The 137572-nt window shown below is 44.5% G+C and overlaps 1 protein-coding gene, 1 long non-coding RNA gene and 1 other non-coding gene across 7 annotated transcripts; 1 reads left to right on the top strand and 2 right to left on the bottom strand.

Moving 5' to 3' along the window:
* Positions 1 to 38098: 38098 nt before the first annotated feature.
* TRNAT-CGU lies at positions 38099 to 38170 on the bottom strand. The gene has a single exon. It is a non-coding gene; the product is annotated as a tRNA-Thr (tRNA).
* Positions 38171 to 58678: 20508 nt separating this feature from the next.
* RAB11FIP4 (RAB11 family interacting protein 4) lies at positions 58679 to 128206 on the bottom strand. 3 transcript variants are annotated; one of them, XM_044983571.1, is made up of 13 exons: positions 93487 to 93602; positions 77707 to 77930; positions 75363 to 75554; positions 73930 to 74064; positions 72114 to 72149; positions 70433 to 70532; positions 68736 to 68839; positions 67983 to 68123; positions 66453 to 66534; positions 65508 to 65645; positions 64796 to 64954; positions 63317 to 63460; positions 58679 to 60592 (listed from the first exon to the last, which is right to left on the bottom strand). In XM_044983571.1, the coding sequence occupies exons 1-13, from the start codon at positions 93589 to 93591 to the stop codon at positions 60476 to 60478; spliced, it is 1677 nt and encodes a 558-aa protein (XP_044839506.1). In that variant the 5' UTR covers positions 93592 to 93602; the 3' UTR covers positions 58679 to 60475. The 3 variants fall into 3 exon arrangements, with proteins under 3 accessions (XP_044839506.1, XP_044839508.1, XP_044839507.1); XM_044983573.1 differs by lacking the exon at positions 93487 to 93602 and adding an exon at positions 128057 to 128206 and having other exon boundaries at positions 58680 to 60592; XM_044983572.1 differs by lacking the exon at positions 93487 to 93602 and adding an exon at positions 94148 to 94284 and having other exon boundaries at positions 58680 to 60592.
* On the top strand, positions 94409 to 104341 carry LOC123346264. Of its 3 annotated transcripts, none has more exons than XR_006572963.1 (4): positions 94409 to 94609; positions 95565 to 95663; positions 101550 to 101679; positions 104206 to 104341. It is a non-coding gene; the product is annotated as an uncharacterized LOC123346264 (long non-coding RNA). The 3 variants fall into 3 exon arrangements; XR_006572962.1 differs by lacking the exon at positions 104206 to 104341 and adding an exon at positions 102944 to 103093 and having other exon boundaries at positions 95565 to 95659; XR_006572961.1 differs by lacking the exon at positions 104206 to 104341 and adding an exon at positions 102944 to 103093.
* Positions 128207 to 137572: the final 9366 nt, after the last annotated feature.

Below are 137572 nucleotides of genomic sequence, written 5' to 3'. Positions count from 1 at the left end.
TAGTTGCCTGGCACTGTGTTGGATTCAGTTTCCAACAGGTGTGTTAACATTCATCTCCAAAATAAAGTAAGCTAAGCTGGCACATTCAGCTGCTTTCTCTGTACAGAACTGCATCTTGTTTGGCGCTGCTGAAGCTCCAAACATATCATCACCACGGATCCAGCTGGTAGGGTAGCGATTCCGCTTTGCATGCAGTATAAATGACTAGATTTTACACACTCATGCAGACGCCAATGAGGTGTAATATTAGATTTATATCTCCCATGTCCTCTGGTGGGAGACCACATTCTGCAGCTGCAGGCAATGAGAGTTCAAAACGGTCCATAAGACCCTCATTATTATTTATACAGACCCTTTTTATTTTATTGAGGTTTTTTTTTCCCAGGGCCTGATATACAAATAAAAGGGAGTTCTTGGTCTGCATTTGCTAATAAAACACCAGCCAGGCTGCTGATCCAAAAAAACGTATTTGCATCTTTTAAAAATTATGACAGCAGTTCAAAGAAAAAAAGTTATAGCTACGGGACGACACTGGTGTCCTAAAGCAAGCACAATGGCAAGATCCGGTGCAAAGCAAAGCAGAGTCAGAGCAGCAGAAGGGCCACTTTGGAAGGAGCCTGGCCAGCTGGCTCATTCGTTTAAGGAATCTGAGCTTTTGTAATGAACATCAAGTAGTTTTTGGACCCAGGTTAGAAAATTGCTCTTATTATTTGCAAAGATTTGAATGGGGTTTTCTTTATTGATTAAAATAAGCAACCTTCTTATTATTCTGGGAGTGCCTAAGAGCCCCAGTCCACGATCATGTCCTTCTTGTGCCAGGTGCTGTACAGACAAGAAACATAGGAGACAGCTCTCTGTGGCACAGAGAGCTGTCAGTCTAGACATTAGACAGGACACAACAGGCAGATGAAGCGGCCAAATAGGGTAACAATAAAATGAAGAGAGTTTAACAGAAAAGCAGAAATCACAGAGCGAGTCTGAGAAATCCCAAGAGTCTGAGAAATCCCGGAGTCACCAACATCAGTGGGGCCAGAACTTCACTCACAGGTTATTATTCACTTAGGGCATTATCTGCTAGTCTGGGGTCGGCAACCTATGGCACGTGTGCCAAAGACAGCACGCAAGCCGATTATTAATGGCACGCTGCTCCTGGCAGGCAGCAGCGTGCCATTAAAAATCCTGCCCAGCCCGGCCCGGCCCACTCTTCTCTGCTCTCCATCCCCCCACCCCCCGGGGGCAGGGGGCAAGGGGCAGGAGCTTGGTCTTGCCGGCTCCCCTGCATCTTCCCACAGAGTGCTGGGTTCCTGCCCCTCCTCTGCCTCTCCCTCCCGGCCGATCAGCTGCTGGCCCTTGCGAGGGAGGGGGTCGGGAAGGAGCAGAGTCAGCGTGTTCTGTGCTCGCTGCTCCCAGGGGAGGCAGAGAAGAAGTGGGGGCAGGGCCTTGGGGAAGGGGCCTGACCTGACCCCTCTCACACACACCCCAGCCATCTGCCCTGACCCCCACACACATACCCAGCCCCCTGCCCTGAGCCCAGCCGCCCCCCCCCCCAGGCCCGCGCCCTGAGCCCTGTGCCCTCCTCATACACACCCAGCCCTCTGCTTGACTCCTTCACACACACCCCATGACCCCAGCCCTGACTGGCACCCCCACACATACCCAGCCCCCCCTCGCCCCGACACCTGCACCCCCCTCACATGCCCCCAGCCCTCTGCCCGACTCTTGCAACCCCCTACATACCCAGCCCCCCCACACCCATACATCCTGACTCTTGCACCCCCTATATCCCCACCCCCACCCTGAGCACCAAACAGGAGCTCCTGCACCCCCGCCCTCACATCCCCACCCCCACCCCTCGCACCAAATGGGAGCTGCCCAGGTAAGTGCCCCCACACCCAAACCTCCTGCCCCAACCTTGAGCCCCCTCCCTCATTCTAGCTCCTGGCCAGACCCATCACCCCCAGCCCTGTGCTCAGTGCACTCCCACCCTCAGCTCAGTGCAGAGAGAGGAAGAGAATGGGCCAGAACCAGGGAGAAGGTAGGTACCCACTGTATGTGGGCAGGACCGGGACCCCAGACCGGCAGCGGGCTGAGCGGGTCCGGCAGCCGGGATCCCAGCTGGCAGGAGCCGGTGGCTGGAACCCCTGAGCGGCAGTGGGTTGAGCCGCTCAGTCCACTGCTGGTCTGGGGTCCCGGCCACCGACCCCGCACAGCCCACTGCCGGTCTGGGGTTCTGGCTGCCGGCCCCACACAGCCCATTGCCAGTCTGGGGTTCTGCTGCTGGACCCTTGCCAGCCAGGGTCCCGGACACAGGCTCCACTCAGCCCACTGCCGGCCTAGGTGAACAGAACCCCAGATCAGCAGCGGGCTGAGCGGGTCGGCAGCGTAAGATCAACAATTTAATTTTAAATGAAGCTTCTTAAACATTCTGAAAACCTTGTTTATTTTACAATACAATAGTTTAGTTATATAATATATAGACTTATAGAGAGAGACCTTCTAAAAAACATTAAACTGTATTTAACCGGCACGCAAAACCTTAAATTAAAGTGAATAAATGAGACTCGGCACAGCACTTCTGAAAGGTTGCCGACCCCTGTGCTAGGTGATTGGTTCTTCCAAATACTGAAGAAGGACAGTCCCTGCTCCGAGGAGCTCTCAAGCTAAGAGTTTTGGGATTGAAAATTCCTCTTTGGCATTGCAAGTCCAGATAGAGCCGCACTATGCCAACTGCCCCAGAAATGGAAAGCAAGATCCAGCAGTTTAGTTTCACTATCCAAGGCTCCAAGTCAACAAAGCATTTAAGCGTGTGCTTAGCTTTAAGCAGGTGAGCAATCCCACTGTCATTCAGCAGAGCACTTAAGCACATGCTTAAATCCCACTGACATCAGAGGGACAAGTCGTGTGTTTCAAGGTAAGTTTACGTGCTTTGTTGGCTCTGAGGCTAAGCTCAGCAAAATGCAAAAATAAGACAAGGCAAAGAAAAAAAATCATCATCAAGCATGAGAAGTAAATTAGATTTTTAAAATTCTTTGAGCTTTAATCATCTGAAGGGGTCGTTAATAACAGACGAAAGGTTGTTTGTTTAAAGCGTGACTTTTACTTTGACAGGTTCCTTTCCAATGCAAAAAGTGAAAACAAAATGTTCTGTACCCCAAATAAAGGCCCAGCTCCTCAGCTGGTGCAAATCGGCAGAGCCAATGGCCCAACACCAATTCACACCAGCTGAGGAGCTGGCGCTTTAAACTGCAGCCCCTCATCCTGCTCCCGCTGGAGTCAATGAGAGCTTTACCGCTGATCTGAAGGGCAGCAGACTCGGAACTTTATTTTAAACTAGACCCAGTGCCGCTGAAAATACGTTCATAGTCTGAGAAATCGAAAAACACGTTACATTTCTTAAAGCTGAATCTGATTGTATTTAAAAGAGCCAATGGACAGAACATCAAGAAAATGGCTGACGCTCAAAGATGTGGCCTTGGAATTTATTAACGTCTTTTGAGAGATGCTGGCAATGCATGCATCCAAAAATCAGTTATTTATGGTATTTAGCCTCTAGAAGAACATACTATCTTTATGAATAGAGCCTTGTCTCCGATTTGTTCTTGAAATTATGATTGGGGCTGAGCATCGTCTTAAAATGATATTACAGATCTCCAAGGAAATATTAAATCAGTGACCTCAGAGTACAAATAAACGCATATAACTTCATGGCCCATGCCATGTCAGCCATGCCTCATGCAGTGACTCAAGCAATGTGCAGTTGTACCAGATGTGCAAGATAATGCAGACAGCCATCAAGAGGTTACTAGCTCAGAGAGTCATGCAAGTTACTAGCCACACCAAAAGGCAACTGTTTAAAAAGAGACTGCCAGGCAGCGTTGATGATAGGTCTGAAATTAGACCCAACCATTTTGGTTTGGGGGTAGAACGGGGGGGGCACAGCGTGTGTGCTGGCTGCACCCTCCTGTCGCTCTGCCCAAACCATTCTTGTGAGCAAAGCCAGTGGGAGGAATGGAAGGTCAGACTCCACCCTTTCACTGCTACAGCTGGTATCTGGCAAGATCATCTGAGCAACATCAATATGAACCCAAACCCTTTCTTTATTTTTCAGATTCTTCCAGGGTCTGAGCCTGCAGCTCACGTGAATATGGGTTACAGGACTGAGCCCCGAGGTGCCACATCTTATCATGTTGACTGTCCAGATAAAACAACACATGAAAGTTACAAAAGGATCAGAAGCCACACACTTCATGCGGCACAGAGGCCATCTCTCCTGCTGCAGGAAGATTCAACTGCCCCTTGCTACGCCTATCTACCTCCACTGCAGAGAGCCCAGTTTTCTGTGCTAACCGATGCATAGTTTCCTTTGAAAGATACAACTCTTGAAAGGGCAAGTATGTTATATGGGAGTACTAAAACATCCAAGAGCAGAGAGTACGTGCAGAGGGAAGGAGGGGCAGTACCAGTGCTGACTGGAAAAACACCCAGTCCCCAGGGCTGATTAGGAGCATTTAGAACCATCTGCATTTTACTTGCTTTGATGTCCTCAGTTTGGAAGAGCCTTTCCCCCTCCTGTATCAGAAGAGCTGGAAAGCCCAAGTTATTTTTAGGGGAGGGTACATCTGAGGCCTGTTAAGCTTGCCAGGGTCTCTTTGAAACCTGTCAGGTTTGGAGAATCATACACACCACACAGATTTTCCATGGAGTCTACTTAGAAAAAACAGCAACTCAACAATGCAAAGTTCAACTAGTAACTTTTAATGCTCATCTAACACTTTCACCCCATTGCAATGACCTCACCGTTATTTATGTGCAGGGGATTCACATACCAAAAGGACAGAACAAGGCACCTACAGTACCTGACTCAAATTACATTAAATAAAACAGTTAGTCACCATAATAAACAAAGAAGTCTTTCCGACAGCTACTGTATTACACCCTCCATGAGTGGGACGAAACTGGCCAATGGTATATGGCTGCCAATGATCACAATGTCAGCTTTGCTGTTCAATAGGACTCCAGACACATGCCAGCAGCAGCATCACAAAACTAAGCTAAGCCCTTAACCCTTGACAAAGATAAACCACTAAACCAAGCATAGACTCGGGGAGGGGGAGCGTTGTGGGCATGAGAGCTGGGGTACTACATTGCTTGGGGAAAAGAGAACAGGAGGGAAAGTGCTGGGAATCCATCACTAACACGAAGGCACCAGAACTCTGCGGTGAGGATTCTGGGGTTATGCAGTTCCCTTGGGATCTGCAGAGGTTGGCACCAGCCCCTGCAATGCCTGACTAATTAATTGGGGAGAAACTCCACAAGGGGTTCTCCTCTTTGGGTTATTCTAATTGAAGGGTGATCCGGCCCAATGGGTTGATCGAGGAAGCTTTGATACTGAAGATTGTACCAAAGGAGCTATAAAAGGGGAGGTTAGAGTCTGTTAAACAACCTCAGGGCAGGACAGATTCTGATCTCAGCTACACTTGCATTAGGCCAGAGCAGCTCCACCAAAATCAGTGATTTTAGCCTGGCCATGCATAGGTATAACTGAAATCAGAATATGGCACACAGAGTCCCTGTTGCATTTAAGAGACATCAGACATTTATATAATATTTATTTGATTTAAAGACACCCACCTTAGTATCATAAACACCTGCCTAGGCTATGTATTGTGCTTACCACAGTGTGATCCTATCATCAGAGACGTGTCAACTTAAAATTGTAATGGAAACAGTTGCTTTTAAACCAATAAAGAGTCACCTAAAGCATGTAAGGCCCTGATTCAACAAGACACAAACATATGCTCCACTTTAAACATGGGCTGAAAGATTCAACCACTGCAGCACTAAGAACCTGACAATGCAGCTGACCGCCACCAGCAGAGGAACAGACTTCAGTGATGTGCCTTGGCCAAAGTGTCGAGCAAGGCAAAAATAGTAAGCAAAGATCAGGAAAAAAAGTGCCAAGCAAACTAGATTTTTTAAATGGTTTTCCTTTTAATTAAATAAGGAATTATGAATAATGCCAAGGAACACATTGTTCCATTTACAACATATGGGCTTTTAAGCTAAGGACTGGCACGGTCGTACCATTGACATTTAATGAGATTTGGGTGTCTAACTCCCTCAGGTTTCTTTGAAAACCCCAGCCCAAAAGCACCTTCAGATCCACCCGTTTATCACACACACCAGAACTTTTTAGAATTCCCCGGTGCTGATATGGCAAAGCACTTAAGCCCAGGAGTAATTATGTGCTCTAAGTTAAGCACATGCTTAATTAATTTGCTGAAGAGAGATGTGATTACTCATATGCTTCAAAGTTAAGCATGTTAAGTGCTTTGCTGAACCAGGGCCATTAATCTGATCCAATGGGTCATGTAAATTCCCCAATTCCTTGAGGCCCAAAAAGTGAAGTGAATTTACTAGACATCCGTTTATTGACACGCTCTGATAAAATACACAAGGTTCAGCATGAGTCTGATTTTAGATTTTAAGTGCACACTTTCCTTACAAAATTAGGTCTAACATGCTTAGTTTACCTGGAATGGCTATTACCAAAGATTAGTAACATTAATATACCATATACCTTTACCTGCTGTCTACTAGCACTCTTTCTTATGCCGAATATTCTGCCTTGTGCAACGTGAGTGTTCAAATAAAAGGTTAATTTGATTTCCATTTTTAAAAATTGCCTCTAGAGCCTGTATTGATATCACACAAATAGTTATACGACCTCAGGGGACTGGAACATGATAGGAAAGGACCATGTGCTGAAGACAGAGGATCGGTACTAAGGAGTCTGCACTGATTAGCTCTCTAGGCTGTGCAAATTACAAGCCCTGCAGAAAGGGAATAATGGTTATTTCATAAGGGTGTTAGGGGGATTAGTTAGCTTGTATTTGGGAAACAATCCTCCAAAGAAAATGTGAAGTATTGTTATTACTAGCTGAGGGCCCATCACATGACAGGGTGCAATCAATAAATCACGGGTCAGGCCTGGTTATTTGTGTAAAGTCACATTTTATTAGCCAGAACATTACAGGATGTTTGAGTGTTTTTCTTGTTGTATCGTTCTGCCTCCTCAGCACAGAGTTATTCCCAGCTCATAATTGCAGGAAAATCAAATCTCCTTCATTTCCAGAAGGTGAAAAAACTGAAGGGAGTCAACACAAAACTCCACTTCTTGAAACATAACTGCTACCATTTATGGTTTTGCAACAGAAACTCATGCTCAGGCAAGTTGGCTGAAATAAACAAACTGGCTTCTCAATAAGGAATCCACATGACCTATCAGTAGTGCCAGCTGGACCAATTTGAAAGGGGGGGTACTCCCCACCCGGATCAAAACCTCTTTTAACAGTGACAGACCAAGAGATTTCAATTAGCGTGTAGCATGTACAAATCAATTTTCAATGGCCAACCAAGACAGCAATGATTTTGATTATAAGGATTAGAGAAGAAGGTTTTGTCAATTCTGTAGGAAGCATCTGCCTTCGTGAAAAAAATAGCTACGATAATTAATAAATTGTGACTACTACTTTCAACCAATCCAGTCACATGTTGTTTAGTGTCAGTAAATTCATGAAAGAGCACATTTTAGTCACCAGGGAAAGTGAGAAAGAAAAAAATATTAGATTGCCAGAAAGATTTCACATGGAACCCTAATAGTCTCTCTCCTTTCACACTGTTAACAGGATAAACTCTCTCTTTAAAACTGTGCAGCCTTTGGCTTAAAGTCTCAGTGTTTTTTGGGCATTTACATTGATCTACTATTAAATACAAGAAAAGCTTCCTTCAAAAAAAAAAGTCTTTTATTAGACAGTGTCTCTGCTTAGCTCAAACGCTACACGGCTTTTAGGTACTGGGGAATTTGTAAAGGGACTTTTTTCCGCTTTGATCTCACCCTTGTAAATTGTTTAGAATGTCTAACGATAGGAAACAATTGCTAGACATACTGTAAGTGATAGTTGGACACATGCTATATATTTTGGGGTGTGTGTGTGTAAATTTTGTACTCAAAAGCCTGCTTGTGTGAGTCAAGGTCACAGGAACAGGTCCCTGATTTATTAAATTCCATTAAATAAGCTAGAATGGCCAGCAACATAAAGTTCATATTTTAAACATTGTCTTTTTCTCTGTTGCTAACACATACTATCCATATGAGTAAAGGTTATCATCATTTATGGGCAGCAGTAAAATCCCAACGTTCAGTCTGACCAACACGTACACAATCTATATGCAATGTTGCCTATAGGGACTGTATTTGAATATGATCTCTGTCTAATGATTTGTTAGCCAATACATATATGTTAGGTGTAGTATAAACCACATTAATGGGTATTATGTGCACAGTGTTAATATAAGTGATGGGAAGTTACGTTATTATTATGCCCTTCCCACAATTAGGTTCACTCATGCTAAGTATCCCATAACACTTGGCAAAGCTGACGTCAGCTTTGGCACTAGCTAATAGAGAACTTGTTAAATGCAAAACATATAAGTTCTATGTCCTAGCATAGGTATTTTCACAGGCAACTGGTTTAGAATATAGTATCCAAAAGAGAAGGAAGAAAAATACAGAACAAAACAAGTTAAGGAACTGTTTCAAATTGATAGGTTGTATTTTAGTGATGTATAGTACGCTGTAACTTGTAAAACCCATACTATAAACTTAGCTAGGTTAAATGCATATTTCCAAAGCACACTTCTATGTCAGGTGACCATGCTATAAGCTAAGAATTGCTTCCCGGAAGCATTGTATGTATGGCTCCTTTTCGTATTGTACTGTTTGTCTTTAGACGATACATTTGGCTAAGTTCAGTTATTTAGTCTCTTGAATATTTTTAAGAACGAATTGTGACTGTAGTCAAACAACTGACTACACCTTTTACTCAATAAATTAAACACTAAAGCAATCTGTTACAGTGGCTGCTTCGTATGTCCATACCTTTAAAAATATATGAAAAGAAAAACAGCGTCTGTAAGGAGGATATAAAAGTTAAGCAAATCTGTGTAATATTCTCCAGACAAAATGTGCAAAGGATAACATTGTCAAAAGTGCCTAACTGACTTCGGTGTCTAAGCTCCACTTTCAAACTCAGGGCTGTGTGAATAACTGAATATTTGTTTTGTTGGACAAGCAAAAAAAAATTGGGGGGGGGGAAAATTGTTTCAGGTTGAAATGATTTTTTAGGAGAACTGAAAAAGTTGGGGGGAAATTCCATTTTTTAAACCTTTTAAAAAATTAAACTGGAAGTAAAATTCCAAACTTAAAGTCATTTCAATTAGAAAAATCAAAACTTTTGGTTTAGGAAATGTCAGAACACGTTTCAATTTTTTCAGATTTCATTTTTTACTGAAACAATTTAGTGAATTGGACATAAATTCACAAAGTGTTTTGGTCAATCCAAGTCTGCACTTTCCAGAGGAAAAAAAGTAAAAGTAGTGTAAATGAGTCTTAGATTTCTAAGTGACTTAGGAGCTTTTGAAATTTTAGTCAGTATCAGCATATATATATTTTTAATGGCTTACTCTTCCCTACTCTTACCAAGAACTGCACAGTAAATGACTGAAAAAAGTAAATTTATATTTTATACGTTATAAAACTGTATTTACAAAAATGTGGCTTGATCCTGTTTCCACTCAAGTTAATAGGAGTTTTAGTATTGACTTCAGGGCTGCAGGATTGGGTCCATAGTACCCTGTCTGTGCTTGATTCTGCTCCCACTGAGGTCAATGTGGTGGTCTTCTCCTGGACTTTAATAGGGTTTGGCATCAGGTTTATTGGTTAATGCCTGCTGTCCTGAATCCTGCATTGTATAATTATAAAATAAACAGCATACATAATTATTGCACAGCTAGGACTCTGCTGAGTTTGGAAAACTTCTGCCCTCCCTGCTTGAGCTGTCCAATCCCTTTTTGTGTTTTCCTCAAGCTCAGACAATGAAAACAGCCTGCTCGGTTTCACTTTTGTTTAAAGCCATTTTCCTTCCCGAGTCTCACACAATAGTTCAGTGATGCTGTTCAGGTCTGCAGCACGGCTGGGGAGTATTGGAAGTTTAAGAAACTTCATGAAAACAACTCTGTTCAGGGCAGATCCTCAGATGGTGTCAATCGGCATCACTCCAGTCAAGTCAGTCTGGTGGGAGTTTACTTTTGAAAGCTATTTTTGGATGTTTACACCACATTGTATCTAATCCAAAATGGACTTGTGACTCCCCAAGGGAAAAAGTAACTTTGTTTGTAGATAGCTGGGTCAGATCCTCAACTGGTGTAAATCGGGATAGCTCCACTGAAGTCAACATCTATGTCCATTTACAACAGCTGAGGATCTGGACCATTATGTTTTTCAAAAGCGTATTTATAATTTTATTTTTAAACACTGACATCTGTTTACAGCCTGAAAACGGCTGATTGTCATTCAGTGTTCATGCATCCCTAGTAGATAGTTATAAAATATTTGTCTTTCGAAAATGTGCTTCAAAATGATATCGCCGAGCTCTGATTTTAGCACTGTTTCATATTGATAATACAGCGCAACATCATTTACAAACATTTCTTTAGCATGGAATATTCATAACAACGATCCAGGTGAAAAGACTCTCCAGATGTTTGTCAGAAAATATTACTGTTCATAAAAATTACACCTCAGCTGGGGTAAATCAATGTAGCTCCATTGACTTCGGTGGAGCGAAGCCAGTTTACACCAGCTGAGGATTTGTCGTAACTGCTTACAGCCGCAGCACTATTTCCTTGGAGAGTTGCAGCTCCATTCTTGGTTACATACAATGTGGCATAAATATAAAATCCCAATTTATCGTTCACGATTAAACGCCCACCAGATGTTTTGAAATAAAGCTACAGATTAAAAAAAAACCCCGAACAATATCCCAGTGTTAAAAAATATGTCAAAACTTTAGACAAACTATATTATATAACACCCTATATTGGCTAGTAAGCATTTTCCTTACTCTTTGCAATGTTTACACTTTAAAATAAGATTGTATGAAACAACTGCTCCGATCACTGCAATCACCACAAGATAAAGTCACTCCATAGAGAATTCTGCAGAGAGAAGATTATTGCTCTGTTTGCAAAGATCTCAGTGGAGAACCACTGTCAAAAAAAGGCTCCATTTCATTGTGACTAGTAGCTTTTAGTGGCTCTTGATAAAGAAATTAAGTAAAGTCCTTGGAGGAGGGAAGAGATAGTGTTAGTTTTACAGCCTCAACATATGCAGAACTTCCAACTGCATATAGCACTAATGTCATAAATGTGTGTGAATGTCCTCATTCAGACTATAATTTATCCCCTAAGGAGATGCTAAACTAGCTCAACTATGCTAAATGCGAACCAAACTCTCCCAATGAAGTGAGTGCAGTATATGTATCCCAGCGCTAAATTTAGTCTGAGGCTTTCTGTAATTCTAATCTCAATTTACCACTTATAACTGCAACAGACAAACATTATAAAATGATTCCGTGAAGTCTGTTAGAGTCGGTAGCTATATTGGGTTAAGTTCTAAAAACTCTTTATTAAATAAGATTGGGGACATTTATTTGAAATTTACGCCAGATAAGTTACTCAGTGTACTTGAGAGTTTGATTTTTTTTTAAATGTAAATTATTTTCTAACACTTAATATTTTCAGGTTGTTTTTCAGGTCTTTAGGGCAGACTAATTTCAAATGGGTACTGTTAATATACAAAAAATCATTAACTGTGTTACTGAAAACACTACAATGACATTAAAAAGACACGAGCTGTAAATATCTGAATGTGCTTTTCATTATTGTGACATTTGTTTACTTTTATGTATTTTGTTCACGTTGGACAATAAAAGTAAATTGGTCAATTCACTTTTGTTTAGATTAGCTTTCTAGTTCTCGTTTAGTGCATGGCTGTTGCATTTGTATTTGAATCCCTTTTTTCCCTTCCCCAAAATGTTTTTATTGAAATCGGTAAGCAATAACATTTATAGATTACACATTTATATTCTTATTAGGTTTGGTACAAAATAATAATTTTAAAATACAACCTAGATTTAAAATTTCATTAACGATATCCCTTTAATTATAAAAGATATATTTAAAAGCGGACTAGAGGACATTATTTCTTCTAGGAACTATCAAAATAATTTTAAAAGTGTTTTTAAAATCAAGCTCATTTAAACTGATCTATGTTCAAATTGTTGTTTCATAACGAAAAATCCTTTGATTTGTTTCCCCAAACAAGATATTTCACTACCACCCAGCCTGGAACGCTCCAAATATGTTTGCCATGACTTGTTTAATAGGAATAAACTCCATGATATGTTAAGAAGTCTATTTCCAATAAACTGAGCACTGCCACCAGACCTTAAGGCTGCCCATTGATCATAGCTGGGAAAGTCTGAGTTTTTAAAAAGCGATTTTGCTGCTGTGTTTAAAAGAGATCGTGGTCAAAATGACGATTCCTGACAAGGTCTTACTCTTTCACGCTATAAATTCTTAATTGGTTTTCCAGCATTTGTAGGTTGCTATTAGCTCCATTCTCTCAAATATCAGCCCATCCTTGCTCTTCCTAAAAAAATTCCTTTTTGTGGAAATATGATATTATTCCAGATGTTTCAACATACAGCAATTCTGCTTAACTCAACCTGATCGCAGCTCTGTATTGAAGCCGAGAGTTAAATAGCTTCTGGAACTTATTCCCTAAACTACTGCGCTTACATATTTGAATTTAACCCTGTGGATAGCATAGGATTCAAAAGCCACGTCCTTTGTAATACTGCACAGATCTGACTAAAGGTTTTTCCATATCCACAAAACCTTTGGTTCAAGAACTGCTTTAGCTTGCTGTCTAGTTATTTGCTGAATAGTTTTGACAGACAGCGTATCAAATTAAATTTAAACATGTTTTAAGCTGTGTTCTTCATCGAATTATAAAGGAAAGTGTCGTTTCTGAAAGAATGCTATTCTGGAATTTTAGTTCTAAGAAATTCCTAAAACTGAGAAAATTGACAATGCAGTTTAAAGAGATTCAAAATATCTAGCGTTTAGCTCCACTGTAGTTAGTGGGAGCTTTTCAACTAAAGTGAATGAAAGCAGGATCAGGCCTATAGTGTTTTTCCTCACTAGATCTCACAGCTCTTTACAAAGGAGGTCGGTATTATATTCCCATTTTATGAAGGACTGACCCTGTCCCAGTCCCCAGAAGTTATTAGAATAAGATCAGTGTTTTATTAGCTCTTTTAATAGTGTGCATTTCATTGTTATTTATTATTATTGTTGCATTTTTATTGTCTGTTGTAGGGCCCAGAAGCCTTGGTCGGGTGGGAATCTTTACAAGTAAATAAATATCTGTGACCAAGACCAAAGGTCCCTATAGGAGGTGCTCATAATGGGTGCCACAATAGCTAATCTTACTGGGGAATATATTCAAACCATGAGCAATGCAATGGAAAATGGGAACAGACTGTCCCATGGTGGAGGACCCTGGGACACTTTTAAGGAGTTTCCCCAAATTATCAAGGGGGGGGGGTCTGGAGAGAAACAGGATGTCCCCCACACTACCAGCATGGGTAAAACATAGGGTTCCACGACCAGAACCTTTGGGTCCTCCAGGATCCACACAGATCCTGTGGAATCCACAGCAGCTCTGAGTCATCTCTCTTGGGCCCTGGGAGGGTAACCAGGTGAACTGATCAGACGGGTCGTGAATCCTTAACCTGTTCATTGGACAATACCCTTTTGGGGGTTCCCATAGCAATAAGTCAATTAACAAAGTAAGAAAAATAGCAAAAACTCTCCAGCAAGCAGAGCTGTTATCCCAAAACAGGAGAAACACCAGAGACTGAAGTCCATGGGGACTGGCTATTGCTACTGATTGTACATGAAGCCGCTCAGATACTACAGTGATGGGGGTTGAATAAAACCCCAAGGCAGATAGAGAGAGCAACGTCCAGCAAATTGCGATGGGTCCTAGCCATTCATCCACCCCATCTCTTCCATTTGGAATCGGTGACCTTTTGCTATTCAGATACAGGTGGGGAGGGAAGCTCTGATCAGCATTAACAATTTGGAAGCATTGTCTTTCCTTTATCATTCAGAAATGTTTTAAAAGAAAGTGCAAACATTCCTATCGTAGTTTGTGACTATGTTTCTTTAAGAGCTGCACTTTAGAAAGAGCTTATGTTATACACAGCAGGCACGCCACATGCGCTGCATTCACCATGGGGGTGCACAGGGGCACCAGATTCCGAAAAGAGCAGAGCGTGTTGGGTACAAGTGGGGTGCTAGGCTCTTGTGAAAATCTGGGCCCTCTCATGTGCTGAACGGCAGAGCAAAGAGCCAGACACTCGATACAGAATGTAATCCAGATTGAAGACTCCTTCAGTCACATACATGTGTAAAACAGATTCTCCAGGCTCAGTAGGGTCCAGACCCCCCTGTAACTCTTCAGACTATCAGCTTTTGGGGTTCCCTATCATGAAGGTCTCTATTTGCAAACATCGAGCCATAGTGGTTCCTAAACCCTGCAAACAAACATTCTGCTTCTCTCTCCACAGTTCAAGTAGTGAGACTCCCAGCACGAACCCCACCCCTCTCCTTACTCCTCAGATAGTTTTCTTTCAGGGCTTATCACAGACAAAACACAGCCCTTTTTTGTGCCAAAGGAGTAGGACCTGCCAAATATATACCAACTCTTTCAGAAGGCTGGAAATGTCAGCCTTACAGTGTAATAAACTTCACAGTAAATGCTCTGACATAGAGAGAGACAAGCAGCTCTGCCCAGAACTAGGTTATGGTGGGGTACATGCTGTCAATTCTGACTGCTGAGGAAAGTCTATTTGTACATCGAGAAAGATTAGCAAAAAAGAGGCGCAAAGTTAAGAAGTGAAAATAAAACTAAGCCCCATTATTAACAGGGGAAAACCTCACTGAGCCTGCAACCCAGACAGCATAGGACATTATGAAATACAGATAGACAGTAAAATCACCAGTTAAGAAAACTGCCCATCAGAGCAACAACTTGCAGTAGAAGTTTGAAACATTTACCGATATAAGGTGTTGGCTGGGCCAAACCTGACGCCTAGTCTAAATATGCTTCATGTCCAATTAGGAAAAAAAGAAGGTTATTATTTTTACTTTGTAAATTGTCAAAATCACTTCGGAGTTGAGGGAATTTTAGATTCAAGTCTGATTTTTTAATCCAATCAGAATGGTTAAATCGAACAATTTAATGATGCCAAAAAATGTTTTCCATTAGCCTGTATTGCTCTTTGGGGAAGGGATTGTGTTTAGAATGTGCCTCGCACATTCTGCGTGCTACTGAAATCTAAACAATATTAATAATGAAGATGAATGGGGAAAAAATACAATTCTTAATATCAGCATGTCTGTCACTAGAGTTCTCTCAGTGATAAACAGCTGCATCCACTCTAGTTCAAAACAGATGGATTGTGCTTGAAAAAGTTTGTCCTTTCACCTTGATGAATGACATGGTTAAAGAAAAAGCATTTTAGAAGTGACGAGTGTTTTGGGATGCTCAAATCGAGACACTTAAAGGAGCCTGATTTTCCGAAACAGCTGAGCACACAACCTCTGAAAATGAGTCCCTTTTAATAGGCTTCAAACTGGGTACCCAACATTTGGAAACCCAAAGTCACTGGTCATTTTTGACAATTCTGGCCTAAAATGCACCAAAGAAGGAGAGGGAAAAAAACCATTGCTGGAAGTAAGGTATTTCAGATAGTTATAAACCTGGCAAAAGCTAAACCTGGCAGCTTATGGAACTTTACAAAGCAAACCACAAGAAAGAAACTCTCCTTGTGAAAGAAAAACTTTAGCTGTCTCATATAGTCCCAAGTGACTGAATAGTGAGAAATAACATGTATAATCTTGACTCAAAATTGCACTTCCCTTGAAACAGAAAAAGTGATGTCCAAAAAGTGGGATGGAGAGGTAGAAAGACGACAAATATGGATTCAGAAGTGATTTACGCAGTAGTAGACATCTCTCCCACATCTCCACTCTACAGGCTACAACGTACCATCAGTTTTTAAGCCTAAATCCCCACTGAAATCGGCATAAAACTTGATGTCAGGATACAGCCCTGTACGCCCTATGTACTTTTACAATGTGCTACCTTCGCTCGTCTTGCTGTAGCTCCCATATGTTTCAGGGAAACTGATTAGAATCAGATTGCTGTGATTTCATTACAGATTAATGTAGTTTAAGGCTAATGATCCCTAAGGAGGAGGAGTGGCATGTAGTCCAGAGACAGAATTTACTTTCTATAATCACATCCAGCGTGACAAGGTCAACATTTATAATCTTGGGGCAAACCCACCATTTTAGATTTTTGCCTTTACTTCTTATTTTCACATACTTTTCCTTCAGAGCGAGGTGGAAAACTGGTGGGATGGGGAGAAATTTGAAAATAAAAAAAGTCCCTTGAAATTTTGTTTCAAAGAAAGTTTCCCATCCAGCTCTTAGTACAATGTTTTATAAAGATATCAGGCCCAATCCAGCACTCACTGACTTCAGGGGCAGCAGGCTCAAGTCATGAACTAAAAACATCAGAAATGTGTACACATGGGCAACAATTCTTTGTGGGTTAAAACTAATATGCCTCAGATACATTCTGGAAGATTATTATTTGATTGTGTAATGTACAATGTCAGAATGCAAATGTTTTAATCTTATATACTCTGTGTGTGTGTGTGTGTGTGTAATAACAATGTTTGCAAAGCACTTTGGGATTCTTCAACAAAAAGCATTATGTACATATTAATAATTATTACTGTTATGAATGAGTCCTTTAGAATTTGATAGGGATGAAACTGATAGGGTTCTTCAGAATCCTACAGAAAACTCAAAATGGAAGCTACGATTTCTATATTTATATATAATCATCCGTATATAATTCTGGAGCAGAGATATTAAAATGAGATATTACCCATTAAAAACAAAAATCTGTTAAGTTCTATAGGATGTTTCAAAAATCCCAAAGAAAGGTGATCGTTCTCAATTCAATTCTATACAATTTGTACACAATTACTACTTGGCCTTGCACCTTGTTCTATTTCAATATTCTTGCCTTTAAAAAGGAGAAGTCAAAACTCTTTAGCCCTCAAAATATTTCCTGCATAAGAACTTGAGGAGGAAAAAAGTTAATGGTAATGCAGAAGGGCATGATCATTATATATATATATAAGCGATTGTGCCCTTTTGCATTGTTTGTATATATATCTATAGATATAGATATACAGAGAGAGAGAGATACAGTGCGTGTGTGTGTGTATAATATATATATATACACACACACACACACAATGCAAAAGGGCACTATATATATAGTCATACAAGCACACCCATATATATATATATATTCATAGACACACTAAAATCTGGGTATGAATAGGCAAGATTTGAGCTGTAAGGAATAGATCATAAATTAAGGACAAACTTTAGGGCAAGTTTTGGGCGTTGGTGATAGAAGCATATTAACACAAAGAGATATAATGGGCCAAGCTATTTAATATATGAATAAGTTACTGGATTTACAAAAATCTGATCAGCTGTGTTTTCTGAAAGTGAAAGTTGGAAGAAACAAGCCCTGTGAGCACACAGACCGTTCAGGCACTTCTATACTACTGCAGAGAATTCAGATTTTGTAAAGAACCCCAATGCTGACAGTGCATTTAGCTTTAATGTGTTTCCCCTAAAATAGGCTTTCTAGAATTATGTGCAAATTGTGCTAGTGTAATGCAGTCACGAATCATGGGGCCTCAAAGTGATACAATAAAGTCAAAATTAATTACAACAGAAACTGTTCGCCACATGCAAATGTCTGGCTTTTTCTTGAGGTTCAAGCAAAATGCATTTCAAAATTCCCAGGGTGAAATTTTTATGGTATGACTCTTCTCCTTTGGCTTTACAACATCCCAGCTAGTATAAAAAGTTAGTGGCCTCTCCCTCCAAGACAGACACCACTGCCAGCCCATTGATGATAACCCCCCCTTTAAAAAAAACAAAAACAAAACCTTCTTCTGAGCTTTCATATCTGAATAAAGAAATAAATGATAATGAATTTGTTTACAGGGATCTTGGATTAGATACACTCAGAATATAAAAGGAGTTGGTTTGGTTTTTTTTCCTGAGGGTGAAGAAAAATATGTAACCATCGTCTAAAATGAATTTTTAAAATTCTATCCCTTGGACGAGGAGTGAACTCAAAACTCACATATCTAGTACCTGGAAATCTGTAAAACACAACTAGGGTGACCAAATGTCCTGATTTTATAGGGGCAGCCCTACAGGGGCTTTTTCTTATCTAGGTACCTATTACCCCCCACCCCCTGTCCTGATTGTTCACACTTGCTGTCTGGTCACCCTAAACACAACAGCCCTTTTGCTGATCTGTGCAGCTCAGACCCTTTCCCACCAGCACAAGGCCAGGGTGGGGGCGCAAGAGTTAAGAGCCCTCAGAATGATGATTATTTTTTAAAACGAAGATCTCCCCCCCCCTCCGCCCCCCTCAACTTTCAGCTGTTGTCATTCTTCACTTGTTTCGCTGCCCTATGGCATTGCAGGTCCTGGGAGCCGAGAACTGGGACTTTGTAGGCCAGTTGAATCCACAAACCTCTCATCTCGCCCGCAAAGACCCAGCCCTAGACTCGCCCAATCCACCCGATCGGACACCGAGAGCAAAACACGGGGTTTAAAGGGTTTGGTTTTTTTTTTTTTAAATAGGGATTTAGCACCTGATCTGGCCGTTGGAGGTGGTTTTAAAAAATCAGCTCGCAGCCCATTGGCATTGCCAGACCGGCTCACTGTCCAGGCACGGGAGCCCCTAACTTTCGGAAACTCGCCTTCAAACCACTGCCCGCCTCCGTGGGAGGAAATCAAGCCGGGCTTCTGCTGCCGGGACTGAAATCCGCCCCAGAACCGGTGCGACTCGCAAGTGTCACAAGCGAAGCGGAGCGGCTGCCCTGCCCGCTGAAATCCGGATCCGCGGGTTAGTCTCCTCGCCAGCCCGGGCGGGGGGGGCCGCTTTCCGGCTGAACCCAAGGGGTTAACGTGCAAACCCGCTTGCAGGGCCGAGCCCCGGCACCAGGGAAGAGCATCTCTGCCTAGGCATTGTCTGCACATGGGAGCCGGCACGGAGCCGCTTTTCCTACAGAAAGCAGAAGTTTACACGGGGGGGAGGAAGGGAAAATCGTTTTGAAAATCCGGTTACCTTCTCTCGGGGTGGTGGGCACAGGACACGGGGGGGCTCTTCGTGCCCTGCCCTATCCTCAGACAAGCAGGTCTCCCAATTACGGACGGCAAAGGCTTGGCAATTAAGTGGAGAGAAGCAATGGGTAACCCCCTCCCGCCCCCCCCCGCCCATTCGCTGGAAGGCGGATATTTAAGCTGGTATTTGACCACGTTGAGGATTTTTTTCCACCCTTCCTCTTTGCCCTTGTAAAAAAAAAAACAACAAAAAAAAAGTGCAACCGGGACGTGACAACATTTCCCATTAAAAACAAAAATCTGTTACATTTGCCCAGGATATGGAGGGGGGGGGGGGAGAGAAAAATCCCAACCCGACAAGTAGAAGGGGGAGGGGGGGGGGGGAAACCACCCCACCAAACCAGAAAGAGGCGACTGGCTCCTTGCACCATTCAGACACATTTCCGATCCCGCGGAGTTTCCGTTCAGGCTGGAGACAAATATCCTTCGAAAGTTCGCACGGCGCAGCCCCACGTGCTCCTGACACATCCAGGCGGCGAGCGGCGGCCTCTCGGGTGCCCCAACGCCGCGGCCCCGGGATGGCAGGGGGGACGCACCCGCCTGTGCCCAGCCTCTCGCGCGCTCCTGGCTGTTTAAGGAAGCACCCTAGTCCCCACCCCCTAAATTAGGCAGCTCTTGCGGCAAGTTCGCTTGGCAAACGTGGAGGCTGGAGGCTTCCCGTTGCTGCCACCCCCCCACCCTGTCTCCTAAAAAAAAAAAGATCGTTTGGTCAGTTAGGGTTTGCACAAGACAGGAAACGGACAGGCACCGCTTGGAGGGTTTTCCCCTAAGTCATGGTGCCTTCTTGTTTCCAGTAATTTTCCTCTTTTTTTCTGTCTCTCGCTGTCTCCATTCGCTTCCATTTGAGCAATCCAAATCGGATTTTTTTCCCCTCTAAACTAAGGGACAGAGAGGCCCCCTAGTGGATCTCTCAGCTGCTACTGTCTAGTGCTGGAGGTTTTCACCCTAGGGTACTGCAGAGATCTTCCTGGGGGAACATCAACTCATCTAGATATTTAACTAGTTTAACTACATAAAAAGGACTAGCCAAGTCAGCACAAACTCAAATTTCATATAAAGACTTGATACTGCTCTATAATCTATATCTTGAAATGTAAGTGCAATATTTATATTCCAATCGACTTTATAATGTTATGGTAAAAAATGAGACAGGTAGCAATTTGTCAGTACTAGTGTGTGACCCGTTTGTATTTTTATGTCTGATTTTGTAAGCAAGTCGTTTTTAAGTGAGGTGAAACTTGGGGTACACAACTCAAATCAGGCTCATACAAGAGGTACAGCAGTCAGTTGCGAGCCACTGAACTAGAGTTCATGAAGCACTGGCAGTGAAGGGGCAGGGGGATTACCTAAGTGTCAGCCACATTTTCAAAAGAGGCCACGGATTTTAGTGATACCTCAATATTTCAGGGGCTTGGATTGCGAGAGCGTGGGCCTGATTTTCAGACGGGGTGCGGTGGAATGGAATGAATAGAATTTGTGGTTGCTCAGCTGTTCTGAAAATCAAAGCCAAGGTCTCAAAGTTAGGCAGTCAAAAATCAGTACTTGTGACTCAAAATCATGGGCCACATCTGCTGCAATGAGTAGGTGCTATAGAGTGAGGGCAATATAAATCCATTCAGATTGGAGCTGTGCACCTGTTGTTTGTCCAGTCCAATCCAATCTGACTTCGGTGAGGCCAGAATCTGAGAACTGATGTTCTTCCTGAAGGTTAATATTTTACTGGATACCAGTGTATGGTACCTGAACCTTGTGCCTGGATGTGTTCTACTTCTACGTGTCTTTATACTTGCATATAAGAGTTCTCTTATCTAGTTTTCTGTCTTTATTTTAATCTGCGTATCTGTTAGTCCTGTGCACTTTCTTAGGTGGCTGTATTAATATTTGTGTAGGGGTTTTCATGCTAATATTAGCTATTTATGGGGCTAAAACCATGTGAAATTTCATATACTATGGTACTTCGACTTTCCAGGGACTATAACATTGATTCGATCTCACATCAGCTGGGGCCTCCGATATGTCGCCCTAAAGCATTTATGTGTGTGTGTGATTCAGGAAGACATGGTATATTCCCGTTTCCTATTTACTGGGTTAGTCACTCAGGTTAGGGCAATACAGGAAAGGGGAGTATCCCAGATGACCTAACAGGTCTTCTTCAGCTCTGGACGCTGCAATTCTGCAATAAAGTCAGATTGATTGTATTGTGAGACCCACCATCTAATTCTAACCTCATCATGATCATGAAGCAGAGTCATCAGCTGAAAACCAGGGACTGCTGATTCATTCCTCTCCTACTCTAGTCACATCTATTGCTACCTCACTGTACATTTCTTGTTCAATGACTGCAGGCTTGCATTGGTGTCGGGAATGACCATGATGTCTGTGCAGAGGGCCTAGAGACAGGGCAAAAAGTTCTGTACAGCCCCAGTAAGAAATTTGAGAGAGAGAGAAACAGGCCAGTGCTTTCAACACACTCATACAGGGGGCTTTAAAGCCAATGTAAAATACATCCGTGTTTTGGTTTAACAAGAAACAATTTTAAGTAAAACAGAAAATTATTTAATTGCCCCAAGATCCCACTTTAAAAATATTTCACATGCCCAGTTATTCTAGACCTGTTTTACAGAAATCCTGAGCACCGTAAACTCCCCTTGAATTCAAAGGGAGCTGTAGGCACTCAACACCTGTGAAAATCTGGCCGCGTGTTTGTACTGCAAAAAGAAACATAAAAGGAAAATCTTCCAAACGTAGAGTACTTTTTCTGTGCGCATGCGTACACACACACTAACTTGCCTTACATTTATGGATGGCAAGATGACATACACAAGATGGGCACACAACTGTCCAGTGCCATTTTAGTTGTAGAATCAATGACTCCTACACTATCTCCTTAGGAGAAATATATCAAGGGACGTTTGTATCTTAGTTTTCATGGGAAACAGTAGCTTGAAGACTTAAGGCCTGATTGCTCTGGCCTATGATTGTCATCATCTTTAATGGTCTTTGTATTACATGGGTCCAATCCTTCTCCCATCGGATATGAATAAATCCTGTTGACTACAATGGGAGTTACTCATACTCAACAGGGTGAGATGAGGGCCCCAGACAAGCCTGTAAATAAATCAGGAAGTGAAAGGAAAGGAGGGCATTGCATCTATATACATCAGAAATGACTTAGACAATCAGAATATAAGTGACTTGTTACTTTGGATGCTGTAGTCTTAGTTGGTTAGAAAGTCCATGTGTCTTGTAGTAATGGAACATGGAGGAGATGAGATTAGATAGATAGATAGATTTATTTCACAGAATTCCTGGAGAAGTAGCTATTGTGAAATGTCATTTTGTGCCAATTTGGGATGTGCCATGTTTTAAATTATACAGAGGCCACTACCCAGGGCAATGCAAAGAGTGATCATTTATTTGTTAAATTTTAGTGCTGAGTGGAAGCTGCCCAAACATCTCCAAACCACAAAGTGAGGTAAACAGTTTGACATAATAGATGTAGTAAAAACAGCCCTTAGCATTTCTCTAGGATCTTTCCTCCAAAGACCTCCAAGTGCTTTGTAGAGGCAAATACTTTATTCATGGGGAAACTGAGGCACAGAGAAGTTAATTGATTTGCCAAGGTCACTCAACAATGGCAAAGTGAGGAAAAGAACCCAGGTCTCCCAGGTACTAATCCCATGCGCTTGCTGTTCTGCTGCCACTCCCAAATAATATGCAAACCAAATAATAATTTATGGACAATAAAGTTAGATGTTCCCTGGTTAGGAGGTCGCTGAATGTTTAGAATCAGGGAGTATGCAAAATAAATAAGGGATCACAGGCTAAAAGGCTCAAGACTAAACTGTATGGAAAGTATTGAGATAACATATATTAAAGGTAGATGTTAAACTGATGCAGTTGCTGGTCATGTGTGATGATAACAGAGATAATCACATCATCACTACAGAATAATGCAATTCTCGTATAAAGAAGATTTGCACACACTGTTCAAGGAACTAAAGCTCTCTCCATGAGTGATGTGGTGATGACATAGAAATTATTTTTCATGAAAGAATAACACTGATAACATTTGATTTAAAGTGATAAGACGTTAGACTAACAATGGCATGGGGGAGGGATAGCTCAGTGGTTTGAGCATTGGCCTGCTAAACCCAAGGTTATGAGTTCAATCCTCAAAAAGGCAACCCAGGGATCTGGGGCAAAAATTGGTCCTGCTAGTAAAGGCAGGGGGCTGGACTCAATGACCTTTCAAGGTCATTTCCAGTTCTAGGAGATTGGTATATCTCCAATTATTACCTTATAAGATCATTACCGTGTTTACTGAGATCACAGGGTAGCACGTGCTGTTTATTCATTATTTTACCATACTTGGTTTTTCTATAGTATATTCTTCTTGCTCCTTTTGGCCAGTTCCATTAACAGCAGCTCAGACAGAAAGATTGCTGCATTTCTTACTTGTGGTAAGCCTTAAAAGCTCAAAGCTAAGAATATGTAAAAACAGGAAGGGAGAACAAGACAGGAATAGAACATTTGCTACCTCTCATATGCATAAGAGGGAAGGGAGATACTTCTCCCAAATTAACATGATCACATATTGCTTAGCTGGAGCATCCCTGAAACAGCTGTTTAATTTCCTATTTTCAGCACCATGCATGTTGATTCAGGTCCTGATCTTGCTCCCAATGGAGTTGAGGTCAAGCGCCTCTGAATTTCAATAGGAGCAGGACTGGGCATTTATTCAGGATTTTTGCACAGCATAAGTTCCTACACTGTGGCCTGATCCTTTATGCGGTACTCGCAACTCCCAAACAGTCTGCTCCTGCTCTCGCGGAAGGCAGTGGCAAAACTTCAGTGGGAGCAGGATGAGCTGCACTGAAGCCAAAGTCTTCACCTTGCAGGGGGCACCCCGCCCTTTACAAGATCAGAGCTTTGGATTTCACCACATCTTCACAGAGTGGGCCTTCTCCACACAAATACCCGCTGGCTGTGCTCCAAGGAATAGGGAATCCAGTGCCCAGGGACTGCGGGACTGCAGCTCCATTCTGGATGGGGGTTATGAAAAGGATTAACTCTGCATTCAGTTCTGATGTAATCACAACGGTATCAAGTTGTAACACATCACACAATTTTCACAACTCTAAAAATAAATTTAAGCAGTTTGTTAGAACCAGTTTAGCAGCCAAAGGGCTAATATATGAATAACGTTAGACTAACAATGGCACAGAACAATAACCAGGGAACAATGGATTAACTCACTACTGAAAATAGCCAAGTTTAAAAAAAACACACCTAATTTTTACAAGATCCAAGAACCAGCTGCGGCAGCCCTTTTTTGGTATCTCCAGAGACGTTAGTACTCCCCTCTACATTTCAGAGAGGATATGTCAGCCATTCCGAATGACTCCAGATTCACCCCAGAGGTCAGAATGTGACTCATGGGCTTGAATGGGAGAATTCTCTGAGTAATAAGGGTTTGGATCCCGACAACAGTATTTTTAATTTTCCTCGGCACCGTATCTCTTTTTTATCTTTCTTCTTCTTTGCTCTGTTGTTACGTTTCACCTTCCCATGTAGTGTGCGGCGCCTCATTCTGCTCTTACTTAGACCCTGGGTGAATCAGGAATAATACCGAAGTCAGTAGAGTGGGTTACACTAATGTATAACAGGACTGACATCAGGACCAGTATCTTTGACTGTAGGCACACTATGTACCAACCCTTCAGTTAATTTTTAATAAAGCACCTTTCATCTATAGCTCTCAAAGCACTTTACAATGGAGGGCAGTACCATGATCCTCATTCCACAGATGGGGAAACTGAGGTGCAGACAGGTGAAGTGATTTGGTCACAGCTAGCCAGCAGAGACAAGAATATAACCCGAGTTTCCTGAGTCCCACTACAGAACTCTATCCACTGGGCAACACAGTCTCTCAGGTCGCTCATCTGGGGTTGTATCTTTGGACTTGGTTCTGCTACCCTTACTCACTTTGAGAGCAGGCCCATTGATTTCTGCTGAACTTCACAGAGTGTGGTCCTAGGGTGTCAGAAATAAGCCCAAAGAAACAAAGCCGGGTTTTCTCATCTGGCTGATAGCTGGGATTTAGGGTGTTTTACTCCCCAGGGCCACTTTGCCAAATCCCAGCCTATATATGTAAGTGGGGGAAACTGAATTCATTCGTTACTGAAAGAGACAAAATTCAGCCGCCAGTGGACCAACCTGCAAAGATATTGTGCTCACGTGCGTGTGACTGACCTTGGTGGTCATTAGATGAAAGTATGAGACCATAACAGATAGACAGAATCACATTTTTTTGTCAGACTAGTACATAATGGCAAATTTAAGACAACAATGCTGAGCCAGCAGACCCAGTGACTAGCCCTGGGTGCATTTCACGAAGGACCTCCATTCTGTTTCTGTGGTATGAACAGATGTTTCTCCAAAGGGCCAGATCCCCACCTCAATTACACCATGTAAGGCCTCAATTCTATTCCCATTGATCTCAATGGTGCAGAAATGGGCCCTAAATGTGGAGTAAGTCCACTAAAAGTCACTGTAGAATAGACCAAAATCTGCCTCAGACACTATGATTTGGGCCTGATTTTCGGAATCGCTGAGTACTCCCACCATTCCAGAAGGGAAGGGGAACCACAGCATTAACTAGCAACGATTAACCTTAGAAATAATGGTTTCCTTTTCAAACACAGAGCTGTGCCTCTTCTTAGTATAATGACCTCTGCCCCAATTGCATCTATTAAATACAATTCCTGGGGGAGACAGCTATATGTAACCAGATGTTTCAGCTGTGGAAACAGCAATCACGGGTACAGTGGTGTCATGGGCAGTTTAAATTCTTACTGTCTGAACAAGAAGTTACGTATATAAATAATGGGTGCGTTTGTGGGAGCAGCTGTCAATGGGGAAATCCCCTTATCCTACCATAATCCTACATTCCATAACCCCTGGCAATTAAACAAACGTTATTTACACTGCTGCTTCCTCCATGGGGGACCTTCAGTCCATGCAATCCTTCCTCAGTCTTTTAAAGTGTCAATCTCAAAATATGTTGCAAGTGTTCTCTATTTGGGAACTTGGAAGTGTGATGATGTTAAACCCTGGTTGATGAAGGGCACGAATTAGGGGATTTAACTAGGGTCTAACAAGAAATGGGCTCAGAGGTAGCAGGTGAGAATTTGTTTGCACAGCAGAAATCTTGCATTGGCTCCAAGAGATTCAAGTGTCTGCTGAGAGGGGGGAGGTGTGCACAGGACGATCTATGTACAATGCTTATTTGGCCTTTGTTACTATAGTACCTGAGCACCTCATAAACTTTCATGTATTTATTCTCATCACATACACTGGGAGTCAGAAACTGCTATGTTCTAAACCTGGCAGGACAATAATTCCCTGTGTCCCCTGCCTCAATTTTCTCATCAGTAAAATGGGGATTTGGGCCCCGATCCAATTTCCATTGAAATCAGTGGTGAGAATCCCATTGATTTCAATGGAGTTGGATCGGACCAATAGCCCTTACGTACCAAATAAGGCCGCAATCCCACAGGCCATTCCATGCAGTCAGGCAGCCCCCTGCATCTGTTGAAGTCTATGGTGCTGTGCACTGACAGAAGGGTTCACCCGGGCAAAACAATTTGCAGGATCGGGGCCAAAGGATCATCAAACTTTATTCCTGGTGAGAAAAAAAAATTAAAAATCTGGGTGCAGCCATGAGCAAATGTTAAATGATAAAGGAAATATTACCCAGATCACTCCATCATATTTCACATGCAGATTTATGCTGCACATTTCAGAGGCAGTAAGGAGACAGACTGTGTGGTCAGACCCTCCCAGCCTTTTCTCTCTATTTGTAAAAAGGGAATATCCTACATGCTCAGTGCTGCAGTTTAATATCATCGCCCCAAATCAACCAAGATATTAGTACTATTGGGCCAAAGTCGCTCCTGGTGTCACTGTACTGAAATCACTGTTTGTACAGGGATGGATTTGGTCCAGTATCCTTTGGATGGTGGAAAACAATACAAACTCTAAAAGTAAGAAAGTTTGTAGTTTATGTGCTTTTTATACTGCTGATGTGGTGCATCACGGGGAATTCTGAATCCTGGCTTTGTCCTCATAATCTTCATGTTGTTTCAGGGGAGCTGTATTGTTCTGTACTGAATGCAAAGGAAATAGCGCTCCATTCAGACATGAGGACTAATAATTTGGAAGCTGTTAGTCATCCCAGGCCTGATTCTGATCTCATTTACATTGTCTTTGCAGCCATACAATTTCACTGGCTTCTGTGGAGTTATACCTAATGTACACCTCATGAAAGTAAAAACTATGGTCCTGATCTTGCAAATCCTTACTCACGGGGGTAATCCGTGCTCCCTTACTGGTGTCAGCTACTCCTGTGTGCAAAGTTTACAGGACTTGGTCCTGAACCTCTGTGTTTTTCCCTTAATTCTATAGTCACAAAGAGGGGTCGGAAGCTTTAACATCCTCTGTGGTAATTCTAATGCTGGCTGCGACCTACCCTCGGTAACATAGTGGAGTGGAGCCCCTAAAATGTGCAGGCCTGTTGCTGCAGAGGTCAGACGTACTGGTGAGGAGATGAGATTATAAGTAGCCCCTTAGGGGGAACTAAAACATTCGGCATAATTGAAGCTTTGTTACACTCATACCAATTGGAACTTAAACTGGCATCTCGTTGGAGTTCAGCGCAGCAACTGCTGCCATTCAGCATGAAAAAAATATGTCCAAGCCTATGCAAAGCTGAGGAGGTCAAATTCCAGGGGCTCCCATGGCCTTGTGCGGTGCAAAAGCCAGAGAGATTACTTGCTGAATCAGAGGCTTATTTTGCCTCTCCAGCAGTTGCCATTGTGGTAACAGGAAAACAATACTGCTTCTTAGGAGACAGAGTGTTATTCATTTCATCGTTCTTTCCAGCTGCGTCACTGAACCAGAGCAGTTCCCTCCTGCAGAAAAACCCGCAGGAAGGGAAACTCAGCAAGGTGAGCCTCAGAGAGGTTTCCTAGACCCATGCCCACTGGTGGGAGGGGTCTGGAGGGCTGAGGATTTGGTGGACCGACGCCCACAGATCTTGGGGGTACAGAGAGCAGGGAGCCTACCCCACTTTGTACTGAAATAAAATCTACCCTGCAGGGACAGCTCCCTTACTCCGGGCAACGCAACTCCAGCAGAAACTGTCTGTGCCGCCATTGGCCGAGAGGGAGAAGACATTCTTCAGTTTTCATGGTTTGTCATCAGGGCTGGCTCCACAATCTATGCGGCAGCAGCACACTGCGCCTTCCTCTTCCTTCTGTCTGTCACCTACACACTCCTCTGATCTGCCAGCCGCAGCTCTGTCCCTGAGCCCCTGTCCCGCCCGACTGCAGGGCCAGAAAATGAATCCCCCAACTGCTCTCCCCAGTCCTCATTTGGAAGGTTCCAAGCCTGAATTTCCGGCACATGGTCCAGAGCCTAGGAGTAAGGAAGAGAGGAGCATTCACCACTTCAGGTGAGAACTGCAGAGAAGAGGTAGCAGAAGGGATGGGAATTGTCCAGCCCCAGCCTACTCCTGAGCTGGATGGCTCTCCCCAGGCATTACTGTGCATGGGTCCCCCAAATTCTTCTTTATAGTTTGAGACCAGCCTGCGCACCACTGCATTAGTACAATAGGAAACCTTTATACTGCATTAGAACAGTCATGTCAAACCTCTATTTGTGCTTCATGAACACAACAGCTAACCATCACATAGTGCCTTACCTCCAGAAGTACCGGTATCCCAATACACATTACAAATGACTGGCTATGGAGAGATCGTCTCATTTAGTGAAATGCAGCCACCTCTGGGCCGGAACTCAGCATACAGCAACACTACACAGCAGGTTACCAATAGAATTCCTTTGGTATTTCAGGGAGAATTTGGTTGAGCAAAACATAATTATCCAAATCACAATCCTGCACTGGTATGGAAATGGCTGAGTCGTGCTTTTCTGTCTCTATAGTCTATGTCTCTATGACACTGGAATTTGTTTAGGAGACACCCACACGCTGGCAAAACCAGTAAGGGATCCTTAATAAACACAATCATAATAATACCTAGCTAGCATTTTTCATCAGCCGCTCTCAAAGTGCTTTACAAAGGAGATCACTATCAACATCCTCATTTTACAGGGGAAACTAAGGCACAGGAAGATGAAGTGACTTGCCCAAGGTCACCTATCAAGGCAGTGGCAGAACCAGGAGCAGAACACAGGTCTCCTAAGTCCCATGAAGTGCTCTGTCCATTAGGCCACGTTGCCTCCCTCACAGATGTGATCAGGACCTCAATTTTGCATTGTATCTAAGACGGCCTCCAGCACCACACTGCCCCTAACAGAATGCTGGGCCACTGGCTACGTGCTGACGGAGAGGTACGAGTGCCACATATTAATGTCTCTTAAATTGCTAATCCAGTAAGAATTAGGGCCTCATTCTGCTAAGTACTTCACATACCCTGCACAAAAACATTGTCCCCCAAGAGCTGAATTGTCATCATTACTTCCTGCAGCACCTTGGGTTTCTCCTAGGGCTGTCTCTGAGACTCAGTCAATGAAAAAGCAGCTATTCCCCACCCCCGAAATATTTTTCTTTTCAGCAAAAAGTCTTTAACCTGAATTCTGACTTCTTCAATCACCTTTTTAAAAAAATAAATAAATAAACCCCAAGCTTCTAAGGAATATTATTCCCAAACACATACTTGCGCCTCCAGCAGAACAAATCAAGTCATTTGAGTTTCTGCTCAGGCCTTCAGCATGCAGACAAAAACATTTTTTATTCATCAGTGGTAAAAGGCTATAGCCATTTGACTTTAAAACACAGACATGCTTAGTTCTGGGCTCTCTTCCAGGAAGTCTGTGTCACCCAGGCTGTAGATCGATATGTTTGTCTGCAAAGTCACCCTTTTGATCTGTAATTTTTCATTTTGACACAAGAAATGCCTCTTGGTCAAACTTCAGTTGGTCTATTAAATTCTAAATCATAATGGAAATGAGAATCACATTGCTGTAACCATGTGATGACTTCACAGTTTGGCGTTTACTTATTCTTGTGTTAGCTTGCTCGACTGTATATTTATGATTCCAACAACACTGAAAATACTGTTCCCTGGCTTCATTTAGGATAGTTGCTTTTTTTGTGTGGGGGGGGGGAGTGGGGTGCGCAGCAGTGGTCTGGCTTTCTCATAAACCAGCCGCTCCACTTTACAGAATAAATCATTCATTGAATTGCTTAAGCGACATGAAATGTTATCACAATTTTTTTATACTGTGCTACCTGAGTGTCACATCAGCCAAGACCTTCCATTCATTGTTTATAAAGGTAGGTTCGGACCCAGAAGCCCCATGCTCCTTAGTCCATCCCCTTCTCCCCCATTAGCTCTTACTCATATGAGCAGTCCCATTGGCTCCAGCAGCACTGCTCAAGCCAGGAGTACTGGCACCCATAAGCGTTTGCAGGATCAGACCCATGCATTTATATTTTTCTTCAGTTAATGAGTTCAAGATTTTCTCTAACAAAGACAGCTCGTATTACGTGTAGGGCAGTGCATAATTTGTGCCAGGGCTGAGCTCCGGCACCTCTGGGCTTGGCAGTTCATAGCCCCGGCACCTCTGGGCTTGCCGCGTCAGTTATGAAAGTAAAAACATTGTTTGAGCCCTGACACCACTTTCATTACAAATTAAGTACTGGTGTAGGCAGGAGGCAAAATGGCTGCCTTTATTAACTGCACCAGCAGCGCTGATCAGGCTTTTGGAAACATCATGTTCACACTAGCCATCCACAAAAGCTTAACATAGGTTCTGGTAGTCACGCCACATGAATATTACAGAATCAGATTTGCATAGCCACTCCCATGCTAACATGGTGCTTCTCAACTGGTGGGCTGCTACCCCTGGGGGGGCTCATGAAAGGGAATGGCGGCGGTGGTTCCCAAGGCACTGAGAATTTTTTTTTTTACAATCTAAGCAAAGGAAACCTCACTTCCCAAATCTCTCCACACCTTTGCCCTTCAAGGTCAATATTTTCTGCCACCCTCTTGAAACACACTTACGCAAACCAGTTACACCGACATCTTTTTTTATTTAAATCAACAATACATTTTTTACACTTTTATAACAAATGTAAAGGGGTCGTGAAAATTGTTGACTGAATAAAAGCCGCCAATCTGAGTGGGATGAGAAACACACCGTCAAGATTTCAAGAGACCAGTGATTTTGAGTGTCTCCGTTTTTGGGTGCTCAACCAAGACACCTTAAAGGGGCCATATTTTTGGCGAGTGCTCAGCATTTTCTGAACATCAGGCCCCTTTAAAGCAACTCCCTGGGGGGAGGGTTAGTTCAGTGGTTTGTACATTGGCCTCCTAAACTCAGAGTTGTGAGTTCAATCCTTGAGGGGCAATTTAAGGATCTGGGGCAAACTCAGTGCTTAGTCCTGCTAGTGAAGGCAGGGGGCTGGACTCAATGACCTTTCAGGGTCCCTTCTAGCTCTATGAGATAGGTATAGCTCCATTTATTATTAAGGTCAGGCACTCAGAAAAAGAAATACCCCAAATCATCAGACACTTTTGAAAATCTTGCACCCCTAGCCTTCCTGCTGACAGGATCAAAGCATGAGTCTCTTGATTACTTAAAGGGGAATTAAAAATTAGTTAATTCCTCAGATTTAGTTTGCTAAACAAAATCCAGACTTTAAAATCTAATAGATGAAAATTTCATTTTTTTTTAATTCCATTAATTTTTGGGGTAGGGGAAAAGATGATGGGAGGGGCAAGGTTGGGGGAGGACAGAGGGGCATGTGAGCATATCCCAGCAGTGCTGTGAATTCAAAACACAAAAACAAAGTGCTAGTGCACCAGAACCAGAAAACAAAACTGACCAGAAACAAAAGTGAAAGTGACCTATGCAGCATCATTCTCTAAGGGGAGCGTAATGCAGTAAAATGTAAAGCAGCAGCACCCGTGATGAAAAGGAAGTGAGCTTGCCCAATCCTTCCAGCTACGTTTATCTGAAGTATTATTAGTAAAAGAAATTGCTTTTTTCTTTAAATGTGGAGCCCGGCCTCAGCTGGTGTAAGTCAAGTGAGCTACACTGATTTAAATGGGACTATATTAATTTACAGCAGTTGAGGACCTGGCCACGATTTTTTACGGTAGCTGTTACTCTAGACCTCTGTAACTTTGGAAATACGTGTTATATAATTCTGCTAATAGATCCACTATGTGTAATGGTGACACAGTGTCCCAGATACCTGCTACTCCTGATGGAAAGATACGTTCAAATACCTTAAACTCACCTTTGCCCCCACCTCCCCCGGCTGGGGCTGTCAGTGCTACATCTCCTTGCAGGCCCAGCACAGAATCTCACTCCATGAGTCCTGATTCCAAAACCCCTGTGTTAACCATTAGACAAAACTTCATTCCCCAATAACAAGCTTGAGCACAGCATCAGTCAAATCCTTTCAGGGTGCAACAGATTTTCACTGAGTGCTCAGCTGCAGAAACATGCCTACACAATGTTTAAAGCAGAGCCCCCCCGGGATTAATCCATTGATAGGATTAAAATGATTTTGTTCAGAATTTGCTTGAGGTTTCATTTTGCCCAGCGCGTGACACTGGGAGTTCTGGTTTTCAGTCTTCCTCGCTGTCCCTAGTCACCACACAGACCATGTCTGTGTCCATTCTACCACACTGTAAACACACAGGACACCTCTACCCCCATATAACACTGTCCTCGGGAGCCAAGAAATCTTACCGCGTTATATCAAACTTGCTTTGATCTGCCGGAGCATGCAGCCCCGCCCCCCTGGAGCACTGCTTTACCGCATTCTACTCGAATTCGTGTTATAGTAGGGTAGAGGTGTACTACCAGGCATGCTGTTCACCTATCGTTAGCTTTGCAACAGCAGCTGATAAGGAAGCGTCCCACATTCAACCCCCAGGAAGGACTCCACAGAACACTGTTCTGCCCTATGTAGTGGGTCTGGAAATCACATGCTGGAGCTAGCAGGGAGGTGGGCACTTTCATTCAGTCTGATAGTATCATGCAACACAGCAGAGCTCTTTCATTGCATCTGACCTCCCAACACGAGAGGTGCGGTACCAGGGCTCAGGCCTGGCGCAGCTCCAATGCTAGGAAGAGTACAAGCATTTCCTTTTGCAGAGTCTGTCTGCTCAAAGGTCAGCGGGATGCATAATGAACACATCTACCCTTTTTATACCCTGACAGTCCCATCAGTAGCAAAATGCCAGGGACAAAGGCTCTCCACAGTCTGTCTTACCTGCCCAGTGGGGGAGAAAAATCAGATTCACCATCAATCATTTTTGAGTGGTTTTCTTGGAGAGTAAAAGAGTGTAACACGTAGGGCCTGATCCTGTCCCCCCCCACTCATGCTGAGTGGCACTTTTCCAGGCAGATTCCCACTGTGTTCAATGTGGGTCAGTATGTTGAGTACTAATGATGGCAGAATTAGGCCCTTAACAAGCATTTTTAAAAGTCTCTTGCATCATAATTCAGTGCAGCTGCTCATTCGTTTGTCTTTCACCAAACCTGCTTCGGTTTTCTGACTTATTAAGAAATTGCATTGTTTATTATTTGTATTGTAATAGTGTCAAAGGGCCCCCTCACGGATCAGCGCTCCACTGTGCTAGGTGAGGTACAAACACATAACTAAAAGATGGTCCCTGCACTAAAAGGCTTACAATTGCTGTGGTTCAGGTTTCAGGAAGAAACGTACGTTTCGCGAATCTCTTACTTAAATTTGTAGGTTTTAAATTTTATCTAGTCCCATGTCCGGGGCTGCATTTCTCTCTACCCTTCCCATATTAGAAATGCATTGAATACAGCCCAAGGGTCCAATTGTATGGGTCCGTTTGCAGGATCAGAGCCCAAGATTTTCACCCTCCAGGCGAGCTACAAAGAAAACAGCAAATGCCAGGGAGGATCTGGCCAGCTGAGTCTGAACAAACGCTGATGAAACTGGACCAGATTAATGCAATAATCATAAACCCTGCATATGTGCTGAGTGTTTTCATCTTCCAAATGCTGGGCAAACATTCCGTGCCATTTTCCTGCCTATGCAGCTGTGAGTTAGAATGTATTATCCCCATTTTACAGCTGGTGAAACTAAGCAGCAAGTAATTGGCTTGTTAAGGCCACGGAGAAAGTCAGCCTCAGAGATGGAATTAGTACTGAAAATGCCTGGCTCTCAGTCTTATGGCCACGTCACACTTTTGTGCAAAAGCTGACTAATCCAATGTACAGGGACTGCATCCCCTGCCTTTTACACTGAGCTTTAAATGACACTTTCTCTGGTTTGATAATCTGGTGTCCTTCCGTAACACCTTTTATCTTAAGAGTCTAAAGTGCTTCGAACACATGAATTCTTCCAACATGTATGCGGGGAAGATAAACGGCATAATACCCATTTAACCTGTGAGTAACTGTGAAGCACAAAACAATTAGGGACAGATTTTCCAAGAGCTCAGCTCTCACCAAGGCACCAGAATAAGTGGCCTTCTCTTTACAAGAGGTGGCTCAGGTCTTCGGAAGTATCTAACCATTTGTGACTTTGTCACAGGCAGAATCAGCCCAGAGACTCCCAGGCCCAGATCCGCAAAGTTATTTTGGCTGCCTGATTTCCATGGACAGAAATGGAAGTTAGGAGCCTAAATACCTTTGAGGACTGAACCTCACTGCTCTACTCTAACCACTGGACAACAATGCCTTAAAGCAGTGACTCTCAACTTCATCCATCTCAGACCCCCTACCGTAAAATTCTGAGACGCAAATATGTATGTTACACAAATCTGGTATAACTGCCCTGGCATAAATGTAGATGCAAAGAGTCCAGGGGCCAAATTCAGCACTGCTGTAAGCAGGGGCAACAAACTCTATGCTGCTCCAAATTTACCCCACAATTTGGCCTCCTAATATCATTTACAGGTGTTATGTGTCGCAACAAACCAAAGCCCTTACACCAGGATAAAAGCAAGAGGAATTCAGTGCTTCGTGCTTACCAAGCAATCCTCCACCTTTCACGCAGCACCAAATGTTCCTTTTATTGAAATATTTACACTCACAATTATTAAGCAAAACACACTGCCTCTGGCCTCTTCTCAGATACAGTAGTAAGACAAAAATCATTGCAATAAGTGGCGTAAGGGTTTCCTTTCCATACTCTGCCCATCACGACATACTGCTGTGCGTCAGGGAGGAGCCTGAGCTGTAGTTTGGATGAGGAGCTGAACTTCCAGCATTTGGGGTGTCTTAGATCCAGGGTTTTAATTCAGACCAATCTCTAGCGCACACTAGGTGCTTCTGGGTTACAGTTGTTCATTAGCCATAAGGCGTGTGCTATCAGCGTCTCTCATCTCTTTATTCATCCTGGATTTGTGTCCACGGCTAAGGGCGTGATGCGGGGCTCTGCAGTTGCCGCTCACTCAGGCCTGGATGGCACAAAGGGATTGCTCCCTTCAATAGAAAGGAGTCACTGTCTCCCTGCAGCATCTTCAGTGGCCATTTGGGCTGAGAGCAAAGGAACCGGAGAATTGGACACCTCATCTCCCAAAGCTACAGTGAAAATCTCAGACGGTCTACACATGCTCAGTGTTAAATAACCACGCTAGGGTTGCCAACTTTCTCATCGCACAAAACTAAACACCCTGGCCCTGCCTCCTGCCCTGCCACTTCCCTGAGGCCAGACCACTACCCCACCCCTTCTTTGAGGCCCTGCCCCCGCTCACTCCTTCCCCCCTCCCTCTGTCACTCACTTTCCCCCACCCTCCCTCACTTTCACTGGGCTGGAGCAGGGGGTTGGGGTGTGAGGGAGTGAGAGCTCCGGCTGGGGGTGGGGCCAGAAATTAAGGTTCAGGGTGCGGGAGGTGGCTCCAGGCTGGGGTGAGGGGGGGAGGTGAGGGCTCTGGCTGGGGCTGCAGGCTCTGAGGTGGGGCCAGGGATGAGGAGTTTGGGGTGCAGCAGGGGGCTCTGGGCTGAGGGGTTCGGAGTGCGGGAGGGGGGGGTGCAGGCTCCAGTAGGGAATTTGGGTGCGGGAGGGGCCTCAGGCCTTGGGTGGTGGGTCGAGGTCAGCAGCGGGTTGGGGTGTGGGCTCTGGGAGGGAGTTTGGGTGTGGGAGGGGGCTCAAGGCTGAGGGAGGGGGTTGGGGTGCGGGACGGGGTGAGGGCTCCGGCTGGGGGTGCAGGCTCTGGGGTGGGACTGGGGATGTGGGGTTTGGTGTGCAGGAGGGGGCTCTGGGCTGGGGGCGAAGGTGCGGGAGTGGGCTCCAAACTGAGGCAGGGGATTGGGGTGCAGGAGGCGGTGTTGGCGGCGCTTACCTCAGGCGGCTTCCAGAAGCAGCCAGCTTGTCCCTCAGCTTCTAGGCAGAGGCGTGACCAGGCGGCTCTGCGTGCTACCTCCACCCGCAGTGCCACGGCCAATGGGAGCTGCAGAGCCGGCACTTGGGGTGGGGGCAGTGCATGCCACCTCCCTGGCCATCCCTCCGCCTAGGGGCCACGGGGACATGTTGCCGCTTCTGGGGAGCCGTGTGGAGCCAGGTAGGGAGCCTGCCAGCCTCACGCCAACCAGACTGTTAACAACCTGGTCAGCAGTGCTGACCGGAGCTGCCAGGATCCCTTTTCGACTGGGTGTTCCAGTTGAACACTGGACACCTGGAAACCCTACCACATGCATGTAACCACATTTTTGGTCAATTAGAAAGATTAGTAACTAAGAAAATTGGAGTGGGCACAGCAATTTGTTTTAAATACATAGTTATTATTTGTTTAGTACTCAAGTGGTCTAAGGGCTTAATCAATATCTTGACGAGACCAGGACAATGGGTTCTCCAATTACAGTACCAACCCGCTTCCCCCAAAGTACGGTTGACAACCCTCCAGGATTGTCCTGGAGTCTCCAGGAATGAATGAATAATTTTTAATTAAAGATTATATCATGCGATGAAAGCTCCAGGAATACATCCAATCCAAACTGACAACCCTACCCCCAAAACAAAGCAGAAAACTGGCCAGCTGCAATTTCCACATGCAATGAAACTGGGGCTGGCCAGCTGTAACCCGGAACAATGCATGACAAATCAACGAGCCCGGCTGCATTCCCAGTGCAAAGACAACTGTCATTCCACCCCCGTCACACACAAACCTGTGCAATGCAGGAAAACCGGCTCCCCAGCTGCAATCCCTCCCCCCGTTGCAATGCAGGAAAACGGGCGGCCAGTCCCCTTTTCTTTCTCGCGGTCTCTCTCAAGCGCACCACACGCGAGCAATGCAGGAAAACGGTCTCCCTCCCCCCCCCGCTGCATCCCTCCCCCTTTGCAACGCTGCAAAGCGGGCTCTTCTGCTGCAAACCCCTGCAATGCAATGCAGGAAAAGAGGCTGCCCGACTGCAGTCCTCCCGGTACAGTCTCGGCTCCGCTTCGGTAGCCTAGGCTAGGGCCAGAGATCGCTGCTCGGAGGGGCCTACAGAGCGCATGCAAGCCCACCCCCTGGCAGCGCTCCTCCGGCGGTGGGTGCGCGCCCGGCCCCGCAGTTTGGAGGGCCCGTGCGGACGGGTGCACGCTCCTTTGTGCGGCGGCGCCAGAAGAGCCGGCTGCGTGCAGTAGCACCTCCCCGGGGAGGAGCAGGGGGAGGTTACATGGTCCCCTCGGCTCTGCAGCCCGGGCCCCCCTTTGTGTCTCTCAATAAACGGAGCAGAGGCTGAAAAATAAAAAGAGGCTGTTGCAAGGCGGAGCCAGGGCTCCCCTTCCCAAGCAGCCCGGGCGCTATGTTTCCCTTTCAGGCACGGACGGGGTTCGAACCCGCGATCTTCGGTTTACGAGACCGACGCCTTACCACTTGGCCACCGCGCCTGACGGGCTAGCAGCAGGCGAAAGCAGCCAGTGGAAGGCAGCAGCCAACGATCCCGGGCCTGCGTTCCAGCCGCGTGGCCCAACGTTCTATTGGCCCCGGTCGCGTTCCAGCCGCGTGGCCCAACGTTCTATTTGCCCTGGTCGCGTTCCAGCCGCGTGGCCCAACGGTCTAGCCGCCGCTGCCCGCGCGGAGCACAGCGCACAGCTGCCAAACCCCCCGCAGCTCCAAAGCAGCCACGGATAAACTTTCCGGCCTTATGCATGTAAAACAGCCTGCCGGAGGGGAGGGCTGGATTGTAATGCAATGCTGCACCCCATCCGCTCCTTCCATGCAGTTCCCCCAAGCACCAGCAGGACTCATGGGTGCAGTGTGTCAGGGAGGGTTGCAATACACCGCCTCCCCTTCTCTTCTACAACTTCTTCCCCCTAGTGCAACTAAAGCAAAAGCCAGCAGCTGCAAAGCAGCCACAGATGAACTTTCAGGTCTCCTGTGTGCAAACTGCACACGTCCTCCCGCGATTGCCATCCCAGGCACCTCAAAATCCTTCCAATGGACCCCCAAATCCCTCGTAGCTATAAAGCTGCGAGGAGCAGTCCAGGCCTCAATGCACCTTGGAATTCATCAAACCAATTCTTCCCTGTTGTGCTTCCAATTTCCTCTCCCAGACACCGAAAAACCCGCCAGAAGTTGCAAAGCGACCATGGACAAACTTTCAGGTGATATGAAGTCCTCCCCCTGCGAATGCACCCGTCCCTATCTCCCGTCTGCAGCCCTCGCCAATGAGCAAAGAGCACCGGCTGCAGCAAAGTAGCCCCGTTTCCACGTTCATGCAAGTAGCACTCTGCTCCCTCCAAGATAAGCGGTTGCAACCATGTAAATTAGGCTGCACGCTTCCGAGGCATCCATCGCCCCCGACCCCGAGAGGCACGTTATATGGATGCACCTTCCCCACCAGGATGTAAGACGTTCACTTCTCCCTCTTCCCAAGTAAGCAGTTGCCAAGCCAGGGACAAACTTCCACGACTCATGCAATGCAGCATGCAATTTAGGCCTCTTTCTAGAACGAGCTTTCACCCCTCAGATAAGCAACCGAGACAGGCCGCCTCTCCCATCTAAACAAAACGAGGGAAGGGACAGACAAGCCCCATCACAGCTTGGCTCCAAGGACATCAGCTGTCTTCAGCGCGGAGCTCTCTTTTATCCTTACCCAACCACCGCTACCCTTTGCAGGGACTGCGTTGAAATCTGGGCACGGGAGTAACAAACGCCTTGATGAGGTCGGCTAGATTTGAACCTGCGACCTACAAGGAACAATGCTTCTTAACCCACAACCAATCCCCTAAGCCACGGAGCGCTTCGTGCAGAGCTTTCACTCTGTTTCTATAGCGATGCACACGTTGGCGTAACAGCAGTAGCCACACCACAAATCTGGCTAAAACGCCGGGCTGTTTCCCCAGCTACCAATCTGGGACCTTTCACGATTGTTAAACCCACGTACAGCAAAGTGTTCCAAGCCGCACACTTCTTACTAGCACCGTGTCCAGTCTAAACGTGAAATGCCTCAAGAAAGTGGGTTTCCCTCACGTCCTTTGGGAGAACATCCTGCAGTCTACCATGTCAGCTCAGGACGTATTTCCTGACAGCCTGAACGATCATGTTTGTAGTAGCAGCAAAGAATCCTGTGGCACCTTATAGACTAACAGACGTTTTGCAGCATGAGCTTTCGTGGGTGAATACCCGCTTCTTCGGATGCAAGCATGTTTGTAGTTTGATCCTATTATTATTCATTATATAATAAAATACAATAAACTCATAACGTTAATATTAACTACCACTTTAGGAATGTTTTCTCCTTTAGGTTTACATCCACTAAATCTCCAGTCTTCTAGCTAAGGTTGGGTCAGACCCCAGGAAGCGATTTCACCCCATATCTTGTTTTTAGGGGAGAATTTGGACTGTGTAGTTTTGACACATAATGTAGCTTTGCACTGACAAAACTCGTTTTTGGCTTCCAGTTTTTAAATTGACATACCTTACTTGGCTTTTAGTGGCTGATGTCTTCCTCCTGAAAACAGTATAATTTAAGTGGAATCTTTATATAATTGAATCTAGCTAGCTTTCTATAATGTATCTGTCAGTTTGCATCCAGGCATCTGTTCGGTCTTATTTGATTCATGGCATCCTAAAAAAAGTACATGTATTCTGCTATCCTGACACTCCCGCCACCCCCCTTTGGGTAATTAAGTAAAGACCAAGACTTTGTTTTAGGACTTCAGCCCAACAAATAGCTGGCTTGGAAAGTGAACAGTTGCTTTGCTAAGTACAAAAATTTGCTTTTCAAATTAAAGAAACATCAGAAATCACCTCCCAAGCAACCAACTGTACTTGCATTAGGTGTTCTTGTTTATCTAGCTACTGATGGGTATGGGTATGTAAGGAGTAACTAATATACCATCCACCAATTATCACCAAACCTGTAAGGGATAACACACCTCGGAACAGGACAGAAATACAGAGTTTAGCACTATTACAAGAGTATGAAACTTTTCCAGAAAGCGAATATAGATTCCACAAGATTTACACATTGCAGTCAGGACGACTTTTATTTAGTAGCATTTTCTTTGTATGATTAATCTCCCTTCACATAATACTGTGTGTCACATACCCAAGGAGGTCTGCATCTGTTCAACGAGCAGTGTCACCCACCCAAACAACGAGCATGCAGAGGCAAAAGTGCATCCTGGGGTGAATATATTAGAGGACTCCCAGCAAGTTGCAATGGGAAGATCAGCCTGGAGATATTTGCAAACAGATGAGTGACCAGGATTCATCCTGGTCACTCAGCAGCGATGGGCCTAGCTGCAGACTTGGGGAAGTGATCGCCTGGCGGAGAACAAGCTAAATGCTCCTATTTCCCAGGGAATAGTGCCATGATACCGGTGACTGAGGGCTGATCGCCCACCTCCCCCCAATATCTCTCACCCCCTGAATCTTCAATTAGTACAGCAACACGAATACAAATCAACCCCTTCAGGATACTGCACCATGCCACCATGTGCTTGTAATAAGTAGCTCTCATGCCTAGAAAGGTCAAAACCTGCTCAGTCCTAGGGTGTGGCAAATGAGCATTGTCTGCAGTAAAGAGACACAGTCCCTGCTCCCCTGCACGACTGTAGCTGGATTATAGGCACTACAGTTACAGTGTAGACATACAGAGAGTGATACATGGTCCAGGCTGCGGTTATTTGGCTGCGTTGTTTTTCTCCTTTCTCTGACGCATCTGGCACAAGCTTTTGCTGGAGGCAGCAGTGTTTTAACAAGGTGATTGCTACATCCCAATACCAGATTTCAAATTCTCTGCCCCTCTTTCCCCTCCTTTGTTCTTCCTCCGCCACTTCTTTTCCCGGTAAGGGGTTTTTAAAATGTACTACAAAGACCTATACCGCCATCTGCTGGAATAATATTGAACTGCACGTTAAAGTTTGATCTATTTTGTCTAACTTTTCCACCAGTGCTTCTGGAGCTCAGTTGCCTGCCTTCGTGACAGCCTTCCTATTTCAGGAGGTGTGGGAGTAAGGCCATGAATTTTAAGGGTAAATATTTAATGCCTGCATTTAAAAAACTTTTTGTGCATAAGGAAAGAAAACTGACCCGTTGGCTCTGAGACTGAATAGCATGTTTCTCTATTACAACGAACTATATTGAGCCCTTTAAAATGGCTCATGCTTTCTTTGTAATGTGCTGATAGATCTTCTCTGCAAAAGTGTAATTTGGATAGAATTCTGTCCTAGGGTGTTTCACTGACACACTAGACAATTTGCTGAGGTGCAATGGGGGATGTTTTGCTACTGACAGCATTCCAGGGGGTAGTGACCTTTAATGTCTAATGTTAAAAAAAACATTAAAGGTCAATCACACCACATTTAGGACAGCCAAACAGTTCTAAAGGGATCAAAATATTTCATGACGCACATTGGGCAATTTATTGGCATAACCTACAAATGCAAAATGCAACAGAATAAGCATTGCACATCAATACAGACATTCTGCTGCTATTGAATAATGTGTGCAGAAGCCTAATTGACCACTCTAGCATTCTTAGCAGGGCTTTGGAGCGGAGTACGGACTAGTAGGTTTTATGCCCAGAGCTAGAGCGGAGCCGGAGCGGAGCAATTCAAAAATTTGATTTCTTCAAATCTCTGATTCTTAGGATGTTTATTTTGTCGTCTGGCCATTGTGCCATTTTTCCCTGCACCAAAAATCTAACCCCAGCTTCATAAAAATGCTGTATCCCTGGGTCATGATGGTTACAAGCTAAGTGTCACAGTCACATCATTATGGCAAAATTGTAATGCATGATGTCCACATGCCTGCTCATGATATAACAGACTTTATCATCCCTACGCTTTTTTACAAATGAGTGTTAGCAAGACAGGTTATAGAATAATACATAATGGGCTTAATCCTGAAATATTCAGAACTCATGTTCTAAACCTTCTTTCTGCCTCTGCTGATTCTAGGTCCAGCTGGTTCCAAACACAGGGTTACTCTGATTTTTGCTGGCTGGAATGGTACCTTCTGCATTTACTAGGGCAAATAACATTCAGGGCTGTGGAGAGTGGGTTCGGGCTCCAGTGGAATTTTTTTTTGGGGGCCCTCCCAGCAAGGGCGGACCGGCTAAACAGGGCCAGGGAAGCCGAGCCCCGGGCCCCCTTCCGGACTGCTGGGCCCCGGTAATTTGTACCGGCTTCCCCCGTCTCGTCGGCCCTGATAACATTTAAGGGAGGGATGTTATTAGATGGGCCAGCAAGCACAGAAGACAGCAGATCAAAGCAGCAGAAAGCAATGGCTCCTATGACACAGGCACCACAGGGATGAGTGTAATAGGAATGCCAAGATAAGAGCCCTTCCTGCCAAACTGCAAGAACTGACCAGTGCGCTCACCTACTGGTACCATGTGCGGTGTATCTCCTTTTGTAAAAGATCTAGTTGCTGCCATCCAGGCTTACAGTCAGGACTCACAAGTTCTTTTCACAGCTCTGCTTCTGAAAGGCCCTTAACCTCTATCTTGCCTCAGTTTCTCCCTCTATGAAATGGAGCTATCAGGGGTTCTCACAACAAATTTTTTGGTGGCCTGAAAATGCGACCACCACCTCTTGCTGGTGGCCACTCTGACAATTTTTCCTAAAATATTTAATTAACTTTAGAAAAAAACCAAATCAATATGGACACACACATGTTCAAATCATTGTAATTTATTTATACAGGGTTTTTTTCAGACTCAATAATAAAAATAATGCACAATTGTTTCTATTCTTTACTGGACCTAAACAGAATAGAAACACAAAAAAGATGCTTTGCACATTCTTGTCTTTTTTGTTGTGGTTTCTTTTTTTTCTTTCTTTCTTTTTTTTTCTTTAAACGTGGGAGCTAGTAAGCCTGCTGCTGTGAAAAGTTTTACTTGTATGTTAATATCACTTTTCCCAGCTTCCCAGCTAGTTACCAAGTCTGCTGTGAAAAGTGATATTAACAAACATACAAATATCACTTTTCACAGCAGATTTACTCAGCCCCAGGGACAAATTAAGCTCTGACTGGGCAGTGGGTAGGGAGGTAGCGGGGGCCAGGGGCAACAGGAGGGGCATGAACAGGGTGGGTGCAAGGATGTTTCGCGCCCTAGGTGAAACTTCCACCTTGCGCCCTCCCCGCAGCTCTGTGGCAGCTCTCCGCCCCCCCTCCACCCTGAGGGCCCCCCCAGCAACTCCCCCCCTCCGCCCTGAGGCGTCCCCCCCCATGGCAGCTCCCCCCAGCCCAGGGAGCCGTGCGGCAGCTCCCCGCCCCAGCTCACCTCTGCTCCGCCTCCTCCCCGAGCACACCGTCGCGGCTCCACTTCTCCCACCTCCCAGGCTTGCGGTGCCAATCAGCTGTATGGCGCCGCAAGCCTGGGAGGGAGAGAAGCAGAGCGGAGCGGCATGCTCAGGGGAGGAGGCGGAGCAGGGGTGAGCTGGGGCAGGGAGCGGTTCCCCTACATGCCGCGCCCCCCCTTACTTGCTGCAGGTGGCCCTCCCCGCACCCCCTTGCCCCAGGTCCCTCCGCCTAAATGCTGACGATGACCGGGGTGGCCAAAGATCCGGCCGCCGCGGTCGCCGCCGAAGGACCCGAAATGCCACCCTCCAAAAGCTAGTGCCCTAAGCGACCGCCTATGTCACCTAATGGGTTGCACCGGCCCTGGGCCTGAGCCCAGGGGCCAGAGCCTGGGGGCCCGTGCCTAGGGGGCGGGAGCCTGCCACCATGCAGCCAGAGCTCAAAGCCCTGCAGCCTGAGCCTGCCACCCCAGAGCTGAAGTCTGACCCCACCACCTCCAGGAACTCGGCGGCTGCCTGCTCCTCCATTGCTTCCTCCCCGCACCCCCTATCACCGCCCAGTTTCTAAAGCGAGCGGAGGGGGTTGGATTAAAGATCCTGTGCACAGCATAGTGAAGAATTGTAGTATTGTTATTCAAATATTGCAGATGTAGTGACACACTGAACTCACGCACGGTTTCCACCAGATGTAACAGCTGTTTGATTTTCCCAGCAAGTGATGTTTTTATACAGGCGAGTAATTAAGCTGGGAAGTGGGTCACTAAAGCTTGTTAGCCTGACCTGCTGTTGTGTTTTGGGCACCAAATCACCTCCCATCTCTTTTGTGAATTGAGTTTAGCACACACAGCTGGGGGAGCGGGGCCTTTTCATTGAGCCTACTATTATGAAGCTGTATATCCAAAATTTCATAGTACAGGGGGACTTGGAAACATGGGAAGCCTCAGAAGATGATAGGTAGCTAGAGAGCTCTATGGATTATTCATAAGCCAGTTTTGCTCTAGTTCTGAGCATGAATGTACTTGTAAGGAGAAACGCCATCACATATTGGAAGGAGCAGTATTATAAAAGAGTGCACATTGTATTAAAGAATCTGCCTGCGGTCTAGGTAGCAACACAGAAAATAACCGTTTGAGCAACTTAAAAAAAAACAACTCTTAATTTTATGTGATCATCTGATAATTATAAAAGAGTTTTTTCCCCCCCCTACTTGCACCCCTTTGGAGGCCAAGACTCTAGCCAGACAATCTGATACTTGAGAGGTGAATTAAAAGCTTAACCGATAGATAAGAGGCCTGATTCTCCACTCCCCTGCCTGCCAGGTGGGCGTTTACCCTAGAGTAAAGCAGGTGTAAAATGCTACCAAATCAGATCGGTAACATTCAACACCCACGTTGCACAGGTGCCAGTGCCAGAAGGTGCAGGGCAGTACCAAATGAGGCCCAATGGCAGATTTTGAAGATGTGATACCCAGATCTCAAGTAAAACTTTGAGCTGCAAAAGATTACTGGAGACGGGCGTGTGGCGCAGCAGCCTGGCCATCCTCCAGCTACATTAGATAGTAAAATGGTCACAGGAGTTAGTCTTACATTTGCAATGGGATAAATATAAGAAGCTAAGACTGTTGGTTTGCCCTGATCATGTTATACTGCCGGCAATGTAAGATGCATGGCAAATGTGCTAACGGCAGGCATTGGTATAACATTGCTGGAGTGCTTTTCCAGACAGCGGCAGAGATTTATATAAAGAGTGAACTGAAAGTCTTGCTACTGCTTTTCATCACTTTTGGCTTCTCCACAGGTGCCATGTTTCCCTGGGTGCTGGTAACGTATGCTGTTATTACCCCTTAAATGCTCATATTCACGCAGCCTCATCTCATAGGACGTGAATTACAAGTATCTCTGTTGTGGAATCTGTCACAATATGGGACTGGCTCATGGAAGGGCTAAATGGGCACTATCTACTGTCTGAATTAGAATTCTTTAATTAGTCCCAGAGAGAGACTGCCAGAACCCATCTGCAAGGGGGGGTGTCTCTTTTCCTATTCTGAATCACCCTGCGCCTGACAGATGAGAGTCTTAAGTATTTTTACCTTTAGGATAATGTGTTGATGGAGTTTCCTTGGCACTGGAAGAGACTCCAGTGTTTGCAGCTAGCTGTGAGATGCTATTTTGGATCAGCTGGAGGGGGCTGATGTGTCCAATCTATTAAGGGTGGGGCTAAGGGACTATTAAACCTCCTACAGGCCTTATTCCAGTGTAGGGGCCCAGGTTAAGGGGAAGTTGGTTCCAGTCTTGAAATGCTCATTTCAGTTTTGGAGTGGAGTGGTTCATTCAGGCTTAGAGACATAATGTGATGCCAACTCCAGAATTTACTGTAGCTTTAGGAGCTTCCTCTAGTGCTCAGAGCTGGGAGATTTCACTTATTGGTAGGAAAGCTTTTCTTAATTAGGGGATTTATAATGGCATGTTTATTTCTTATTAAGCTACTACTAGAATGCTGTAAGTTGAATTTCATGCTTCCTCTAGGATCTTAAATTAAAACTCCCTCTTCTGCTCATCTAGGGTGACCAGATGTCCTGTTTTTATAGGGACAGTCCTGATTTTTGGGTCTTTTTTTCTTATATAGGCTCCTAGTACCCCGCTCCCTTGTCCTGATTTTTTTGCTATCTGGTCACCCTATGCTCATCTCCCCTTTCCTCTATGTGTGAGTGTGACCCTAGTGTGACAACTACTATTTGTTGGCTCCTTCTGGGCATTGTAATACAGTCTTTGCAAACCTGAGAAGCTGTACAGAAGTTCTACCATAGTGTTTTTTCCTGCCAAGAGTTTTGCAAGAAGTGAGAATTCCTCTTGCAATGTCTTGGCAGGCTCCATCTCTGTAAAGTACTAAGTGACCTTTACACAGCAGCAAATATCTTCATTTGTATCGGACAGTCTCATTCTTCTACTGACTACAAAGGAGTGTCTACTGCTCTCTGGAAGCATAGATGAACTGCAGAGATAAGCAGAGGAACAGTGCATGGTGAATAAGCAGGCTAACAAATTTCAGTGCAGTAGAAATGACTGGATTCAAATCAGCAGCAGTAACAGAGGGAGATTGAAGGGGTGTTCCTGAGATACTCTGGAAGAGGTTTCTTGTTGCATCTGGTGCATCAGGCTCTGCTTGTGCTAATAACTGGATAAGGAAAATTACTCTCCAGATTGGTTAGGGAAGCGGGTGATAGTATTGGGCCCTGTCCATACTCTGACCATCTGAGACTGTAACTAATTACTGGCACAGTTGGCTCTGTACATGATTTGTGTCTAGACACCACATGGTTCTACTCAGTATTGGTAACCGGCTCGAAACCTAGGCAGGCACAGAGCTAGGTCAGCGGGCTGGTCTCTGCGTAATGGGGAATCTGACTCCCCAGTGGGTCTTGCTTTATATGCTGCTGAGGCTGCCCTGGCTGCATGTCTCTCAGGAACTCCATCCCCTTGGGTCTCTGCCGGACAGAGATGCTCACGTTTCCCCAGAATGCAGTCATACAAACGGTGCTCTGAGGGGAAAACAGCTGCTGTGTGGATGCAAGCTAAACATGTAAGAGTAGAAATGTGGCCAGTAGGGCTGACAGCAATAAAGACTTCCATTTGTTGCAAGGTAATGTGGATGGAGGTAAATATGCCTTAGCTGATATAGCCCATACATGTGGTAAACTACTGGCACAGCTAAATGACCTCCAGCTGGTCAATCCTGGAGCTGAATAACATTGTCACCGAGTCAGAGAGCTGCATGTGCAACTATCTAATATATGCACATGGCCCCATTTGAGGCCTTAGTTCTATTGTAATACCCAGAATTCTTAGTTACTGTAACTTGCTACTTATGAATTGTGCAGCTCCCTCCCCCCAATTAAGGAATCAAAATACGCACCAATTAACCACAAATGATCTATACTGGATCCAAATGCAGGAGCCGTGTCCTGATCCTGCAAACTGTCCACAGCTGGAGTTCCCCTGGACTGAAAAGAGGAGTGCTTGGAGGGATTAAAAGATCACTCCCATGAAGTAGTAACATTATGTATCCTACAAACTTCTGGAATCTCAACATAAGTGTGTCAGGTAAAGAACATACTGAACCAAATCTATCCCCCTGCACCGGCCATCCAACAATACTGAGGTTAATGCGGTTGGCATGGCCATAACTGAGGGCTCTTCCCCTCTCTCTGAACTCAAAGCACAGAGTTAAAGGCTTAGAGTGATCTGAAATACGCAGTGTATAAGTGGGACTTGTGGCAAAGAATAAGGTTTGGTTAGTCACCCCCAGTAAAGACATTGCCTTTTAGTCATGCAGGAAAAGCCAATAATTTATTTACACATCTTTTTTTACAACATTACAGCTACCTGTAATGATCAGCATTATCGAGAATAGCTTTTTTCCATAAAATATATCACAAGAAAATACAGAGAAAGTGATCTGGTGACACACTGCAACAACATTTATTCCACTTGTGTTGTAATTAACAGGATGAAATTAAAAAGAATCATTCCATTTTAGTAGGCTATCCATTTCAGGTCTGTTTCAGTAACCAGGTGGTGGGTTTTGTTATGGTTCATACCAAGCAATCTTTGAAATTAAGAAATCATCCCCTCAAAGCAGTTTTACAATCCCATGGTCTGTGAAGTGGGCAACAGATTCATTTCAATTTACTTCTGCTCTATGGGAACTGGAACGAGGTACTCACAAACCATAGCTTCTTGGGTGTTTTGCAACATGCCCTGATGTGTTTTCACATTGTCTCTAAGAGCCGATGCTGTATACCGGGCATGGACAAACCACTAGAAAGTATGATATAAGGCACAATTCAGGGGCCTGATTGTTTAAGATGAGCACCCTCAAATTCCAAATGGTCTTCAGCTCCCATCAATTTCATCTGGCGCAGCTCTGGGGACACTAAGCAATTTTCAAGCCAGGTCCCTGGCCGGCCAGAGATAGAGAGGATCCAGCCTCCTACTCTGGTTTCTGATTCTGTGACCCAATGAGCAGGAACTATACTGAGAAGCCGGAGGCCTTGCTTCTGCTCCTGGGTCTGCTTTAACAGCCCAAGGAGGCACATGAGGCCTGCACCTTAGTTTCCCCATCTGTAAAGTGCTTTGAAATCCTTAATGTATTGGTATTACTGTCGGGCTTTAATGCAGCGGTTCTCAAACTGTGGGCTGGGACCCCAAAGTGGGTCACAAGCCCATTTTTATGGGATCATCAGGGCTGGCAGACTGGCTGAAGCCCAAGCCCCACCTGGGGCCAAAGCCCGAGGGCTTCTGCCCTGGGAGTCAGAAGGGGGTCGCGGTGCAATGACGTTTGAGAACTCCTGCTCTAGTGTATTTAGGACCTGATCCAAAGCCAACAGGAGTCTGTTCCTTGACTTCTTCATGTTTTGGATTAAGCCCTCCGCTGAAGTCACATTGACCAAACCCACAGCCAGCACACAGCAGTTTTGTGGGCAATGTGAAAGCTCGGGGGGGAGACATTCTTCTGAAGAGGCCATAGAGGGGATCACCATGCACTGCTCATTAGGACGTTTCTGCACAACTTTTGTACCATTTTATCTGTATCAATGTAGAAATCACTATAATTAAATCATGCAACCCCTCAGTGCAGCTGCAGTGATCCTGGTCTAGCAGTAGAGGATATTTCCAAAAACTAACCCAACATAAGCACCGGTTGTTTTTTTATACCAGCATAACTGTCCAGAGCAGGGAACTGCTCTGATCTAACTATATAAACTGCCAGTTAAATCAGTACAAAAAGTTTGTGTAGATCTTCCCTTCAGACAACAAGTTACTTATTCCAGCCCCCTGCTGTATCATCACATTTATTTTCAAACACCTTGCACCCCGAAGCCCATTCTTTGGAGGAATTCCCACTCAGCATGAGAGAGTAGAGCCAAGAATCCCAGGAGGAATTGCAAAGCATTTTAACTCTGGTACAGTGTGGGAATTGGTAGGTCCTCTGATTTCGCTTTTAGTTCAGCTGGCAAAATGAATCGCCAAAAATCTACTCCTTAAACTGAAATTGACCTGAAATGAGCAGCTTCTCTGAAAGATTTTTGTCTCCTGGTCATTTGAAGTAAAAGGAAACCGCTCGCCTCTACAGTGAATAAAAACCATAATTGTCAAATCAAGACCTAACTAAATGTAGGGGTTTAATTATTTTGAATTCACTGATACGGACAAGATACAACTGGCCTTATAATAAATGACACTAGCACAATAGATTAGCATTGTGTGTGTGTGTGTGTGTGTGTGTGTGTGTGTGTGTGAGTGTGAGTGTGAGTGTGTGAGTGAGACCTCACTTTACAAAAGATACCATGCATCCGAAGTGATGCTTCTAAAATAAAACAGAGAACTGCTAATTATTTTTAAATTTAATTTGCTAAGTAGGTTAGGACATGACATAGTGCTTCTAAGAAAAACCTGTACAAAATGAGTATTTTTTTTACATCCCATTGAGGCACATGAAATACAAATCTGGTCTATTTTATATATACACCTTTACAGTACATGAAACGCAAAGATGAAGATAAATGGGGAAAAAAATTATGTGTGCGCCCAAAATAGATAAAATGTGGAAAAAAAAATCTGTAGCCTCATGGCAGGTGAGTAAAGGCACAAGGACTAAAAATAACCATGCAATAAACATAAGTACAGTCTGTGCAACGAAGCAAACGGAATGGCTCCCACGATAGAATTTACAGTAATTCTCAAAATATACCAGTATTTAAACATACTGTAAGTGCAACATTTACTGCTCTGTAGCATACTAAAGTATTCATGTGGAGTGAAATTCTCCCTGCACCAAGCCCAGGGAAATGGGCTTTGGGCAGGGTAGAAGACAAGATGGGGGTATATGTTGGGAAGACCGGGGTTACAGAACAGTCATGCATGGTCTGTTCCCGTCCGTAGGGTGGAATAGCTGCAATCCCTCTACAGGGTGGTTGCTGGACACTGGATCCATTTAAGTGCCAGCCTCCCCCAAAGAGATCCCCTCTGTGGTGCATAGAGGGGACCCCTGCCCACACCTTTCTTCATAGGCCTGACACGCAGCTTAAGTTGTCCAGAGGGCTTTAGTCCACCTCCACAGGCCACGGTGAATTCACTCCACTAAGAATGGCGCCAGGAAAGTCGACAGCTCTACTGTTACAGCTGTGACACTAACATCCAGTTAACAAATACAATTGTGTGCAAGTTCAAAGTGGGTGCAGGAAATGCATCAAGGACGTCCAGTTTTATTAATACATATTTTCCACTATGCTTCAAGTTTTAGCCCAAAAAGAGAGAGAGAAGTAACCAACCTAAGGATTACTTTTACAGTTAAACAGCTGCAAGACTTTTAGTTTATTGTCCCTCCAAAACCCCAACGCCCCCAATTTAAGGAATGCAATGTAACATTTACAGTGGAATTTATTGCATCACAGACCTGGCTGAAAAGTGCCCTTAACTACAGCAACCCATACATACGTATGATGATCGGCATCTGTCTGTGAGGTACAGGGTGCTAGGCTAAGCTACATGGTGAGGCTCTGTCTTGCAAATATAGGTTTGAATCATGGCATTTAACTAGGTTGCTATGCAGAGCAGGAGAGAAAAGCTAGAGGAATGTCTTAGTGCGGCCTCACTCTGGACTGGTTTAGGGCTGATCTACACTGTAGATTGAACTACCAAGGCAACTGGCTGAAAGATGGTCCATGTAGCACAGCGTGGATCTTAATTGTCTTCAGTAACCATGTTATTGCTGTGGATGGCAATAGCCTGGTTACTGAACGTGATTAAAGTCCCAAGAGTTTTAATATCTAAAAATTCCCGGATGTGAAGCATTTCAGATGTATTCTCCTCCAGTTGTTTAAAACGGGCACCCTAAAGCACTCCGATATCATGGTGGTGGGCACGGTCTGAGCACCGAGACGGGCACATGCTCTTCTGTGCAGCAGTGAAAAGGTTAAGTGATGCCCAAGGACACGGGCGTGGTAGAGGATGTGCTCTGGTGAGATCCAGTTAAAAAAAGTTCCTCCCCTGCTTACTGGAGCAACTGCCAGTAAATTATATAGCACGATGGATTTTATCGACTCAAACTACAGATTAATGGCACGAGTTGTGAAGGGTTTAATCGGTTCTAGGATTTAAAGATGCATTGTCTGATGGTGGTGATCAAGCCGTTCTAAACGACTAGTGTAGAGAAGGCAGTGAATTCCCTTAACAGCAGCAACGTTGAACAGCTCAGCATGATTTAAGATTATACACGGCCATGTCTGGACTTTTAGAACAGGTCAGTTAGCTGGCCTCTGCTACCATCATACCTTTAAATCCTAGTCAAGGTAAACCTTTACAGGGCAACCTGGCTAGTGATTTGTAAGCCAAGTGATGGTAGCCAGCAAGTGTGAATGGGCATTTGGAAGCCTGACTCTTCCTGCATGGAGTTTATTTACTCTGAGCTCTGGACATGATCCAGAGTCCATTGAATAGATAAGTGCTGCACCTTATCTTTCCGGTGGCTGCCAAAAGTCACTTTAATATTATCCTCACCAATGCTTTACACTATATAGCTCTCTCAGCATGTATTTATCTCTCAAAATCATGCAATAAAAGCAACTACCCTCCCAGTCTATTGGTATGAGCTTCTACCCTCCCAGTCTATTCAGGATGACTGCTTCATGTTTGCTTCCCCGCAGCTCTCTTAAAAGCTTGCCCATGCAAAATTCACATCATGGATCATGCCCAAGACAGGACTGCAGAATTGCACCCTAAATAGATTTGGGCTCTGCTTACATGTACAGGCTTTTAGGTTCAGATACCTTGCAAAGAAGGATTTATACCTAAGAAATGTGTGGCTAGAGTTCTTGCTATTGAATGATGGGCATCAGCTCTAAGCAAAAGGGAGCTAAACGCACACTCCCTAGTCTCTCTTGCATGAGAGCATGTGCTACCCAAGTCTATTTGGGAGCGAGTATCAAGCGTCTCTTGCTATTGTGGCAGTTCTTCCCATCTGCAACAGCAAGTGCTAAACATCCACATCAGACCAATCATCAAAACTATTCAGCTAAATGAAGTTTGCCCACATACTTTGTTACAGAGGCCCTCTTCACCCCGGCCAAAGAAATTAGACTAACACCTCTGTATTAGCCCAAAGCACAGTTCACTACAGAGCCACTAACTAGAGCTGGTCACATTTCTTGAAATTGGTAACATTTTGACCTTTGGAAAAATTCACTAGAAATGTTGGCAAAATTTTGGATCTCCCCCAACACTTTTTTTTTTAAACCAGCTCTCGTGCAAACACTCTTTCCTTGGTCAATGTAAATAGGCCCATTAAGCCCTTACCTACAATAGGCTTTTTTCTCCTCTAAAACCTCCTCTCATTGTTGCTACTGCTGGCTCATCTCCATCAGTGATAGCAGCAGTGGGGCTCTAACACAGACAAGCTACTGGGGTCAGCTGGTGTTTCAAGCACTGTATCATTTAAACCTGCTCGGAGCAGGGCAGGGCAGCATGATGGTTCCAACTCCAGCATCCAGTCTACATTAGTGTTCCTGTTGGTGCTATCACATGTTGCGCTAAGCCAGTGGTAGGAACAGTGGGGGAAATCCTACCAGATACCTCCAGAGACGTAAGACCCATCACGCAAAAACCCACCACCTTATGGACTTGAATATTCAGTCTCCGCACTCTACCTTCTCAGCCCTGGAAACAGGTGCTCCATAGCCTGGCTGAGACAACTGGATAATGCAGGCAGCTTGAAGCACTGCTCCCCTTGTAGCTTAAGGACCCAATCGTGCATTCCTTGGACAGCCAAACCTCAAGTCAGTGGGAGTTTTGACTGCCCAAGGAATGCAGGATCAATCCCCAAAGAGGAGATTCAAGTCATTCTCATACCTTTCCTAAAATCTGTCATTCAGCACCGAAAAACCTCCTCAAACAGGTTGCTATTAACATACACAAGCTATCAATAATTTGCCTTGTTCTGTAGGTAAACAAATCTGTGCTAAGGGCCCTTAACCTTCCACAGACTTGAATTTGCCCCTGGTAAGTTTCTGATCAGATCCATCTATCTGATTTAGAAAATGGAATGACACCAATTACAGCTCCACTAGGCAAAACAACATGATGGAATTCATCAGAGCAGGTAAAAGGGCCAGTTTTTTTATGGGAAATTTGAACAAAAATGTAAATTTTTTACCCTTTTTTATCCTCCTTTCCTGGTATCAGAATAGAAACAGGAATAGGGTGGAGGAGGGAGTGGAAGAAATATTTTTAAACATTTTAAAGAAAAAGAAAATACCATTTTCCTTCAAAGTGTCTGACAATTTTTTTTTACCAGCTCTAATAATCTAAGATAAGAACCCACAAACCCAGTTCAGCCAATGTGCGCACCAACATAACATACTCTTTGCTTAAGTTAAGTTACCAACGTGTTTCATTTGTAGGCGTTCAGCTGACCTCACAAAAGTACAAGAGGAAAAATAAAAGTCCCGCCAAAGAGCCTGTAGAGACAGAACAAAACATTGTACGTCAAGGTTACAGAACGCAACCCCCTAATGCATCCTGTAACCCATATCAACCTCTACACACATACAAAGTTTCATTAACACCCCTCTGCCCTCCCGCAACTTGCTGTGCATCAAGTAACAAACAGCTGTTGAGATCAATAATCCTCTATTTAAAAGTATTAAAACCATATGCACTACACAACAGGAATGAAATGGAAGCATTAACGTTACAGTTTAGTTGTGTTACACAGTGACTGCCATGCCCTTTCGATGACTTTCTGGGAGCAGCTACCGTAACAACACTTGATACATAGATGACCAGTATGACTTACACTGAGCAATCTGCTCCCAGAAAGTGTGATCCAACTCCTGTGGAATCCAACAGGCCATTTTGCCATTGATTCAATGGGAGTTCGATCAGGCCCTTGAAAACACTACACAAATGAGGGTTTCTTTTCCCCTTTGCTTAAAGGATGACAGACAACCTTGTATTTGCTGATACTTAAATCGGAGAAGTTAATGTATTAATTTTTTAAAATTCCAATATGCTTGACACTTATCCCAGGTTACTGGACCTAAGCCAGAGAGGACATTTAATACTGACTTTTCTTATTAACCCACTTCCCCAGCTGGGTCAGCGTGTTATTACAGGGCACACTCCTCATTTCTACATTAGCGTTAGTGTCCTAAACTGCCAATGTAAGTATAACTGGCCAAATTCTTCGCTGGTGTTGACTAGACAGGTCCATTAACTTAAACAGTACTACACCATTTTATACCAGCAGAAATTCGGACCTTCCTCTCTCATTAGTGTCCTAAGTGGATTAATTAAACTATAGTAATTCTTCTGTAGAGCTGGTTGAAAAAAACCTGAATTCACTCCCGCCAGAAAAAAACCTGCCTTGGAAAAGTAAGCTTTTTAATTGGACTTTTTTCCCCCCCATTCCACCTCCTACAGATCTGCTCAGAAAAAAAAAAAAGTCAGGGGGGTGGGCATGTGAAAGTTTGTCAATCAATGTCAATTTTTTAAAGTGAAAATTTCCAACCAACTCTAGGGTTCCGTTTCAGAACTAATAAAACTGAAAGGATTCAAAATATATGAAACATTCCCTCTCCTTCCCTTGTCAGTACAAGTTAAAGTTTCTTGGCCAGAACCTCAGCTGGTATAAATCTGTGGCACTCCACTGAAATTAAAACTAAATATGTATCAATTGGAGAACCGGCCCTCAACATGTAACTACTGACAAAGGATTTGAGGCTTGATTTCAATGATACTGAAACAAATAAACAAACCGTGCTTTTCCCACAACAGTCTGTGTTTAGTATTTGAGTGCGACTTCTGGCAAGAAGTAAACTGTCTTTTTCCATTGCGCGCACACACACAAAAAAAAAACCCCTTTGCATTTAGGTTGACCTCAGTGTTGCTTTAGCTTGAGGATCTGAAGCAGAGAGAACTTGCTCCATGTAAGGAGCAGATAAATACAGATATGGTATCTTGGACAGAATTTAGGCTGTCAGTCAAAAAGCTCAATTTCAGTATAGAAATGTTCATTGTATTGGGGTATTATTAGAATGGAGAGGTACTGCAACATTAAAAACTGGACTGATTAATACTTTAATCTGAGTTTGAAATCATCTACCCAGCAAGATAAATCATTGCTCAGTAAATATGGCACAGATGACTGTACTGGCCCAGTCCTATGGATGCCAACATCAGTGACTTTCCTCTGGTGAAGTCCAATGGGACTAGTCATACCACTGGTTACACACATGCTTGAGTGTTTGCAGGCTCAGGCAGTGTGTGTAAAATACAGACTAGATCCTAGGTCCTGCCCCAGGCAGGCAGCAGAAACTGCTTGCATCTCCCCTGCTATGTGGTTGGGAGGGGAGTCAGAAAGCCAGCACAGCTGGGAGCTACAACTGGGGGTCTCCTCCCCACTCTGCCAAAGTTGTTCTACAGGGCCAGAGTCTCTGCTGTGTCCAAGCTCAGATGTTAATAGCAGGTTGTGCTCCCCTAAGGCTCTGTCAAGGTAATGACTCCTCATTACTGATGTGACATTGCATCGTATATAGGAAAAAACTCTTTTGTCCCAAGGCTTGTGTGCAAAAGACAACTTGGTCTTACCCATGTCACTAGTTACTGCAGATCTAATATTAGACCTAAGTTGCCTGAACTACAGCTTTGTTTTTTAGAATAGTGACTCCTGAGAGAAAATAAATTTCTTCATTCAGAAAAAGGTAACATTAAAAATAAATACACAAACTATCACATCAAGTAATTCTCCTCAGGCGTGGAAATGTAATTGCCTTTTATGCAATCAAAACCTATTTAAGGCAACGGTTTTAGAGCACTATGGATTGAGGAACAGATTTTCAAGTTCTTAGCACCCAGCAGCTGCCCACTCACCTGCTAAACACTTTTAAAAATCTAGCCATAAGCATGAAATTGACCTATGTGTACAGGTAGCTCAAATGCTATTGTGAGGATTTAAGTGAAACAGACTATTTACCGCTCATATAAATTCTCTGCACAGGGGTGAGTTTGACCCTAATTATGTACGGCCCAATCCTGCATCCATTGAACTCCAGGGGAGTTTTGCTATTGAGTTCAATGTGAGCAGGATCAGGCTTTCAGCTGCTAAAATATCCAATTTAATAATTTTCTATTAACCAAAACCTGAAGCCCTTATTCACTCTTTACTCAAACCACCAACTGACTGGCCCTACCCTAATAAAGGCTTTTAAAGTGTTATATTACAAAATTCTGAATGTTGGACTTTGTTTATTTAAAAGAAAAATGTTTGAAAACCTGAGTATTTCCCTTAATATTTAAATAAGGGAACATTTTCCAATTTGAAACAGCAGTAGCTTCATCTACACTGGCAAATTTCATTGCTTTAGAATGGTAAAAATGCACCTTAGCACAGTTACAGACGAGGACCACTGGGTCTAGTATTGCGTCTGCTAGTTGTAGCTTACCCCAAGGGCCACCTAAACCTAGATGACATCTTAAGGTTAATTATGACCCGCTCACATGACTTTAAAACACAGGCTAGTCCACGTCTAGGCAGAGGGACAGATCCACGGCACAGACTCAGAGGCAGCACAAAGCAGGTGGAAACTTCAGTGCCGAAGCACAGCGAAGCGGCGCCATAACAAGGGCGAGGTGAGTGAGGCACTTGTCTCGGGCGCGCAAAGCGGAGGGGCGCAGCTCTATTGCGATCAGCGGCGCTTCGGCAGCAGCTCTACCGCCACCGCTTCTTTGGCGGCAATTCGGCAACGGGGCCCCGAGTCCCTGTCGGAGGGAAGAACCAGTCGCCGAATGGCCACCGCCGCTTTGTTCATTCTTCGGCGGCAAGTCCCTGAATCCCTCTCGGCAAGAAGGACCCGCCGCCAAATTGCCGCCGAAGAACGAATGAAGCAGCAGTGGCCATTCGGCGGCAGGTCCTTCCTTCCGACAGGGACTCAGGGCCCTGCTACCAAATTGCCGCCGTAGAGCCTGGAGCCAGCCCTTGCCTTGGGTGCAAAAATTCCTTGTGATGGCTCTGCAGCGAAGGATCCTTCCACTAGAGGGAAATCCTTGGGTAGAATTAAGCTGGCACAGCCGTTTCAACCTCATCCGTTGCCCTATCAGTCCCCTTATAGGGGAAGCAAGGAGTGGGGAAGAGGATGATGCGCTGCCTGATCTCCTACGGTGGAACCAGTGCAAGACCGCCAGATCCTGTGTAATTTAGCATAGTTACTGTGGATTCAATTTTGCCCTCTGGCTGCTCCAAAATCAGGGGAGTAAAGGGGTTGCTTAGAGAGATCCCTTCTCCCTAATCTCCTCTGCTAAGAATCTATCCTTAAGTGTTTAATGTTAAACACCAAAATGACATTTTTCCAGTAGAGATGAGCCCTTATACAGTTCACCCAGGCCTGAAAGGACAATTACATTTTCATCATTAGCCTCCTCCAGTCCCATGGCCTACCTAGAGCTTAACCACTGATGGATTCAAACAAACAACTAAATTGGTTTTATGGTCTTGCCTTCAGGAAAGCCCATTTTCAGTGCTTCCCCACACCTGCCTGTTACTCCAATCAGATATCACTGAAGGCAAGAGTACAGCAGCTGCAGAAAATATATATCTATATTTACATCAGTAACACATGCTCTAGGTATTCAGATTACGGAAAAAATGCATTACATACACAAACAAAAATACATAAAGACAATGGTAGGGTGAGACAAACTGCCAACAGCAAGTATATACAGAAAATCAGTCATATCTACTGCAACAGTCCATTTCCAAGGAGTGTGTTAAAACAAACAAGAAAATATCTCTATGCACGTAGGCAAAAGCCAGGTATTTGATTACAGAGAAATGGACCAGAGAGTTTCCCTGCTTCTGCCAATTGGTATGAAACAAAGGGTGGATTTTTTCCTCCCCAACCCGTTTAAGTTTAAAGCATGTAAATTTTTTTAGTTTTTTTTTTTTTAAACAAATGTTTAGTGCTTGGAATAAAATTCCACAGCATTTAACTTCTAGCTGATTTTACTTTTAGTTAAAAGGTCTTAATTCTACAAGAAATGGACCCAATTCAGGAAGCACGTAAATGGTGTTTAAACCCATCCCTAGTCAGGACCGCACTTATGCAAGTGCTTAACTTTAAGCATATCCTTAACTCCAATGGGATCGAAGTACAGTATCTGCTCAAAGCTAAGCAAGTGCTTATGTACTTTCCTGATTCAGAGCATATGAATGTGCGCGTAGTCAGACAGGAGATATAGTATTTGGGATGGGTAATCTGGGTGGTGAATGCAAGCTCTTGTGCAGTGTGTTCCACCCCCAACCCCACTGTTTCACATTACCTGTTACTGGTGTCTTAAGTGTGCTTTCTACTTTTAACCGTTCAAAGGTTAAATTAGTTTACATCAGGGATTAACCAACAACAAAACTGTAGGAGGATCCCACCATTCTCTCTCTCTCCCCCCCCGCCTCCCCCCATGAGTGCAACAGTGTGCTTTGGTGGTGGGGAAGGGAATTAAGCTAATTGTTTAAGTTAAAGTTTTTCTTTAAAATAATGAAGTGGATTTGCATGCAGTCCGTAACATTTAAAAGAAATAGAATGTGTTCCCTGGTTGAAGCCTTAAAATGCAGAGGAGTAGGATCCCAGAATTAATTTTAAAATGGCCCAGTGATAAACCCCTGAAAATAAGGGCATACATTGCAATGCCTCAATGCTATAGGGACCCAGGCACAATACATACACATGCACACACTAGACAACAGACTGGCAATCATCCTGACGTTGGATATGTGGCCTTCATATTAAAAGCACTTTTTGCTGACAGTGGCAAACAAGTGGATGGTGTTTTGACATGGATATTAACAATTCTGCAGTTTGATCCCCTCCCCCAGATATATTTTTTTTTAAAAGGTCCAGGTTTGACCAAAGGTTTATTTTTACCTCTTTGTGGTTTCAGTAGTAAAGCTCTGGCAAAGCTAAATTCAACAGAGAGTGATGTAGTCAGCACCAGTCAGGAATCACACCTGGATATGTCCAATTTTTGGGAGTACCCTCATTCATTTGAAAGAATGAAAGAGTAATTCTTGTTCTTAAAGGGAGGGGGAGACATCCATATGTTTCCATTGTATTTCACCCTTACAACCAGAGGTAGAGTCATTATGTCCAGTAGCTAAAACACCGTGATCCAGTTATACTGTTATTACATTAATATACAGTAGCGATCTTGTCAGATATCGAAAGTGCATGAACGAATCAAGCCAATTTGATGACTCACAGATAAGTGTACCAGACATCATATAAAACATACCACACTCACACATAAGATATATATAGAATCATTTACAGTATCAGAGTGATGTTTAGATCCAGTGGCATGTGCAGAAATATCAGGCAATTGCTTTTTTTGTCCTTCAATTTTTTATTTCCAGGATAGATGGGTTGTGGTCTAGGATGGCCAAAATAATCTTGTCCATATACTGTCGCAATCTGTAGTTTATTTCCTCCTGTTCTTTAAGAGCTTCCATGAGCTGAAACAAAAATTCCCAAGTTAAGTAACTAATGCAAAACGTCACTCCTACCTACAGCACTGTGCAAATTAAAATTAGATAAGGCTTGGCCTCGGGTCACCTTTGTATGAAAAAAATTACTCATTGCCTCTAATGATTCTCTGCTCTCCCTCACCCCAACAGATTGCAAAGTGAAGACACAAAAAGGTAGATAAGTATCCCCATTATGCAGATAGTATCCCCATTATGCAGATAACATGGGGACTTATGTCTGGGTAACTTATATCACTCAGCGGGGTGGTATATTCATCCCCCTAAGTGACATAAATTCTGCCGACATGAGCGTTGGTGTAGACACTGCTAAGCCGGCGGGAGATTTTCTCCTGCTGACAGCTTCTGCCGCTCGCGGGAGGTGGTTTTATTATACCAACAGGAGAGCTCTGTTGGCAGACAGCGTCTTCACCAGATGCGCTGCAGCGGAGTAGTTGCAGTGCTGTGTGTGTAGACATGCCCCTAAGTCCCGCTGAGCAAGTTACTTGTGTCAGGGGCACAGCTGTAAATAGAATCCAGGGCTCCCGACCCATAGCCCGGTGTTCTATCCACTAGCCCATACTGCCTGCTCCTGAATAAGTACATGTCTGTTTCCTCATCTTAGCGTGTACATTAATGAAAACCTTTTTAAAGCATTCCTACATCTGTAGAAAAAAAGATGCTGTAAATACAGAGTGTGAGAATTATAACATATATAATGTTTTGAGGCCACAGTTTCCTGTCCAAATAAAAAAGGATCGATTTGAAATCATCAATAATGCACCTTTGGTGTTATATTAATGTGCAGGGAAAATGTATATTTTGTCCTTTCACCTAAGCTCTTAGCATCTGAGAGCATCTTTAGTTCATTTCAAGACAAGTTGCTTTATACACACAGTATGTTTAGGCTGAGGTTTTCAAGGCTGTCTAAGAGATTTGGATGCCCAGTGCTCATTAAAATTAATGGGTTTGGGGCATCCAGTTCTATTAGGTGGCCTTTAAAATCTCAGGCCAAAATTATTACGATAAAAAAAAATTCCATCAGTGTTTAACAGGTCTGAAATTTAATAAACATGGTCCACTAAGTTATGGTGACAGCAGGACGTTTGTCAAGCAAAGACACAAGATGCGTCTTTTTTGGGGAGAGGAAAACCAGAAATAAAGAGTTAGTTGTGGCAGCCTACGTGGATTCTTTTGGTCAGACTAGAAGCAAAATCACAGGCTGATATTGTGAGTGAGAAGAAGGTCTGAAGGCTCAGCTGCCTCTTTGAGAGATTAGCAGGGCAGGTTGTGATGCTGAGATGCCAAAAGCTGTCCAGTGACAGTGATTCAGTGCCCAGTTTAAGGCATGAGTTTTTGAAAAAGTCCTAAGGACCCACTCTCTGAAAAAAATCAGTCTCTTGGATATCAGTTTCTGGTGTCTCTATTTACATCTAAAAATTGGGATGCCCCAGAAAAATCACTAGTCACTTTGGAAAATCTTGGCCAACATCTCCAGGTCTCCAACTGGATGGGAATATAGGTTTATCATATATAATTCAACACAACTGTAGTTTGCATTCCTGTTGAGATACGCCCTCTTTATTCTCTCGAGCCAGGGGTTTGTTTTGGTTTTTTTAAATGTGCCTCTTAGAGCTCATCTCTGTAGAGAATGTGTCTGATTCTTCCCCTCCTTCCCTGATCAAAATTGCATTGTTTGAATAAACCATAGCAATTAACAAGGAGACAGGGGAGTCGAGCAGGACCACTCTGGAGCATGCTACTCAGTATTAGACAGTGATCCAGAAGTTCTGCATTAATACTAATAAGATTGAAGACTGGATACAGGACTTATTTTGGTGGCAGCAAAAACAGTTTGTCTTACTCTGAGGCGAGGTCTACACCATCACCTACTTCAGTACAACTAATGTTGCTGAGGGGTGTGACTATACCACCCATTGACACAACTATCACCTCTCAGAGAGGTGGATTTATTCTGCCGATGGGAGAGCTCTCTCCTGTTGGCATAGAGCATCTTCACCGGACCCACTGCAGCAGCACCGCTGTAGTGCTGCTAGTGTAGACTAGCCCTGAGAAAAATTCCATCAACTGACATCGCACAATCATTCTCCACAAGTCCCTGGTTCAGCAAGGTACGTAAGCACTGGTTAGTTAAAATATGCAGTATGGTTTAGAGCTTCTTAGCAACTTGGAGGTGTGCTGGGTTTTCACAAGCTGTGCCAGCTGAAAACGAGGAGCCAATGTGTAAACTCAGTTTGAAGCATGAGCAAAATTCTCTCTCGGTTATACAGGAGTAAATCCGAAGTCACTCCTCTGAAGTTAATGGAGTTACTCCAGCTTGACAGTGGAATAAATCAGATCAGAAAAACTGGACCCGCACTTGAAGTAGTGAGATACCATAAGGCACCTGCTAAACAGTGTCTGTAACAGCGGTCAGTGCCTTAAATGGATAGGCTTTGGATTCAGTGCTGCCATCCTTTGAAACAAACCTGTGTTAAGATGGGATTTCTCTATTATTTTGATTATAATGAAACTAGTTGGATGATGCTAAAATAAGCATCTGAAAATATCACTAGATTTAGCTACACTCCTAATTCCTGGCAAAACAGGAGTTATGTTGCTGATTTGTCTGTGTAAGAATTTTCGCCTTGACAGTTAATCTGGTCTCACTTTTACATTTTGGGATTAGCATGGTTTTGCTCTCAGTTGCATTACCTCATCTCTTGATGCAGAGTCGATTTCAGCAGCCAGTGATTGGGCTTTTGTCTGTGTTGCAAAGAGATTCTTAGCTTCGTAAAGACTAAGACTTAGGATCTGTCCATTAAGGTCATCATTCTGGTCACGAAGTTTCTGATTCTCCTATTAAAATAGGAAAGAAAATGGAATGGAGTTTTCATGAAAAGAAAGAAAATCCGCTCAGGTAACATGAAAGTGAACATCACTTTTGTTTTGCATGTCACTATCCGCTGTTCTAAGATATGCCCTTTACAACGGTACCTCTAAGAATGGGCAAACACTGAAGGGTTTCAGAGAAAGACCTAAATTCCACATTGTGGAATGTGACAGAGCCTTCACAGAAGACGTTTCCTACTGATCCCAGCTGTGGATCAGCTTCCATGCCAAGCGTGATAAGCTTTAAAAAAAACCCACCCATGTGTATCTTCACTTTGTTCAGCCACTTAGTACAGAAAATGGAAAAACTATCATCCCTATCTTCATCTGTGTCTTCAAACATGATTATATTACTATACACCTTCCAATTTTGGAGACAGTCTTCAAGCAACTAGACTCCAGTCAGGCTTCTTCTGATGACCCCGAGAACTCAGTCATATTGGGGAGAAAAATACAGACACAGACAAAAGTGCCCCAACTTTAATCTCCAATTTGCCTTTATTATTTTGTGCCCCCAAGTTGGCAAAACTTCCTGTGTGCACAGATACCATGTTTACTTGTGCATGGATTGCTGTTAATGTCTAGTCCATATAGCACCAGGGTCCCCAAACTGTGGGGCACAAATCCCACCCCCGGGGGGGCGCACAGCAGGGAAAGAGGGAGAACCACCCAGCCCCACTCTGCCCCCAGCTCTGCTCCAGCCCTGTCCCCACCTCTCAGCCATGGCTCCGTTCCTGCGGCTTCTGCTCCTGGCCCCAGCCTTTGCTCCTGGCTGCAGCTCTGCTCCCAGCCCCTGGCCGTGGTTCTGTTCTCGCTCCAGCCCCAGACCTGCCCACAGCCTTGGCCCCCCTCCCCAGCAGCCGCAGGCCCACTCCTGGTCCCGGGGAAGGACCATGAAAAGTTTGGGGTCCACTGATATAAACGACAGCAGCCTACTACTGATGCCAGCTAACAGTTACTTCCTTAGCAAAGTGACATGGCCTAGGGATCTGAAAGTCTCCAGTTTGGATTTCATGGTCAACCCATGTGAGTCATTGCATAGGAGACACACACAAATGCATGAACATGCCTCTTGCACTATGCAGGCTGCATTTACAATCCTTTAAAAAAGCAAACAGAGCTTGGGAAGTCTTAACAAATGCAAACACTATAAAAATCCTCCATTTCAGGTCAATGAAAGTCTCTATTGGGAGTTTGTTGATAAAAGTTACAATTCGAGATATTTCTCCAGCATCTCTGCACGATTATCCAAACATCACCCCCACGGACATGAGAGGCCTGGAGACCCCCCACCCCGCTCACCTGCTTTAGCCGTTTAATTTCATGCTCCATTTCCACTTCCCTCGTTCTTGCGTTGAATTCACTCACACTAGACGAGGAGCTTCTCCCCCGGCCGGGGCGCTCACAGTCTAGCTTGTACAGCTGCAAATGCTCCAGTTCCTTTCGCAAGTCCTCAATGAGCTGCAAGGAGACGAAGACAGGATGGTCCATGTCAATAAAGAGCGACTGACCACCTGCACAAGAACTGATCAGCTCTTCAGCGCAGGGACTGCCTAGGTGATTGCAGGAGAACTGGTGCAGCGTGGCTCTGATCCAGATCGGAACAGATGGGCACTTCTGCAACACAGCCAGCCCCTCAGCACCGCTCTCGGGAAGTGCTGATCACACAGCCAGTTTATGAAGTGCACGGGTATCTAAGGAAGCTTGAAAGATACCTTCCTAGCTGCACATACTCAGAGGCACAGAGATCATGACAGACCAGCTCCAAAGTTTACAATTGCGGCAGGGACTATCATATGTGATTGCACAATGGGGCTGCCCACCTGCTCAAGGCCTCTAGGCACTCCTGCAATGCAAGGGTTAAACAATCAGTGCCCCTAGGGGAATTGCCACATCGACATTATCATCCCCAGGTCCTGCTGTGGCCGTCCTTGCACATGACAGTGCACCTGTTTTACTCACTCTTGCAAGGGAGGGCTGCCGGAGCGGGCTCTGCACCTCTGCTCATACCCACCTCCTGAGTAGCTTCCCTCTCCTTGTTAAACTCTAGTCTGTTCTGTCGCAGTTTGTCCATCATCCTTTTGTACAAGTCCATCTCGTCCTTCAGCCGCAAACTGGTGTCTTCTAACCTATCCGACATGCGTTGCCTCTCCTGAAACAAACCAGGAACTTGACAGCCAAGTTGGACCTCCCCAGCCCATCATGTTTCCATGTCATTGTTCTACACCATGCTCGTCGGCCAATGCCATTCATCAGCATGGGTGCAGCTACTCTACGCTTCTAGTTCCAGCATGGCACTAATCTCCCGGAGCTCGAGCTTTTCAGCTATCTGCATGCAGAGCTGTATTCAATCAATCCAAGTTCTGAGCGTACTAGCACTTAGCAGGATTGGGGCCACTATATAAACAAGCAGCCTCCAAGGATAACAAAAACAGGTATTTTATCGGTCAGTAACTATTCCAGAACTCTCCCGTCTGGCCATTTCTCTGCAGAGAGCTAGAAAACGGATATTTCTGCATAGTTTAGGGAGGTAATTTCTCAAAGCATAAAAGCTTAAACACAAACTTGCCATTTGAAGACAGATAACTCTCCGCCTCATCCCCTGCCATCTTGCAAAACCTTTTGGTTTTCAAACTAGTTTAGGAGAACGCAATTCATTTACCATGCTGAAAGGAAAACTCACTATGCCCCGGAGCTAATGCCTAATGAAGTCAACAGAAAGACACCCATTCATTTCAATGGGCCTTGGACAGGACTATAAAAGTCAGTCACTTTTGAAGTTCACCTCAGAAATATTCCTTTAGGTGTGTTAAGTGTCTCCCAAATCCATTTACGTTATTTTTCTCTTATTTTGGGGATTGCCAATTAAAAAACCCTATCGTTTAGTGACTGATTTTTTTGCCCTCACATCAACCATACAGCTGACTAGCAGTCACTCACTACACAGAAGTTTGATTACCTCATCTAGTTTCTCGGTTTGCGATTTCAGTCGTGTGACGGTGGTTTTGAGTTCACCATTTTCTTCTTCAAGCTGTTGAACCCTGTATAAAGACAGCGAGACCTACAGTAAACGCAATCGGCAGGGAAAGTGTGGGGGATTGAGAGAAACATGCTCCCCAGAAAACCCCTTTCATCTTGTCTCTTTATTGAATGTAGGTGTTTAAATAAGTAGGTATTTGGCTTTCTAAAATTAGTGATTCAAGGAATGAACTGGGACCAACTGTATCGGGGACTTCTCTGTGGCCTGGTTCCTTTCTATTAGGTTCTATTCGGGGTCTTATGCCTTGCCCATCCCCCTCACATCTAAATGTGCATGTGGATCTTTGGCCACTTAAACCAAGTCAGTGATTGTGCTGAAAACCACTAGGAGAAGTTTTTTTGTCTTTAAGCTGCTCATATGGACTTCCTACATTAAACTGTTGCTGAGAAAGCACTGACATGTCAATTTATGAAGCCAGTAATAAAAGGCAACTGAACTTTTATTGTCTTCTAAGCTTCTACTGGGCATCTCTTGCACAAAGACAGAATATGCAGGGCTTGACTTGCCACCCTGAACCTTCGGCAGTAATTTAACAGCATTCTAGTAGCTTTTTACACCCATTCTGCACAGGTGTAAGTAGCTTCCCAAGGACCAAGACAGCAGAGAATCAATCAGTCTCACATCCTTCCTGTCCTGGTTGAAGATGGGGATAAAATAGACACCTGTATCTATGCAGCGGCAACAAGAATAGAGCCCTTGGCCTGAGTTCTAGTTTTATGGTTGTGCTTTATAGGTTTCTTGGGCATGCCTATAGGAGGCTCTCTCTTACAGATTTTGCTTCCTCACCATATGCCAGGGCCACAGCTTGGCATCCTTCAGAGCCCAGTGCAAGGCCCTTGGCTGAATGTACATCTGGGAGAACATCTGGCAGCTGACTGCAGTTGGGTTGTTGTGTCAGCGGTGTGAGGGTAATTATTTTCCTGTTTGACTTGAGTGATGGTAGGTGCCCAGAAAGCCATTCGTGACATACATTTACATGTCACGTTCGTTCTTATGCCATAAAAGAGACACTGCCACAATGCAACTTGAGCAGGGAGTCAACAAATCTCAACTCAGGGGAAAAGCCAAGTGTATCCCATTCTCCCGTCCTTTTGGGGTATGTATAGTGTCTATCAAGTTGTTTTGCATGGGCAGACCTCTGCCAAGGGGGCTCTGAACAGGGATCAGCTGGGAGAACTGGGGTCTTGGTAATTGGTAAGTTCTTCGGGGCAGGGATCCTTCTTACACATAAAGAACCTAACATGCTTTTGGGTATTACACAACTAAGTGACTCTTCAATTATTTTACGTATCTAACCCGTAACCATCTGCACACAAGGCAACACACAATCTAGGTTCACACACTAAATGAAAAAGTGGATTACAAAAAACACATAAGGAAAACAGTCATCTGCTTCTATGTGGATCTAGACAACACATCACCCCAACTTGCCAGCTGGTATGTTTTTACCTTGTATTTAGCAGTTCAATTTCAGTGCCCTTTTCTTTTTCATACTTGCTGTATGCTTCTCTATGCCTTTTTATTTCTTCTTCCAGCGTTTGTTCAGCTGATGTCTCCTGGTCTTTCAACAGTTCTTCTAGTTCATTAACTCTAGGAAAGTCAGTCATTTTGGTAACAGTTTCAAACACTTGCCCACACACCACATTCAAGAGCATCAAACACACACACCCCTTTTATTCTATACTGATTTACCACTTAGATCTTTGTACGCATACTTCCCAGCAGCCAAAGTTAAGGAACATTTATTTCTCTATTATGGCCATTCTCTGTATTTTCTCTCTAGATGTAGGCCAGTTTCTGCCTCGAGTATGTATACCATAAAAGACATGGGGGCATTCTCTTCATAACATGATGCGAGATGACTCTCCCTGGACAGCCAGCTGCAAGCAAGTCAGATACTCTGCTTGGCAGGAGCATAACCGCTACATTGCTAAGCTTGCTTAAAGGACACAATTCACTGCACATGCAGCAAGGCTGTGCAGTTCCATTTTTTGGGCTTCCCAGATGAACAGCTCTGAGGACACTTGCTCTGTGTACGACAGTGACACGCACAAAATTCAGCTGAAAGTTCACGCTTCGTTCTATCTAAGCAGCTGGGACCCAATATTGGATTTCCACTTCCCTTTTAGTCTCACTATAGCTCTGCTCCTGAAGGTATTGCAGGGACATGACACAGAGGAAGCAGGCTGCATGTTTGATTACCTGTGAACTAGCTGCGTGTTCTCCTGTTTCAGTTTGCTCTTCAGGTCTCCATTTGTCATGTTATCGTTCTCCAGTTCGGTCACCTTTTTTTCTAAATAAGTGACCTAGAAAGAGAAGAGGGTTTGAGTCTCTTTCACACCCACCCAACCTCTGACATCTAAGCCACAACCGGGGGCAAAGCTGCACTGGGCTGCCAAAGGCAAAACAAAGGTCTGTGTTTCCAAGAGAGCAGGGGTGCATCTCGTTCTGATCCTCCCTTAAGTTCACGTCCCCAAAAACTGATCAAGGCAAATGCACAATGAACTGACACACAGAAGTGCATAGTTACCGGAATTAAATACATAGAGAAATTAAGCTACTTAGCATCACTGTGACAGACAGGCTGTCATTACTTCCTTTGCATGAATAACACTCAGCTTCTTGCAACAACGTAGCGCAATGAGATTTAGTGCTTATGAGGGTGAATCCTCCAAGCTAGGCAGCCTTGGCTTCTGCCAAAGTGACTCTCACAGGACTCCCTTGAAGGGCGCTTGTAGGCTCAGCCTGTTGGAGGGAAAGTGATGCACTGGGGCAGGGCCCCAGGCTGGAAGGCAAAGCCTGGGCTCTATACACAGCTCTGCCATGGACTTGCTGCTGCAGCTTGGGCAGGTCACAGAGGCCAAGAGAGTGTCCTAATTTCAGGTGCCCAACTTGAGATGCCTTGAGCCCGAGTTTGGATTTGGGAGTGCTCAGCTCCCGGAAAATCAAGCCCCTGTGAGGTGCCTCAGAAGTTGGGCTCAAAAATGAGGCACCTAAAGCTTGGGTTTGCTTATGTAAATTCTGGACGTAAACCCACTGGGCCTCAGCTTGGGAAACTGAGCTAAGTAGCAGCTACCTTGATAATGGAATTGACAGACCGACACATTGGGCCCAATCTCATTCCCATTAAGGCTTCTTTATGCCGCTCTGGCAGCCCAGAGGGGCCATAAGTGGATGTACTTGTCATTCATACGGACGGGATTGGTTTATCAATTTTGAAGGCCCCTTTACCCTGCCAGAGCCAGAGCACCGTTAAGGGCTTTGTTTAGATACAGAAGTTGTCCCACTATCACTATACCGGTGTAGTTAAAGCAGTACAACCGCTTGGGGTAGATGCAGTTATACTGGCATAGCTATTCTCGTGGGGGGAGGGGGAGTGGGAGGGGGAGAACAAACTATGCTGGCATAAAACACCTTTCTGTTCTCCATAACTGTACCCATGCAGGAGTTTTACTGGGATAACTACTTTAGTTTAAAAAAAACAAACAAACCCCAAACCAACCTCATGTGCAACTGAAATACCAATACAAAAGCTACGTTTTGACCAGGCATTTAGTGGAAGTGAGAATCAGACCCATTGTTGCTTTTTCGTTTTCTTGCTCAGTGAAAGGCTTACATATTAATCAAGCTTAGACTTCATCATATTTCAATAAAGAATTCTTAGCTTGTACTTTCGTTCTCTTTTTGGTTAGGTTCTTCTACTTCTTTTGGGAGAGGAAGAGAACATTAACTTTGGGATATTCCATTATTACTCACTTTTCGTCAGAGATCCTGACTGAGGTCACTTGCCCATATCTACAAGCCACCTCTGGTGGCTCTTTCTGGTAGACAGACATGTCTCCGGCTGCACCAGCAATAGCTCTGCTGAATCTAGCAATCATGACGTGAAGGCTCCTCACCTTTTCAGTGATATCGTTATCACACGAGTCTATGCTGTCTCTGAACAAGTCCTCTGTGCTGCCATTGCTGCTGCTGAAGTTACTGTTGTGGAAGAGTTGTCTGGAAGATTAGAAGGATTATTTTATAGCATAGGTGGAAAAAAAAAGTCTTCCTATTTTGTGGACTGGCTTTGCACCTTGAATGTCCCCAGCTAACATCTGTGCAATAGCTTCAATGTAACTTAACTATGTATGAGTCTGATTACACTTAACTTTGTAGTCCAATTTTAACCAATAACATTTGCATCATGGAATAAATGTAAGTCAAAGTTGCATGTAGCATCATGTTCACTAATATGCTAGATGCCAAATCTGGGAGAAGGTGAGACCTAAGTGATGTTGATAGGCATAGTTACACAGAAGCCTATCAGTTTTGCAGAGCAAGTGGCACAAAAGTTACCGGGGGGGGGGGGGGGGGGGGGGAGGAAGAGGAGAGGGGAACCAAAAAACCAAGAAGATTCCACTGTGTGACATTGCAATATGCAAGAATTAAGAATACTTAAGACAGGTTTGAAACTACCTGTTCGGAAGCTATGTACAAGCTGCATGTTTGCAGATTTTTCTCACCACATTATGATACTTTAACTTTGAGAGGGATGATATGCCTATGATATGCCATGTACAAAGTCACTGCTTCCCAAAGAGGGCCAGCATTAAGATATCCTGGACCAGATCCAGGAAGAGTATTGCATTCCTCCCCCCACACCTCCGTGTACTTGGTCTTAACTTGGACCAGAATCTGGTGTGACGCCCATTTTTAAACAGGTGGGCAATTCCCTTTGCCCTCTGGCAACAAAACTAGGTCAGGAAGGCAACAACAGTAATGCCTGCTGGGGCCTAAGATGCAAACAGGTTAAAATAAATAAGAAAAAAGCAGCGCAGGATGGCATCTTTTCAAACACCTAACAAGGGAACAACTTGCTGATTCACCTACTGGGCGAGCTTGTCCACTCCAAGAGCCTGGTACTGACTAGAATGGCTCTGATGAGTTCGTTCACCTGTGCAATATTGAAGGCTGCAGCTCTATAATCAGAGAAGTGATATTCTTCCTAAATCCAGCCTCCCAAGTGGCTATGTTGATCTCCGGACAGAACAGATTTTATTACAACACTTTCAGCAACATGACACTAACTTGGAATTCAGTTAGCTTGGCTTCCCACTCATGTGCAATGCCACGCCTATACAGCCTCTCCTCCACATCGGTGGGTAGTTAATTCATGCCAGGAGGTGCTGGGAGAGTCTCTCAATTGAGACCTTACAGAATTAGACCTTAGTTGCTGACAAAGAACTACATTCAGTTGTAGAAAGCGTGGAATAAGGCTGCATAGAAATAAGTCAGCCATGCCGGTAAACAGGAGTTTGCCTTCTGTTTTATAAGCTAACTCAGAATTAAATGTGCTACGTGACTGGGGAGGGAAGAGAGAAGGAGGAATCCTAACCTTAAGTGAGAAAAATCAAGGAGAAGAAGTTCCATTTCTTCTGATGCAGCTGCTTCCAACCTCCTCCCCTCCCCCACACTTCCTCCCCACCTAAAGCTTCTCTTCTGCACACCCTATTTGGTTTCCTTTGAGTACCTCATTCTTAGCATGAATTCGGGTCACAAATGATTTCAAAGTACACAGAACGAGCTCAAGTGCCTTACCTTCCAAAAGCTGTGCTTGAGATTTTTCGGTTGGGGCTACATGGAGACAGAAGGAATAATGTAGTAAGTAAAACAGTTTATTTGGTTATTGTGCAATTCAGTAACAATCTCGATTTAGTTGCCAATTGAGTTCTGCACAGTATATACAGCTGTCTTATTTTAGCTTTTAATTTGCTTTACCAAAAAAAAAAAAAATGCTCACACAGTTTAATCATAAGCTACTCTAATAACTAATGGAACTCCTTGCCAGAGGATGTTGTGAAGGCCAAGACTATAACAGGGTTCAAAAAAAGAACTAGATACATTCATGGAGGATGGGTCCATCAATGGCTATTAGCCAGGATGGGCAGGGATGGTGTCTCTAGCCTCTGTTTTTCAGAAGCTGGGAATGGGCAACAGGGCATGGATCACTTGATCGTTACCTGTTCTGTTCATTCCCTCTGGGACACCTGGCATTGGCCACTGTCAGAAGACAGGATACTGGGCTAGATGGACCTTTGATCTAACCCAGTATGGCTGTTCTTATGTAACGTGAAGTTTGGTGTAGTACCATAAGCTATTGTGATCACTAATAAAATGAATTTGGGAATACCATATTCAGTACAAAAAGCCCTGTCACATTTAAAGATTTTTGCCAGCTTGAGTCAAAATGAAACTGTAGTACAGCATCTGCTGCAGCTCACAGCCCCACCCACCCACTAGCTCTCCCTACCCCCCTGTCAGAGATTGATTGCACATCTTTTGTTGAAGCAAAACACTACTCTGAATTCAGGACTGTCAGCTGCAATATCAAATTTCATAACAAAATTGTCAAAGATGCAACCATCATGTTCTACATTTTAGCAGGTTACCTACTGCTGTGACAGCAGCTGTAACTGTTTCATAACATATAGTATGCCATTGTTTTCTTATCAAGACTAGATGAAGTGCATTACATTCTGGTTCCTGGGAACATGAAACAAGGCAAGCTTTGTATTCAGTTTCTAGGGGGAGCTAAAGGTTCACAGATGAATTGCCACAATAAGCAAGGGATTTGTAGAAATATTTAGACTCCTTCAGAGTTTAAGGAAAATGCTTTGCAATTGTCTATCTACATGTGGGTGGCAATACTGGGAATAGAGGCATAAAGGAAAAAGCTAGAACTCCTGAGGAGATACAAGAAGTCACCGTCATCCTGGTTATTGTTTTCCCAAATCTGGTTTTAGGTGAATAAAATCCTCAAGCTGCTTGAATCAAGCAATCCTGGGGCAGATTCTCAGCTGGTGTAAACTGTCATAGCTCCATTGACATCAATGACCACAGCAATGGAGCTATGACAATTTACACTAGTTGAGGATCTATCCCAGAGACTTATTAGATCAACTTATCTCCCTCCGTGATAGAAACGTGCTCCGGGAAAAAAATCTCAGCCATGTAACATGTTTTATCCACAGGTGCTGAGCAGTAGGGCTTCCCACTTCCCTGGGGAGGTTGTTCCACAGGCAAATACCACCCACACTCTGCAATTCAAGATCTCATTGTTTAAGTATTTAAAATGAAGAGGACCTTAGTGCTCCAACTGAGAAATAGTTTCTTGATGGTAGGGAGAAGTTCTTGTTAAGATCAGACAAGGTAGCAAGGTTTGAATGTCCCTGTTGCAGAATAGCATAGAAGAACTGCCTGTTGCATTTGATGCTAACTAGATATGATATATTGGATACAAGTCAACCAGAAAAAGGATGGGGCATATTACTGCAGTTTCCCCTTCTGGTTGGTTTGACTGCTGGCTAACGCCATTTCAAAAGGGACTGCTGAGAACAGGGTGCTGGCTACTCACCTGTTTGCTTTCAAGTTTTTCAGCCTCGCTTCCAAGTCATTAAGGAGGTTTATTTTTTTGCAGCACTGTGAGCAGTAGACATCCAATAACTCGCTGTTATAAATGTGCCTCATTTTCCTTGGCGTTTGCCCAGCACTGTTTGTGGGAAAGGAGACATGTTACTGGCTACTGTTACTAATTCAAATTCATTTCCCTCTTGCTGGTATTTCATGTTGCAGTAAGTGGACTTGGGAAGCACTGCCACTCTCATCACAGCTGCTCCGTCAAGGCCAGCTACGGGAGCAGAGATGGGGATCCGAATGGGCTCTGTGCTGTTAATTACCACACTACCAAATCCCATTTGGAGGAGGGATTCTAAAAGAGCAAATGATTTCTGCTATGGCTACATCAGTGGTTTTCAAACTTTTTAGGCTGCGTACCCCTTTCCAAATAATGCAGTCTGCCGCATACCCCTATTTGAGATAGGGTCACAATATATCCATGATTAGATTGACAAGTCTAACTAAATAAAATGTGTTGTCTGCTATTACACGATTTTTCTTGTGTACCCCCAGTGAGCTTGTGTCCTCCTATGGGGTTGAAAACCACTGGTCTACGCAGGGGCGGCTCTAGGCATTTTGCCACCCCAAGCACGGCAGGCAGGCTGCCTTCGGCGGCTCGCCTGCGGAGGGTCCGCTGGTCCCGCAGCTTTGGCGGACCTCCCGCAGCCTGCCTGCCGCCCTCGCGGCGACTGGCAGAGCGCCCCCCCGTGGCTTGCCACCCCAAGCACGCGCTTGGCGTGCTGATGCCTGGAGCCACCCCTGGGTCTATGCTATCAGAACCACTGAGAGTCCAGTTCTCTGTGGTTCTGAGCCTAGGGTAATGGGAAAAGACAGGATCAGCTGATTGCAGTTCAGCTTCTTTCTCTCCAAGTACTAAAAGAGTGAGTACCTCCTGAAGAGATTGAACCTGAATGTCTTAAATCTGCTTATTTTTTCCCCAAAACAAGCTCATCCATCCTTACAAGACACGTCTTTTTGTAAGGTAATATTTAATACAAAGTGTTTGAATGCTAAAAAGGAAGGAGACTTTCATACTAGTCATCCCCAAACATTGCACAAGCACTAACATTGCTCAAGGTCTAACCGGATTTCCAGCTTTAAGTCAGTCAATTTCTAATAGTTGCAAAATCCAAAGTATTGCAATATATAAAGAAAATCAATCTAGGAGCAAAGCTAGTGGGCTTATTGCAGTGTGACCTGACATCATGGGCACTGGAAACAACGCAGTTGTTGCTATGGCTTTTACAAGACAGACATTTGCCAGTAGTGTTGTGGGCAGAAATTGAAATTTTAGTTTTAAAATAACTAGACAATCCCAAGAAGTTCTGGTACGGCCCCCGTACACGTGCTCAGAAGGAAACATTGTCAAAATAAATAAGAATCAGTAGCAACCTGGAAGACACAGATGAGCCAAGGTCAGAGTAGGCGTTGGTTCTGGTCTCATCATCAGGGCATGGACTGCTGGGAGTATAATCCACATCGTCTCCTTCCCCATAGTCTTCAAATTGTTCCTCGTTACTGATCAGAGAGGCGGTGGAATAGGTGGAGAGGTCAGAGGCTGCAGAGGGGTTGTGAGGACTTGACCTGAACAAGACATCAGAATGAGTAGGCGGCCAACCCTCCTCCTCAGACTGTCTTTTGCCCAAGGCAGCGTTTCTCAGCTGGCTTGGGTTGGCAACTCCTTATTCAAAGTCAAAAGCTTTCATGATCCACTTCCATTTACTAAAAAACTATCCCCAATTACAGCAATCAACCTGTAACAGTGGGCGTTTGTGTTTTGCGAGTTTGACCTTGAAGGGCAGGGGATGTGGCAATCAGTGAAACAAGATTCTTTACTTTAGATTTTCAATGCCTCACGCTCCCTTGCTGTTCACGAGCTTCCTCCTCTGGTGCGGAGGGTGTCCTAACACACAAAGCTGACCGAAGGGCTCAGGAAGCACTTTAAAAAATTGGGGCGGAGAACAGGGTTAAATAAGGCTGACGGTCACATGACAAGTCAGTGGCAGAGCCAGAATGAAATCGGAGCCTGACTCAAGTGTCCTAGACAACACGGCTGTTTCTGTATCACTGCTGTTTTTACAATAAGCTAGACTCCTCTGCGTGAGAGTTCACAAGCAGGGCCCGTTAATTTGTAGCTGGTCTCTTCTGGAATCTAAAGTTTAAACAAAGCGAACGGTGGCTGGATGGCACAAGTGTCATTTTCACATCCTGCCCCTGCCAGTATTTCAGATGTAGGCTCTTGTTTTCCCCTCCGTTGCTGAGATGCACTTGTAATTCATATTTCTATGGCCAGTAATTTACAATGCCAGAATTTAGGGCAACTCAAGTCTTTCATGAGACGAGAGGACATTTTTGGACCATACACATAGGCAGGTTTATATTCTGCTAGAGGAGATTTATCAGATTACTACTCCCTGAAGAGGGGACAGATTAGTAACTAGTCAGCGAAGTATTTTAACACCTTCTGTTCTTAAAGGTTGCAGTAAGGATTGTGCATGGAAGGGTTCTGGGGACCAAAATTCATATAGACACAACAGCTGCAGTTACTGTCTTAGATACTCACCTGGTCCCCCATTACCATAGCTTCTGAGCAGCTCAGTTTTTACCCTCAGATCCCCACTTCAAGGTAGGGCAGGGGTATTATACCCATTTTACAGAGGGGGAACTGAGGCACAGGGAGACTAAGCGACTTGCCAAAGGTCACTCGGGAAGTCTATGGTGGATCAGGGATTTGAACCCAGGTGCTCCAAGCTAGCATCCTAACCATGGGGTCATCCTTCTTCTCCAGGCCTACTGCTCCCCAGAGCCACAATTGACTGGAGTCCTAGACCTCGCTCCTCTGCTGTTATCTAGACCTACAACTCCTGAAATACTTCAGTGGTTGGGACCGTCCAAACCCCATCCCTCCCACAATCTATGGTTGGCAGATGTGCAGTGAACGAGGTATGGATTACAGGAAGGGAAAGGAGGGTCATGATTAAGGCAGTTGAATGCTGCCCTGGAGAGTTGGATTCTATCCCTGCTTCTGCCACTGAGGTTCTACACTATGCTGGGCAAGTCACTTACCCCAAACGTTTCACAGGCGGTCACTAATTGCCTGATCCTCCTTTTGTGTATGCCTGAAATGACTTTTTAACATCGCAAGCCTGGGCCTGCAACGCCCCAGCTGCCAACAAACTGAACGGTGCCTCCTGACGTCAGGGGGAATCCAGCGCACAGGATCCTCACCGACACCTGCAAAGCCTGTTCAGCCCGGCCCTCGCATCCTTTGAGTATGATGGAAGAGTAACTAAGGCTGAAGAAGGACCTGCAAGCTCTGCTGCTGTGTGGTGGATTCACACTGAAGTCCTCATGCAAATGGGCTCCAGGAGAGAGGAAGGTGAAAAAGAAAAATCCACCCGTTTTTGGCAATTAGTGCAGTGATCAAACTCCATCAGAATGCAGCCAGAACTATCACTATAAAACATGACTCTATCCCAGCTAAGGTGCCACAGACACGCGTTAACCCTACTGGAGCCAGGCGAACAAGCCAGAAGACACAAGGACAGAGATTCCCACGGCTACAAGGGAAGATGGATGACCAAATCCCATTCACTTTAAATAGAGGGATCTGGACACCTAATTCCAGGTGTCCGAGAACCTCAGCCCAGACAGGCCTCAAACAAGAGCCATTAGCTGGTTTAACCTCCCCTCCCCCGCATAAGACTCATGTCTTGACAGGCACCTCACCACTCACTTGTCTACAGGCAGAAAGAGTCCACTGAGCACGCTGTCCTTCTCTTCACTGCCACACACGTCGGATGCCTCAGAGCTCTGCGCGCTCTCGATGGCACTGTCCATGTCGGACTCATGGTGGACCTCTTGCTGGGCTAGAGTCATCGTGTCTTCATCAGGAAACAGCTCTGACTCACTGTACGCGCTTTCACCGTCCAAATAGGCACCGTCCTGGATTTCGCTACCCTGTCCATGGAAGGGAAAGACCAGTCAGGAGACATACAAGTTTGTGGCAAGATTTGCAGAGTAAATGGAAGCAGCAGCCATCTCTCTCTCCAGGAAACACCATCGGCATGCTGGTATTTGCATCAGAGTTGCATTTAAAGGGTTACTTTTGGAAGGCCCGATCCTGCAGACACTCAATGCACAGAGCTTCTCCTAAAGCATAAAATATTGCACACCTCTAACCAGCGTTACATAGTGTTACAGAGAGCCAGCTGCAGGAACACTGGTCTGGAACCACAACCTGCCTTCGACAGCGAGTGTCAACTAGGGCAGAACTGACTCCTGTTTACAACTGGGCGTGTACGCCCCCATCTTGCACAACCGGAAATCTCTAGTCTCCAATATTCATCTATCTGCAATGTTCTTTTCCCATAGTGTCCTTTACCAAGAAAGGTAGGTAAGGAACAGATTTTCACTGGTCAGATAGTAATATAACCTCTCAGTAGAAATGCGGACAGTAGAAGTAGCCTAGTAGTAGCTATTTGTTGAAAGGAAGAAGAATTTTGGGTCCAAATCTCCCCTCCACCATACAACAATTACTACTAGTCATTAGCCAGATACATTTTTGTATGCTTTCCAGTTTTGTTGTTATCCAGACATCTCTTCCAGCACACAGCAGTGCTGGTATATGCTTTTGCATATACCGGGAGCTGTGGTCTATCCTTGTGGATGCTCGGTTATTTTCTCTATGCTTTGAAAACACAAGAACCAGTCAAACGCCGAAGATTAATCTTCGCTTGTAAAATTAAAGAAGTCCCTTACTAAGAGGACATTATATAGGAGCAGCAAATGTCCGACATGAGACAAGTGTGGTTTGACTAACAGCTTTGTCACCCAGCTGAAGCAACAAGGAACTACTCTTGACCAGAAGAAAACTTCAACATCTTAAAAACAGCCATTTGTAATAATCGTTACTAGAAATTCAGGTCTTATCTACCCTGGAAGACTGACATCGGAGGAACTAGCAGGATTATAATGTTACAGAGACCAAATTTGTGAGCCCTGATTATATGAAAAACAAAATTGATTTTTTATTCAGACTTTCAAACTTAGTGTTTTAAAGAACTATTTAACTCCAATAACTTAAAAACAGTTGGGTGGAAAGCTCAGTGTAAGCTAACACTTCAACCCCCCACCGATACACACACACAAATTCACTTAAGGACACCCATTCCAATTCCCTGGGCCCTCCAAAAGTTAATCCAGCCAAAATAGGGGTGTGGGGCCAGCTGTAGTCTGGGACTACAGTACACATGCCCAGAGTTATGCACATGTGCAAATCTTTGCAGGATGGGAGGCCTAAGTTTGACTTTGAAACTGAACCAAGATGCCAGTTACTTGTATTCATGGAATGCCACTGCTAACAGCAAGTGAAGAAATAAATTTATATATATATAATGAAGAACTGCTCCCTGTTATACTTCACTGTTGGGCATGCCGTCACTGACCTTCATATCTCTAGACTGAGACAAGTGGTTTCCACAAGCAGTTAACTCCCTGCTGGTTCCTCCCACAGCTCTACATCAGGTACGCTTTTGCAAAGGAACATCCCTTATGCAAACCACTGTACAGCCCTACTGATATTGCAGAACTTTGGACTCATCCGTTTCTAGGAAGTGATTTCCTCCTCAACATATACTATGAATGCTCACTGATGTTAAATAGGAATTATATACCCAGGCTAAGGGCCAGTGTATTTAAAGGGTACTTTAATACAGATCTTTTCCGTGTTAGTCATATTAAACACTGACTTTGGTCTAGGGGTAACATTTTCAAAAGTGCCTAAGTGACTTTTGAAAATGGGACTTAGCCACTTTTGAAAATTTTACCTGAGATCTACACATCACAACATTAGTCATAGGGGAGGTAGCGCTGCCTAGTGGCTAGATCATTGCACTGGCCTCCCAGAGACTTGGGTTCTATTCCTGGTTCTTCTGCTGAGTGACCTTGGGCACTTTTCCTGCCTCAGTTTCTTCATCTGTAGAACAAGGATAACCATTCTTCCCCTCCTTTATAAGATGTCTTGAAGACATGCGAATATATATTTATATACAAAAATTGTGCTGCTTATTTGTAACATCTTTAGACAGCTACAACAACTGGACAGCCACCGGCCCAGAATGGGCATGAGTCACCCCAGATGTTTGTTGCAGCATGGTAACCCACATGGCCTCAGAGTTGCCACATTTCTTAAGGGTTTAATGCAATTAAACACTAGCTGCTGCTACAGAAACAGCCAGAGCTGTTAAAAATTCTGCGATCCAAGAGAAGGTGGCACTCTGGAAGTCTTACTGAAAAATGTATTGCTTAAGTAAATCTTTACACAGCAGGTAAATCTCACTAGTATTAAAACAAATTAATGTGAGAAACTGAAGGTCAACAGCAGCATGACAGACTCTCATTCCAAATCCTGCAGGTAATAGCCTACGTTTTGTTTTCTAATAATAGGAGCCCAGACTCTCTGAAAAGGTCCATTAGCAATTAAATATACAGTCACTCTCTCCAGAGTGCTAGGTGCTCCTTCGCCTCCTCCCTACCAATTTGCGACAGGCTAATAAGCCACATTTGTATTACAATGTATATTTATAATAAGTCACAGCACACACTGTACCTAGCTCTTTTGTGTCAGCATCACGTATTATCGTTCCCAATTATAATTATTCCTCTACTCTTTAAGATCTCCACTTCTAACCCCTTCTACGGTACCGGTGTTGGGAAACCATCACCTTCGGTCAGAGCTTAAATTCTCAGTATTTTCCAGAGGGGCGTTAGCCCTGTGGGACATGCCAGGCCTTTATTTTCAAACCCGCAGGGCTGTGAAGCTCCTTTACTGGAACTCTGCTCTGGGCAGTTCTGGCTGAATTTAAGCCCTGCCCCTGGTAGCCAGTTTACTGCAAAAGTGTGCACAACTCCTCAGAAACTTGCTTTATACCCAGAGGAAGCTAATCATTATACAGCCAGACATAACAGCCGCTTCCAGAAAAGGAGTCGATTGGCTCACCTGACAAGAGTTGCTTCCCATGAACTATGAGAAACTCCCCCCGTTAGAGACTTGACTTCAGCACCGTACAGGCCATACATGCAGCCAGCCTATCAAGCAAACTGATGGCTGGTTGCGCTCTAGAGCTTTGCCACCAGATGGAAGACAATCTAGCCTTTGAATCAGACAATTTCTCCCCCACCATGGAGCACTATAAAAGTTCTCAGCACAAGCTGAATAACATGCCTGTCGTCGTTATAATAGAGGCACTACCTTCTTAAACAATACACGGGGGTGAGGGCAGCAGTGTTAAACTGCTTAGGGTTTTGGAAATGTCAGTAATGCCAGAGGGCAGTCAAAGGTGCATGGTAAAATGAGTTAATCACATCTACATATATGGGGTGCATGAATGTATACAGAGTCACACTTTAGAAGACTTTTCTAGGAATTCTATAACTTAAGGCCTATTTTCATTACAAATACAACCCTGTCAGGAGACTTGATTCTAGCACATTTAGTCTTGCTTTGTTGATGGGATTTTGGTGTTTTAACCACATCTCCAAACTGCGGTAAGGCAAGCACACCACTTGTGGAAGTCAAGGTTCAAATATGTTAAAGCCAGCTGTATTACTGAAGGCCATACAAGTTCTGTTAGTCAATGGCAAACATGTGAAACAACCCTTCCTAGTGCTTTGAAACAAAACTGCAGATGCTCCAAGCTCAGCTTGGCTTCTTATGATCTTTCAGCGGTCAAGCTCTGAGATCTGTTAGCTGAAAAGTCATTGCTAGAGAACACACACTTTTATCAAAGACTTATAAGTGGAAAGAGTATATCTAAATGATGCTTAAGGCACATGAGGTTATAAACTTCCAGGGACTAGTTACAGAATTCAATTTTAATTTTTTTTGTAATTGACAGAGAATATCAATGTTTATTTTAAGCAATTTTCTATTTTTATCTATTTAAATTTTCACAATTGCACAAAGTGATGGGGAAGGGGTCAACGTTACATGTGAAAATATACAAAGTAAATATCCTTAAAATCAAACTCTAGTAAGTGCTCAAGCAGCATTTTTCTTACTTTGCCTATCTGTAAATGTCAATCATTGATGGAAATATTTTTTCATCAGTTTGTGTGTACACACAGTGAAACTGATGTTTACAGATATACATAGAATCCTTAAGCCTAAATATTCACAAATGGAGCTGCAATAGGTCACAGGAAATGACAAAGAAAATACCCATGACATGTACAGGGGAAAAAATAAACCACCACATAAACCACCACTAGAGAGATTCAAGCTGGAGTTAGTGAATACCATTACTAAGCAACATGCTTTGCAAGTGTACATTACTAGCTAAAGCTATCAAAATATTTAAATCTTTAAGCATTAATATCAGTAATCTCAGCTTCATACAATACTGTCAGTGGTGAAAGTACATTTAGCACAAGAAGCTTATATACCCACTTCTACAAGATGACACGTACTCATTTTTTAAAAAAAGAGTATGTTGAAAGTTAAATCTCTCATTTTTTCCTACATTGCCTAGAAATAAAGCATTCCTGTACAAAATAAGAGATTGATTGGCACACATGCTATTCAGCTTTTCTTTTTTAAAAACCTGGTATTTAGGTAGGGTTTAAGATGCATAGAACATTGCAACCCCAAGTTATTCATTGTTTAAAAAAATCCACACATAAGCTTACAGAGAGAATAGAAAGGCAATGATACAACTGGAAAATGAATTATATACCTGGATTCTTACGATAATCTGCTCCGTATTTTTTCTTGGTATAGTCAAGACAATAAAATTGTGACTAGTGGTTTTGGAAGGTTCCTATATAGCAGACAGTACAGCATGTCAAACAATACTAAACAGCTCGGGATTAAGTGAAGCAACGCTCACATTATTATCTAATCAAGTACTCAGGGTATCCCAAAGTGCTTTACATGCCAGTGAGACAGATAATTCTGCAGCAAGTGCTTAATATACAGCAATATTTTGCTCTGCAGTAACACCTGCTGTCTGTGGATCTCAGAACACTTAGCAAAAATTAATGAATTCCCTTCCTCGAGGGGCAATCATGAGGCTTAAGTCTTATCCACATTTAACACAGATGAATAAACTGGGGCACAGTGGTTAGTGACTTTTAGACAATCACAGCAAGTTCAAAGGAGAGCCAAGAACAGAACCCAGATTTCTGTGCTCTATTAGAACTCACCGTCTTCCTGTGAGCCCCATGTAGGCAATCACAGCAGCCATTTTGAAGCTCAATGACTAGATGCTTCGAGGGAATGCAACTTGAGGGGTCTGACCCTAAAGGTTAGTAGGCTGAACTGGCCCCAGGTTGGAAGTGACAGAGATAGTTATTAAAATGCTTCAATACTTTAACTTTGCTAGACACTAAAAAAAATCATGGACTGAATAGCGACATTGTTGTAATAAGCCATAAATCCAATCTATAACCTACTAACAAACTCACCCAGATGCTTCCTCCACCTTCCCAGGTGTTAATGCGCCTCTTCACCTTGAATGGTCTCATGAAATATGCATTAAGTGCTTATGCATAACAATCTGCCCTATCTTGTATTTAGCTGTGACACTGTGAGTAAGACTGTGTCTACAACAGCACTTCTGTTTATGTCACTCAGGGGTGTGAAAACAAAACCTCACCCCTCTGAGTGACATAAGTTACATGGATAGAAGCACCAGTGTGGACAACACTATCCGTGGGAGAGTGTCTCTGCTGGTTGGGGGTGGTTTAATTATGTCGATAGGGAGCGCTCTATGCTGACGAGCAAGAGCTGCTACACACGTGATCATACTGTGGCACAGCTGCATTGGTTCAGCTGTAAGCTTGTTAGTGTAGACATGGTCTAAGTTTCTCAGGCCTGAAGAAGAGCTCCATGTCAGCACATAAGCTTGTCTCTCTCACCAGCAGAAGTTGGTCCAATAGAAGATATTAACTCACCCACCTTGTGTCTTTAATATCCTGGGACCAACATGGCTGCAACAACACTGTGTACATTCAAATACTGGACAGTTATCATTTGAAAACTGGCATCTATCTGCCAACAAGTTCCATCTATCTGGAACTGAGGGACATGCCCACGTGAATCCTTTCAGAGCTAATGGCTTGTCTACACTGGCAATTAACAGCACTGCAACTTTCTCACTCAGGGGTGTGAAAAAACACCCCCCTGAGCACAGTACAGCACAGCAAAGTACCAGTGTAAACTGTGCGCCAGCGCTGGGAGCTATGCTCCTTGTTGAGGTGGGGTTTTTTTTGTTTTTTTTTGTTTTTAAGAGCACTGGGAGAGCTCTCTCCCAGCGCTGCGCCACAACCACAAAAGGCACATTAAAGCGCTGCCTGTGTAGACTAGCCCTAAAAGGAGGTACATACAGTTGCTTGCAAGTACTATCCAGCTATCTGGCCTCTATACCCAGAGCATCTGATCACCTCATAAGTATTGAAGTTTATCCTCCCAACATCCAATAGGGTGTTGTGAAGTACAAAAATCAGAAGCAGATTTCACCCCGAATTACAACAGTTTAACTGTCTAGTTAGTTAAGACTGGGATTTCCGAGCATATAACTGACAACAGTCTTGATCAAGTGACCCCTGCCAGGACACCTGCACTCAATTTCAACCACTTCCCTCAGAGTGGTCTTCCTGCTTTCATATTGAATCTGCCAGTCTGATCCTAATTAGTAACAGTATGTTAGAGGTGTCCTTCCATCCCAGTCTAAACACCAGAAAAAAGTCACCTCAGCACAATGGGAGGGGAACAGGTGCCATGGAGAGAGACGCAAGGCTTGGCAGCCTCCCATCTAAATACTATTTAGCATCACAAACCTACTAGAAAAATAGGCTCTTGTCCCAGTTGCAAAAAGCCTATTGAATTTGAAGGCCAACATCTCACACTATTTAGTATGGGGGAAGGTTCTGCTAGAAAACTTCCAGACACCCTGTGCTTTCTGCACATTAAGTGTATTTAAACCAACAGTTACATCCACATTTTAAACAGATATGTAATTTCTCCTTCCGTTCTCAGAAGAATGTAAAGAGCGGGTGATTTATTCACCAGTTGTTTGAATGAAAGTGGCAGAAGTCCTGCGTCTGGCGAGACAAGCGCAGAATGAAGCGCTCAGCTAAGCAGTTAATAAATCGTGCTTCTACATTTCAGTTCACTGGGAAGTTTTAGAACTTCTTATCAGCAGGCAAGTCTCACCCACACAGCTGTAGTCGGTAGGCAACCATATGAAGGAATGCCTTCAATTAAGCCATCAGAAACAGGTAGAGGGGACCAGTGGCCTTGCCTAGCCCTCTGGTCTAGCAAGAAGGGACGACGGCAGGAATTCCAAAGCAGCTGGGGTTTAAAATAAATCTTTGAAAGAGTCAGAGATCAGTATGTGGAGAATTACTATTCTATTGAGCTATTCAAAATGAGAAGCTATTTTAAGGCTACAAATTACAGTTTGTTCAGTGCAGTCGCTCTGTGTGACTGTTTAGTTACTTGGGTCTAACATTTAAAGTTCAATTTTAGAGTTAACCTGACACAAAGCTGGAGCGTGCCAAGAAGGGTTTCTAGGAGAGGGTATTCTTTAGAATCAGTCTATCATTAAATGCTGGACAGCATCCCATAAAGCTGGTAAGAATCGAGGTACAGTGCAAGAGCCTGACTATAGTCTAGCGTGCTGTCAGTCATCTGCATGTAGAAGATAACATTACTGGCTCACACAGTGGTGCAATTCAGGGCCAGTGTGTTGACTAAAAACAAAAAAAACTTCTACTTCTGTGCCCTTCACACTTAACTATGTGAGCACAAGGCAAAGCCAGGGCTTTTCAACCATTGCTTTGTGCTCTTTTTTTAAGCAAGTGTAAACTGACCCTCAGTTTCCAGTGCTAATGAAAATAATTAAGCAATCAATTTGCAAACACCTAGAAGATAATAAGGTGATAAGTAACAGTCAGCATGGATTTGTCAAAAACAAATCAGTGTTCAACCAACCTGAGAGCTTTCTTTGACAGGGTAACAAGTCTTGTGGCTAAGAGGGAAGCGGTAGACGTGGTATATTTTTACTTTAGTAAAGCTCTTGAGATGGTCTCGCATGACCTTCTCATAAACAAACGAGGGAAATACCATCTAGATGGAGCTACTATAAGGTGGGTGCAAAACTGGTTGGAAAACCATTTCCAGCGAGTAGTAGAGGTTCAGTCATGCTGGAAGGGCATAACGAGTGGAGTCCTGCAGGGATTGGTCCTGGGTCTGATCAATATCTTCATCAATGATTTAGATAATGGCATAGAGAGTACACATATAGTTTGTGGAAGATACCAAGCTGGGAGGGGTTGCAAGTGCTTTGGAAGGTAGGATTAAAATTAAAAAATGATCTGGACAAATGGTCTGAAGTAAATAGGAAGAAATTAAATAAAGACAAATGCAAAGTACTCCATTTAGGAAGGAACAATCAGATGCACACATACAAAATGGGAAATGACTGCCTAGGAAGGAGTACCATGGAAAGGAATCTGGGGATCATAGTGGACCACAAGCTAAATGAGTCAACACTGTTGCAAAAAAAAAAAAAAAAAAAGTGAACGTCATTCTGGGATGTATTAGCAGCAGCGTTGTAAGAAAGACGCGAGAAGTAATACTTCCGCTTTGATTAGGCCTCAACTGGAGTACTGTGTCCAGTTCTGGGCGCCACATTTCAGGAAGGATGTGAACAAATTGGAGAGAGTCCAGAGAAGAGCAACAAAAATGATTAAAGGTCTGGAAAACATGACCTATGAGGGAAGATTGAAAAAAAATGGGGTTTGTTTAGTCTGGGAAGAGAAGACCGAGAGGGGACATGATAACAGTTTTCAAGTATGTAAAAAGGTTGTTACAAGGAGGAGGAAGAAAAATTGTTGTTCTTAACCTCTGAGAATAGAACAAGAAGCAATGGGCTTAAATTGCAGCAAGGGAGGTTTAAGTTGGACATAAGGAAAAACTTGCTGTCAGGGTGCTTAAGCACTGGAACAAATTGCCTAGGGAGGTGGTGGAATCTTCATCATTGGAGACTTAAGAGCAGGTTAGACAAACACCTGTCAGGGACGGTCTAGATAATTAGTCCTGCCACAAGTGCAGGGGACTGGACTAGATGACCTCTCGAGGTCCCTTCCAGTTCTATGATTACTATGCCTGAAAATGGTTTGCAGACTGGAGCCAGCCCAGGAACTGCAGGAGTCAGAAGTGTTTGCACTACACCACCTGTCACTGTAATTGGTGGTAACAGAAGTGCCAGACCTTTTAATATCAGGGTCCAGTTTGAAGCACTCCTTTTCAACGTGCATTGTTTTTCTGGGAAGTTCTGACATTAGTGATTTTAGCAGAGAACTAATTGGAGCAGCTAAGAAAGCTGCCTTCCCTGTTGAGATTAAAAGATAGCATTGATTGCCAGACTCACTTAGCTGCCGCTATCGGTCGAATGCAACACGAGCATTCATGCTCTAAACTGTAGATAGGGTGTGTCTCTGGGAAGGGACAACAGGCTGGGTTTGTGAAGGTCAGCACCCCGGCATTAGCAACCATGGAATATTTTCCCCCCCGTTTCCACAGTGCAAATAGAACCAGTGGCAGAAAACCTAAGTGCCTGACGCATTCTCTTTCCAGCACTGCACAGCACATCTTTTCTTTTGAAATGCAAGACATTTTCCACCCTGACTTATATAGCTTATTTTAAAAACAAAAACAACAGCAAAGAGTTACAAATGTCACTTTAAGATCAAGGTGACCACTATTAGCAGGAGATGGAGGAGCCCAATTAATATTGACGTTTTAGATAACGGTTCATGGTGTTTACACAATGTGAAACTCTTCTCATCATGCAAGCTTCTAGATTGCTGACCTGAGCAAAACGGAGTCTCAGCCCTCTTTCAGCATTACAAGTTTATGGCCGATAACCCTCTTTGTTGGCTTATCTTGGAGTCAGGAGGGGGAGGGTGCTCCAACCAGCCTCCACATTCATCTGCAGAGGGAACAGCAATCCTGACGGCTCTTTACTGAAGGTCTCGCCCTCAAGATAGAATTGTTAAGTCCGTGCTGAAAAGGAAGTTAGGGTGAGCTGTGTCCCAGCTGCAGGGTACATGCTAAGAGAGAGTCTCTGCTTTATAAAGCCTGGGTAACACTTAAATAATGTCAGGGTACACATGGCACTTGCCCAAAATAAGTTCTTAGCACCACAGGGTAAACTTGGCATAATTAACACTCATGAGTACTCTTTGCTTTAAGTCACAGCAATCTCTTTCCTTTGTACAGCCCAAGAGCAGCTTGAGGGTGGCGATGTGGGAGAGAGGCAGGTCTGTCAAACTCTCATTGGGGATCACTTCCTCCTATCTATCTCTCTCTATCTCTCTCTCTCTCCCTCCCCCTCCCTCAGAGAGAGGGGGCACATTTGTACCCTTTCCTTGCATTGGTGCATGAGCATTTATCACCATTGCACCATAAGCAATTTCACCATGGTGTCAGCTTGGTGAGGGGATTGCAAACACTGCTGTGCCCCAGTGCTCCATCTAGCTAACCCCAGCCAGCTGTCACATTAGCCATGACAATCCTGATGCACACCTGATTCATTTTGTGTAATTACCACGTGGTCATTCCACAACACAGACAAGCCCTAAGATACCGTTCAGCTAAAAATCTGCTCTGAAATGATATTACGGCTTCCTGAGTGCAATGTTACACCGTGCAATGAAGCAGACAGGTGTGTTGGAGAGAAGCATTTATGGTATTTTCTCTCTCTATTCACACGTGGCTCAAGCCCCTGAAGAAATGGCTTCTCAGTCCAATCCTGCAACTAACTCTCGTGTATAAAGTACACGATGTTCATTCTAACTAGCATTTCTCAGAAGATCGCTGAGCTCAGGCACACAAGAACTGTAGCATTTCTCTTCCTTGAGCAGCCTCAAGGGCAAAGAATTGGATACACAGTAATTTAGAGAGAAGTCTTGCTGGGGGTGCAATAGGCATATGGATAAAAAGCTCCTCTAGCAGCCTTAGTGCAGATCTGGGTGGCTGGGGGGGGGGGGGGGGAGGAAATCTGGGTGCAAGAAGCAGCCAAACATTCCCTAGAATGAAGGAAAGCAGTTGGATTGCATCAGTGATGTGCTTTGTCCAGCAGGAGGGAAAGATGTTCATTGGCAGAGTGTTGGAAAAGGGGATGGATGGACATGGAATACAGAAATCAAAAGCCGTGTATTGTGAAATAAGGGATTGCACAAGAACTGTGGGGAAATCATATTTAAGTAGGAAGTAACTTGTTCCTTGCCTTTGAAAGTGAATTCAGAAGGAAAGGGCACTGTTGGAGCTGAACAAAGAGCAAAAGGTATTTTAAAAAATTATCCTATCGCTATCCAGTGCCTGCGCAACAGAGAATGGGAAGTTCTTCCAACCCCCTCTGCCACAAAGGGCAGGGTCATTTTTGTTAGGTTCTGCAAAATTCTTCACAGCTGGCCGGGTCAGGCGTGAGTTTTCCCATGTATTGTACCCAAAAAGATTTTTATTTTTTGATCTGGAAGACAAAAACCACCACCACCACCAAAACAACCCCCCGTTCCCTCTCTCTGGTAAATCCAGAGCAGATTAAGTCAAATTTCCCAAAAACTGCAAACTAAAATAAACCTCTGGGCTAAGCCCAAGGCTGGGAAGTTCCAGCACTGATTAGAAATCTCTCATTCTAATGCTCATTTATAGCTCTTCTCATCAAGAAGTCTCAATATGTTTTAGAAAGGGGGATAAGGACACAGAAGGGAAAACAGAGGCATGGAAAGGTTAAGGGTTACATCAGGGGTTCTCAAACTGGGGGTCAGGACCCCTCAGGGGGTCGCAAGCAGGGGCGGCTCTAGGCACCAGCAAAACAAGCTGGTGCCTAGGGCGGCAAAATCTAGGGGGCGTCCCCTGCGGCCGGGGGGGGCGGCAGGCTGGGCCGGCGGACCTGCCGCAGTCATGCCTGCGGGAGGTCCACCGGAGCCCCGGGACGACTGGACCTGCCGCAGGCATGACTGCGGAGGGGGCGCTCGTCCCGCGGCTTGGCTGGACCTCCCGCAGGCATGACTGCGGCAGCTCAAGCGGAGCCGCCGGACCCGTGAACCGTCCGCAGCCGCGGGAGGTCCAGCCGAGCCACGCGGGACCAGCGGTCCCTCTGCAGTCATGCCTGCGGGAGGTCCGCTGCTCCCGCGGCTCCGGGGCGCCTCCTGCGCATGACTGCTTGGGGCGGCCAAAAACGTAGAGCCGCCCCTGGTCGCAAGGTCATTACATGGGGGGGTCGTGAGTGGTCAACCTCCACCCCAAACCCCACTTGCCTTCAGCATTTATAATGGTTTTAAATATATTAAAAGGTTGTTTAATTTATTAGGGGGGTTGCACTCAGAGGCTTGCGATGTGAAAGGGGTCACCAGTAAAAAAGCTTGAGACTCACTGGGTTACATTTTCAAGCACCCGATTTCCATATTCAAAAGTAACTTGGGCTATGGAAGTTGGGTACATAAGTCTCAGTGCCAAGTCACTTTTGAAAATGGGACTCGGTTTAAGAATTTTCAGAAGTGCTTAAGGTATTTTAGGTCTGGTCTACATGCAAGACAGCATAGCTAATGCTGTTAAAAAAAAAACTACACTTCTAGTGACACAGCTATTCTGACAAAACCCCCATATAGATGCAGCTTTGATGACAAAAGAGGCTTTCTGTCAGCTGAACTAATGTTCAGGGAGGTTGTGTTCCTACACTGGCAAAAAAACCCTTCTGTCGGCTAGGCTGTGCCTACACCAGGGGGCTGTGCCAACACAGGCTTAAAGTCACACAGCAAGTCACAGAGTCAAAGAGATCTAGAACTCTACTGGTTACAAGCCTGTGAAAAGAGGAGATTCATTTTTTGTGAAAGCCTGAACGTAGCCTTACCCAGAACTTTCATTCACAACAAAGCCTGCAACATATACCCTCAAGAAGAAAGATATGCTATTTAGGTTTCAGTTTAATTACGTTGAGACACTATAGCTTTTTTTTTTTTTTTTTTTTTAAGTTGCCAAAATGGAAAGCAGTTTAAGAATCAATTACAATATGGAATTTGAGCCAGCAAGACCAGTTCAGCTAGTCATGTGCCTGAAAATACCATTTGGTATTTCTCCCAAACTGATCAAATGGGTCAACAGTCTGCATGCAGAGGGCAATACACCCAAGAGGGTTCACTGTACACACGTGTTTTCTGCAAACAAATACTGGTCAGAGAGCAACTGCAATGAATTTGTGCTCTTGGGAAAGCCAGCTCTCAAAGGGAGCTGAGAGCCCAAGCTGTGTGGAGAAGAAGAGGGTGTCTGTGTGGGAAGTAGTTATTCTTTTCTGATCTGTGATCTTCACTTCTTTAGTAAGGTGTAAACATGCCTTTGTTGGGGTATTTTGTTGTTGTAGTAAAGGAACACAACTACAGCAGAATTCTAAAGCTCAAAGTAGCATTCAATATAAGACAGTTATGCAACTAATAAGCCCTTCTAGGCATTCTATCACAGACTATAGCTAATTTAGCCTCTTACAAGCAGAAACTTCACCTTTCTTGTTACACCACAGTTTGTGTGAACAGTTGCAGAGCTGCCTTTAGAAAGGGTTAACAGGGAGAGAGGGGGTGTTACTTTTTAAAGTTATGATTACTATTTATTTTATCATCAGATTATACAACAATACAAAACAAGTCACCACTTCTGTACCGCAGGGCTGAGAAAACGGAAGAGAATTTTAAAAACACCAACATTCTACCTAATATTGCAAAAGAGCAAAACACCTTCCTAACACAACAAAACAACGCAGCAGTCAGAATGCTGTTCTTCCCCATTTTCTTCTTTTGTCTGTTACACCTCCTTATTTTAAGCTTGGTCCCAATCCTGCAAGCTGTTCGATCTGGGTGGACCATTACACCCGAGCCTAGGTCATATGCACGATCATGGAGGAGCGATCTATGTGGCCCAGCATGTAGAATTGGGGACACAGATTACGGGGCTTCTTTATGTTAGGGTTTTAACCACCAGTGTTATTACAACAACATAGCGGCTCGACTGTAAACCCTGCTCCAGTATAAGCCACAGTTTGCAGGAGGTTAAACTGTGCCAATACAGCACATCAACACTGGAAGTTTGCAGTGGTGCAGCAGCTAAACTGTTAGTTTCACACACACATTAAGAGTAGATTTACACTACCATGCCCTGTGCAAACATTGTTTAACTGGAGCTTTACCACCATTCAAAGCCTGCCATAATGCAGCCTTCACTTTTATTTATTTATTATTGATGGTAATGACTAGAGGCTCTGATAAAGCCCCCATAATTAGAAGATAGGTCTTAAGGACAGGGACTCCCTCATTCCCCATCTGCAGTGTTGGTTGTTGTTTTTTTAAACTCTTGCTCACTTATTCTTTAAGATTATATACTTAATGTTGAGTGACTAATGAGACTAGTTTAAGACATATTAATGCTGGGCCCGTCTATAAACCACATTGTAATGCCCCACCTATGTGAAATACAAATGTTAAGATCAGGGCTATCACAAATTCTAGTTCCATCCACATAGGCTATGCCTCTAACCTTCAATTTTTAGTTGTATTTTATCATATTAACACACACAGCTGTAAAGTGTAGCGTAGACATCTCTGTATAGCTTCTGAAAGTAGTAGTATTTGTAATTACACCTACAGAGAAGACAGTCTCTACTTCACCAGCCTGCTTACAGAAGGTAAATACAATCATGGTTGTGATTGTGCTATTGAAAACGGTTTTAAAAAGAAGTTATATTGGCAAACCTATGGGATTTCCATAACGAGATGCCTATGATCCGTCCCTGAAATTCAGGCTACAATTCTGATATAAGTCCGTGGCCTTGATTCTAAACATACACAATGACTTTTTTAGCTCTAAACCTCCGACTCAGCAGCCCATACCCCAAAATGACAGAGATTCAAATGATGTTTTGGGGCACTGTACGTTACTGATACTGACTCTCTAGCAATGAGAAACCCAGGCACATGCCTTCACTGCCGCTCCCAGTTTATCATTTTTGAATGCTGACAGAATGCTCTACTGCTTTATGATTATCCCATTTTAAAGTATTCTTGGAATGCCACAGTAGTAGCCTACTGACACATTTATATTAGCTAAGGTAGGGTGACCAGATGTCCCGAGTTTATAGTGACAGTTGTGATATTTAGGGCTTTTTTTTTTTAAATATGGGCTCCTATTACCCCCCACCTCCTGTCCTGATTTTTCACACTTGCTATCTGCTCACCCTAAGCTAAGGTCACCCTCTATTACCGGGGTGGGTTGTATGGGTGTGATTATTATTAGACTTTCCAAATTCACATATTTAAAGCAGTGGGGGGGGGGAAGTACGTATCTAAGCAGGCTAACAGTTTAGATTTTTAAATTTTATTGCTTGGATTTCTACCACTTCAAAAGACACGATACAAGCAACAAAACAAATAACAGCAATGAGAAAAAGCATGGAACAGATACCTGCTTTCCCTTGCCCGTTGCAAAAATAGCAAGAATAAGTGATCCTGTGCAGACCAAAAATAAAAATCTGTAGAAATTACATAATCTACTTCCAGGCTGCAACATGCTCGTTGGTGTATTTATCACTAGCCCCACAGCAGCAAACTGACCAGCCCCGGCACAGCTCCACCCCCTCTCGAATTTCGCTTGCAAGCCCCAGACGCCTAAGAACAGGTAAGTGCGCTCCCCTGTGCCCCCACCCCCACCATGCTCTGAAGGAAGGGAGCAAGCGCTTCTGCAAAGCCCGGGGGGGGGGGGAGCGCTGCCAGCCTGGCAAGCGGAATGAAGAGGAGGCAGGTGAACGAAAGCCCAGCGCCTGCTGTCTCCGTGCCTCGGGCAACCAGCCCAAGTCTTCCCCCACCAGATCAGAGAGACGGAGAAGTTGCGGAACAAGAAAGCCCCGCTCAGGCAGCCTTACCCGGGAGCAGATACCCCCGCCCCCGCGACTCCAGGCACAGGGAGGGACACAACTCTCGGCGTGTCACTCGCCAAACTTCCGCCTCGGTGTCCCTGCGGAGGGAGGCGACTGGCTGCAACAACCTGCCCTCTGGCCCCTTTCGTCTGGTCTACCCCCGTCGCGCTCTCTGCCTTGCCCTGAGCCCCTCTCTTCCGCCCGGCTTACCCGGCGGGGTCCGCGCCCCGCGTCCAGCTCGGAGGGGAAGGGCCGGGAGAAGCAGCCCCGGCGAGCAGGGAACACTCGCTCCCGGCTCAGCAGCAGCAGCACTGGCCCGTCTCCGCTCTCCCCACCTTAGGCAACAGTTGGCAGCGCGGAAGCCCCGCCCCCGCTGGCGGTTGCTAGGAGAGCCGGGGTTTCATTGTATCCGCTCGGTATCGGTGCCGTGACATCACAATGCCGGGTGTATGAAGATTCCAACAAGGAGGGGCGGGGGAGGTAATGCACTGCTCGAACTCAAGGCAGCAGTTCGGAGCCCGGGGGCGGCTCCCAGGCCGGGCAGGGCGAGTCCGCGGGGAGCTTTCAGCCCTGGATCGAGGGAGATTGCAAACACTCAGCAAACCCCCCCTCTCCGGAGGGAGCGACCCTGAACCGCAGTCAATTAATCCCAGCTGGGGCATCTCGCACTGTGTGAGTTAGCCTGAGAACAGGTCGGTGTGTGGGCGGCTCCCACCCTGTGAGGGAGACGCCGAACAGGCTTTTGTGGGGAGTGTTTGGTTCAGCCTTGCAAAGCTGGCAGGACAAGTTAGCAAACCAGGCGCCAAATTCACTCAGCCTGCCTGGCCTTGGTGAACGGATTCATTGGTTAATGGGCCATCATCATTCGGGTTCGGAGTGCAGAGACCAAACAAATCAACCTTGCCCCCCCACACACACTTTCATCATGGTCTATTCTATGCTCCTAAAGCTCGCAGGTTTGGAGGGAAATGCTTTCACGTCGAGACTATATTTTAGACAGTTTTTACAGTCTACCACTCTTATGAAAGGACAACAAGGAGTCCGGTGGCACCTTAAAGACTAACAGATTTATTTGGGCATAAGCTTTCGTGAGTAAAAAAACCCACTTCTTCAGATGCACCTTATGAAAGGAACACTTTTTACAATTTGTTTTGATGAAACTTTCAAAAACGCCCTTGTCAATTTTATTTGTAAATCTCCATCGGTGCCTCTCACTTGATCTGAAAATATTTTAAATAAAAATGTTAAAATGTGCAGCTGCTTTGGCTTCCTGAGCATTTAAATTTGGCTTTAAAAATAAAATTTAAAAGCCTGGATCTCACCTGCATTAGTGTGGAGAGGGGCAAGAACTGAAACTTTCTTTGCTGTGAGGTCCAGGGGACAGATCTTTAGATCACAGGGCAGAGTGCAATGGAGCAAGTACTGGATGGCTACTGACACCCCACAGAATGGTACACTAGCTTAGCCAGCCAAATCCAGCCACAGGCCACACTGTAATTGCCAAAGACAGTGATACCTGTTTCCTTCTTTTAGTGGAAGCAACTGTCTTTTCAGAAATCTCTTTTCCATTTTTTTACCCCTGGTTGCTGATTATATTCATTTATTTATGTTCCCAAACAAATCACAGAACACCGATGGATTCAGAAGCAGCCCATGACTGTGGAGTGTGTTCAGACTCCAGAGGCTGGGGAAAATGAAGATCATCTGGTAAACAGAATGGTGGTAGGTAAGAAGGGACAAGTCACGGAACAGCTCTCCTAGATTGGGGTAGGAGGCTTGGGTGGAAGGATTTCAATTTACCCTGCTTGTCTCATGTCATGGCATATCTCTGAATGGTACAAGGGGCTCATCAGTCACTCATCTGAAAACTATTACATTCTTAAAGGGAAACATTTGAAACAGGGAAGGACAAAGGAATGTTTATAGGTGAGTTTCAGGTTCCCCATGCTGATCAGGAATACTTGGTAACATTAATTGGCTACTATGGCCCGAGCCTTACAAAATGTACACACATGTTGAACTTTCACGGGAATAGTTCCATTGAAGTCAAGTGCATGTTTGATGGATCAGGGCTAGGGGTGCATTAGTAGCTCTACTGAAATCAACTGGACTCTTTGGGGGAGCAGGATCTCTGCAGGATCAAGCCCTGAATAAGAACCTCAAGTGGCATGTTATACATTCATTTTAGATTTATTTGAGAATAAGATGAAACAAAAACATTCCATTGTGAATGTGATGCAATACGATTTTGTATCATTTTAAAAATTGCCAGTATGACATAAAGCAAAAGATTTATGGGTGTATGGCTTATTACAACAATCTATAACCCACTAACCCCCTCTTTTTGTCCTATGGCTGCCAAGGTGTTAATGGGCCATGCTACCTTGAATGGTCCCTTACAATATGTGCTAACTACTTATGCTAAACAATCTGTTCCACCTGGCGTTTTGCTGTGGCCTGGGAGTTCCGGATCGGAAGAAGAGCTCTGTGTGGCTCAAAAGCTTGTCTACCTCACCAGCAGAAGCTGGTCCAATAAAATATATTAACTCACCCATCTTTTGTCTCACAAATCAAAAGAAATATGCTTAGGACACTTAGCGTATTGTATTCTTCCATTTCATTGTAAGTAATGTGAGCAGCAGGAGAAAAGCAAAAATACAAAAAGGGATCAAAACGTTACAGAAGTTGTTACCTTGAATTCACTATAGTTTTCTGAAGTTATGCAACTTCCTTTTTCACAATGTCTCACCACAGTTGCACGCTAGCAAATAATGGGCCAAAATCAAGAAATGAAAACAAAAACATTTTAAAAACCCTGTTTCTGTGAGTTTGCATTGGATGACTCAAGCCCAGACAATAGTAGCAACTGATCTATAAAGTTCCAGTCATCAGACCAAATTCTGTCCTTAGACACATACATACCATGCTGAAGTGTATCATATGGCAGAATGTTGCCCAAAGGAAGCTGAAAACAGCAATAAGAATTAAGGAGTTGAACAAGAAAAGACTGATCCAGTACACAATTATTGCACCTGTACGCTGCCACATTCTGAAACCTGCTGTCAGCCCCCCACCCCACCTGCCCCCCAGTTAACTGAGGTCGTTTTAAAACAACTGTGAAGTCTTGCTGCTATTACCACTGAAACAGCCACTACAGTATTTTTAACTGTAGTTCTTAGCTATAGACCCCAATTAAACAAAGCATTAAATGCTTTAGATTTACATGCTAAAGTCCCTATAGTAACACCTAGAGGCCCAACCAAGATCTGGGCCCCATTGTTCTAGGCACGGTACCCACACCATAAGAGGCTGTAAACCCTTTTGGGGCAGACTGTCTACGCAGACAAGCCAGACAAAGGGTGGGAGTGAAACAGAAGTACAGAAAAGGGAAGTGACTTGCCCGAGGTCACATAGCAGATTCATGCCAGAGGCAGGAATACAACCCACATCTACAGAGTCCAGTCCACGGCCCAGTTCACTAGATGTATAGAATCAAGGCCATAGGGAATTCTGAAAGATTTCAAGGATTCACACAGTGGAGGGTTCTGGTTCAGGGAATTCTGGTTATTCAGAAATTTCTCTCTTTTCCCTCTTTCTTCACCATCTTTTCCATTTTTTTGTTGTTTATTTCTAAATTCATATACATTTTACTCAAACCATGACATCCTTTTTATTGGCTGTTTTTTCCTAATTCCGTCAAAGTTTTCAAAGCCTCATTCAGGGAAAAGAATGAATGGAAACCCAAAACTTCTAAGAGCTCTTAACACACTACAAATGGAGTTTATAATGGAGTATATCACTGAAGCTGGACTATACTGATGTCTGTTTGCCATGCAAACCCATTCACTGTCTGAAAGTTGCATGCTCCAGATGCTGCCTGAATCTGTCCTCGTTTTCATAATAGAGGACGACTCTTATAAATTAAAAATTATTCTAATTTGAAAGAAAGAAAGAAAGAAAGAAAGAAAGAAATTAATTAATTCGCCTCAATCCTTTTGGGCAAAGCTTAAAGCAATTAACAGAACTAGCTTCTTCTGAACTGTGTAACCAGTTTAACAAAAGCCTGAAAATACTTCCTTTTCTGATGGGGGATGGGAGACTGCCTCAGGTCTAATCCGAGGTTTAATTTAATGAAGGATACTAATATTGCCAGAAAGAAACATGCACATCAAGCCAATATACATGATTGTTCACATACATACAACCAAGCTGCCTATTAGGCCCCACTCCTGCACAGGGCCGCCCAGAGGATTCTGGGGACCTGGGGCAAAGCAATTTTGGGGGCCTCTTGCATAAAAAAAGTTGCAGTACTATAGAATACTATATTCTTTTGGGGGGCCCTGCAGGACCTGGGGCAAATTGCCCCACTTGCCCCCCCTCTGGGTGGCCCTGCTCCTGCACTAGGAACTCCATGCTCAAATCCTTGCATTCACAGTGAGCCCTTGAGGGTATGTCTAACACTGCAGCTGGCAGCAAGTCTCCCAGCACAGATTAACAGACTCGTATACTCAAAATAGCAATGTGTGGCTGGTGCTCAGGCTCTCAAGACCACCTAACCCCCTACGCTTGAGAGCCTAAGCTCCAGAGCCGGAACATGCACATTGCAAACCTGCAGAACATAGCCTTTTTCCTTAGAGTGGCATTTCAACACACATGGGCCTTATTCTGATCTCACTTACACTGGTGCAACTGAACTGGCTTTGAGTAATGGAGTTACTCAGTTTTTAAGATCCTGGCTGGGATGATTTAGTTGGCGTTGGTCCTGCTTTGAGCAGGGGATTGGACTAGATGACCTCCTGAGGTCTCTTCCAACCCTGATCTTCTATGATTCTACTCTCAAAGTCTCAATAAACAATGGTGTAACGAAGAGCAGAAATTTGCCCACATATCTTTTTCCATTTGCTGATCTAAGATAATGGTGGAGCACTTTTTATGTAACAGGTTTGGAAGGAGCTGACACTCTCATTCCTTATTAAACAGAAAACTTCTCAAACCTCTTTGCCTTGCAGGGCTCAATTTGAAAGAGATGATTGTATGTCATAGTCATTCCAGAATAAATAACAGTCATAAATAAAACAGCTACCGGCACGGTGCATTTTTTCATAGCTACCCCACAGATATAAGTAGGAAATGTCTTTGTTGTTATTACTGATTATATCCAGTATCACTTTAAGGTACACAGTGCAATGTATTTGTATATATTTGTAAAATGATTACTAGCTGCAGCTATATTCTTTAATAACTTGTGTTGACTGATTAATAAGGAATAAATGTTTAACAGATGATAAGATGAAGCCAATTGAGAAGGATATTACTTGAAGAGATGAAAGTTAAGACACTGTATACTAATGTTTAACATATGAATTCAATTTACTATGAAGTACGCTACCCAGGGCTGTGTAATGTATTACATAGCAATAATTAAGAATTTATAAGTGTCTTGTTGATATAAGGTGTTACTGAACAAAATTCCTATAAAATATATGACTCTCAACCATTCACTGCATACTAAGGCATGGCTGCATAAAAACATTATTAAGCAATAAATATAACCATCAGATAGGCCCATCTCTCTCCCTTATTAAAGTTAATTCTGATTAAGTGGTGGTTATTATGCTGTCTTCCTTCTCCACTGAGATGAAAGTTCAGTTCCTGCATATTTCACAATTACATAAATATGTGGTGTTAATATTTTGTTGGTTTGTGTTTTTTGTCCCTTGGGGAGAGGAATGCAGCACAAAGGGTACTGGATGAGCACTGCTGCCTTCTCCTGGAAGGAAGCAGAACTCCGCAAGTGTGTGTCATAGACCCTTTATTACTAACATCTAATAGCAAGATGGCAGCCATGCACCAGGGAGGGAAGGGGTAAGAAGCGCCCACCTCCATGGCCTGTGTAAAGCTGTCCAGAATAGCAACACCTGCACTTGGGGAATGCAGGGGCTGCTACCAAATTGTTCTCTGCATCTACTGGACAGGGAGTAGCAGACCATGGCTCCAGCCCAGTACCCTAATGTGTTGCTCCCCTAGAAAGAGGGTTCACAACTTACTCTCCCATTGGTGCAACAGGGGAGATCCAGGAGAATGCCTCCCAGTGCCCCCTCCCCCCACCCGGATGGGTGTTGTGTCTCCCTCAGTGCTGCCCCCTACAGGCACAATGGAGCTCTATCGGACTTTCTCCTTTAGCCCAAGAAGTAGGGGTCTGTGTTTCTGATTTCTGTCCCTTGTCACTGTGACGTCCCAAGCGGCCATTGTATTTGTGCAGCTTATTGATGATCATGGGGTCTCAGATAGGCACAGATTTGCAGCACTACGTTGCAAGCTGCATGGTACCAGAATAGCTGGCTCATAGGTCCTTACGTTTACTTGTATTGGCAAGTGATTGACTAGTTCCCAGAAGTGAAATCCCATGCATGAAAACTGACAGTTACCAACTCTTTGGCACTCAGGTGACATCCTGGCAAAGCGGCTTGGTTAAAAGTTCTTGAATCAAAGTAGCATTGATGCTCAAAAGTACAGTGCTATTTTATTCTTATCTAGCTACCGACATGGTCCTCACCCCCCTAATATCTGAGTGTTGAGGGCAATCTACCCTTCTGCAGAGGGTTGTTGGTATGTAATAAGCCAAGCAGGATGTCCCGATTAGTACTCTATTGACTTACCCTATAGCTCACGAGGAGGTTGTGTGCGCGCACGCACATGCTTGTGCATATAGACTTTTAGATATAGAAATGATACTTTTTTCATTATCATAAATTGAATCACCTTGTTTCTGCTTTTTAAAACAAGCTGTACAACGACAACGCATGCCTGTGCTGTGCCCAGCTGTAAGACACTCTCCTCTCTAAAAACACTGCCAACAGGGATAGGTCAGTCTCCCTCTTCACTCCGTTTGGGTCCTTTTCTCAATTCAGCCTGCCAAACGTGCTGCATTCAAAGTGCTGTGTACTTTGAATCCTGTCCAGTACCCATTGCGCGTTGAGCAGAGGAGCCAAGGTTAATTTATGACGATGCCATTTGTCTTGCTGTTCATACACACTGGTCTCCCGGAGCGGCCCGCAGTGGTTTGCATTACTCAGCATTTCATACTCTGCACCAGTCATTGTGCTAGAATCTCACCCTATCCTGGGTGGGGGTCATGATCCTGGGGGTATTCCTGCAACGGCACGATTTTAGCATTGTTTGGGTGGGTGACTTCACACCATGCCCAGGAGGTGGGAAAATATCATTATCCTTACATCACAGAAAAGAAAGGTGAAGCACCCTCACTCCTGTTGACTTGGATAGGAGTGGAGAGCCCTCAGTACTTCATAGGATGTGCTCAGCAGAGTCCTGAGAAATTAAAGGGCAAAACTTTCAAATTTGGGTGCTTAGAATGAGGCAGCTAAATCTAAATGTAGGGGCCTAAATTAAACCTGGCTTCACTTTTAGAGGTGTTGACCCATTTCATCTCCCATTGACTTCCAGATCTCTTGCCTGGTAAATATTTCACAGAATAAGGCTGTTGCAAGGTTCACTGTATGATGCCTTGCAGATCTAATACAAAACCATGCAACTGTTTTGCTAACCTCTTGCATTAAGGCTGGTGCCTCCTTCCCTATCACCCCTTTAACAGAGCCCTATACTGGAGTGAGATGGAGAACTGTTTCTCTGAAGTCCACCAGCCTTTCACTTGCAGGCTAGTTGTGATAATGACAAGAAACTGGAGCTGAAACATGAGGAGCAGAACCTAATTAATAATGAAGGTAATGAGATCATCGGATTGTATAGGCCAAAGACATATCTTAATTATCTTCTGAAAACTGGCAACCCCATTCATGCTTCAAGCGCCTTTAATCAATCTCTCTGTGCCTGAATATGTGTGATTACTTAGCACATATACTTATGTAACAATATCTTTTTGTTTTTTTAATTTCCCTCACTGCTCTTCAAATCCCTAATGTAGATAACTGCCCTGCTTAAAAGAGCATGTGATGTTCCAGACCACTAGTTACACTTGCCCTGAATTCTGATCTTATTTCCAGCCATGTAAAGCAGGAGCTACTCCTTTGAAGCAAATGGAATTTGATGGTTGCAAATTATTATTGTTATTAACGTTCTGTATGGTTGTGCCTAAGAACCAGTCAAGAGTGGGGCTCCATCCCGCTAGGCACTGTGTGCACACAGAGTAATTGGTGGTCCCTGCCCCTAAGAGCTTGCAATCTAAATAGACAAGACAGACCCAGGGTGGAGGAAAGGGATGTAACACAAGCAGAGTGAACAAGGGGATGGCAGTAAACACCATATTAGTTCCAAAAAATTTTGGGGTGGGAAGGTTAATTAGGAAGGGACAAGCTAAATAGAAAGAAAAATGAAGGGCAAGGGGATGTTGATGGGAAGGGGTGAGGGGGACAGGGCAGGGGAGTAGAGGGTAGGTGAGGAGTGAAGAGACTCTGAGGAAGGAATTTCTAAGGGCCAGCATGGCCACTGGCACAGGCTTTGCTGCTAAGGGGTGTGTGTCACGTTGGTGGTCTCTCACCTCTTGTGGCGGTGAGTTCCACAGCCTCTCATTTCATTCATGAGCCTCCTCCAATTTCATTGCTCTGATGAAACACAGATGTTAGGTCATGGTCAAAAAGGAAGAGTGGGTCTCTATGGCCCAGATCTTCAAAAGTATTTAGCTGCCTAACTCCCATTGATTTATTTCGGAGTTAGGTGCCTAAATACCTTTGAAGATCTGGGCCTAAGGGTCTGATCCAATGTGTAGTGCAGACAATGGAAAGTCTTCTACTGATTTCAATGGGCTTGGGCTCAGGTGCTAAGACAGCGAGGGCCATTCCCACGGAAGGCTTTGAATATGGCGGACAGGGACCTGGAACTGGACTTTGTATTCCTTGGCAAGTCAATGTGCAGGTGGGAGCACTGGTGTGGTGGCTAAGCAGACATGCTGCAGCATTTTGTATCAGATGGAGCTTTTTCAGACCTTTCTGCAGTTCTCTCCACTCCCCTCCGCCTCTTTGCATCTCCCAGGACATGGTGAGGAGTTCAGCTCTGAAATCCAGTGAGCGGCAGTATCATCAAACACGGGAATGTCTCCCATGGAACGCTGATGCTGTTAAAAAAACAGCAACCAAGCATCTGCAAAGAGACTTATTTTAGCAGCTGATGCTCCAATTTAGTTTTTTACCCTGTGGGGGCCTAGTCTCCCTTCGATTCCCATTACCATTAATAAGAGCAGAGTGCTTGCTTGCATACTGTCCTTGGGAATAAAGCAGACAATATGGCAGATCAATGAGCATGTTCCAAATAAAGGCTTTTCAATAGACTTTCTCTGTAAAGGCAACAGTAGTGGGGTGGGGAGGGGCATCAGTATTAGGTCCGCAGATCTATATAAAAATTGGCCCAAACTATAGACTGTCCAATTATATTTTAAAGCTATTTCAAGGAACTGAGGCCTAACATCTCTAGGGAGTAAGGGGCTCACAACCTCTCTGCTGCCAGCAGGTTACATTTTACTTGCCTAATGAGACTGTATTTGGAGATGGTCTGTGTTCCTCTTCAGAAGCTTGGGCAGGCGGGGGTTGGGTCAAGGCATCAATACAAATGATTCCAAAGGCCAGATTATGGAACGAAGACAGGCAGCCCCTTCTGACACGCAGCTGCTTTGTACTTTTCATTGCATCTGCAGACCCGGGTCACAAAGGCTTTTCATTTCAGTGTTTGAAGGGGGACTCTTAATAGTCGCTGTCAGTCCGGGGCTAAAGAGCCTTTTGCAAAATCATCATGAAAATTTACCAGCTCAGGCACAAAATCTATTTCATCCACCATTTGCCAAGATGGTAAAGAATTGCCCCAAACAAAAGCAAACAAATGCTGTTTTGTCCATTGTGGGGAAAAAAAAAACCCCTCAGACAAACAAACAAAAATACTTGCCCCGTGTGAACGGGCCAGCAGGATTTTGCAAGGCTGGACTGGAGTATAACTGGGAGGGGGGTGGGTCTTTACAAGAAAGGGATCTGATTCTATAGGGATTTTTAAAACGCAATTCTTCTTCTTTGTGAGCTACGGAGCCAGATTGTGCCTGGGCCTTGTGTGGGTGTGGCAAGGGGAAGGATACAAAGAGCCAAGCTTCACTTGTGCCCACCTCCACCGGGACTAGATATGACTCCAAACACTCTGCTCTCCTGAGCACTGTCACTCCAGGACCTTCACTCCAACGAAACGGAGGAGGCGGCGCCATGGTTCTACCGCCTGCACCAGCTGGTGAGCTGACCAGATGCACCTCTGTACAGGTCGGTGCCGTGTGTACACCTTCCTTGCATGCTGAGGAGCTCCTGGGATAATTACGTCCCGTGATGCCATTTGGGACCCAAGGCAGTAATCCTTAAAGAGGCAAAAGTCCCACTGACTTCAATGGGAGGCAAAACCACCACTGACTTCAAAGAGAGCTTCATCAGCCGACGGCACATGGGATCGGGCCTTTGCTGAAAGTCGCGGGTTTCTGTATGTATTTTTGCTGATGCAACACAAACACACAAGATGAACCCAGGGTGGAAATCGAGCTCTGACCCTGAAGCTGGGAAGAGAGGGAGGGGGTTGTGTTTGGGGAGCAGAAGTTGCAACTGAACATCTCAATGGAGGAGGCAAAGCAGCACTGGTTAGACAAGAGATGGAGGCGTAGCCAAGAGTAGCCATGCCGACATGCTGCTTTGTGTCTGGCAGCATTCACCGTTAGTGCTCTCTGGCAATTGACACAGTAATCTGAATTAGGGGAGATTTCGCGGCTATCAAGGAGCCCGTTGAAGGCAGTGCATCTGGGCTGTCCCGCTGTCCCGCCCCAGCGAGTGCAGTCAGGCAAGGTGCGTGAGGGCCATAGAGAAGAGGCAGAGACAAAAGTCAGCCTCAGATCTGGTGGTCCCATTGTTTCTCGGGGGACAGGGTCATTATAAGGACAAGCTATTATAATGGAGCACTCACGCTGAGTAATTCACTTTTTGTTTTAAATCAGAGATGACGCGGCAGCACAACGTGCGCTGACGACCACCTGCAAGAGACAACGCCCATCTTCAAAGACCATTTTAAGCAACCCCAAGACTTCCAATACAATTTAATTGGAGACAACATACCAGATCAACCCAAACTTATGCACCGGGTCTTGCAGAAGCTAGTGTGTTCCGGGGGTGATATTCTAAGAGGGACACAGAACAAAGGTTGCAGCTGATGTGGAGGGAGAGCTAAGGTAGCTTTAAGATACCTTTGCACCTTCCCCATGGTGGGATGCAGAGACCTCTGGCATAACTCAAGCTGCAGGGCTGTGTAAGTTACAGTAGATCCCTCTAGGCTGCCCTGTAGGCCACAGCACTGCTGCCCTGCCACATCACCTATGCCAGGACTTTCTAAGGGGATCCTTTATGGCTTTCTTCTGCAATGCCTCCCTGGCTGGAAATGAGGCTGTTGGAGCTTTTACCAACCATAAAGGGGCCAGAGAGGTGAGCCTGGAGTATATCTGCTCCTATTTCTAAAGGGCACTTGGTTTTGCTGGTCCCTTGGGTGGTTCACTTAAGCCAGGTTGTGCTGTTCTGTATGTTTCTACATTTCACTTAAACCATAAAGAACAAACTGCCCATTGTAGGATGTATCAATGACACATGTTTATGTGTATATAAAATTGGCCCCAAATTTGTACATAATAAAATAATAATAATAAATAATAATTGGAGATATACCAATCTCTAGAACTGGAAGGGACCTTGAAAGGTCATCGAGTCCAGCCCCCTGCCTTCACTAGCAGGACCAATTTTTGCCCCAGATCCCTAAGTAGCCTCCTCAAGGACTAAACTCACAACCCTGGGTTTAGCAGGCCAATGCTCAAACCACTGAGCTATCTCTCCCCTATGAGCTAACCCATTAGTAATGGAAAGAAAAAAGGAAACAGAGGGTGAGGACAGTAATAATTTACTATCTGTTGATAAGTAATATAACAAACCATCAAAATGGCCAGAGGCCACAGAGTTCTCTGTCCACCAGTAGCTACAATCAATACGAGGGTAAGATGAAAAGAGCATGGGCCAACTTAATGCCTTGTGTTACTCACTCAAAGTCATTGTATATCAGATGTATAAACTAGTCCCTACTGCATGAGGGTCTGATCCTGTGAAGCGCTGAGGACCTTTGAGTCCCACTCGGCACCCAATCAGGCCCTGAATTTGTACTCACTGGTTTCGTGAAATGATTGTGATTGTTTGTGTTCCCTGTATATACAGAACTCTGTCTGGCATCAACAAAACGGAGGCCACTGCTTTCCAGGGACAATGCGCTGGCGAGCTTTGGTATTGTAAATATGGGACAGGAGCACGGTGCGGTGGTCTGGAGATTTGGGTCACCTAGTCTAAAGGGATTCTTTCTGCTTCTGCTTGTATCGTTATTTCACTGATGCCGTTGTATACTGCTTTGCTTCAGAGGGAGTGAGCCTGCAGCTAGAGAAGCTGGGAGGACTTTTTTTAAATAGAGGAAAACAAATCTACAGAAGGATCTAAAAAAATACACATTCTCTGAAGGCCACATCTCCATAATGATGCATTAGAATAGCACTACGGGCCAGATTTCAGTGCTGCTGAACCCCCTCAACTCCCATTGATGTCAGTGGGAATTGAGGACAGGGCACCGTGATGGAGGTACTTGGAACCTTGCCGGACTGAATCCTAAACTCCTTCCATTTGGGGGGACCGTCTGCATTGCTTGCTCAACCAAAACCCGCTGGAATCATTGGCGTTTTGGCTGCATAAGAAATGCGGAATTAGACGCTTGGTTAAGAATGCAGGAATTGGCTCCCTACCATATTTCCATGAGGATCTAGGGCTCTGAGACCGGCATGGGGCTTTTATTTCAGGATTACTGCCAACATGAGGAATAATCCAGCCGTGCTGAAACAGCCCATGTGAATGCAAATAATTTTATGATCCTTTGCTGAGACAGTAAAATCTCGCTTGAAAAAAAATATCAAATATGGTTTTTTCCCCCATTTTATGACTTGGGATGGGGGGGTAAATCCTGGGCACTCCTGAACAATGCCGAAATCAGAGGGCCTTGCAGGTCCTCCGCACCTCTCGGGATTTCGCCCATTAAGTGTGTAACACCCCAAACGCTTGGAGTTTACAAGACCACCTTGGGAAGCAAGGTTTCAGTTTTATTCATGTGCTAAAAGCATCCATAGATCAAATGTGCAAGCCTCTTTTTAGGCCAGGAAAATGCCACCAGGGGACTCTCGGGACTCATCTCTTCAAATGCTGATCCCTCCTTGTCCGTTTTAATAAAAGGCAGCAACAAAAAAAAAGTGTGCCATGTGGTCTCAGTAAAGCAGAGAGCGTAGCAATCAATAACAGAAACAATCTGCACTTGCTTACTTGCAGAATTTGCCTTTAGCAGCAGCATGTATAAAACCAAACCACTTGAGACCTCCCTTCACTGTTTTGTTTCTCTTGGGACAATGAACCCACTGTACCCAAGCTCATCTGTGTATTTTATAATTTCCCCTCTGTTTAGACTGACACCTTGACCATAAATCACACCATGATAATGATCAGATGGTTGATCCTGACTCTACCATTTATTGTAACTCGACTGTCTGCCACGCAGCAGACTAGTTTCTGATGACAATGGGTATTTTTTTGTATGCAACATGGACATTATTTTCTCTCAAGCTCAATGATCTTTCATTCATATTATATATATATATATATATATATAAAATTTGTTCCCATGTTAGCTGATTAAAATAGATATTAAAAATACTTGTGAAGACAAATATTTTGAAACCAGAAAGCACCACACATCATGCACAATTCCAAATATACGTCGGTACAGTCGTTATTTAAAATATTTTTGTGGAGGACACCCAAAAACTCTCTCTCCCCCATAAAAACTTTATCCCCCCTTGTAAATTTTGAAGAAGGGTGTATTTTCTCAAACTGTACTTTTGTCAATATGGGGAGGTACATCGTATACTGTTAAATACTTGGTTTCTGATGGGCGACCATGTACATACATTGTGTGGAAACTGAATTGAGGTTGGGGCTTAAGGGAGCAAAAATATGAGTATAGTTCATTCATTCATCATTGCCTCCAGAAAACTGATCCATGTCCAAAGCAAAGTTCTCTCTTCTCTTCAGTTAAATCTCCATATATATATCTCAGAAGCCTGGCAATATGTAATTCTGATCAATTAAATTACACTGTACATCAAAGTTTTATTTCTGTGGAAAGTTGCAGCAGAGATGTAATAAAATGTACAATACGTTCCCAGGGTCTATGAGATTTCAGATCATCTAGAAAATGCATTTTCTTTTGTTAAAATAATCTTGATAAACAATATATATCCAGGAAGAGAAACGTAAAGCCTCAAGCACCTTGGTATGTCACTGATCAATATACTTGTACAACTGTTCACACCACATACCCTGTAAATTCAGACAGAACATACTGATGCTATTACCATCAACCGTAGCATCTCTTTTGCACTCTCTTGTAGCACAGACATGCCTGCCTGTAACTCTGTGTGTTTGTGGGTCCTTGACTTCTGAGGATGGAGGAAGGTTGGTGGGTAAGGCACAGGACAGGGACTCACTGTGATCTTAGGGGAATCTCTTGATTGCCATGTGCCTTCGTTTCCCATCCCTAGAATAGTGATAATAGTATTTGCCTAGCCCAGAGGATTGTTGTGAGGACTAACTGAATGTTTGTGAGGTACAGTGTTTGCATAGCACGTTCAAGCATCTCTCTAAAAATGAACCACCACCAAACTATTAATATATGGAGGAAAAAACCTGTCATGTCTGAACAGTGTCTGCTAGATATTTCATAATGATTTTCAGGTGCATAGCTATATAGTGGGATAATACTAAACAAGCATAGTTTAATATTCATATATGTACAGTGTTATCATCAGGTACATGAAGAGGATTCTAGCCTGACCTCCTTGAGGCTATGTCTACACTACCGGTAAGTCGAACTAAGCTACGCAACTCCAGCTAGGTGAATAACATAACTGGAGTTGACGTAGCTTAGGTCGATTTACCGCGAGGTCCACACTACACTGGGTCGACTTACCTTACTCTTGTTCGGGGTAGAGTACCGGGGTCAACTGGAGAGAGATCTGTGGTCGATTTGGTGGGTCTTCATTAAACCCGCTAAACTGACCCTGGTGCATCGATCCCTGGAGGGTTGATCCGGGGGGTAATGTAGACATAGCCTCATGTACAAACCACGCATTCTGGATGGTTGTAATCCACAGCGCATTCCCTCACCTCTGAGATTTAGTGGTTCCTATCTTGCAATTTGTATTCTCGTTAAAATCTGGTAAGCTGGCTATTTCCATCAGCTTTACACAGTGCAAGTAAATCGGTCTGCTGCAGCTACATACAGGCAGCCGTACAGGATGACAAGTCAATACTTTCCATGACACTTCATTTGGCAAAACTCTGATCTCCTGTTCAGAACTTTTGTTTTCATAAGCAGAGAGCAGCTGCAAATGCATGATGATAAGATTCATTGCAGGCCACAGATGCACAGTAAGAGAAGAAGAGAAGGGAGATAAAAAAGGAAAAAAGAAAAAGTAAATACAATTCTTTGCCTGATAATCGTAAGAAGGAGCTTTGGCCACCACAATTTCCAGAAAGAAGAGGAAAAAAGGAAAAGAAAAGAGGAGGCTCTCTTGGCTAGATCCTCACTAAATGGAATCATGGGCACACCAATCAACAGATTCTTTTTTGTACGTTAGATTCTGACATCTGTCAGTGGCCGCAGTGATGTCAGAGGCGAGCTAGATATGTATCACTGCCAGCTGTATGAAAAACCAAAAACTAAGGCAGCAGTTTACAGGGGCATGCAAAAGGGGAGGGGGAAGCAGGGGCCTGGGCCTCTCCAAAAATTGGCAGGGGCACAGAACTCCTCCAGCCCCACAGCCCTGGCAGGGAGAATGAGCTTCTCTGGCTCTGGGACTGTCGTGGGGTCACAGAGCTCCTCCGGCCCCAGGGCTGTGGCAGGGCACAGAACGTGCCTCTCCAAAGGCGGTCAAATTTAAATTCCTGTGTGCACCCCTGTTCAGTTATTGGCAGGATGAAATAAATGAAAGCCACAACGATGGGACAGAGAATGGGGGAGGGGGAACGGACTATACTGGGAAATTATATTACTTTATTTGTAACATCTCTTAATAAATGGTTCTTTTCCTAGCCGTTCCTAGCCCTTTTCTGGTTAACCACTTGCTCCAGACATCTGTGAAGCACTTGTGTTAACCATTTTGTGACAGAGTTGCACTGAGAATTTTGGGGTTAAAAAGATTTTACTCCTTGCACAGATGTGCCAGGTGTTCATGCCCAAACACAACTGCCCCACGCACCATGCCAGTGGAACAGTGGCACTTAAAAGCCATGTTTCTGTGGCCCATAGAGGACTCCAGACGTCACAGTGGATATCAGCAGCAAAGACCTTATTTGATAAAGCAGGTAATTTAAAAGCCCTACAGAGAGCTGTTCTCTTCTCTCTCTTCACCCTCCCTCAGTAACAGCATCTTGGAGTTTTGTATAAATGGTGACTTGGCGAAGTCTCTGATTTGACTGATCTCAAATGATACCCTACACAATCAGAGGGCTTCAGTAACTCAGCCAGAGGTTCTGAGCCTATTACAAGAGTGGGTGGGTGAGGTTCTGTGGCCTACAACGTGCAGGAGGTCAGACAAGATCTGTGCTTCTCTAGCTATGGGGCGGGCATCCCCAGGGAGGCGCGGGAATGTGTCAAGGGAGGCCCGAGTTGTGCGCTTTTTTTCTTTTTGAGTGTGAAGAGCTGTAGCTGTCAGACCCAGCTGGCTGGGGCTTGTGCAGAAGGGCTGTGCACACCTTGGAAGTGGGGATAAAGGGAACAGCCAGAGCCCCGCCACCCAGGCTCTCCTTTCCCCCGCCCCCAATCCCTGACCTGGAGGTGGTGGGGCTCCAGCTGTCAGCCTCAGGGTAGCAGCAGCAGCGCAGAAATACGGGTGTCAATGGGACATTAAGTCTACTGTGAAAAGTGATGACAAATATCACTTTTCACATTGCCTTCTTCTGTGCTGCTGCTGGTGCGGCGCTGCCTTCAGAGCTGGGCGCCTGGCCAGCAGCCACTGCTCTCTGCTCTGCCTTCAGAGTTGGGGGGCAGTATATGTGTTTGTATAGGTGGGGGTGTGTAACTGACTACAGACACAAATAAGAAGGGCCTGATCAAATACATCTGAGAACCTCTGAACTAGATGATCATGATGATCCCTTCTGGCCTTAATGTATAAGAGTCTATGGATTCTAACCAGAGAATTTAGCGCTTGTGTTTAAAATACAAGCTCTGTTTTGTCAACAGTTAGTGGGAGAATTTTTATCGCTATCAGTGTTTCAGCTTGTATGCAACATTCTTACTCGTCTTACCGATGAGATTCTCAAAAAGCAAAGCGAAGTCACCTCTTACTATATAATCTCCCATGAGGACTGCCTCAGCTTCTTGCATCCAATGAGTATGGAGGACTGCTTTTATATACGGTATTCTCATTCCCTGTGGTGCATGGTAAATGAGGCAGTGCCAAGTCTATGATTCTTCTGTGCAGAAGGGTTTATTTTGTACAAGAAAATGTATCAAGTCAGACAAAACCAGAAAATGCCTTTAAAAGTCTTCCAAGCCATTATACCAATCCGGGCCCCATTGTGCAAGGCACTATCCAGAGACTCAAAGACTGTCCCTCTCGCACAGAGTCTGAAAAATAGACAGGCTTCGATTTCTATCAGTAAATGTTGGTAAACGTTGATTTCACGCAAACTGACCAAAAAAATATCCATCAGGAATCATTAAAATGGACAGCTGGGCAAAGTAAGAAAAATGTTGCCTGAGAACTGATTAGGATTTGATTTAAGGATATTTCCTTTGTGATGTTGACAATTTGTGTTTTAATGGCTATAAAGCTTTAATTTTTTGAATCTCGATATCTACTGGCATTAAGTAATTATTGTCTGACCCAGGGGTCGGCAACCTTTCAGACGTGGTGTGCCGAGTCTTCATTTATTCACTCTAATTCAAGGTTCCGCGTGCCGGTAATACATTTTAACGTTTTTAGAAGGTCTCTTTCCGTAAGTCTATAATATATAACGAAACTATTGTTGTATGTAAAGTAAATAAGGTTTTTAAAATGTTTAAGAAGCTTCATTTAAAATTAAATTAAAATGCAGAGCCCCCCAGACCAGTGGCCAGGACCTGGGCAGTGTGAGTGCACACGTGCCATAGGTTGCCTACCCCTGGTCTGACCCCTCCTTGATTTCCCATAACTGTGAAAATTTAAATAGATAAAATGGGAAAAAGTGCCAAAAGTAAACACCAATATTTCTGTTGAAATTATTAAAATAAAGAAAATCGAATTCTGTCAAGCCTGAAAGTAGAAAAGACAAATAAAGTGTGGGAAGGAAACACCAGTACAGAGTGTCCCGGATCCTCAGAGGTATTTAAGCGTCTAACTCCTGTTGAAATCAAAGGGCAGTTAGGTGCGAAAAGATCGGGGAGAATCGAGGCCAAAGAGACTTGTCCAAGGCCATACAGCAGATCAGTGGCAAAGCCCATAATAAAAATCAGATCTCGTGAGTCCTGTGAGGCCAGTGCCTTAGGGAAAATGAAACCTAGCAAATGCCTTTCCAGAGAAAACCCTGCTAAATAAAATGCTGCTGCTTCTCTTAAAGCCTCTGCTAGTTGCTTTCTCTTGTTGAGAACTCACAGTGAGGCTTTTAGGGTTGCAGAGACAGCCCAGACACCCAAGGAGGAACAACACCTTCCTATTAGTCCAGACCATTTAGATCCCTTATAAAACTGGGCTCCACACACAGTTCTTACTACCTCATCCCATTGCCAAAACACAAGATACAGTAACCAGACGAGAGGAAGAACCCATCCTACAGCTGGATGGTTGCTCTATCACAGAGATGAGATTCAGTACTTTATTACTGCTCGTTACGATGTGCTGACAACAAGATTGGAGCTGCACAAGATACTAAAAAAGTCCATGTCCCAAAGAGGTCACGATCTGAAAGACAGTTGCTGAGAAGGCAAAACACACTATGAGACTTGAGGCAGAGAGTTAATTTAAGATTTAATTACTATGGGCCTGATTCAGCCAAGCACGGAAGGGTGTTTTTAAATGTAAGCAGGTACTTAAGTACATGCTTATCTTTAAAACCATTGGCACTTATGTGCTTTGTTGAAGTAGTGCCCATGGCCCAGATCCTCAAAGGTACTGATTTCAATGGGACTTAGACCCTAAACACCTTTGAGGATCCGTACCTATGTCCTTAACGTGCTTCGTACCCAGTGTGACATTAGGGTGGCGAGGGAGTTTGACATGAGGTAGTGCAGAGTTAGTGACAGCACGGATGGGACCTTCCTCTTCCCTGCGGATGGTTCTTTCCCCCCCAGAATCACTTTTCTAAGCAGAGCAACATTTTAATATTTGCCCTGGGCAGGCCTAGCTCGAGACAGACCCTCCTGGGACACGAAGAATCCACACTCCCAGACTAGAAGAAATGAAAAGTAAAAACATTCCTGAGCATTGACTGCCTACTCACAATAACCTCATTATCACAGCTGTCAATCAACTGAGCAAGTCAGTCACTTTCATGAGGAATGACTGATAGGAGGTGCCCATCAGCAAAATGCATTAGTTGCCTGTGAGAATACAAGAAGTGATGGCAGCTTTAATATTGCAGCAGATTCTTCTAAAATGGGATGCTCTTCTGGGCTCCATCTCCTCATTGTAACATGCAAGAAGAGGCTAAGCGAGTCAAGTGGAGAGGTTTGCAATCAATCTGTGTCACACTCCAGGGGTTGTGGTGACCCTAAACTCTGCATGGGAATATCACTCTTAAGGAGGTAATTGTTTAACAACCAGATAAATGCACTGTCATCTGGATTTACGCGTCACAATGGTGATATCCTGTGACCAGTGGGAAAAATCCTAGGCCTTTCTATCTTGTAGATTTCCCAGTGCATAAATCTTGTATCCAGCGGCTAGTCCTATTTACAAGTGGCAATCCAAAAATCGAGTATTATTAATCACTCACTTTGTGTGCAGCCTCTCAATGCTGCATGCTGTTGGTGTATATCTGCAATAACTTCTGATCTCATGCTAGCTTTACACTCCTGTAAATCCATTGACTTCAGTGGAGTTACTGCTGATTTACATTGGCTTAACCAACAGGAGAATCTGACCCAGGATTTACTGACCTGAACATTTAAGAGATTTGGAAATCTAAGCTTCAGAAAAATTCTACAGTCATTTTCAAAGAATTGCTTGAAACATCTTTACAAATAAAATAGAGATTGTCACAAACCTTTAAAAAATCCTGAACATTCAGTACTTGAGTCAGAAATTGTAACAGATGGATTTGGATGGTTCTTTAAAAAAATATTAGCTATTAATAAGCATGGGAGTTTGCAATGAAAAATCTAATATATTTTTAGTCTATACTGGGATATTTAGCCACGTCTAAACTGAGGTTTTTGTCAAATTCTCCCCGGGATAAAAGGGAAATATATTCCAGTCATATTCACAGTATCCTTCTCAATACCCACTTGTACAATTAAAAACTCCCTACCACCTCTTATTTCAGTTTCAGGGTAAAAAACCATAAACATTAACATTAAGCCTGATGGCTACATGAAAACATTTGTCTGAAATACACTTATTTTGTCTGAAATACACTGATCCCTCTTGCTTTATGCCTCACCAAGTGTCCAGGATTTTGACTCATCTCCCCACTTTCATTCCTCCAATGAAAGTTTAAAAGAAACAAAAGCCGTGTGGCTGATCTCTGGGGAGCTGTCTGTCCAGCTAATGCTTTTGCAAAGGGCTGAAATAGATTGTTTAGGCATTCTGTAACCTTCATTAAAATATGCACCAGAGCCTCCTCTGGTGACTTCAGATTACAGATTCCACTCTGAAGCATTTTTCTCATTCACATTGTTGGGATGCTAAAGAGCTGCATTCAAGAGTGGTGCTCCACTGACACTGGTGACAGGAAGGAGGAGACAGATAGACCTCAACGTTTCTACCTCTGACCATTGAAGGCTTGAGCTGACTATGCCACGGTTTGGACCTGTGGTTCCAAGGAATCCAAACAGTTCAAGCCTGCTGCTTCGGCCCATCGTGCCATCTCTTGCATGTATTCTTAATGATTCCAGTGGAATGTTGTGGTAAGTGTAAACCCCGGTAACTCCTCAATAAATGTCATTTGATTACAGATGGGCCTGTTGTCTGTATTTAATTGGCACTGGGCAGGATTTTGTATATCTGCAGTTCATAGATTCCCTATAGTGTGCTAGTTTTTATGTATCATGCAGGTTTCTTATTCTAAGAAAAGCTTGTTCTTTTATCCATACATTGACACAGAATTTCCATCAATAAAAGTTGCAGGCAACAGCTGCAGGACCCTGCCAACACTGGATGTCAATTTTTAAAGCCCCACAGCACTCCCTGCATGATGAGGTTTTTTGGCTAAGCAGCATGATCTGGAAATCTTCATTTGTTGCTTTAAGGAGACAGTGTGGATTAGACCTGCAGAAGACACTGGCGTTGTCTAGACATGGATTTAAGGTGCGATAACCTGTGTTGGGCAGCTAACGTGGTTTGCCTTAACAGGGGCTAAGCTGGTTAACCAGCTGTTTTTCCCATGTAAAGTGGAGCCGGTCTGGCAGTGAACTCAGAACTAGGAAGCAGTCAGTCCTCAAGGTATCAGATCATAACCAGCAATGGGTAAAGATAGACATTCAGTACTACTCACTATTCATACCCTTAATAACTTTGTAGGAACAACCAATGAAGAAAAACTATTTTGTTTTTCACCACCAAGGTCATGGACTTGAAATTCTGGGAGACAGCAGGAGGTTTCTGCACTGCGTGCTTAATCCTCCAAGCCCACAACACTTGAGGCTGGAACTCTGGCTGGATCAACAGAGACACACAAAGCTAGGTTACAGTTTCATAGCGATTCATTGACGTTATTTACATTTTGACTCAGCGGGCACCAGCATTCAACGCTGCTGACAAAGGTGCTAATGTAGGGCCAAAAGGGGAGGGTGGTGGAGTCTGTGCTGTCATTCTGGACAAGGGCCAGGCCACTCAGTCTGTTGAGGGATGAAGCATTAAAGCACATGTGCTTAAATACCTTGCTGAAGCAGGGACCTGCTGAATAGAGATGGACTTACCTATACGTTCAAGTGTTTTGCTGAGTCGTGGCCTAAGAGTCTAGCTCCAGGGAGGGGAGAGTCATCAAATTCTGTGATATAAGGTGACTGTAAGTGCTGATGAAGTTGCAAATATTTTAGATGTGCAGGAGATAAGCACCTGCTGTAGGCTGGGTGTAAAAGCCCCCAGAGGAGCAGCCGTTACATCACCTAAGCTAAATGGAATGTAGGTCAAAATAAGACAGGTGATATCCAGAAGTAATGTTTGTCCAGGGTTGTGCCTGTGCACTTAACCTGGGATTATCTCGGTCTGCAAATACCACCAGAGAAGGCAAAGCTACATTTCTACCAGGCTCTCAACAGGACTTTGCACCTTTTCTTAATCACTCCACAACCCATGCCTAACTTCTCACCTAAGAAGCTCTTCTACAGAAACGGCTGACCAAACTCATGGAATTGCACTTGACAGAAGTTTTGCAAACTTTAGTCAGTAACTGCGAGCCTTCAGGGGAGCTGTTTGTCGTCCCTGAGGAAAATCTGGGGGAACAGGGCAGGGATGCTTTCCTGACAACTCACAGGTGCCAAATTTTATAATAATACTTTGCACTTTAAAAGGGCCATCCAAAGCACCATACAAACTTCACAACACTCTTCTGACTTTAGTGAGAATCGTTACTGCCATTTCTCTGCTGGTGAAACTGAGGCACAGAGCAGTTCAGTGACTTGTTCATACTCACACAAGAAGACTGTAGCAGAGCTTGGTCTAGAATCCAGATTTCTGGATGCCCAGTCCTGTATTTTAGCTTCCGAAAGCAACTTTTCCCCCTTTTCTTCCTATGGAGTTGGTGTTTGCTGTTTAGACTCATGTGACAGCTGCCATCTTGACTGACACCCTGAGATTTGACATACAGCTCCTAGCTACTGAACCTGCCTCACAGACCCATCTGCTCGGTGGACTGGACACTGATGGGGACGTGCAACATGGCCGGCAGCGGTGGGTAACACACTCACAGAGCATCTTTCACCCACATGTCTTTGATTAAGCCCTACGCCATAGTGGTTCTTGAACGATCACCCATATTGGCCAGGAAAGGATTTTCCCCACAATGCATTGGCAGGAAACCATGTGTGTTTCCTCTCCTCTCCTAATACCTTCTTAAGGAGCACTGAGCAGGGATCAGCTCTTTAGATAAGGTATCTGAGATGATTAATTTCCTGCTATTGAAAGGAGGGTGGATTTGATGGATCTCAGACTCTGGCACTCAGACCAAACGACTGACACATGGGCAGTGATCCGAAGCGACCGAGCACAGCAGTTATAGGGAGCATGGCCAATGGGGGGTGCGGCGGGAGGAAAACCCAGATCAATTGTCTTTCCTCCCCAATGACGTTAGCTTTTTATTATTAAATCATGGCTAACATCAAGGCCTAAACTCTTCTCAGAGCTTGAAGAATATACATTATGGAGCTTCTCAGCTGAAACCAATTTTCATCTCACTATATGTGGTTTCCTGGAAAAGCCACTGTTCTTTGGATTGCCAATGTGCACTGGAGCTAAAGCAAGCTGGTTGCCAGATATGTGAATCCCACTGAACAAACTGATAAGCTTCAGCATTTCCACCAGGGCCTGATCAAAAAGCCCTCTGAAGTCAAGGGGAGTCCTTCTTTTGACTTCAGTGGGCCTTGGATTAGGCCCTAAGGTCCAGCGCCTCAAAGATATTAGGCACCCAACTCATGTTGAATAGTATCGTCACTCCCTGAGTAGCCCCCTTGGGGCTTATCGTTCTCATGCTAACCACAGTTGCGGCCCCTATCTGGTGACCAGGGCTGGCCTTATGACTTGCAACCCTTTGAGCCTCCAGCGGGTGAGTGGAGTGAGATTCTGAATTTGGTCCTGCCCAGTGATAGGTGGGAGGGTGTTCCAGGGGGACGACCCCTTTTTATCGTTCTTCCACTAAACTCAAGGGATGATGGAATCGTTTCCCTGTTTTGATGGAGTTGCCCCCTGCAACCTCCTGGATGTAGCTAATCCTCCTGGCCAGAGATGACTTTTACCCTGTCAAGTATTTCTGAAGGGTATTTTGATGCATTTCTAAATGTACACAATAGCACTCAGGTACCACGAGGTGGGGGATGCCCTAGAAATATGTATAATAATTCCGCTAATAGCATTTGCATGCACAATTATCCATATCGCATGCACAAATGCAGAATGTGGGGTCTGCAAATATTGTGGGTACAGCTTAGGAGGAAGTTTTAAAAGTTGGTCCAGAAACTAATATCAAAGCTTGTGTAGCTTACTGGATTCATGAGGGTTCATTCACCAGGAGAGTCTCCATTCATTCCAGAGAGTAAACTTCCCTTGCTTTATTTCAGACGCAGGGGAGAATACAGCGAAGGCCTCGAGGCCTAACATTTAGGCCCCATTTCAAGCCAACTCCATTTATGCCACTGCCAGCTTTGCTGAACTCCCCTGCACATATGTCTGTCACCGTTCCCACACTTTAATTGCTTCTGTTTCACATGCGGGTGATCAAAGCTTAAGAGAAACCAGTTAAAAGGCTTTCCCAGATCACAGTAATACGGTAGGTGGTCCCTCCTAAAGCAACCGCACTTCCTACAATTAGACAAGAGGAAATTGAAGGAAATAATTTCAAAGTCTATATAAGGCAGCTGCTGTCGATTCTTCATGCTGACTGTGGGGTCATGCTCCCTTTCTGGATGCTTGGTACAAAACTTAGGCTAGACGAGGACACGGGCTACTAGCAAAGAAGGGAATACTTTACTGTCAGTCACTAATATCTGGAGTCCTGCTGTCACTCAGGGACAGATTGGGCCTATTACATACAGGCCCACTTTGGAGGCAGTGGGAGAAATACATTGCCTCAGCGGGCACTGTGAGGGGCTCATGGGTGGGCCAACCTCTTAGGCTTGTTCAGTAGATGCCCCCCTTCATGGCTGGGCCATGGTCCCACCTCCTACCCCCTTTCAGAGTGACATGCTCCAGGGCACTAGAAAGAAGCAGTTACTGTGCTCAGGAGAATGGAGATGGTAGAAATCAAGACTGATCAATCCCAGTGCAGGGGGTGTGAGTACCCTTCCCCATCTGCACCGGCACAAGGGACAGCTGCTATCTGCCCCTTATATTAAATTAATTTTCCTCTATATTATAGCAGTTTGGCTACAGCCACACAGGGACAGGGACAGGAGGAAGCAGACCAAGTGTCGCCCGGTCAGATAGCTTATAACTGTTTCCTTCTCTGCCTTCTTGATACCGGATAGATGGGCCTACAAACAGTGACAGACTAGCCAAGCATAGGGGTCCCCGAAGTTTTGTTCCAGTTGCCAGGATTTAACTCCCTTGTACTCTTCCCTCTGGTGAATTCCCTGCATCACACGTCCAGGGGCTCCTGAATAGCCTTGTGCAATGTGTGCAGTCTGTCCTGCCATCAGCTGGGCTGTCTCATGGTCCCCGGCCCCAAAGATCCTCTCTTGCTCACTGATCCCCCCAGTGTCTTTCTACCAAAACGCCTCTTTCTACCTCGTTGTCTGCTAGGAAGTGTTCTCTTCACACCATGGCCGCTATCCCCACTGCACCCAGCCATGATGCTCACTACACCTGCTCCAGGCCACACGTCTCAGTGTCCTTAGGTTGCAGCCTGGTCCTTCAGCCCTTGGCTTCAATGAGTACGGGATGCAGGACTAGGGTCCCTAATTAGGCCCTTCTTCTCCTGGACAGCACTGTGCACATAACTCAGCAGGCCAAATCCATCAGTGGAGTTACACTGGGGATGCATTTGGCCTGTTGCCTCCAAGCTCTGTAACCAAATATCGTGTTTGCTAGGATCCTCCTCCACAGCTAGGGGTGTCCACGTAGCATTAGTCATATCAACTCACAACGCACATTGTGCCTGAAGGGCAAATATAATTTGTACCCTAATAGTTAGCAGGAGAAGAGAAGAAGGCAGTGGGGTAGGAAGGCAGAGGGAACCTGAACGGCATGATTGTTCCTCTGCTACGATGGCAGCTTCTGATGCAAATACAGCGCAAACCTGGCTTGAAATGAGCGTCTCCTTTGTTCATCCTGAGACGTTCAGAACGCAAATGGGATGCATTTTGCCTCACTTAGGGTGAAATTCACCCTTGTGCAGGGGGTCAGGGCAAGACCTGAAAGCTTAAGAGGGACAGAAGGGATGCAGAGACAATAGGCCTTGTGCTGGCCTTCTGCACAGGAGTGAATTCCGCCATCAGGGCCTGATCCTGCCATTGCTGCAGTGTAGGTTAACACTCCCATTTACTTCAGTGGTGCAGGATCAAGCCCCAACAGCCAGATCCTCAGTTTTCACTCGGACTCTCCTCAGGCAAACTGCCACTGAAGTCAATGGGAGTTTAGATGAGGGATTTTAGATGATTTTAGACTGCTTGGGCATTTGGCCAGAAAGCAGGACACTGTAGATTTCAGAGCCTCCAAGTGGCCTCCACAGATCAGCCTAATGCCTGCATTTCTCCCTCAGCCACCAAAGCCACTGTAGTTTATGCAGGGAGTTACAAAACAGGCTTGCTTTGGCCCTGCTCTATATTTCTGCAATGGGCTGTCATGCTGGATGAGTCAGAGGAGAATCAGGCCACGGGGCTCTTCATTTATAGATATTACCGCCCTTTCTCCTTTAGGTTCCTCTTGGCCAGAGTCTGCCATTCCCAGCTGATGGGAACTCACTCCCCATGGAAAGTGAACTGCGCGATGCTCCGATTACAAATTTCACCTCAGCAGCTTCACATCAGTGTCAGGTCTGAAAGAGTCTGTTTAATCGGCTGGTAACCTGACACTTTCTCATGTAAAGATCTGGGGTCTGCTCCTGCTGATCTCGGTGCTTCCACAGGAACAGAGTGGGCCCCCGTGTTCTGATGGACTGTGAAATCACTGAGGATGTGGCAACTAATTAAAAAACAGGATGGCTGTTATTTCTAGCGGAGTTCAACATCATGCAGAGCCTCTGGAACGGTACCGGTGTTGCAAGTTGACCCCAGCTCAAAATAAGGGCTGATCCTACAATCCTTGACTTACTCAAACTCCTATTGTGTTTAATAGGAGTTTTGGCTGATTAAGGACAGAGGGTTAAATTCCTAAATTTTTTTTTTTTTTTTTTAAAAAGAACCTCACAAAATATGAACCAAACGGGCCCAGGGTGAAATTCACCCCTATGCAAAGCCTTGGCATAAGGCCTGTGGACCACTGATGTTTCGAGGATTTCTGTGGCACACAAGTGGGTGGCCCCCTGCATGGGGCTGATCAGCTCCCTCCTCTAGGAACTCACTTATGCGTTGTAGCAGCTAGATGCTTGGTACCACGCCTGCCGCTAAGATCAAACACCACAGGTCAGCATCTTGTTGAACAAATCCAAAGCCCAGCCCTGCCCTGTCATTTGTACACAGCTGATCAAAAATTAAATAAAACAAACAAACAACTTTGAACGACCTCTCCTAGAAATGCTGACAGTGACCAGACAGGACCAGCCTTGGGATTTCAAGTGCATGCCTTTTGTTGTCGTATATTGAGGCAGAAAGCAGCCTTCATCTTGAGATTAATGAGTATTAATGGCTGACACATAGTATAAACTGATTATGTCAATTTCAGTGATTGAAATAATAATAATACCTGGCTCTTTTTTCATTAGTACATTTCAAAGCACTTTACAGTATCATTATGAAAGAAGAAAAGGTTTCTTTTAACAAATTGTTAGGGTCACACTCTGCCCTCTTACTCATACTGGTTAGTGTCTAACTCTGCGAATAATCCCACTGTAATCGGTGAAGCTACGGTAAGTGGCTGAATCTTTCCTCCTGAATCTGATTGCCCTTAAAGTCAGGGGGAGTTGGAAACTGGGGATTTTTTTTAAACAGGCCAACAATTTAACATGATCCCCAAAGGGACTGGATATATGTAAGGATATCATGTATATCCAGAGCATAGGTGCTGGGGGTGCTACCGCACACTCTGGCTGGAAGTGGTTTCCATCATATACAGGGTTTATAGTTTGGTTTAATGGCTCTCAGCACCCCCACTATATAAACTGTTCCAGCACCCCGATTCAGAGCTGTTATAGTTAGTTACAACAACCATTTCGGATGGAACATTAAACTGCTTGCTTCAGGGTTTAAACCAATCTCTGTTAGACAGCAGGATGAGACCCATGAGACGGGTGGACATTATCCCACGGCTACCTATTGTTGGGTTCTTATAACTTCCTCTGAAGCGTCTGGCTACTCTCAGAGACAGGCTATTGGACTAGAGGATCTCGGGTCTGATCTAGTCTGGCAATTCATATTGTCCTATTACAGAGACAGGGCCCAATTCCCCCACCCTTATTCACACTGAACAGTAGATTACTCTGAGAGTCGTCCTTTTTATTTCAACAGAGATACTTGTGGAGTGAGGTACCACTCAACATGAGCAAAGGAGACAGACTCAGGCCCTTAGGCAGCAGCCTGGAGTCTGGATCCAGATTTGCACATGAACTAGTCCAAAGTTTTGGAGCCCCAGATCCAGGGCTTTGGTTTCTGATTTCTGTTATCTAAGGGCCAAATTCTGATCTCTTTATTCATTAGACTTTTCCTTGCAGGTAGTTCTATGGGGCTGCTTTGGTGATAACAAAGATATCACACTCAGAAAGGATTCTGGCTTCAGGTGAGGAACAGCAGCAGCAGCTGTTAGAATGCTGAACCACAGAATCCTCATCTCCCACAAATGTCCCGGCTAATGAACAGCTAGGAAAGGCAGAATCAGAAAAGCAGAATTCTCTCTAAGTACAGTGTTTCTCTGGGCTCTCCCTGAGGTGTCAGTAGCAGCTTGCTATGGAGCTAACATTTCTTTGACAACCTCAACCATGTGAATAAGTAATATTTCAGTGTTCAAAACCAACAAGAGAACCATATATCAGCAAAGCCAGAGATGCAGAACAAGTAACTCTGAGTAACAAAAACAGCTCCTGAAAAACCTCCTGAAAGGTTTTTAGTCTGAAACAATCAGTGACCTGATTAGATGGCACTCTCGCTGGAGAATAGGAGGAAGAAAAGAAGAAAGGAAGAAAGAAAGCAGGGTAGGAAGAGAAAGGCGTAAATATTCAGCAGACTGGTCCAAGCTGGAGCTGACCAAGGGGGGATGCTTTATTTCACAAGCATGAGCATGTTCACTGAGGCATGAAGTTAACAACGGAAAGACAGAGGTGCCGAGTGCCTTGTGCACATTCTTCTCGGAGAGCCCTTTTAAATATTAAAGGGAAGGAGGAAAATACAAATGAAATGCTAAAGCAGCCTACCAGTTAGTACATGCTTGAAACAAACAAGCCAGCACCCCCACCTTCCTTTTTGCTAAAGAGGCATCATGTTATTCCCTAAACAGACTGGCAGGAAGCTGAGATTTGGGACAATTGTGCCAGGATGGAAGAGGGAGGCAGTTTATTCTTCTGAGGGTTTTCCAGAGCTATTCACTATTGATCACTGCAGGGGGACAATTCATCAGTGACCAACATCTATCAGCTATAAATAACACAGTTTACATCTACAGCAGAGGTCGGCAGACTTTCAGCAGTGCTGTGCCGAGTCTTCATGTAGACACTCTAATTTAAGGCTTCGTGTGCCGGTAATACATTTGAACGTTTTTAGAAGGTCTCTCTATAAGTCTATAATATATAACCAAACTACTGTTATATGTAAAGTAAACAAGGTTTTCAAAATATTTCAGAAGCTTTATTTAAAATTGAATTAAAATGCAGCTCTTATTAGTTTAGTGTGATCCTTGCCCTTGCTTTTCCTTGCTGAGTTTTCCAGTGTCTGGTGGCACCTGTTTAGATACTTTAAGCTGCACACAGGCTTCTGAGTTATAAGTTGATAACTGGCTGGCAGGAGGTCAGCGGCTGGAACCCCAGATCGGCAGCTGAGGTGAGTGGAGCTGGCGGCTGGTAGGGCTGAGCAGGTCCGGAAGCCTGGACCCTGTCTGGCAGGGGGCCTGCGCTGGAACTCCAACTGGAAGCAAGGGGAGTGGGGCTGCGGGGACCCCGGCTGGCAAGGGGCCATCAGCCAGAACCCCAGAGCAGCGGTGGGCTGACCACCACCGCTCTGGGGTTTCCACCGCCGGCTCCTGCCAGTTGGGGTCTCAGCCCGCTGCCAGCCTGGGGTTCCTTCCCCCAGGCCAGCAGCGGGTGCTGAGTGGGACCGGCGGCAGGACCCCGGCTGGCAGGAGCCGGTGGTGGAAACCCCAGAGCTGTGGTGGGCTGAGCAGCTCAGGCCGCCCCTGCTCTGGTGTTTTGGCTGCTGGCTCCTTGCCAGCTGCGGTCTCAGCCCGCTACCAGCTGGGGTTCCTTCCCCCAGGCCAGCAGCGGGTGCTGAGTGGGACCGGGCGGGACTCCGGCTGGTAAGGGGCCAGCAGCGGGAACCCCAGAGCGGCGGCAGCCATGAAAAATCGGCACGCGTGCCGTAGGTTGCCGACCCCTGATCTACAGATTACTTGGGTTAAACTTTATGTACCCCCACAATAGGAAATGGATCATGGCCACTGAGCTGTTCTGCAGCCTTCCAGGCTGCTCCTTGGATTGAGAATTGTAATTGACTTGAGGTGTGAGCATGCTAGACTTGATGGAGGACATAAGGCAAGTTGGGCTGTTAGAGAAGTTGCCCCCAGGGAATGACAACAAGTGGAAGATGATAAACATGCAATAGGTTTGTGCTCGAGTGTGTGTGCTAGTTGCCGGCTGTCAGCCCGTCTCATGGGAGTTGTCCTCTGCCAGTTGACATTCAGATGAGAGTCCTGTGGATGCTGGTGCCAAGCAACTCGGCAGGATGGCTCAAAAGAACAATTTTAACTTGGGTGTTAAGAAAAAAAGGAAACCCTGCCTAAGTGCCCATCCTAAAAGCCACTGACATCAATGGACAGAGTCCCAGGGACTTCGGTGGTTTTGGATCAGGCCCTAACAGCATGAGAATAAGTGGGCAGTGGAAGTTTGCCTGTTGGAGTAGCTATGGGAAATGCAGAGGGATTCAAATGGACGCGAGATAAGGCTATGAAGAGCAGAGCACAGAACTCTTTCTCCTTGATGAGAGCTTGGATCAGAAGGCCCAGATGGTCTCATCTCATACAATCGTCTGTGTGTGTCATTCAACGAATTCCCCTGAACTAGGGACCGGGGCGGCTCCAGGCCCCAGCACACCAAGCGCGTGCTTGGGGCGGCATGCTGCGGGGGGCGCTTTGGCGGTTGCCGGGAGGGCGGCAGGCGGCTCCAGTGGACCTCCCGCAGGCACGTCTGCAGGAGGTCCACCGGAGCCGCGGAACCGGCGACCGGCACAGCGCCCCCCGCGGCGTGCCGCCGTGCTTGGGGCAGCGAAATGGTTAGAGCCACCCCTGCTAGGGACACAGTGCTCAGCTCACTACTTACGGGAACAAATTAAAACAGCTGTTATTAGGCAAAGGTGTTCTGCGCTCTGTTTAAAATAGAAAGGGCCCAGTCCTCAGCTGCTATACACAGGCCCAGCACAACTGCCTTCACTGGAGCTGTACAGACTTACATCAGCCAAACACCGGGCCCAAAACGGCATCAACAGTGGACATGAGTGTGGTCAATTTGTGTCCTTGTCACCTCTTGACTGGAAAGATGATAGAGTGTTGGGTACTGGGAATACACAACTCTGCAAAGGGGCCATCCGCAGAAGGCATCACTAATCAATGGGTCTCATTTCCTTGTGCTCTAGCAGTTATTCAGGGACTATAGATCCCAGCAGGCACTACAGATCCATTAGACCAGTAACAAAAAAAGCAAGAGTCTGAGCCAGCAATATCTCTATCCCCTTCTATAACCTTCTACTAGAATCAGAGGTTTATTCTTCTCTGGACTCATGTGCATAAGTCCCTTTAATACAAATAGGAAAGATGCCCTACCCCTCTCTCCTCCTTCCCCTGCCCAAAAGGCATTTTAAGACCTACAGATCAAAGTGCCAGGCTGCACCAATATACCAAGTCGCAACTTCATTCTCTTCTAATGCAATGTTGGATACAGCCTAATGGCCAGATTCTGACTCCCTTAATCACACTCAATAGTCTTTCACCGGGCGAGTAACTCCATTTATTCCAACACATCTAGTTGCAGAATAAAGTACGATTCACCATGCGTAAGGGTGGCATTAAATGGCCCCCACACATCAGAGAATCCAAAGTAAATAGACTTGTCTTTCAGAGAGCTGAATGAGCATAATCCCATATGAAACCCGAGCAACACTCTCTTTCTGCCTTGTGGCACAGCTGCCCCGATAAGTAGGTAGTTTGGGGCAACTGAACTGTAAAAGAACCACAGCACATACAACACAAATCACCGACTGATAATGCTAATGCATTCAGTGCTCAAATGGAGTGCGATTAACTCGCCGATGGAAGCTAGTGGGCACAGATCGTTACTATGTCTTTGCTTCAAATACCCAGTTTAACATCAATACATGCCAGATACAAGTATATTACTTTACAGAATATGCCATGCGTGCTCCATGTGTCTCATGCATGCATCGTTTAAAATTTGCACTAATTACAACTAATAGTTTGTATTATCGCAGCAGCTGGAGATCCCAACAGAACTCAGGTCCCCATTTTGCTAGGCACTGTAAAGACCTATAGTAAGAGACAGTCCGTAGATCAGAAAATCTCTATAGACAGGACAGACAAATGGTGGGAGAAAGGATGTGTTATACTTACTGTACAGACAGAGGCATAGAGATTAGATGCCTTGCTTGTGATCACAGAGGAAAGCTGTGGCAGAGCCAGGAATTAAACCCAGATCTCCTGAATCTTAGCCCAGTTCCTAAGCTATGCTAGCACCCTTCCACTCTGTTCTGTGAGCAGGGGCGGCTCCAGGCACCAGCACGCCAAGCCGGGGAGGCTCCAGGCACCAGGGGCAGCAAGCCACAGGGGGCGCTCTGCCGGTCTCTGCGAGGGCGGCAGCCAGGTTGCCTTTGGTGGCATGCCTGCGGAGGGGCTGCTGGTCCCGCAGCTTCGGCGGACCTCCCGCAGGCGTGCCGACTAATCCGCGGGACCAGGGACCTCCCGCAGTCAAGCCGCTGCAGGCAGCCTGCCTGCCGTGCTTGGGGCGGCAAAATACCTAGAGCCGCCCCTGTCTGTGAGTGCTATACATCGCTTACCGGTACATTAAAACAATCACTTTTTACTCTATGAAAAGGGTTAGAAAAGCAAAGAATGCAGAAAATCATTGAAGTTTTGAGAGATCGCTGTGTATATCCTGTTTCCTCATTATTTTACGGTCAGAAAACATGAACACTTTTGTTATAAAATAAACACCCCCCCTAAATCAGTATCCCAGATTCATAACACACTTCTTTATTATGCCTTCCATATTTGGCACACATGCAATGGAAATGTCTCATTGGCTGTCTCAATGCTAAGCCACCCTGTTGCTTCAGAAGTACAAGGAGCAGATTCACAAGCAACTCACAAAGGGAGTTCAAAACTTCATGGAGATTGTTCAGGTCCCAATCATGCTTATGCTGAAACGCTTTGATGGAGGTGGCACTGAATCTACAATGCGACTAGCTCAATTCCCTTTGAAAGGGAAAGGTTGACAAAATGTGTTGGGCGTGTGTGTGGGGGGGGAGAGAACAGAGAGAAAGAGAGACAGAGCTGCGCTTTTTGTTGTAGAAAGGTTTTTGTAAGATTCATCCATTTCAGTCTGGGCGGTTCTGCAAAGCGCACACACACAGATAAACACTGAAAACCATGCTTCTCGTGTTTAAAACATCACACACAGCACTGATTTAAAGTAGACCTGATCTACAATTTATACAACACAACACAACAGAGTTTCTGGGGAAGAAAATATGCCCCATCTTAACTTAAACCTTAAAAGTTGCACTTACCTCGTAAAGAATGCACAGGGTTCTTTAATGAACTGCGAGTTCCCTGAAAGGTGTCGTCCTTCTTATTAGCAGATAAGTTTTCTTTCTTGGCTAAGAACAAATAGGGTCTGAAACCTGACCTGGGACATGCTCTGTGTCTATCTGTGCTGATGAGGGCTCTCAACTGTGCATTGTTGCCAAGAAACCAAGGTAGAATCTAAGTGTTCAGATTCTTTCCTGGTCAAGGCATTCTTAATCAAATGCCCTTTTGAACAGGACGACAGGATGAGTTCTAAACCTCAGAAGAGGTATCACATGGAGAGTTATCAACTGGGTAACTTTCTTTGATTCAAGTAAAGCAAACTCGTGCATTGCTTTTGCCAATCTGAAGCATTTATGCAGCGCTTTTTCTCTGGAATTATATCATGGTCTCCACTTTCTGTTCTTCAGTGTTTACAAATGAAACAAGTGGATTTTATCCATGTACCCTCTATCCATCACTGCTTAGAGATAGATCACAAAGGTGGTGGTATCAGGGTCTGAATGCACATTAAGTTTCATGGCTCAGGTCTGAGACAGAATCAGGTCTAGGCTAAGAATCAACGGTGCCAACATTTCATGAGCTGTTCTTATTTGTTGCGTCAGAGTTTCTGAAGGTTGGTGCATTTCCAGCACTGGAAAGAGAAATCATCTGTTTTGCCATAAGGTAGTTAACATTCAGCCAACAGCCTGTAGCAGTGTAAGCTCCCCACTGGTGCACATGCCATTAGGCAAATGAGGCACACAGTTCAGACCTAGCTAATCCAGGGGCTCAACAGAAACACATTTTTCATGCAGCTGACTTGTATTTCACTGATCTTCCAGGGCGCTGATGGGGAAAGTTGCTTCAAAATACTTCAACAACAGTGGATGCTTGGCTTTTATCCGTGCTGCAGAGAGTTTCGTTTATATGCATATCAGCAAATAATATTCCATAGTGAAGCCTTTACTTATAGTTTCAATTAGCTATGTACATCAGTGTCAGCTGAAACTCACCCTTACTGCCCAGATGATGTGGATGGAGGAGGCTTGAACACCTGAATCTTGTTTATGCTAGGAAAAGTAGGATCTATAATTCACCAGGTGTGCAGCTTACCCCATAATAGCAATGGTGGGGACACAAGGGTTAAAGGGTAGAGAGGGCTCACTCATTTTTACCACCTTATTATTTAGATCTGCTCCGAACAGGTTATGACATGATGGTAAAAATATCCAAGCCTACACTACAGCCTCCGATGTTGCTACTGCTGGTAGAGCTACCACAATGGTGAATTACGGGTCTTAATTTTGCCAGTGAAGGTGTTGCCCAGGAACTGGATGGAGGCAGGTCATCAAACACATTTCACAGATTAACAAATTTATTTGGGCATAACCTTTCATGGGCTAAAACCCACTTCATCAGATGCTTGCCTTCAGAGTGGTAAATTCTCAGAATGGAGAGGGGTAACTAGTGATGTTCCCCAGGGGTCAGTCCTAGGATCAATCCTATTCAACTTATTCATAAATGATCTGGAGAAAGGGGTAAACAGTGAGGTGGCAAAGTTTGCAGATGATACTAAACTACTCAAGATAGTTAAGACCAAATCAGACTGTGAAGAACTTCAAAAAGATCTCACAAAACTAAGTGATTGGGCAACAAAATGGCAAATGAAATTTAATGTGGATAAATGTAAAGTAATGCACACTGGAAAAAATAACCCCATCTATACATATAATATGATGGGGGCTAATTTAGCTACAACAAATCAGGAAAAAGATCTTGGAGTCATCATGGATAGTTCTCTGAAGATGTCCACGCAGTGTGCAGAGGCAGTCAAAAAAGCAAACAGGGTGTTAGGAATCATTAAAAAGGGGATAGAGAATAAGAAGGAGAATATCTTATTGACCTTTTATAAATCGATGGTATGCCCACATCTTGAATACTGCGTACAGATGTGGTCTCCTCATCTCAAAAAAGATATACTGGCACTAGAAAAGGTTCAGAGAAGGGCAACTAAAATGATTAGGGGTTTGAAACGGGTGCCATATGAGGAGAGATTAAAGAGGCTAGGACTTTTCAGCTTGGAAAAGAGGAGACTAAGGGGGGATATGATAGAGGTATATAAAATCATGAGTGATGTGAAGTAGATAAGGAAAATTTATTTACTTATTCCCATAATACAAGAACTAGGGGTCACCAAATGAAATTAATGGGCAGCAGGTTTAAAACAAATAAAAGGAAGTTCTTCTTCACACAGTGCACAGTCAACTTGTGGAACTCCTTACCTGAGGAGGTTGTGAAAGCTAGGACTATAACAGCGTTTAAAAGAGAACTGGATAAATTCATGGAGGTTAAGTCCATTAATGGCTATTAGCCAGGATGGGTAAGGAATGGTGTCCCTAAACTCTGTTTGTCAGAGGGTGGAGATGGATGGCAGGAGAGAGATCACTTGATCATTACCTGTTAGGTTCACTCCCTCTGGGGCACCTGGCATTGGCCACTGTCGGTAGACAAGATACTGGGCTAGATGGACCTTTGGTCTGACTCAGTATGGCCGTTCTCATGGTAGCTGTGTCAGTCTGTATCACCAAAAAGAATGAGGAGTACTTGTGGCACCTTAGAGACTAACAAATTTATTTGGGCATAAGCTTTTGTGGGCTAAAACTCACAGCCCATGAAAGCTTGTACCTAAATAAATTAGTTAGTCTCTAAGGTGCCACAAGTACTCCTCGTTCTTTTTGCTGATACAGACTAACAGGGCTACCACTCTGAAACATTTCACAGATCAGTGTTTTCATGGCAGATATTCATCTGATTCTCTCGTTAGTGCTAGAGTGATCTGTACGAAGCAGGATACACCTGCAGATATTTTAAAATGAATTCCTGGAGTAAGGCCTAAATACCAAAGAGTATGAACATGTTTTTTCTCTCCATGTCATTCAAAGGAAGCACAAAATCAAGGATCTAAACACTTTTTCCCAGCAGGGACTCAATTCCTGAGTTTTTAATAAAAGTATTATTCATTTAATACTTGAGTTCGGAAAAAAAATGATGCGTTCCCTTAAAAAGTGATATAGAAGGCCATCTGTTCCAGGAAACGCAGGGCATAAGGGTGTGATCCCTCCTGTTTTATAGTGCTGATTTTTACAATATCATACGCTTCCTGTAGAATCTTTACAGAAACAAGGGAGTACTCCACTTTTCTCGGCCTGTTTTGAGTACTGTTCACTGAATACTATGTAATTTATTGCATTTACAGTGAGGTTGAGCCCTTGGGTGATTGAAGTTTAATCAGCCTCATAACTTACACCAAAATACATTAAGCGCACGAATACCTCTCAAAACCAACTTCATTCATTCTTTTTCCGTCCCTTACCCTCCATCATCAAGGAAGTCCCGATCCTGCAAACACTTACACATGTGCTCAACTTTACTCCCATGAGTAGTTCCATTGACTTTAGTGGGACTACTTATGATCAGGAATCCTAAGTTTTCCATGATAACGCCCCCAAAATTCTCTGATAAACCCTCCCATAAAAATCCGTGTTTTTCTGTGATTAAAATGAAACACCGAACTTCAGTTTCCCTAACCAGAATATATATAGGTATCAGTTGAACACAATGTTTTACTGATATACAGTAGAACCCTCATAGAATCATAGAATATCAGGGTTGGAAGGGACCTCAGGAGGTCATCTAGTCCAATCCCCTGCTCAAAGCAGGACCAAACCCAACTAAATCATCCTAGCCAGGGCTTTGTCAAGCCTGACCTTAAAAACCTCTAAGGAAGGAGATTCCACCACCTCCCTAGATAACCCATTCCAGTGCTTTACCACCCTCCTAGTGAAAATGTTTTTCCTAACATCCAACCTAAACCTCCCTCACTGCAACGTGAGACCATTACTCCTTGTTCTGTCATCTGGTCTGTTTATCCGAGCCTCTATTATCTGGCTCTCCGTATTAACAGAATCATCAGCCACCTGGAGCTGACGGTGGCAGGGCATGGGCTGTCAGCCCCCGGAGCAGCTGGGGTTCGAGTTGTCAGCCCTAGGTCCTCTCCTACAGGAGGTCTCTCTGGTTATTCATTCCTTTTCCCTTGCACAGGAGTTCTATCATCGGAGGACTCACTCTCTGGTGGGGCAGGTGGAATGAATGACTTTTGCCAACACTGTTGTTCATGCCACCTGAGTTCATGTTACTGGTGGGAAGATAATCATACCGTCTTACGGCTGGCACTTCCTCAATCAAGTCGAAGAGTGCCATCTTCAAGAGCCAAGTCTCCCTCCGCCATCCTGGTGACCTGCTCTGTTCTAAATTTCTCACAGCGGCCTGCCAAAACGTGATCGCGTAGTAGGGAAATTGCGTGTTAAGTGAGTCAAGAGTAGAGCTGGCCGAGAAACAGAATTTCTGTCCTGTGAAAACACTTGAGATTTCTGGAATTTTTTTCATTCCAAATGGGAACGCACAGCCAAAACGTGGACATTTTTCACCAAACTGAAATCCTGCAGTATTTCATTTGAGAAACATTGAACCAGTCCCGGGAACGTTTTGGTGTTTCCAAAATGAAATATGTCCCCTGGACTTCTAGGCAGGTTGTGGGGGAACCAGAGAGGCTGACAGCTTGGGTAAAGCCTGGGAGCCTGGTAGCTCACCAGATGGGCTTCCATCAAAAGTTTCAATCAAGTGGAGATGTTCTCCCAGAACATTTCAATTTAGTTGAATCAGCCTTTTCTGGAGGAAAACTGTTCCACTGGAAAAATTTTGATCAGTCCTTAAAAAGTCCTGTCCAACTTCCTTAGCATCTATTGTCCCTTCCAAATTCTGCAATTTTCTTATTATTTAAAATTTATTTTGTGGTAATGCCTAAAGGCCACAACCAGTTCAAGTCCCTGTCGTGCTAGGCCCTGTACAACACATAACAAATGACAGTACCTGTCCCAAAAAGAGCTTGTAGTACAGTTGTGGTTACGGCATTGACTGCCTTGTGTGTCTCAGGAGATAGAGTCAACTCCCAGCTCTGTCACAGACTTCCTGTGGGACCTTGGGCAAATCACCGAATCCCTCTGTGCCTCAGTTCATCATCTGTAAAATGGGGACTGTAGCGGGGTGGTCACCCGCTCCTGGCCTGAAAGGGTTAAAAGCCAGCCCTTGGAGAGGGCCGAGGCGGAGAGAGAAAACCCTAGGCTGATTGGGGAAACAGTGCAGCTGGGCCACGCCCCAACCAGGCTGCAGCTGGCCCTATAAAGGGGCTGCTAGGCTGAAGCTCAGCCAGTCTCCTCTAGCTGTAGAGGGAGACAGGCCTGGCTGCAGGGAGCTAGAGAAGGTACCTGGAGTGGTGCAGGGCTGGGGGAAGGCGAAGGGAGCTGGAGAGCTCCGGCCTGGAAACCCCTCAGGCTGCGGCCTAGTAGAAGGCCAAACAGGTCCTGGGGTTGCTGGGGACAGCCCAAGGCTAGGCAGAGGCAGCAGGTCCAAACCCAACCTTGCCTGTGATGAGTGGCTTATACTGCAGTCTGCCCCAGGGAGCGGGGGCTAGTTGGTGACCGTCAGTAGCCTATGAATGAGGTGAAGTGGGGATAAGGGGTGGGGGTTCCCTGGAGAGGGGAGACCCTGAGAGTGAGGGGTTACTGCCAGGGGGCAGCACCCCACATAATGGGGCACCAAGTCCAGGGAAGGACACGGGGGCCAGTGGCAGTGGGACACTGGCCTGCAGAGGGTGCTCCAGAGGCTGGAAAAGAGCTAATTCCCCGAGAGACCAGCAGGAGGTGCCACAGGGGTGATTCCCGCACCATTACAGGGACCATAATTCTTCCTTAATCTATATAGATTGTAAACTCTTGGAGACAGGGAGTGCTCTGACTATGCTGTTGTATGGTGAGGGCACAATGGGACCCCGATCTCAGCTGGGGATTCTAGGTGGTACTCCAATATAAGTAAATATTACAGCTGCAATAACTCAGTAATCTGGAAGCTTGCTACAGAGGCAGGATCAGACTCTGAGATTATACTTTTATAAACTGAGCTTGATTGAAAATGTAACTCTCAAAGTCATAATTTTCATGAATCTTTCAGAAGCTCTGAAAAGGTAAACTAGCTCCTCATCTCCTCTTTTTAAAAAAAAAACACCCTGAATCTTTGGAATAGCATCAACATGCAGCAATCTTTTAGCGTTGCACAGGGAAATTTGCCTAACAAAACAGTATGGTTTTATCAAGCCATTTCCTTCTGTTTCCTTGCTGGCAGATAATGGCAGCTACAACCACCTCTTAGCTGTGACATTTCTAACCTAAAAAAAGAATAACTGTAGTTGGCTGTAACATTTCCATATGATGTGCCGGTACGATTTGAAATGTTATGGCTTTTTCACATGTTTCCCTAAATAATACCTAACTCTTACAAAGCTCTTTTCTCTGTCACTCTCAAAGTGCTTTACAAAGGAGGGCAGTATCATTATCCCCATTTTACAGATGGGAAAACTGAGGCACCGGAAGGTGAAGTGACTTCCCCAAGGTTGCCCAGCAGCAGAGCTGGGAATAGAACTCAGGTCTCCAGCATCCCCAACTAGAGTGCTATCCTTGACCACCTAAATAGCTAGCAGAGAAGCCTCATCATTGGTTATTCATCACCATCCTGCATGTGCCTGTAGAATGAGAGGAGAGAGGGGATTCTAAACATTTTACTAATTATTGTGCACATGTTATATTACTCAAAAAGCTGTTTGCTCAAGAGCTGCCCATCCTCCAGCCTATCTCAGGACCTCCATCCTTTCCATTAAGCAGAGGTGCTACCACATTAAAAAAGAAAGAAAAGGCTGGAGGGTTCCTGGTGTACAAATGTGAGTGCTGCAACTGTGCAGAGCTGGACCTCAACAGGGATAGTAAAGAGACCATAATAAGGGTCTGACATACAGGAGTGTTGGAATGAAACAGATTCGCCTCCCCCAGTCGCAAGACCGGAGTCTAGGTTCCAAAGCAAAATATCCCATCACTTGACAGGGGCAGTATCCCCTGACTCCAGGGGTTAATGTTACAAAGTGGTACCGTCTAGGCCTTAGATGTTTTGGGGACTACACAGGTGCCAGACCTTATGATTTGTTGCAACCTAAACTATTTGTGAGACAGGATCAGTTTCAACACATTTCCTAATTCACACATTTTTGAATAAAATGCTTTGAACTTGTCAGAACATCCCTTTTTGACACTTTCAAACCAATGTTTTGTTTTTCAATTCAAAACAAGTTTTTGTTTTGGAAATTTTAGTTAAATGTACACTTTAGGAAGTTAAAAAATAAAGTTTGAAATTGCAACAAACATACATTTTACAATGACCAAAACAAAATATTTTGATCTAATTTTTTTTTCTTTAGATGATCAGTTGGAGAAAATTTTCAAGATTTTGAATTTTCATGCCGGTTCAGGACAGGACAAAATTTTGAATTCTCACAAACTTTTGTAGGAAGGGAAAACCATTTCCCACCCAACTCTGCTTCCAGCTACCTTCACTTGGAGTGTTTCTGCAGAAAGTCACACTCGCCGCACCCAGAAAGGAGAGATGTATGAGGATTTCTTGGGGATCCAAATGGGAATCTTAAAGCAAACTTGGTGGTGGTGGTGGTTCTCTTTCAGTGATTACAAACAGAACTGCAGGAGTCAGTTTGCAAATTCTCATACATGCCCCAGCACTAGCAGCGCAAAGGGGCCTTACAATGGATGAAAATGTCGTTTGCTTTTATGTGGCAGTGTATAAGAGGGATAGTATAAATGAGAATGAAACCCTGCAGGGTTTGCAGAGTTAGCCTAACTGGGCTAGCGAGGTCTTGAATTTGCATAATTGGTGTCTGAGGTAGCGTTGCCAACTCTGTGATTTTACTGAGTCTTATTTTGTGTTTTTTTTTAAAGCTCCAGCTCTTGGAAGCTTGTGATTAAATGAGAAACTCACTTTAAACAAACAAATTAGACAAACAAAGCTAAGTTTCTAGTCTTCATGGTTGCAGACAAGAGCTTGAAACTGTTCATTGTACAGGCTCAAAAAGCAGAGGTAATTAAGAAGAACCTAACGTATTTATTTATTTATTGTAATCTCTCACGGTTTTTGAAGCCAATCTCATGATTTTGGGGGGCAAGACTCTTGCTTTTTGAATGCTTGAGGTTGCAATATTACTGATGGACCTTAGTGTATGTTTTTTCATCCCTGCACAATTCCCTAATGCTATTTCTACATATTCTTGTTTGTACATAGTATTATATAGGCACGCATTGCTTTGATACGATTTCAGTAACAACAACAAAAACTAGTGAGTTCGCTATGTACTACGGAGTCACTGTGAACCATCTGCAATCAGCTACTTTAGTCTAGCAGGGCCAGTTCAGTGTAATGCTCCTTTTGTAGACTTACATTGTATTGCAAAAAGACTTCAATCTGGCTACTCAATGGCTGTCAGAAAGCACTATAGCTGTACTATAGTTTGAGTTTCTTCTAGTGCTACAGCAAAGCCATGCTATTTAACAGGTTATCTTACTCCCAGAGTTTACTCCTTCCCAGTCTGAGATATAAAGGCACACACAAAAGGCAATTAAATCAAACACAATAGATTGTGTTAACTACTTGTAAATAAAAAGCCACCTTGATCTCTTTGCACATCTAAGTTAGTCGCCACATGAAACTGAGGTCTCAGCTCACAAAGAGTTTTCAGTTTGGGATTAAACATGGTGCACTGCAAATAGCTAAAACAACCCATAGCAGCGGATTATAGTTTACAAATAGGGGGAAATGAATAGCCTAAAGAGGACAGTGAATACCACTAGGACAAAGATTTAGGGGTAAAATATTAGTGTATAAAGAGATTAAAAAAAAAAAGCATTAGCCAACTTTTCAAAAAATGTATTGGCGCATCTCTGTGCAGCCTGGTTCCATCCTGGACTGGGAGCAGAATGGCTGTTCTCGCAAGGTCTGGTTCTGTTCTCAAGGAAGCCCCCCACAAAACGAGGACTGAACCTGCAGTGTTGGGAGTCCAGGTGAAACTTGGAAGAAATCTTGTCCTTGGGTCTGATCCAACACCTAGTGAAATCAACTGGGATCTTCCAGTTGACTCTGATGATTTTGGACGGGGCTCTTACGTTGATTTGCAGCCCCACTCATTGCTAAAGAAGTCTGGATAGGCAGATATGGGGAACCTTTTGAAGTCTGCCCGTCACTGCAAATTAGCAGTGGTCTGAGTCTGCAGATTTTCAAATGAAGATTATCTTTGTCTCCCATGTGTGCGGATTCAGAGACTCCAAATCTTGCTTTGAAGTTAGACTCCACTCAACCCTGATGAGTCGCACCTGTACATTTTGACAGCTTTTGACATGGACCCATAAATTGGCCACAGTTCCCTCATAAAAGGACCCATGTTTGCTTTATGAGCTTGTGAATCCCAACAACCTCTGCAATGAACCTGTGTGAGTTTTGCAATGAAACCCAAAGCCAGAAGAGATTTGCACGTACTTCACGTGGCTTTAAAAATTACCGTAGTGTCCAAT

The sequence above is a fragment of the Mauremys mutica genome, chromosome 12, assembly GCF_020497125.1.
Source record: "Mauremys mutica isolate MM-2020 ecotype Southern chromosome 12, ASM2049712v1, whole genome shotgun sequence".
Classification (NCBI taxonomy): domain Eukaryota; kingdom Metazoa; phylum Chordata; order Testudines; family Geoemydidae; genus Mauremys; species Mauremys mutica.
Note: the sequence above shows the minus strand (reverse complement) of the source record. Positions and strands in the feature narration are given on the sequence as shown.

Coding starts and splice junctions, on each gene's coding strand:
- RAB11FIP4 (XM_044983571.1), bottom strand. CDS start 93,591: ATGTTGCAGCCTGGAAGTAGATTATGTAATTTCTACAGATTTTTATTT. Junction 75,555..77,706: donor CTCTTTCTGCCTGTAGACAA/GTGAGTGGTGAG, acceptor TGTCTTGTTCAG/GTCAAGTCCTCACAACCCCT. Junction 74,065..75,362: donor GGCTCATCTGTGTCTTCCAG/GTTGCTACTGAT, acceptor TCCCACAAACAG/TGCTGGGCAAACGCCAAGGA.